Source organism: Hemicordylus capensis, chromosome 2 (genome assembly GCF_027244095.1).
Source record: "Hemicordylus capensis ecotype Gifberg chromosome 2, rHemCap1.1.pri, whole genome shotgun sequence".
NCBI lineage: Eukaryota > Metazoa > Chordata > Lepidosauria > Squamata > Cordylidae > Hemicordylus > Hemicordylus capensis.
The window spans coordinates 195,850,194-195,964,143 of record NC_069658.1 but is presented as its reverse complement, the minus strand read 5'-3'; the positions used below and the strand labels follow the sequence as shown (position 1 = coordinate 195,964,143).

Genomic DNA, 113,950 nt, shown 5'->3' with positions numbered 1-113,950 from the left:
TCTAAAAAGAAACATAAGATAGACACCAGCAACAGTCACTGGAGGTACTGTGCTGGGGGTGGAGAGGGCCAGTTACTCTCCCCATGCTAAATAAAGAGAATCACCACGGTAAAAGGTGCCTCTTTGCCCAGTTAGCAGGGGTAATATTGACATTTTGGACCAAGCTATTTATTACAGTAAGTATGTCATCAGAGCTGACATGCTTAACTTCTCTCTAGTAAATAGGAACAGCAAAAGGGGTCACAATACCAAATAGGACTGCAGTGTGTTGTGGGTGGGGCAGAGGGCACTAACCCTTTGCCCCCACCATTATCCTTCCCAATCCAGATTGGTGCCCATCACAGATGCTATTTCCCCAGTCTGGGTCAGAACCTAATTGGAGAGACATGTCACATCTTGGCTGACAAACCGAGGGAAATTACTCAGAGTAGTCCCATTGAAATTAAAGGATAGGTTTAAAACCATTTAACTTGTCCTTTTAATTTCAATGGGACTTGTTTGAAGCATTTTCTTCAGTATATCAGCCTGTGGTTGGTATGAATTGGGCTTCCCTGCAGCTCTTCTCTAGACAAATGTTAAGCACATTATTTATTTATTTAAAAATTCTTGTATAACGCCTCCTCCAAAGACTCTAGGTGGTGAACAATAACAATAGCAATATATATATTTTTTAAAATTAAAGGGCAAAAGCCTGGTGAAAAGGTAGTTCTTGAGAAGGGCCTTAAAAGCCACTAAGGAAGGGGCTGAACGAATCTGGGGGGGGGTGTTCCAAAGAAGAGGGGTGGCCACTGAGAAGGCCCTTCTACGGCACTGAGAAGGCACTGCCCACTACACCAGGGCCAGGACACTAAGGAGGGTCAACTGAGAAGACCTCACAGGAGGGGATACAACTGACCGAGAGAGGCGATCCCGGAGATATACAGGTGCTAAGCCCATAAGGGTTTTGCAGGTGAGAACTAGCACTAAATTGGGCCCAGAAGTGAACAGACAACTAGTGCAGTGACCATAAAAGAGGTGTAACACTATCAAATCTACGGGCTGCTGCATTCTGGACTAGTTGAAGCTTCCAAATCGTTTTCAAAGGCAGCCCTAGATAGAACGCTTTACAGTAATCCAAGCGAGAGGTAACAATGGCATGAGTTACCGTTAAGACTCACATTAGTGATGGGCTTAACATAACATGTAGTTTGGTCCTAAGAATGGTGTGGATATTTCTTCATGAATCCATCCATAACCCCTCAGGAAGTAGGAAAACAATGCCATATTAGGGGCACCAGCAAGCCAACCAGGCCTGTATCTCACCACCATATCTTAAAACCGTCAGAGGCCCCCGCAACCGTCAGAGGCCCCCGCAAAAGAGGCGGCTTCCATAGCCAGGATGGGTCCTGGCTCCAGCCTTCCATAGTAGACATTGCAATCAATGCAGAGAGAAAAACATCTTGTCTCCACCTCAGTCTTATCCCTCAGCCTGAGTTGTCAATGGAAATAAATCCTGTTAATTCACTGTTTAATTATTGCCTGCTGTTTTATTGTTTGTTTGTATTAGTTTGTATGAATTTTTTATTATTGTGAGACAGAAAACAAGCCTCCAAGATTTACAGCATGGGGAGCCCATTGTGGAGCAAGCAAAACTAAATAACAGAGGAGACAATCAGAGATTCGTTACATGGTGGGAGGAAGAAATAAATAGTCATGAAACAGAACCTGATAGCAAACAGGATGAAATATAGCAATGGAGACTCTGAAATGCCCGGAACTGGCTTATGGAATTAAAACAAACTCCATTGGTTGTTGTGCTTTGAAGCCTTGAAGACAAACTGCCCGGGTGTGACTGTAGTTTCCAATATAATTTTCTTTTTTAACTTTCTACCATCAAGGAACTCATAGGAATATAGAATATAGGAAGCTGCCTTAGACCTAATCAGACCCTTGGTCCATCTAGCTCAGGATTGTCTACAAAGACTGGCAGTGGCTTCTCCAAGGTCATAGGCAGGAATTTCTCTCAGCTCTATCTTGGAGATGCCAGGGAGGGAATTTGGAACTTTCTGCATGCAGGCAGGCAGGTGCTCCTCCAGAGTGGCCCCATCCCCTAAGGGGAAATACCTTGCAGTGCTGTCTCCCATTCAAATGCCAAGCAGGGCAGACCCTGCTTAGCAAAGGGGACAATCTATGTGCAGTGCATTGCAGTCATTCCAGAGGTCAGGAAACTCCTTCCTGCTGCCTCTATGGTAGCATGGGCTGCCGGTAGCATGGGCTGCCCTGAACAGGGCTGCAGGCAGTCTGTGCTGCCACACAACCTGGTGATGGGTTAGGAGGGGGCACATGTGCCCTCCTATCTCACTTTTAGCCTGGGTAAAAAAAACCCCAGGCTACCTGGCAGGGCAGCACTGGTATTGGTCTCAATCCCAGCACTCCACATGACCAACCCCACCCAGGTAGGGATGTGCAAACCCAGATAGAGCTGATCGTGTAACCAGCCTCATTAACTAGCTACCCATGCAGCTAGGGTTGCTGCCCCCTTGATTACAAGCCTTGTTTCTGTGTCTATGCCTGGAAAAGGTTCACCTGCTGAATTCCTGTGTAACAACAGGAAGTTCCAAGAGACGAGTGAGAGAAAGTGTTGATCAGGATTCAGTGGCATAGGGAGACCAGCGGTGGCCACGGTTCAGCCCCCCAGCCATGCCCCCTGCATCTGCCATCAGATGCAGGTGGCGTGGTTTTGCTCGCAAATGGAGCCGCACGGCCCCGTTTGTGAGCAAATTCCAGCCAGCACCACATTTGCAGCACAGCCAGGAGTGGTTCTCCTTGCTTTGAAAGGCAGGGAGACACGTTCCCGGCCAGGCTGGGAAGCCGGTGATGGCTAAGCTTCTCAAAAACGGAGCCGCTCTGTTGCAGGCAGGAATCTCTCTCAGCCCTGTCCTGGAGATGCCAGGGAGGGAACCTGGAACCTTAAGCAGACAGATGCTCTTCCCAGAGTGGCTCCATCCTCTAAGGGGAATATCTTACAGTGCTCACTATTCATATGCAACCAGGGAGGACCCTGCTTAGCAAAGGGGACAAGTCATGCTTGCTTCCACCTCTCCTCAAGTGGACTGTACTAAAGGACTCATTTTTCTCTCTCTCTCTCTGCAGAGTAAAATTTTACCTCCAGGGTAGTTGTATCCATAAGCCGACGTTCCCTGCTTTAACTCCAATACAGCTCTCAGTATAGTATAATTTCAGCTCTCAGTAGAGTGAACCCTGGTGGATTGTTTGTTTGGCCTTTGAACTGTACAAAACCCAGCCTCCTTTCTTCCCATGTCTTTGGCGGTGGTCTGATCGGAAAGAATTAGTTGGAGCTTTTTCAGACAGCAGGCTTTACTGTGAGGCTTTACTGCAAGTCAAAGTTGCCCCCAAAACCAACCCCAAAAGTGGATTTTTTAAAAATCCTGGATATAAATTCGGCTACACTCTAATGCGCAATGAAAAACCCAAATTGTGTGTGAAGTGTTCCTCATGTGTGAAGTGCTCACAGGGACTTCAGGGTAAATCTGGCTGATATGTGAACGTACACCCTCCATCCTGGAGGAGATGCAAGCTAAAAGCCCTGTGTGGAAAACGCCCTAGTGATGCTTCTCAAAGCATGGAGAGAAGCATTGTTTGTCACTTGCTAATGTGGGAAAGTGGGAGGAGGAGCCTGTAAAACAGAGGGCCAGAGGCAGGTTTTTGGATGAGGCAGGAAGTTGAACTAATAAAACCGATCCATTGGGAACTGCGTGGATGGCATTAGAGGGTGACAAGTGGAGCAAGCACCACCCCCAGACAAGTAGCTGCGCACCTCACATTGCTGGACTTCTGTGGTCACTTGCAGGAAAGGTCCTTTTTACATAACCAGAGTGGTTTTCTTCATGATCATCCATCAATGCATATAAAATCATTCGCAAATATAAGAGCAGGCCCCCATAGATTCACTTTTTATTTAGGATGTGAAGTACACCATTATCTTTCTTTCAGAAATCTAATGTGGAAGAAGTTCACCCTTCCAGAAATGCACTTTGCCCCTTCTGTCCCCACCCCCTGTGATAGATAGATATAGATATAGATATATTCCCTTGGTGTTGTGACTGGGGAATGGGGGTTGTGCTCCTGGCAACACTAGGAGCTTGGAGCTCCAATTGCAACTGCAGAGCCCACAATCCCAGAGCATCCCCAACATATTCCTGGAAGTAAACCTCCTTTTTCTCTCCTCACAATAGAATGTATTTCCAGTTAAGTGTGCTTAGGCTTGCAATCTAAATCATATGTGCCGCTGATGTTGCATTATTGTGTATTATTATCCTCTCTTGGCCAAAAGCTATGGCAGCAACCCGAAGCAGAGATATCTTAATCTAGGCAGCTATGGATATTTTTCTTGCAAACCATGCTTTTTTGCTCTCCTCACAGAATGCAGAATTGGCCAATGGGACTCGTTGCCAGCTTAACACTTCATAATACAGGGCTGGCCACAATTCTTAAGCTTAAGAGCCCAGGGTCAGATCTGAGCCAAGGCTCAGCCCAGGACTCTGTGAAAACAGCGAACGCCACAGAGCATGTGCAAGAGAGTGCATTTCCTTTGCTTTCAAATGCCCACAGTGCATCCCAACACATTTGGGACTGGAGAGAGGGCTTCCAATCAAGCTGTTTCAAAATAATTAAGTACTATAAAAGTGTCATTACAAAATCCTTATAAAGCCAACAGCTGCTAATACCTAGAACCTGCTGTTGCCATTTCTCCCCTTTGAACAGCTTTTGCCATGCGCACACAGGCACACACATACATAATCACTTGCCAATGTCTGCAGACTGAGCTGCTATTAAAGCCCAAGGGCAAGGGCTAGTAAAAACAAACCCACTGGCAACACAGAACGCCCTGCTTTGCATCCATCAATACTTTGCCCTCCATCAACCCCTTTGCCCTGCCCACCCTAGTCCTCCTTGGGCAAAATTCTGCCCTCCTTCCTCAATCAGATCCACTCCCCCCCCCCATAACTTTAGGGCAGGGATTTTCATACTTGGGGTCCCTCCCATTCATGGCTGAAGGCTATCGTGGCTGAGGATAATAGGAGGTGTAGTCCAGCAGCATCTGGGGACTCAAGTTGGAGACCCCCTGCTTGACAGGGTTGCATGCAAACTGGAAAGCAGGCCTCTCAGGGAACGATGAGGCCTTTCAGGCATGTTTCGACCCAAATAGCTACTTCAATCTGCATTTTATTTCTACAGCCAGGTTCTTTTATGCAGAAATCATGGCAACTGATCGTCCCCATTCAGGATATTGAATTAAATGTTTTGGACCCTCCATGTCAGGGTCCTAGCTTTGGTGCTTCCCAAGCTACTGCCATCTCCTCTTCCCCTGCCTCTCAGTCGCAGCTTCTGGTGGGCGGCGGGGGGGGGGAGGGAGAGAATATAGGAGGAGGCAGAAGGAGGTCTGTATTGTACTTCATGACTTATTTCAGACTAATCACTTCCCCACACCTTTGGATGAAAACATCTTAATTGCTAAATTACAGTTACACTACAATCAATGGGTTGTGTTTCTTTTCCTGATCCTCCCCAACAGCTCAGCTTCCCAACTCTAGGGAAGTCTTGGGATAGCACTGATATTGCCCGCCTTGTTGAAGGCTGGTCGCACAGGACTTTCTCAGTACCCACAAGGGCAGGGCCAGCTCCAGGTTGGAAGGGGCCCTTGCAAAGTGCCCACTGTCGGCATCCTCCTAGGTGGGCTATCCCTAGCTTACCTTGGTGGTCAACAGGGGCTCTATTTTTGTATCATCCAAGGTAGTGACAGCCGCAGTAAAACTAGTTCTCTAAGAGCTCCGCCCCCTCCATTGGCTCCTCCTTTTCTCCAGTCACCTTTCCTGTCTATAGCTGGGAGTTTTCTCACAGGGACTCCTGTATCATACCAGGGACCTATGAGGAAGGAAAGCTCCTATTTGCCAACAAGGAGGGGGGGAGAAGACAATAAATTGTGTTGACCTGGGCACCTCAGGGTTCAGCAGTGGGCCCTCTGATAGTCCTGAGCCCTGGGCAACTGCCTGAAGGGGCCAGCATCTGATGCCGGTCCTGCACAACAGCAGTCCTGACTTTCCTCAGGCTCACATGGACCAATGTAATGTGTAAACTGAGCAGAACCAGTGGCGTAGCCACCACTAGACAAGGCGGGGGGGATATCCCTGGGCAGCTGGGGAAAGTGGGGCTGCCACAGCAGGAAGACCACCTTGTCCTCCTCCCACAGCCAGCCCGAGAACAAAGTGTTCACCAGCTGGGAGTGTGAGGCGTGACTCATAGGAACATAGGAAACTGCCATATACCGAGTCAGACCATTGGTCTATCTAGCTCAGTATTGTCTTCACAGACTGGCAGCGGCTTCTCCAAGGTTTCAGGCAGGAATCTCTCTCAGCCCTATCTTGAAGAAGCCAGGGAGGGAACTTGAAACCTTCTGCTCTTCCCAGAGCAGCTTCATCCCCTGAGGGGAATATCTTACAGGGCTCACACATGTAGTCTCCCATTCCTATGCAACCAGGGCAGACCCTGCTTAGCTATGGGGACAAGTCATGCTTGCTACCACAAGACCAGCTCTCCTCTCCCACTCCTCTCCCACTCCTCAGCTGGTGAACCAAGTGCCAACTGGGAAGCAGCAGGAGCAGGAACAGATATTATAGACAGAGAGACTAGGGCTGACTGCTTTTCAGTACTGTTGCCGCAGGCTGTTTGTTTGCCCCGCCTCTACTCTGGGACTGGAATACAAGTAACTAAAGCCCCATTCAAAAGCTGGCCTGGATCAAGGAATGGATTAACCAAAAACACCACAGTGGGAGGAGGGGCTAGTGGCAGCAGCCTGTCGCTGGGCCACCAGCAAGTTGCTTACAAGCCTGCACAGAGCCTCCATAGACAAGAAGCTTACTGCACATTCTAGTAAACACTGGCATCTAACCAAGGTACCCTGAGGTGAGGGAGCTCACCCCACGGATGCTGGGTTTTCTGTATATGCTCACATATACAGTTGGGGACAATTTTCCTTATAGCAAAGGCTGTGAAAAGTGCCACCATGATCACAAGCATTGTGACCGGTTATTCACAACTGTGCACGTGAATAAGCTAAAAAAGCCAAGTAGTGAGGAAGGGTAGTGGAAGCAGGGAACACTGATCTGTGCCTTCCTACAAGATTCAGATAAGGAGACATGTGGCAACTCTGTATTTCAGAGCCAGGTCTCTGAATGATATTCTGGACAGATGCAATATTTCCTGTCTGGAATGGTAAGTTTCAGCCAACTACTGGCTTGTAGTTTCAAGATATGCTTCCTTTGGAGGTTCAAGAATCTGAAACTTGTGTTCAAATGTGCAGGCTGAACAGGCATTATGGAGAGGCTCAGAAAGAAGCACACAGCAGGCGGTCCTAGTCACGAAGCAGCACCAGTCTCCTAGGATCCAAAACAACTTGCTTCTCCCCACAAACCCTCTTGGCAACTCAGCCAGACACATGTTCTCCGCCCCAACTGAGAAACAGCTGTGGTTCAAGAGGTATTCCAGATGCTTAGGACGAAGGGGTTTCTGCTGTGGCCAATTGCCTATTAGTGTCCATTATCACCCACCAACCCTTGACTAAGCCATACCAAAGCCATTTTGCATTTATGGGGCGGCATGGCCCACCGTGATAGGCTGAGGAATGGGTCGTTGCACTGCACCTCCCCAGATAATAGGAAATCACTGTGCTATAAGAATCAAGTTTAATAACCTCTCAGGGATGAGAGGCAGGTGGGGGCTGCTGACAGGAGGGGGGAAGGGCTTTTGAACAAATGGATGTACAGGGATGTCAGGTGTCGGGGAAGCTGTTGAATCAGCCGGCATCTGAGCTGCCGCATCTCCCATTAATGAAGCACTTTATCACGGTGCAGAGAGAGGAGTCCCAATTCGGGATGATGTATTCCCAGTGACGGCCTGGCGCCTGCTCAAGCTATGATTCTCCTTCATCTTGAATAATATTTTTGGAGAGGCTATAAAACATGCCACTCGGAAGTGCTTCCACAGAGAAGACTGCAGCATTCCTAGGCTTTGTCACAGCACTAGAGTTAGTTGGCCAAATGAGTCGGGGTTTTGTGGGGCACCCAAGTGGGCCTTACTGTGAGTCTGTGCTCAGGCCCAGAAGTGACTTGAATGCCAGTCTTCAGCAGTGGTACATAATAAAGGAGTTGGAATCCAATGCATTTCTGTCAATACTGGGCTCCTGTTTGCCTGAGACTAAACCAAGCAGGGCTTCCACATCCAACCATGTCTCTTGTTTTAAGAATAAATCACTCAAGCGAGTACCTGTCAGGGGAGCCTCACATTGCCGGAATGGAAAAGCCTTGGCAGCTATGGGGACATTTTATTACTCTTTTCACAACACTCTCAGGCTCCTGGGAACTTTAGTTCTGTGAGCAGGGGCAGGGCGATAGAACCCCCTAACATAGAATTCACAGCATCCTCATGAAACTGTCATTCCCAGAATGCTTTGGGGGAGGAAGCCATGACAGTTCAATTGATATTACACCAATACAGGTTTTTATAGATGATAAGGCCTAAAGAGGGGGGCTCAGAGGCTGAGGAAGTTGGAGCCTCCATGCTGCTGCCTAGCTTTTGCAGCAAACCACAGAGAGGACACGTTGTCCTTGCTTTTGCCTAGAGGAATGTTGAAAACCCACCATCTTATAAAGATGGACAGTTGCCAGTATTGTCTATACTTACGTCCCTTGACATAATCCACAAGGAACAGCTCATGACATGAATTAAAGTTGTGTGATAGCACAGCCCAATATGGCAATTTCTATCTATATCTATATATCTATATATCTATATATCTACTGTATATATAATAACATACAGTGTTAACAAATGAAAAGGCTAACATGCCCTGTTAGAGGAAAGAAATCATAGCATGCAGAGGAAAGAAAATATAGCATTACCATGCAACTCTGTATTTTATTATTCCTGAAGTAAGGAATCCTGAAGTAAGGCAGGAAGCTCTGGAAGAAAGCCATTGGTGGGAAGGGGATGAGGAAGAGATAGGAAGGAGATGATGAAGAAACCCATCCGGTGAGCTATGGAAGGGTGAGACCATTGGGGGGAGGTGTCCATGCCTGCACATGATTGGGGGTCCTGGGTGACCTGGCATCATGGGTGGGGTGGGGGGGTTCTAGTGCATGGCCTTGCCCCAGGGCCTACAGCAGCCTGTTATCTTAAAGGTAAAGTGTGCCGTTGAGTCAGTGTCGACTCCTGGTGACCACAGAGCCCTGTGGTTGTCTTTGGTAGAATACAGGAGGGGTTTACCATTGCCATCTCCCGTGCAGTGTGAGATGATGCCTTTCAGCATCTTCCTATATTGCTGTTGCCCTATAGGTGTTTCCCATAGCCTGGGAAACATACCAGCGGGGATTCGAACCGGCAACCTCTGGCTTGCTAATCAAGTCATTTCCTCGCAGCACCATTAGGTGGCTTAGAGCAGGAGAAAGAATATTCTCCTTGACACTCTCATTCAGATTAGTCTTCAGGTTCTCCAAGCACAGTCTCATATCTTCCCCTCCCTCTAAGTTTTTCGATGGTACCTCACTGACCTGCCCCAATAAAGCAGATCTAGAGAAGAAGGCAGACAACTCCCTTCATGCCCGCTGCAATAACACACAGCAGTGGGTGATGGGAATTGAAGTCCAACAACAGCGGGAGAGCCTCTGACTGGCCTACCCCTGTTCTATAGGATTTAAAATATTTGCAGAACTGTACCATAGGGTACATTATATCTCTGGCTACTAGCCACGGAAGCCAGCAATGCAGCCACCACATTCAAAGGCTTGATGTGACTACCATATGCCGGCAACTTATAGCAGGCATTTGGGTATCACTATTATATTCAACCTGTCAAATACCCAGGGGTATCTGGGAGACTGAATGCTGAACCAGAGGGAAATGTTATAAGAGCATAGCACTTCTTCTTATGCCCCATTACACCCTTGCTCATTATCAAAGAAAGCAGTCTATAACCAAATGTGTTTTCTCCTATTTGTTCGGTTACCCTAGGAAACATGATTACCAGGGTTAAAAAATATCCCAGGTGTCTGGGAATTTGAAATATTTATTTATTCAGCCTTGTACAGTGCATGAGGTGGGTTTCTTAATAAAGCAATGCTGGCACCTAAAAACTAGAAGTAGCTTTCCAAACCTGATTATTCTTTTTACTATGATGAATGTATCATATATATGGCACTTTTTATGTGCAAAGTGTTCTCTTCGACATGGAACAAGAGGCATGTATCCGACTTGGCAGTTCTCAAACACTGGAGTCCCCCACTCCCCACCCCGGCAGCTATTTCTCTTCCCTTTGCTTGCAAAACAGGAGTGAGACTATTGAGGATTGTGAACCCCTGCTCCCTTTTCCTAGGCCAGGAACACAATCTAAACCTCTCTGCACAGAAAGTGAGCATCATCACGGAGTCAGTTCAAATCATGGAGTCAGTTCACATCGCCTCAGCCCCAACACCGCTCCATCACTTGTGTGTGAGTGTGTGTGTGTGTGTCTATGCAGGAGGGGGCAAGTTCCACGCGCCTGTTCCATGCCATTATTTTCTCTGTCATTTCCCTTCCTCACTCCCCCCACCCTGCAAAAGCCATTTCCCTGGGAAGTGTATATTTTACCTTGACACCTCTTTTTTATTTATAAGCCTGCGGCTGGTGGCAGTAATAACATCCCTCAGCCATGTACAGATCAGGCGAGTAGAGAGAAAGCAATGTGATCCCCTCTCTGCTCTTTCTTTTCATCCACATCCACATGCCATGGCATTGGTGGTAGGGGATGAGAGCCATTGGGGGAGGAAGAGGAGTAAAGGCAGGGATCTCTCTTTGAGTGGCTGGCCATGTTGAAAATCACTTTCCTGTTCTGGGAGCAATTTGGAACAGTCCTCCGAATCCGGGCACCACCAAGGTCTCCTCTCCTGTCTGGGACAACTTCCTTTAGGTGTGTTAAATGCAAACCTGCGGGTCTGACGTCCCAATGAAAATACAACTTATGCTGTCTGCTTCCTTGTTGTGCACTTATCATGCGCCGTCTGCACTGCAGTCAGGGCGGTGGGTGGGGTCACTGCAATCGATCATATCTGCACTGTCGCAGGGGAAGAGTCTGTGTTAAGTTTTGTCCCATATTATGTCCTTCCTATTTGTCATGTTGCTATGCTTATGAGCATATGAAGTACTGAGCATAGATCCATATCAGCATATGCTGTATGAAGTAATGAGTCAGACTGCTGTTCCATCAAGCCCTGTGCTGCCTGCTCTGACCGGCAGCAACTCTTCACAGTACCAGGTAGGGCTCTTTTTTAGCCTGCTCCCTGAGATCCTTATAGCAGGAGATGCAAAAGGATCCATTGAACCTGGGGTCTTCTGCATGTAAGGTCTGTGCTTTCCCACTGAGCTATGACCCCACCCTACTGGAAGGAACTATGACTGATAGATTCTTTCTCCAACTAGAGCCTACATAGGAAGCTGCCATATACTGAGTCAGACCATTGGTCTGTCTAGCTCAGTATTGTCTTCACACAGACTGGCAGTAGCTTCTCCAAGGTTGCAGGCAGGAGTCTCTCAGCCCTATCCTGGAGAAGCCAGGGAGGGAACTTGGAACCTAGATGCTCTTCCCAGAGCGGCTCCATCCCCTGAGGGGAATATATCTTACAGTGCTCACATGTGGTCTCCCATTCAAAATGCAACCAGGGCGGACCCTGCTTAGCTAAAGGGCAAGTCATGCTTACTACCACAAGACCAGCTCTCTCTCCTCTCCTCAGACCAGCTCTCCTCTCCTCAACCTATGGGTGCATCTCCACAGAGTTTTGAATGGTCTTAGATGAGCAACCACAGGAACTTGGAAGCTTCAGCCTTTGGTGACCTCTCAACCATCTGCAATGCAGATAAGACAATTGTAGGACCACTGTAGGCCATGCAGTCTAAATGATGATTCACATTAGTGCAGCAGAAATTGTTGTAGGAAAGGTGCATGCTCTTCCAGAGACCCTTCCCACAGATCCCATTTAACACTAGGTCAACAGTATAGGAAACTAACATATAGATGCATCCTAAGCAGAGGTGCTGGTTTATGCTAATGTCTTAAGCCCTATTCAGTTATTCCTAATAATCTATTCCATTATTATGTTGTATGAGTATACAGATGTCTGTACAGGTACATGTTTTTTGTGTGAATGACTGTAACTGTATTCATTTTAAAAGTGAACCTGGGTACAGGCCGTCTCCAATGCATGGCACAGATAGGAAGTGTATGGCTGTACCTGCGCTCAGCATAATGTATGAATCACTGTAACTGTGCACACTGTACACTCATAGAGTGTGGAACATAGTGTATGAATAGGGCTTTAGAGACTCCGACTTCTACACACCTGCACATACACGAAGACCGCTACCAGAGATCTTTCCTACATCCATTGGAAGAACATAATTAAGTCTCAGTTGCCTATTCATTCTCCATGTGCAACCATGGTGGCAGATGAAGCCTAGAATGCATGTTCCCTCAGTATCCCAGCCCCAGTGGGCAAAGATTTGTTACAGAATTGGTTGTTGTTGTTATTTTAGCAATGCCTGTGATGAATTCCTAAACATGACAAATCTTGATGGCAGGGGTGTAGCTAGGGGAGAGGGGGCCCATGTTTGCCCCTCTCCCCGGCAGCTCCTCAGAGTGAGGGAGATAATGAACAAAATAGGGAGAGGTGGAGAAGGGGGCCCCTCAGGAGTTGGGGCCCCCGGGTTCTTTGAACCCATCTGCTCAATTATAGCTACACCCCTGCTTGATGGTTTGAGAAACATCAGAAAGAATACAAACTGATAAATTAATCCCTATTATCAAACCCATTTATATTGTACAATATGGAGGTGCAGGCTTTATTAGAGTAAGTAATGAATTATATTTTGCTTATGCACACTTGCAAGCTCAAAGCTGATTATAATTAGAAATCAATAAAACTTATTAAAATAAAACCGCTACCAAATAATTAACCAATGCAATGAATACACCACCCTCAGATGCATTTTTTTTCTTGAGCTAGGGTGTCTCTTTTATAGAGTAATCCCAGCCAATTAGCAATCACATAGTGAATGTAATACAGTATTACAGTGCTACTTAGCCAATCACATTTGGTGATGGGCTGAAAGCTAATTAAGTATTTGAGGCTCAAAATACATGCTCTATGGAGCTCCACATTTTTTCCTCTGTGTTTTCCCCATATCTTTCCTCCTGCAAGTGAAAAAGTAGCTTGGATGTTAAGGTGAAAAACTACTGAAGGGGAAAGGGTTCCATAGCCTTTTCCCATTCACTCTTTTTCTTCTCTAACTTGCAGTCTGCCAAGACTAATTTTGTCTTTTTTTAAAGGGGGGGGGAAGCAGGGGGGAGGCATGGAATGACAAGTAATATATAATTTTGAGATCTAGTGTAAGGGCAATGCATCCCAAAATGGTTCCATGGATGAGTATAGCCAATCAGGAATGTGAGGGCAAATAAAACTTATTGGGGGCTCTGCCTGAATAGGTAAACTCTGCCGGAATAGGTAAACACTTTCATCACTTTTGCAGTAATCCCCCCCCTCCCAAACACCCAAATAAAAGCTATCTGTAGTCACTGAAGAAAGTGAATACAAATCACACACAAAACATTCCCTACCCTTTCAGCTCAGGTCTACATATTTCATTAACCCCGAAAGCAATCCTGGTAGGTCCACTTTATTATTGTTTTACAAACAGGGAATGATTTTGGGGAGGTCCCGATTTGCCCAAGGCCAGAATTTTAAACCAGGCCTCCTGGTCTCAGGCTGGAATCTTCACTTAGCAGTCTGCATTAGCTCAAGTTGGCTCCATACTCACTGGACAGAGGCTCCATACACCACTGCATGCACCACTCTTTTGCAGAGTCCCTTGGTGTTCATGGTGGGATCAAGTTTGCAAATCAGTCCAGATAGCCATGGGGACAAGCTGCATATCCTTTAATCACTGTGCAGACGAGGAAATATGAGCAGGTGCAGCTTTTCTGCATGACAAGTTGCATTTGCTAAAATTCTTTTTACTGCACAGTTATTTAACATGTCTGTCCTTATGCCAAGCAGCGTGTGAATGTAGCAGGGGCGATTCTTCTGTTGGGCAAAGTGAGACAGTGGTCTCAGGTGGTGAAATATTAGAGTTCCAACAGGCAGGAGCGGAGGAAGGCCGGCAGTGGCCCGGGTTTTGCCGCCACTGCAGCCCCACCTAGCCTCACCCCTGCATCTGACATCAGACTCAGGGAGAATTTAGCCAAACACACCCATCTGACGTTGGACATCGAGGCGTGGTTTAGCTCCCAAACGGGGCCTCGCGGCCCCATTTGGGAGTTAAGTCAGCCAGCACTGTGTTCACAGCATGGCCAAAAATACACACCCTGCCTTTTCGGCCAACGCTGTGCTGCGTTTATTTTGGGAGCTAAACCACACACCCTGCATCTGCCGTCAGACGTGGGGTGCATGTCTGGGGTGCGGGGTGCAGCCCCGGAGGGGTGGCGGCCCTGGTTCTTTGAACCTGTCCATTCAATGATGACTCTGTCCCTGCCAAGAGGGCAGCAAGATGCTTCCCCACCCCACCCTCCACGTCATCAGAGTGGCTGCTCAGGACCAATCTGACCCTTGCAAGTTTTGAAAAGGCAAGGAGTGTCCCTTTGGCCATGCTGTGAACACAGCGCTGGCCGATTTAACTCCCAAATGGGGCCATGAGGCTAAACCACACCCCGATGTCTGATGTCAGACGTGAGGGCATGGCTAAATTCTCCCTGTGTCTGACGTCAGATGCAGGGGGCGAGGCTTGGTGGGGCTAGGATGGCGTAAGGTGTGGTGGCACCTGAGATGAAGCATCAAATAATGCTTTCCCCCCTGAACTGGGTGGGTGTGAGCCGCCTTTCGGCATTGATCCTTGAAAGCTTTGGAAGCAGTATGGGGGTTGCCACCAGCCGCCTCCTTGCTGAGCTTGCAGGAAGCATCAGGAGAGACGAGGAGGCTGCTGGTGGCAACCTTCTTTCCCTGCCTGCCCAACCACCACCACTGCTTTCTTCCCCACCCACCCTCCACTGCCGTTTTCTATGCCTGCCCACCCACCTACCCACCCACCACTGTTTTCTCCTCCCCTGCTGCCGTTTTCTTTTCCTTTCCCCCCCTTGCCCACAAGCCTATCCGCTGGCGGCGCCACTTTCCATATAGAGATACAGATTAATAGTTTAATGAAATAGATATTATGTACAGAGAGGCAAGTGCAGATTGCTTTTCAGTGCTCTTGCTGCTGGCTGTTTCTTATTATTATTTTACATTTTATATCCCGCTCTTCCTCCAAAGAGCCCAGAGCAGTGTACTACATATTTGAGTTTCTCTTCACAACCACACGGTGAAGTAGGCTAGGCTGAGAGAGAAGTGACTGGCCCAGAGTCACCCAGCAAGTCTCATGGCTGAATGGGGATTTGAACTCGGGTCTCCCCGGTCCTAGTCCAACACTCTCACCACTACACCACGCTGGCTGGGAATTCTTAGCCCCACCTCTACTCCAGGACTGGAATACAAGTAACTAAAGCCCCATTCAAAAGCTGGCCTGGATCAAGGAATGGATTAACCAAAAACACCACAGTGGGCACTGTGCAGGGCAGCTTGTATTCCACCACAACACTTATCCTCTAGTGCCACTCTCTGCTTTTCCCCATAGGACTAAAAGATGGCTAGTCATTTATATGAGGTAGAACTCACCCTGCTCTCAGATATGCCGCAGATTACAGCCAGGGGTGTAGATATAATTGAACTGAGTGGGCGGCGGGGGGGGGGTTATGGTAGCAAATGTCCCTGGGGCCCTGTAGGAGAGGGGGCATACCAGCTGAGCAACAGCTGACACACACACCCTCTCTCTGAAGGAGGAGGCAGGAGAATGGACAGGGATCCATGCCTCAGGGCCCACTCTGACCTTGCTATACGCAATTGCCACCCAGTTACTTTGTCCCAAAAGACTCAGCTGGGACGGACCATCAAGTCTGCACCTTAGCTTTCCCCTTCCTCTGTATAACCTCACTTTGGGTTCTTGGTCGCAGAGTGTAAAAGAACCCAGAAACTGGCTTATATTAATGGAGGAGGCAGGCCCCCTTTGACATCTAGCCATCCTACAGGTAGCTTTTTGGAGTTTTATCATAGCCATTGTTTTTGTCAAAGAGTAATTTTAGAAAAAGACGGTGGGTGGGAAGGAGAGAGAGCGTGAGCAAATCCCTCCTATAGCAATGAACATTATTGATGACAGGAATAAAATCAAATGACCCTCACCGAATGGCATACATTTTAAATCCCATTGATCAGGGTTATTATTGAGGGGGAGTTTTGTTTTTCGGCTCATCGGTTCAATATCAAAATGACACCCACCCCAAATCTATTTTCCTCCGACTGCTGCTCGGGGGTGTGTGTGTGTGTGTGTGTGTGTGTGTGTGTGTGTGTGTTGCTGAGGTCAGGCACAGTAATTCTTTCATCTCTGGGGAAAAATTCTCAAGTTGTCTCTCGCCTTTTTTCAAACTGCTGAGCCATCAGATCTCAAAGGTAACTCAAAGCCGGGAAGGGAATCCATAAAAGAATAGGAAATTCAAACAGATTCCATTTTGCCTGTTATTTATTGCATTCCATATTTAGGGAGAAGGGGGAGGAAAGGAGGGGGGAAATGGTGTGTGTGTATTTGCGTATTTTCTACTCAGCCATTTCAAAGTTGAACTCTAAAAGTTGCTCTTGAAAGCATTTCTCTCCCAAGGAACAGAAAAAAACCTGCTCTGCTCCCCGCCTGTAATTAACAAAGAGGAAGGACTGACTGGGCTAAATTAAAGCAGATCTTAATTATAATAATTAACAATGGAGGGCACAGCTGCCTGAGGTTGTGGGTTAGCAGGCAGGAAATAAAACTGCTTCTGTGGATGCAGAGGGGATTTCAGAGCGGCTCAGTTAACTACTCTGGTTCCTCTTGTGCTCTCTCTCACTATCACCACCCCCTATCTCCTCTGCTCCTGTGTCCGAGCATCTTCTGAGAGTACATTAAGCAACACAACTAACATCTGTCATGTGTGAGCTGCTGCCGTGTTACCAGAGGGCCAGCCATTTGGGCAGTGGGCCACAAGTCAAGAAAATCTGGGCTCCACTCCAAGTTCTGCCAGACACGCGCTGTGCCTGACCTTGACTTAGATTTTCAAGGTCATGGAGAAGTTTTCAGACGCCTTCTTCCCTGGTTTCAGCCCCAGCCTTTTTAGAACTGGCCAGCACTTGAAGCCTGGGGATGAGCTTGTTCATCTCCCTGATTCATAGTGCTCACGTGGAAAATAGGCGTGGGGAGGAGGCTGCTTTTCCAGCTAATGCTCTCTTTGTGTCTGAACAGTGTCCATCTCCTCTATTCATTTCTACCCGCCTTTCTCCCTCTCCCTCTCCACATCAGCTTATTGTCTTAGGATAACTAGGCTGCCAGTTTGAAACGAATATTCTCCTGCCTTTCAACCCCATGAGGTACATTCTCACGGGAGTCAACACTCATTCCAAGGCCTGTTCAGCATCTTACTCCACTAGCAATGACTGTTTTTATTCAGCTGCCACCATTTTTCCTCCTCCCCCGTTTTTAATCATACCGAGCAAAGAAGCAAACCCTGGAACTGGAGACTTAATAGCACCCACTGTAAAATATAAACAATGTATAATAGATGCTGAGGGAAGCGCTTTGTTAGACAGGAAACACTGCTGCCTGTCTGAGCTCAACCCCTGGCTTCCCCTTGGCTGATCTGGGTATAAAGCCCTTTCCAAGAAAACACGTAATTAGAGCTGAATCAAGACAGTGGGCCCTTTTTTGTGTGAAATGTTTTGCCTCCTGGAAAAAGATAAAAAGGAATGCCTAGTTCAATTATATTTGGGGGAGCTTATGGAAAGCAGTGTGTTGTGCCTTGACTACTGATGCAGGATCCACACCAAGGGTTGGTAACTAACAGGCAGGGGGGCTGCTGTTAGCCCTGGGCCCCTGAGGCACATGCCCCAAATGTTTTGTTGGGAGCCCCACATCTCTGGCACCCCCCACCCTGCCCCACCCCACCCACCTTGTTTTGAGTACAGAGGTGGCAATGGCTGGGAGTGTGCAGTGGGTTGGAATTTTTAATTTCCGTCCAGTGGCTGCTCCATGTCAAGGCCTTGTCTGTTCATTTCGTCCTCCCCCTTCCAAGTCCATGCTCCACAGTGGAAAGGGATGGACAGAGTGCCGTCTCCCCGCTTCCTAATGGAAGAGGAAATGAGGGAAAGGCACTCAATCCGTCCCTCCTCTTTTCCATTATTCTATGCATAACCAGGGGCATAGCTAGGGGAGAGAGGTCAGTGTTTGCGCCTCTCCCTAGCGGCCTCTCAGAGTGAGGGAGATAGTGAAGAAAATAGGGAGGGGTGGAGCTGGGGGGGCTCCTCTGGAGCTGGGGCCCCCGAGTTCTTTAAATCCATCTCTTCAATTATGGCTACACCCCTAGCACAGACTCAGAAAGAGGTTAGGTTACTGGTACCCAGAGGCTGTGGGCTCTCTTGGTCCCAGCCCTGGTGGCCTTGCAGCAGTGTGGAGGGCCCTCTCTTGGGCCAGCAGACCCAACAGCCTGTGGATGGCCTGGGATACGGAGACAGAGCTGCTGGGGCTGGGGGCTCTTTTGGGCACCTAGCCCTAGCAGCCCTTCAGTCTTTGCCCAACAGCAATGGACAGTGTCAAGCTAAAGAAGGAAAGGCGGGAGCTGTGGCGGAGCAGGGCGCTTTCCAGATGAAACCCGACAACAGGGTCACTTCGGCTCTGCTAAGTGTGCTTCTGTACTTCCTGTGTTGTAACTCTGCAGCCCCTGAGCTGACAGCAAGGTGGCGTTCACATTTCCAATGCCACCTTTTGGATTTTATCTTTGCGTTATAGTGCTGCAACATTGCAAGTCCGTTGCAGAAAAATAGCTGTATTTTCTCATTGTAGGAGTTTGAGATTCTGGGGGTTGTTTTCAATACGATCCTGCCAAGCCAAAGCATTTTACCCCATTGCAGCACGTTATCTGGAAAGCGCCCAGGAGGCCGGGATAAAGAAAAATCATGTGGCAGCTTTGCTTCTGCAAAAGAAAAAACTGAGGTGGGGGGTTATGGAGGAGGTGCAAGCAGTAAATACAGAGTGGGGGAAAGTGGTGGACCTGAACCAGGTCTTGGGTGGGCTGATCTTTTAAGTACCTAGCGATGCCCCTATTAATGGGTCTGTTTGGAGGGTGCGGTATATAAGAAAAATTTGAATAAATAAATAAATGACATTTTAGCAGGGCGACATAGAGCTCCCTGGTAGGACTCTAAACACAGGTGTGCAGCAGGGTTTCAATTCAATTCATTTCAATTCAATCATTCAATTTCTATACCGCCCTTCCAAAAATGGCTCAGGGCGGTTTACACAGAGAAATAATATATAAATGGGATGGCTCCCTGTCCCCAAAGAACTCACAATCTAAAAAGAAACATAAGACAGACACCAGCAACAGTCACTGGAGGTACTGTGCTGGGGGTGGATAGGGCCAGTTACTCTCCCCCTGCTAAATAAAGAGAATCATCATGTTCAAGGGATGCAAGGCAGGAGGAAGGCTAGAGATTGGGTCGTTGTTAAGGGGCCTGAATAACACACAGGTCTTCACCTCCTTTAAACTTGTAACCCCCACTTTACATGAGAATTTTCAGCATGATCCTTCCCTCCACTCTCCCTTTGGCAATCACTTTACCAAGAGAGGAGGGAGGCCTGCAATTTTGCAGCAAAAGGTCCCTTTTTCCCTCTCAGGGAGCACTGCTCTTTCAGAAAAAACTTCATCATCCCCCACCCTGAAATGGTACCTTTCACTGTGAAAAATTGACCCCATGAAAATTCAGCACAGCCCTACACATAACCAAGCAAACCTTGGAAGTCCCTTAAATAAAGCTTGAATACAATCTTATTCAAATAAGATTAAAAATGAAGAAAAAGCATCAAAGTCAACTTACAAGAAAGGTAAAATATAAAATGGCACAAGTGGGGCTGTCAGGCATAGCCAGAACAAATAATGGGTTTCCAAAAGCCCTCTGCTCAAGGCATCTCAAAGGGTCCAAAATGGAGCTGTGGCATGGTTAGTAGGCCATCAATACCTTTGAGCAAGTTCCATGTGTGTGTTTCTTAGGTCAGGATCAAGTGAAACTCAACACAGAAAAAGCTCTCACAGCTGGTCCAGCTTCCTTGTTTAGAATCTAGAATAGAGTTGCACAATTCTGGCCCTCCAGATGTTGTTGGGCTATAACGTCCATCATACCCAGCCAGAATGGCCAATAGTGAGGGATGACGGGAACTGTAGTCCAACATTTGCTGGAGGGCCAAAGTTGTGTTGCCCTGATCTGGAACCTCCCACTTTAGTAACAACCCTGATGCCATTGGCCAGTTAGAGCTATGCGAAGACATTAGTAATATCATGCCCTAGAGCTGGAGAATAACTATATATTTTCTTTACCCTTTCTCAGTGGGAAGGGGAGAAACAGAGAGAATACATCTTTTGTGTTCCCCTGGCAGTGCTAGGCCAGGGGAAAAGGTGTGGTGAGTCACTCAGCTGTCAGGAAAGAAAGGCTCAGACAAATCAGATAAAACATACACATGTATGGGTTCGGAATGGCTATCTTTGCATGCTTCATGGTCTTCCAAAATGGAACTTTGAAATGCAGTCAATTTGATACATCACACAGATCAAATACTGATTGATGATCAGAGCCAATGAAAGCCCTATTCACACATTACACTCAATGCACTTACAATCCGTGTACAGTGTATGCACGTACAGACCTGAACACACATTCAGCAATGTGCTTCCTAACTGAACCAGAGTCTGTACCCAGGTTTACTTTTTAATGAATGCATGTCATTCACATTAAAAAATGTCCTTGTGTACAGTCACCTGTACTCATGCAGAACATAATATCCGAATAGGACTATAATTGACTCAAGGGTCCTCGCATCAGTTTAATCAGTAGATTCATGAATCAGCTATTGCTTTCGGGGCAGAGATCAGCTTTGGGTGGGGGGATTTTCAATAGGAAAACTGTATGTGAGAAAAGTGTGATCCCCTACCCCTGCGCTCTGGTCCTGTCTGAGCTTAGGGGACCCCCTCAGCTGCATTTTGTTTAAAACAACAGCAACCATGGGGAATTCCAAGCATGGGATTCTTCAAGCACACCACTAAAGTTCGGCCATATAGCATGTAATCAGTCAGTGAGGGACACTTTTGAGATAAGCTGAAAGTTAACTTTTCCATTTGTTTTGAGGCTATTTTGGTCTCTGCCTGTGTTGCTGTCATAGGGAATGGTGGGGGGAGGGAGCAAATATTAAAGCTGGCCTTCTTTTTAACACTGAGCTATAGTTTTTGCTTATTAAATTGCAAGTTATCTCATAAAGGTGGCTATATTGAGTGCAGATGCCATTAGAGATATGGAAGGGAGTGTAAAATAAATATGCCGAGGTTGCAGTAATATGCTTGCTTATTTAAATTTAAAACAATTATTTAAAAGGCAGGTGATTTACCAAGTAAGAGGTCTTTAACTGGTTGATAGTCCTAATAACAACAACTCTATTTTATCTGTACTGTCAATCAGACCCCACCACCCCTCTCTCTAATTAGAATTACCAATTGTTGATTTGGAGAAATCAGGCACAGACTGTGTTTCACATGTACCATCTAATTGAAAGGGTAGTCCCTGCCTCAAGACCACAGTAGCTCAGGGATAGAGCACTTGCTTTGCATGTGGAAAATCTCAGGTTTGGTCCCTAGTGCAGGTTGGGAAAGACCCCTGCCAGAAATCCTGGAAAGATGCTGCCAGTCAGAGTTGACAATACTGAGCTAGATGCGCCAATACTCTGACTCAGAAGAAGGCAGCTTCCTGTACTTACCACTGAGTGAGTACAGAGAGTCCTCACACATTAGGGGAAATGGTTTTCACATGAGCAGAGGCGTAACTAGGGAAAACGGCGCCCGGGGCAAGCACTGAAATGGCGCCCCCCCACCATGCCCCCCCACCGCCCCCCAACATACTACATTATACCTAGGTTTTTCCTCACAAGCGCCCGCCGCCGCTGCCAAGCCAGGCCACTGACGGGCCACCAGGAGCCAGCAAAGCAATGCGGGGGGTGCAGGTGGCGCGGAAGGGACCGCTCATGGGGAAGGGGGCACCGACGCGCTCCCTTGACTGCTGCAGCGCTGCTGCACTGAGCAGGAAACATTTGTATTAACAAAAAATTAAAAAAAAATTTAAAAAATTGGTCATGGCGGCGCCCCCCACGTGACCAGAAAAGATGGCGCCCAGGGCACGTGACCCCCCCACCCCCCCTATAGTTACGCCTCTGCACATGAGTTCTGGGGAGATTTGAGCCTGGGCATCTTTGTCTAGAATTTAAGCATTACATGCAAAACCTTCACATCATTGGGGAGGGTGGTGATGGTTCTGACATCACAAGATACCTATGTATTCATATTATTGATTTTTATCTGATCATTTCTCCAAGAAGGAGAGGAGAGCTGATCTTGTGGTAGCAAGCATGACTTGTCCCCATAACTAAGCAGGGTCTGCCCTGGTTGCATATGAATGGGAGACTAGAAGTGTGAGCACTGTAAGATATTCTCCTCAGGGGATGAAGCCGCTCTGGGAAGAGCAGAAGGTTTCAAGTTCCCTCCCTGGCAGTTTCTCCAAGATAGGGCTGAGAGAGATTCCTGCCTGAAACCTTGGAGAAGCCACTCCCAGTCTGTGAAGACAATACTGAGCTGGATAGACCAATAGTCTGACTCAGTATATGGCAGCTTCCTATGTTCCTAAGATCAAGGTGGAGAAAAATGTACTCTATTTCTTGCCCACCCACACCCACCCTATTTTATCCTCACAACAACCCTGTGAGGAAGGATAGGCTAAGAAAGCATGACTGGCCAAAAGTCATTCATGATCTTCATGACGGAGTGCATTTTTGAACTTGGACTTCCTCAATCCTAGTCTACTATACCATCCTGGCTCAATTTGTGTTGATAATGACCCAGTGTGAAGTTGCATTGATTCTTGCCCCACTCCATACATACAATATCTTGCAGGGACACTTCTGTGCTAAAAAGATATGTATTTTTCAATGTATGAATGAGGTCCATAGCTCTGAACTCATGTATGTTATCAGCCATATCACAAGAAGGTCTTCAATGTCTAGGGAGGCAGGCAACAATTCAAGAGGTGCAGCTTTCCCCAGGAATGGAGATGTAGTGGTGGAAATGCTGGTGCATCACTTATTGAATTTCTGCCTGCCAGGAAATTCTTAAAGGTACATAAGCTACAGAATTCTCCACAGGGAAGAATTTTGACTTTACTTCATTGGTAACACTTGGCTCCGTTCTCCATCTTAAAGGTAAAGTAAAGTTGTGCCGTTGAGTCGGTGTCGACTCCTGGCGCCCACAGAGCCCTGTGGTTGTCTTTGGTAGGATACAGGAGCGGTTTGCCATTGCCATCTCCCGTGCAGTATGAGATGATACCTTTCTGCATCTTCCTATATCGCTGCTGCCTGATATAGGTGTTTCCCACAGCCTGGGAAACATACCAGCGGGGATTCAAACCAGCAACCTCTTGTTCCCTAGGCAAGTTACTTTCCCGCTGCGCCATTATATTTCCAATTTCTCCAGTTTCATTTGAAAAGTAACATGCAGGTGATTTCATCGATGCTCTGTTCACATTGGGGCTGAACCTCAAAATAGATTCATCTATATATGCTAGTATGCCCAATGAACCTGGGTTCCCAACGCAGGAAGACGGCTTTGGTAAATACCACCACTGCTTTATGTAAAGAAAATACAAACCCTCTGGGACTTGATGCATCTGGCCTCCCAACTGCAGAGCCAGTAAATCTCAGCCACCCGGCAGCTCCTGCCAAGATAGAAAGACCCCTGGGTCATTGGATGACTAGCGATAACCCAGTGGGTTCCCGGGAAGATTAGTGTGTTGGGCCAAATCCTGATCTGTGTGAAACGGGGACAAACTGGCTACCAGATCTAATTTGTTCTGTTTCAAGGACAGAGCTGTAGCTTTATTGTTACCAACCAGGCGATATCGATCGAGCTACAGGAGTTTGTGGTTAGTGTTACATTTAGTAGGGAATTAATAGCCCTTTCAAATTCACAAACCAAATTCAAATTTTTGTTTCTGTCAGAGAGCACTTACAACCAGGCCTTACGCAGTAGGATAACACACTCCTTTTTGTTGCATTGTGGTTTTGCACTTGGCATACTTGTCCTCTGTCCCTTTGCACATCTTGCTTCTTTCATATGGAAGTGTTCATCCTGAAGCCAGTGAGTGTCTCTCTAAGTAGGCGTAACTAGGGAAAACGGCGCCCGGGGCAAGCACTGAAATTGCGCCCCCCCCCCCGCCACCCCCCCAACATACTGTGCATACATAACACATGTTTGCCCACCATAAGCAGATTCCTACATCAGATGCCAACATGCAGTATATACTCCTATGTTGTGGAGGAGGAAAGCTGGTCTTGTGGTAGCAAGCATGACTGGTCCCCTTAGCTAAGCAGGGTCCACCCTGGTTTGCATTTGAATGGGAGACTAGAAGTGTGAGCACTGCAAGATATTCCCCTCAGGAGATGGAGCCACTCTGGGAAGAGCATCTAGGTCCCAAGTTCCCTCCATGGCAGCATCTCCAAGATAGGGCTGCAAGAGACTCCTGCCTGCAACCTTGAAGAAGCCACTGCCTGTCTGGGTAGACAATACTGAGCTAGATAGACCAATGGTCTGACTCAGTGTATGGCAGCTTCCTATGTTCCTAAATACTACTGCAGCACACACACAAGACACCTGTCCCATCCTGACACTCAGCCAACTTCCATAATCAAGATCCTACACACACACACACACACACACACACACACACACACACACACCACAACTGCCTACTCCTAGATTGACAAGGAATACAAGCCACACCTAATGGCACAGCAGGGAAGTAACTTGCCTAGGGAGCAAAAGGTTGCGGGTTCAAATGGAAACACCTATATTGGGCAGCAGTGATATAGGAAGATGCTGAAAGGCAACATTTCATACTACGTGGAAGGAGGCAATGGTAAACCGCTCCTGTATTCTACCAAAGAAAACCACAGGGTTCTGTGGGTGCCAGGAGTCAAAACCAACTTGATAGCACAAGCCACACCAGGGCTACCAACTTTCCAATAAGCCTCTGTACCCCCTTCTCAGTGTTCCAACAAGCCAGCAGCCAAGTCAGGTACAGAAACATCAAATTGCATTTGACTTAAAGCAAACATTTATAGCCAGGAAGGAAGGAAGGAAGAAGGAAAGAGATACTGTAGATACATAGACAGATAGATAGACAAGAAGTGAGGGAGTAAAGGAGAGAGAGAGAGAGAGAGAAGGAAGGAAAGAGATAGATAGATGGATAGATGGATGGATGATAGGAAGTGAGGGAGAGAGAGAGAAGGAAAGAAGGAAGGAAGGAAGGAAGGAAAGAAGGAAGGAAGGAAGGAAGGAAGGAAGGAAGGAAGGAAGGACAGATAGGGAGTGAGGGAGAGGGAGCCCAACCGCTTCATGCAAGCCACTCTGCGAGGCACTAGAGACAAATGTGCAGGGCATATAGTCTGTCTTAACCTCACCAAAGAATTACTGAGTCACTTTAGTTTAATATTGATATATTATTATTATTCTTTTGAAAACTTAGCCTACAGAACTGTTGCCACTCAGCTTTCCTTGTGGAGCAGGATCAACCACTGTTTTATCAGGAGAAAGAGCGAGGAGAGAGAGAGAGGAAGGAAGGAAAAAGAAAAGAGGAAGAGGAGAAAGGGAGAATGAGAAAGAGAACAAGAGGAAGGAAGGAAGGAAAAAGAGAGAGGGAGAGGAAGAGAGAAAGGGAGAAAGAGAATGAGAGGGAGGAAGAAATGAAAAAGAAAGAGAGAAAGAGAAAGAAAGAGAGAGAGAAAGAGGGAGGGAGGGAGGGAGGGAGGGAGGGAGGGAGGGATAAGAGAAAGAAAGAAGGAGAGAGAGAGTGCCTTGGATGAAAAGAGGAACAGGAAGATCTGAACTGATGGGGGCTGTGGGCTCTTTCCTCTCCTCACCGAGAGTTCCACATCAAAGGGTCCAGGAGGGTTGTTAGAAAGCACAGAGGGAGGCTCCCCAGTCAGCAGCCTGGGTACAAAGTTGATTTTGAACAGAGGTTCAGCATTAGCTTCCCCACTCCAAAATAAAAGTCAAGCCAAAAGAGGATGCGGATTTGCATCCAACACAAACATCTGGTCGTGGCTATACACACGACTGTGGAACTGCGCCTCCCGCAGGAAGAGCTCCTCCCCATACTCTCCCTACTCGCTACCCTGGTGCTGGGGAAGCTGAACTCGAGTTGATCCCGCTTTCCTTCCAGTGCCACCAAGAAAACAACGCTTTGACAAAATCGAGAAGGAAACGATACTAGCCCAGAGAGAAGAGGATATGAGAGGAAGATCACCAGCAGGATTAGGGAGATTTGCCTCATATGAAGACTGAGGGGCCGAAAGGGAACATCAAGCGTTAGAGGCGCCGCCGCACCGGGCGTCATCCTGCTCGACTCTCAAAGAAATGAAGCAGGATTGTGCCTTCTTTGGGAGCGGGCTTGTTTTACAGCACCCCAAGTCTGGCACTCCTAAGTCCACTTTAATTGATCTAGCATCGGACACTCCCGCAGAGTCGAACCCAATAAGGCCAATCCCACTGGCCCACTGCGTCCCAACGCATCCCTTTCTCTCTCATCCGTCCCGTTCCGTTCCCCATTCGCCTCGGGGCTCCCTCAGGTCGCAAGCCAGGTGCAGGGGCAGGGCTACTTACTGCAGCTATCAGCCCAGCCAAGCAAAAAGGGACGCGCAAGCAACAACCTCTTGTCTTGAGTTGTTCCTGTTCTTCCTGCGCCTGCAGCCCCAGCAACACTCTCCACATGCAGAAGGCAAGCCGAGGGAGGACGGATGCACGCATGCGCACGACGGCACGCCAGCCGAGTCGCGCATGCGTGTATGTGTGTGAGACCCTCTGGCCATTCCGTTGTTGCCAAGCAGCACAGCGTAGGCGCCCGCCACCGCCAAGCCAGGAGGCCAGCAAAGAAAGCAATGGGGGGGCGTGGGTGCCGCGCGGAAGGGACCGACCGCTCGCTCGTGCGGGAGGGGGAGCCGCCCGACCGACGCACTCCCTTGGCTGCTCTGCTGAGCGAGCCGGAGAACTTTGTATTAAATTTTTTTAAAAAAATTAGGGATCGGCGGGGGTCATGGCGGCGCCCCCCACGTGACCCACAAAGATGGCGCCGGGGGCACGTGCCCCCCTATTATTACGCCCATGGGCAAGCATATGTGATTCCTGTCATTCCCCCTTAGGTCCTCCAGTCTGTTGCTGCTGCTGCTGGTGCTGCTGCTGCTGCTGCTGCTGCTGGGCAAAGTTTGTGAAAATATACATTGATGGATAGCAAACAACCACAACATCTTTCCCCAGACAAACTATCACACACAACAAGCGTAATCCTTACCTATTGTAGGGTTCCTATAGTCTGCAGTTTTGCAGATTTTTAAGGAAAAAATCTGATGACTGGTGTGAAATCCTGCACATTTCTTTTTAAAATAAAATATGTTTCTAACCCTCATGGGTGCAGAGATATCAATCAAACTATTCAAGCAGTATCTGTAAAAGATTTCAGTGTTTTGAGGATGCTGCTTTGGTGTCCTGTGTGATTATGAAGTCCTTTTTCATGATCTCCCAGCACTTTCCCTCAACCTTTCCTACACCCCAATTGCCCATCGCTAGCCATGCTTCTCTCTGCCTCCTACAACTCTGCTCACTGCAAAACCAGATTTATTTATTTTTAAGAATGGAAAAGAAAAATCCAGATTCTACACAACTGTAAATATTGAGCTCAGAATACAGCATACAAATGGAAGGCCCTTATGCAAAATAAGCACTTCTGCATATACTGTATTGATTTGAATAATGTGTCCTGTGCCTCCCAGGTCATCTGCTATAGCCTCTTCTCCCTCCTGTTTGTTGCCTTCACCTGCTCCTTTCTCCATGCCTGGACCAGCCACAGAGCAAGGGGAATCCAGCTCTCCTTTGGGAAGAAAAATACCATCAGGTAGGTGTCTGCTCCAAGACACTGGTGATTTGAATCAGGGCTTTAACAAGAGGTGAACGCTGAAGGTGGAAAGAGTCACCCTGGGCTGAGGCTTGGCTGCAAGTGGAGATAGAGAGGGACAGGGCTGGCCCTATTGTATTTGGTGTCCTAGATGGTTTGATTTTGGCTGCCCACTCGCCACCCCTCAACTGAGAAGTGCAGGTAACCTGAGTAATGTGAAGTAACCTGAGCCACACAGGCTGCTCATTCACCCGGATGGGAGAGAGAGCAAAGCAAGCAAGACAAGGCTGACTTTGCTCACTTGCTCTTTCTCCCCCACCCACACACACACACACACACCCTGCAGGAGGTGAGTGAATGGGCACTCCCAGCAAGTCAAATATGTCAGTGGTTGCTTGCAGAGAGAAAGGGAGGCATGTTGTACCCCCCAGTCCAAGAACTGGTGCACTAGGTGAATGCCTAGGTAGGACTAGTGGACAGGCTGGACCTGGGTGCTTTCCAGATTAGGCCCTGCAATGGGGTGACGGTGGGTCTCTGAAGTGTGCTTCCACACTCCCTGCATCTTCACAGACAGCACGGTGCCGTTCACATTTCCAATGCCTTGTTTCAGATTTAATCGCTGCAATTCAGAGCTAGGATGTCATATATCTGGCATTAATAAGGTGTTGTTTTTTCAGGTTGTAAGTTTTCACAAGACTGCTCCCCCTGCAGGTTTCACGTTTTGAATGCGATTTGCCAGAATTAGGCATTTAGATGCTTTCTGAGCGGCTAATCTGGAAAGTGCCCTAGAGAGGTAACCTGAGTATGCAGATGGTGCCCAGCCACCTCATCAGTCGCCAGTGAGGAACAGTCCCCAGCTTCCACAAAACTTGAAGTCTTGGACCCATCACTGGAACCACAGATGGAGAAACATTCTTGCAGGGGCATTTATCTATCTATCTATCTATCTATCTATCTATCTATCTATCTATTTATTTATATTTAACATATTTTTATACTGCCCAAAACTTAAATCTTTGGGTGGTTTACAACAAAATAAAAACAGAAAGTAAAACATTAGTTAAACCAAAATGAAAAAGTTTAAAACATTACAACAATTTAAAATTTGTAAAACAATATTTTAAAACAGCATTAAAACTATTAAAACAATATTAATTAAAAGCCTGGGTGAACAGATGTGTCTTTAAAGACTTTTTAAAAGCTGTCAGAGATGGGGAGGCTCTTATTTCACTAGGGAGCCCGTTCCAAAGCCTCAAGGCAGCAGTGGAGAAGGCCCGTCCCCGAGTGGCCACCAGACGAGCCGGTGGCAGCTGCAGACAGACCTCTCCAGATGTTCTCAGTGGGCGGTGGGGTTCATGGCAAAGAAGACATTCTCTTAAATTAGAGGCAGAGTTATTAAAGCCAGACTTAGAAATATCACAAGGTGTACACTACTCTTGAAATGATACTACTTCAATGGGCAGAAGGCTGCTGCTGTTTTGTCTTATTGTTGTTGTTTTTACATGGGGGACCTTTCAGTCTCCATCCCCACATTCTGAAATAATAGTCTCAGGAGTTCTGCACCACCTGACCACATTTTGTGAATGTGTAAGAGCCTCCTAAGCTAGAAGCCACCACCACCGCTTTTGATTATTCCATAAGTTGAGTATGCATTGTGTGAAGTAGTATTTTATTTTGTCAGCCCTGAACCTAGCTGCTAATCAATTTCACTGAATGACACAGAGTTCTAGTATTACAAGAGAGAGAGAGAGTGCATGCAATTTACCTATGATTAGGGATACTGCAAAATTTATTATGTTCTGCTCCCAATGCAAAATCTATGCTCAGTGAATAGGTGTCCCCAAAAGGCAAGAGATTTAGGACTGTCGTCACAAAAGCCACATAGATGGGGGTCAGCAACTGTATGCACAAAATGATGCAGAGCTAAGTCAGTTGTGCACGTAATAAGTGACAGTGTTTCTGCTTTTGAATGGGGAATAGGATGCAAAATTGAGCCTCTTGAGGATCACAATATATGCATACAATGCACAACAATCATTTTGATCAGCATTGCTCAAACAGATCATGTCCTTTATGTATTTATCTGTTTTGCGTTCATTAAGCTTATTGAAGTTGCTTAATTAGTTATATATATTATTATCCCATGTGGACATGTGATGGGTAGATGTTCTTCATTTATAGATGTTCTGCTTTACTACTTTTTTTAATTTGGTAAATTGCTATAGCCTGTGGCTAATGCAGTAAAGTAGCATTCAATCATTCTGATACATTCTACTCACAGATGAAAATCCCCACCTTGCCCATGCAATACACCTGTATTGAAAGTGGAGGTACCTGCCTCTTCACATCCTGATTGTGAGCTCAACAGAACAGGGCAGTTAAATGTGCTCGTCAGCAGCACTAGCTAATGTTGCATATGAGTCTTTAGACAATGGTGACTCATCTGGCAAAAATCATCTGACAAAGCTCATTCACGTCAGGCCCAGAAAGATCAATGAACAAGGAAGAAAGCATTGCGTGTGTTACAGTCCAAACGAATGACCCCAGGTAACCCATTCTAGGTTTAAAAAAGGGGGGGGTGTTAGCTCCCCTAAGGATACAATGTATGATTTGTGCATAGAGATGCATTGTGCCATCCCCATAAGGCCCCTGAGTGCAAGCAAAGTCCCTCAGTGATGACTTGGTGGGCAAGTTTCAGCCCCATCAAAACATGCCCCTTTCCCTCTAATGGGGGAAAGGGCAGCATGTTACCATCCACACCTACAGTGAAAAGTTGTGATCCACTTATATGGGAGCCAATGAAGGGTCCACACAGGGACACACTGGAGCGGAGGTGAAGCCTGCCCCTGGTGTCCGCAGTGTCTGGAAGCAGGAGGCATCAGGCTATGTCCCAAATTACAGCCAGCCCATATCATGCAGATCTAGGTCCAGTTTTATATATTACAGAGTGACAACTTTGGGAGCCAATCAAGGCTGCAAGTCTAGATGGCTTTAAAAGGAAATTAAATAGATCCATGGAGGAGAAGTCTATCAATATTTAAAAGTTGTGATGGCTATATCATAGGAGGGCCTTCTCTGTGGCTACCCCTCTTTTTTGGAACACGTTTCACCACCACCCACCCCAATTCATTCAGCCCCCTCCTTAGTGACTTTTAAGGCCCTTCTTAAGACTTACCTTTTCCGCCAGGCTTTTGCCTTTTAATTTTTTTAAAAAAATATTGTGATTGTTACTGTTCACGGCCTGGAGTCTTTAGAGGAGGTGGAGGTAGACAGATAGATATATGCTGGGCTTCCCAGAGGCATCAGTCCCAATCCCATGGGCTCAGACCAGCTTGCAGTATTTTTCTAAACATTGATAGTCCTGTCCCCGAGCAGGAGGGAGTTCTTCTCCAGTGCCCTGCTGGATCAAACCAAGGATCTCTCTGTTCTAGTTCTGTTTCCCAGAGTGGCCACATAAACTTGGCATGAAGGCAATTCCCCTCCCTGGCTGAATAACAGAAAATGATATTCAGAGGCATATTATTTCTGAAACATGGAGGTTCTACAGCCGTTGCAGACTTGTCCTTCATGTATTTATCTAAACCCCTTCTAAAGGGGCCTGGTAGAGATCATATAAACATCTCTGAGGGAAGGTAGGATGCCTCCTAGTCTTAAGGAGGCAATTATTAGACCACTTCTAAAGAGGCCTACCTTGGATCCCTCGGAGCTGAGTAACTACAAGCCTGTCTCCAACCTTCCGTGACTGGGCAAGGTAATTGAGAGGGTGGTGGCCTCCCAGCTCCAGACAGTCTTGGAGGAAACGGATTATCTAGACCCATTTCAAACTGGCTTCCGGGCTGGCTATGGGGTGGAGACTGCCTTGGTCAGCCTGATGGATGATCTCCAACTGGGAATTGACAGAGGAAGTGTGACTCTGTTGGTCCTTTTGGACCTCTTGGTGGCTTTCGATACTATCGACCATAGTATCCTTCTGGAGCGTCTGAGGGGGTTGGGGGTGGGAGGCACTGCTCTGCAGTGGTTCCGCTCCTACCTCTCGGGCAGGTTCCAGATGGTGTCCCTTGGAGACTGCTGTTCTTCAAAATCTGAACTTTTGTATAGTGTCCCTCAGGGCTCCGTATTGTCTCCGATGTTGTTTAACATCTACATGAAACCGCTGGGAGAGATCATCAGGAGATTTGGTGCAGGGTGCTATCAGTATGCTGATGACACCCAAATCTATTTCTCCATGTCAGCATCATCGGGAGAGGGCATAACCTCCCTAAATGCCTGCCTGGAGTCGGTAATGGGCTGGATGAGGGATAACAAACTGAGACTGAATCCAGATAAGACGGAGGTACTCATTGTGCGGGGTCGGAACTCGAGAGACAGTTTTAATCTGCCTGTCCTGGATGGGGTTACACTTCCCCAGAAGGAACAGGTATGCATTCTAGGGGTGCTTCTGGATCCAAGTTTCTCCTTGGTGTCCCAGGTTGAGACAGCGGCCAGAAGTGCCTTCTATCAGCTTCGGCTGATATGCCAGCTACGTCCATTTCTTGAGTTAGATGCCCTCAAAACAGTGGTACATCTCCTGGTAACCTCCAGAATGGATTACTGCAATGCGCTCTATGTGGGGCTGCCCTTGTACGTAGTCCGGAAACTACAGTTGGTCCAGAATGCGGCAGCCAGGCTGGGCTCTGGGTCATCCAGGAGAGACCATATTATTCCCGTATTGAAGGAGTTACATTGGCTGCCAATATGTTTCTGGGCAAAATACAAGGTGTTGGTCATAACCTATAAAGCCCTAAACAGCTTGGGCCCTGGGTTTTTAAGAGAACGTCTTCTTCATTATGAACCCCACCGCCCATTGAGATCATCAGGAGAGGTCCGTCTGCATTTGCCACCAGCTCGTCTGGTGGCTACTCAGGGACTGGCCTTCTCTGTTGCTGCTCCAAGGCTTTGGAATGCGCTACCTAGTGAAATAAGAGCCTCCCCATCTCTGACATCTTTTTAAAAGTCTCTAAAGATGCATTTCTTCACCCAGACTTTTAACTGATATTGTTTTGATTGTTTTAATGTAGTTTTTAGAATATTGTTTTAAAATTTTAAATTGTGTTCTAAATTTTTTGCTTTTAAATTTTTGTTTTTGTTTTTAATTAAAGTTTTATTTTTAATCTTGTTGTAAACCGCCCAGAGACGTAAGTTTGGGGTGGTGTAAAAATATGATAAATAAATAAATAAAGCCATCTAAATTAGTGGGCACCACCACATCTTTGGCAACAAATTTAAGCTCCTGCCATTATCGCTAAAATTGAGAACCAGTTCTCTTTCTTCACTTGACTGCATCTCTTGGAAAGTTCCTTTGTCATTCATTCTCTCCGTTTACATGGACAGCCTTGCTCTTTCCCCTGCCTACCACCATGCTTCAGCCATTGACATTACCTTTGCATGTCACTGTATAGGCTTCTTGCTCACCTGGGCTGGCGGAGAAGCTTATCCGTTCCAGTGATTGATTGGATTGCTCCAGCTACTTGTGTCCTAGACTATTAATTTGGAGGGGTGGGCAAGTATGGGAAGCCCAATGTGTGATAAAGGGTGTTCCAATCCTTGTTATACAGTAGTCCCTTTCCAACCGCAGGTTTACTAACCGCGGTTTTAAGTACTCGTGAATGGAAAATTGTGGCCAGTCTTGCCAACCACCACCCAAGTATCCATGGTTGGCAAAGTATTTTAGTGTGTTTGGGGGAAGCTTTACGTGACTGGGGTGGGGTGGGGTTTCAGAGGTTCAATCTGCTCATTTCTCTTGGTAGCCTTTGGTGAACCTTGCTGATTTAAAGTGCATTTGAGTGATTTTGTGGGGTTCAAAAAACTTCCAGAGGTTCAATCTGCTTATTCCTCTCAGTGACTCTAGACGATATTAAGGGATTTTTGGTGATTTTGCTGATTTTAAATAAAGCACTTTCCCTTTATTTTAGGTGTTTCCCGATCGTGGTTCCCCTAATGCTCTGTTTTCTATTCATTTCAATGCCTCGCCAGCCGCAACCCTCGCGGTTGGTAAGGGATGGCTGTAAGAAGAAATCTATTCTTTAAGGGAAGGGATGTGAGTGGACCAGGGGCATAGCAAGGTTGGAGTGGGCCCAGAGATGAGATTTTAAAATGGGCCCTTCCTCAAAGTCCAGGGCCTCCGCACACCCCAAGCCCCCAAGGATTTAAGTCTGGTATGTCCTAAGTAGGCTGCCTGGAAATACATTTCACTGAATACACACATGCAAACTTCAAAATATAAAGTGATATACATTGAATACTATATATTTGTGCTACTTTTAATGTGTAGAACACACTAGAAACACTAATTATTAAAATGGGCCCCTCGCTGCAGATTAGCAAAGGAGACTTTCAACCATGCAGGGTGAGCCCAGGTATGTTTTCTCAGAATTCTGAACACATTCAGTAAAGGGGAGTCATGTGACATGTCTCAGGGGGGGCTGGAGGCAGAGGGCCCCAAGACAACTGTCTCCCCTTGCCCAATTATAGTTATGCCCCTGGTGTGGCTAAAAATGCAAACACCTTACCTCAGAGTCAGTACTGTGTTACCAGGCACGGATGGATTGATCCTTCTTCCTCCTGCCAGTCAAGAACATAATTCTCCAGCACAGTAGCATGGGGAAGTGTTGTGAACCATTGCAATGGGGGAGGAGCTCACACAGATGAGGTTATCTTTGGAGCAAGCAGATTGTACAGCTGCCATTTTGGGGATCTGAGCAAAATAAACATACAGATGGCTGATAAGAGGCAGGCAGAACACAAATGGGTATCATAAACTAATTGATTAGATGGATGGAAATCAGAATAAACATCTGTGCTATGCTCTTGGTTATTTTTCCCTATTAGTTTATGAATCAAGTTTGTCATAATGGAACATTCCATGATGTTCCAATTCCCAAACTGGGGCCTTAGAGAGACCTGCTAGTGTACTATGAGAAAGTAATTCATTACATAAAATTATAGAGTTGTGAGTGTGAAGTAACTATCCACAAAGGAGGCTGCCAAAGCATCCCTGCAGGAATCACTGTTCTGGCCTTGCCTCCATCCAACAACCTCAACTGAGGCTGAGTAATCCAATTGCTTCTCAGAGGCTTGTTCAGCCACAGCATAGAGACACAACAGAACTCCCCACCTTCAAAGGAAGGTCCTGTTTCATCCCTGCATGAGTCAGTACTATGAGCTTGCCACCTTCCTGTCTGGAGGCATGCCCAGGAGGACAGTGAGTTGCAGAGAAACATAGGTGGCCTTCTTCACAGAGGATAGGTAAACATCACTCTTATAAACTCTAAACGTCAAACTAGGTGTGATTTAATTGGCCTTGGTGTGCTAACCTTTACCTGCAAATGACATGCATTGGGTGCCCAATGCAGTGCAGTGATGGGGTGGGAAAGCTTTAACCCATTCCCGATCACAGTCCAGATTCAGATTGCAACCCCAGTGCATGTGATTTGCCCTGGCAGGAGTAGGGTGGGGAAGCTCCAATTGGCTCCACGGCAGCTCTTTATTTGCAGGGCAAATAGCACCTGTGGGGGAGGCGATCCTATTTGGGACCAGAGTGGAAGGTAGGGTTAAAGCCCCCCCTACCCTTACTATGGTCCTCCTGATCTGGATTGGGCTCCAGTGCATGCTATTTGCAGCAGGGGAAGCAAACATAACAGGGCCTATAACATGATTGAAGCCATGTCTGGTTGGGCCCTCAAAGTAAACCTTTTCAGGCGTGAGAGTGGAGAATGCCTCTGATTTTCAGTGAGGGGGGAAGGTGTACCACAGTTATCAGAAGTTTTGGAAATACTGTAATAGCACAGTGCAAAGCTGTTAGGTTTAGCATTTAAAAAAAAGAACATTCTGCGAATGAATAGGGGACACACAGATGACAATAAAAGGTGTGATGTGTGTTTTGGATCACATCCTTACAGCATGTTCCTGCAGTCCAGGCGCAAGACTGTTACCGCACGGAAGCCAAGGCCATAGGGAGTAGAGCCGGCTTTCCATGAGGCAAGATGAGATTGTCATGTCAGCTAGAGCAGAAGTTCCCACCCTTGGGTCCCCAGATTTGGCTGAACGAAAACTCCCATAATCCCCAGCAAAATGGCCAAAGGTTGGAGCTGGAGGATTCTAGGCTCCATGAGAAAAAGACAGGCCTGGCCCATGGGGGGCGCTTAACAACTGGCAGGTTCTATGCAAGCCCTGTTGAAATGAATGGGAGCTACACAAGTCCACGGCAGCATCCCTGGCAAGGAAGGTGTCCCTGGCAAGGAAAAGAGGGATTGTGCTGTCGAGCTAGTGTCGACTCCTAGCGATCACATTCCATGTGGTTTTCTTGGTAGAATACAGGAGGGGTTTACCAGTGCCTCCTCCCTCACAGTATGAGATGATGCCTTTATCGCTGCTGCCCAATATAGGTGATTACAAATGTATTTACTAGGCACAGTCTGGGAAGCACACTGGCAGGGATTTGAACCAACAGCCTCTTGCACAAGACCGATACATTTTCCCTGTGGCCTGAACAGGAAGCCAGCCATGCAGACATCACAACCCATGCTAATCCCACAACAGTCACTAGAGGGTGCTGCTAAGAAATCTCTCATAGGGATTCAGTTTGAATCCTGTCACACATGGGAAGCCTGATGTGGCTCTAGGTTTTCAGAGGGAAGGGTAGCCGATCCAAGGATCCTTTTGTTGCTTCTCCTGAACACAATTCAAATGAGAACCAGCACCTTCTAACAATAATAACACTTAGCATTTGTATAGTATTTCTGAGTGCTTCACATGAATGATTTTCCTTTAATGGAAGGTAAAGGCCCGATACTGTATATCCAGGGGCCAGAAATCAAACTCCTTCCAGAACAAACAAGCAGCGGGAAAGGGGAAGAAGCCCTGCATCCTATGTTGGACAATGTTGCTGTTCACACACACACACACACAATATTAATGTCCTCCTCCCCCAATTCTACCCCCCAAAGATGCATATATTTTCAGCCAATCAATTAGGAAGAACTCCACAGCACCTGGGGAAGTTATACGAGCCCCCGCAATTGCCAAGTGCACCTGCCAGAGCGAAGATATATGCGCTTCATTCCCCCCCCACCCCCGATATTGCCCATCATGTTTTTCCAAGTAAAAGGAAAGATTGCTCTGCACTCCGATGATTGCTAAACCCCAGTCTCTGCAGTGCGGGAGCTGCGTCGGGGGAAGAAAGGATGCAATTTGTCTTGGGGAGTGGCACTTGATCAATTCTATTTCAAAACTCTAATTATATCAACAAAAGGCTCTACATGGTGCCGCTGGCTGGGATTCAAGTTTTTGTTTATTTATTTCCATGCACATCCAAGAAGTTCTCCCCTTTGTCCTTTTTAGACTGGCTGGAAGAAATGAGGTCAGGTTGGAGGCACATCAACATCATGGCGCATGCAGCGGGAGGGGGAGAGAGGGAAGGCTGGGTTCGCTGGGGGGAACATGGGCAGAGCTAGAATAATAATAGGGGGAAGATTCAGGTTGAAATGCAGGGGCGGTTATAAAGAAAGGGCTGGCCCTGATGTGGAATAACCAGGCTGGTTCACACGTTGTGCCCATTACTTAATGACTGCAACGCCAGCAATTGCTTGCATGTGTGAATGCACCATCCCACAAGGCTTTTTCAGTGTAGTCAGTTCATGGGTTTGGCTGCCGACCATCAGGTGTACAGTGTGCATGCATGAAACTGGTCCAGAGCTCAGGGAGTTAAGAAATGAGGTAACGGGAGAGAGTCACGGCAGGAAGGGCTCAAGCTGAAGCAGGGTGTAGCTTCAGAACACATTTGCACTGCCAGGATTCATCTTTGGACAAATGAATAGAGTGCCTTTGAGCATGTACAGAGTGTCCTTCCCTCACCAGTAGCTAACCAGAACTACAGCTAACCCCCATATATCAGAGATTAGCGGTAATGATTGCCAGGCGTGGCTTCCAGGAAATCTTGAGCAGCTCTAATTTTAAGTTAAGCACCAGTTGTGGATGAAATTGGGAATACTGGCAGAGCTGAAGCAGGACAGAGGGCAGAAATTATTTGGGTTGTCTTAGAAAGGGGATATGCCTTGTGGCTGAAAGGTATGGGAAGGGATGATCCCAGGATCCATACAGCAGGGGAGAGACCACAGTAAAGGATGGGAGGCACGGAAGGCCACATTACTGGTGGGAACAGACAGAGCACCTTCTGACCTCATTCTCCCTTCATTTAACAACTGGGTACTGAGATGGACATCAACCCACACATATCTAGATGATACATAAAATGTATCCTCGCACATCTGAGATCTGCCAAAAACAGACCATGACCATGTGGCAGAGCTGCATGTTGTCCAGGATCTGCACATGCATACAATATGTGTGCATAGCATAATGCAGGGGAGGGTGCAGGAGAATTCAGATTTCGGAGAATCTCAGCTTTCATCTCGGGTGGGGGGAGCAAGTTTCTAACCCGTATGGCTGTTAAGACTGACGTTTGATATGGACTGTTTACATGGACTTGTGTGATAAGGACCGTTGGCACCATTCTAAGCCTATGATTCTTATCATTAGCACTGCTGAGAGGGAGAGGAAAGCCAGCCAGGTTGGCTCCAGATTTTCCTGGAACCTCCGGCAAAATGCCATCGGGGACATCCATTTTATCTTATCAGTTGCTCAACTTTTCCAGTTGACCCTCCCACACACCTCCACACCTTGCAATTTGTCCCAGCAGCTGAGAGATGCATGTTGCAATGCAAAGATAGGATATGACAGCTAGGAGAGGAGAGTGGTAAACAATGATGCAGACACTGTTGAATCCTGAAAAGGAAGGACTGTAGTACACAAAGATCAGGCAGGGAGTACAGTTGCCAACATTCACAACGTAATGAAGAAACCCTTAACACAGCAAGCCCATGCAGATTGCGGTCCTGTTCTCCTGCTGGTTCCATCTGCCCCGCCCAGGACCGGGCCCAGTTGCAACTAAAACATTATCCAGGAGAAGGCCTGGATTAAGGAATGGACTAAACAGAATCACCACACATGCACGGACACATGCATGCTGGCCATGTGCATGCCAACGCCGTGTGGAGGCTGCAGGGAACAGCACCGCAGCTCTGCGTGGCCACTTGGGGAACGGGCGCCATGCCCATACAAGGGGTGGGGTGGGGTGAGGAACAGGCAAGGAGCTTCTTACCAGCTCTGTAAGGGACCCGCTTCCTGCCCCATTGAGTCAGCTCAAACACCGGCGCCCGAGCCAGTTCAGCGCTTCCCAGAGGAGGCACTGGTCCACGTCATGCACATCTCTGTCTGGTCCACTACAAGCTTGTTTAAAAAGACAATATGTAAAAGATGAGCTACTGTTACAAGCACAGAGCAAAATCTAATAGCCACTAAACCTTAAAAGAACCACCATCTGGGGGTAAAGAACCATTTGTAGCCTACTTAATTTTATTTTATTTATCATATTTTTATACTGCCCACAACATGCTTCTCTGGGCAGTTACTTTCCAGTAGGCTAATGAGATCACCCGGCATTCCGTGTGTCCATGTGCCCCTCCATCAACTTCATAATGCCTGGACCAATATGAACCAAATCAGGTACAGTTGTAGGGACACTCAGGCACACCTCAATGGCGTAGTTTGTGATGATGTAATCTACCCTAATCCAAGATGGTGGATGTGTGAACGACTGAGGCGCAAGATCTGAACCAAATTTGGCACAGTTCTAGTGAGTGACACACAGGGACATCTCAGTGGATTAGTTTGTGATGATGTCACCCACCCCAATTCAAGATGGCGGACACATAAGCATTTGAGGTGCATGTGGGCTAACTTGTGAATTGCCTAACTGATTTGAACCAAATTTGCTACAGCTGTAGGGGCACATGAGAAAACCTCAATGACATAGTTTGTGATGATGTCATCCACCCCAGTCCAAGATGGCGGATGAACACTTGAGGCACAAGTGGGCTAACTTGTCTAGCTGATTTAAACCAAATTTACTACAGGTGTATGGACACATAGGGATGCCCCAATGGTGTTGTTTGTGATGATGTCATCCAGTGTTCCCTCTAACAAGGAATCCTAGATGTTGTTGACTACAACTCCCATAATCCCCATGCAAAGGCTATTGCAGCTGGGGATGCTAGGAATTGTAGTCAACAAGATCTAGGAATCTCTGTTAGAGGGAACACTGATGTCATCCACCCCAATTCAAGATGGTGGATGTGTTAACTTTTGAGGCGCTAGTGCACTAACTTGAGAACTGTCTGACCGATTTGAACCAAATTTGGTTCAGTCGTAGTGAGTGACACACAGGGACACATAAGAACAGCCCTGCTGGATCAGGCCCAAGGCCCATCTAGTCCAGCATCCTGTTTCACACAGTGGCCCACCAGACGCCGCTGGAAGCCACAGGCAGGAGTTGAGGGCATGCCCTCTCTCCTGCTGTTACTCCCCTGCAACTGGTACTCAGAGGTATCCTGCCTTTGAGGCTGGAGGTGGCCTTTAGCCCTCCAGCTAGTAGCTGATGATAGACCTCTTCTCCATAAAGTTATCCAAACCCCTCTTTAACCCATCCAGGTTGTTGGCTGTCACCACATCTCATGGCAGAGAATTCCACAAGATGATTATGCGTTGTGTGAAAAAGTACTTCTGTTTGTTGGTCCTAGATTTCCTGGCAATCAATTTCATGGGATGACCCCTGGTTCTAGTGTTATGTGAGAGGGAAAAGAATGACTCTCTCTCCACTTTCTCCACACCATGCATGATTTTATAGACCTCTGTCATGTCTCCCCGCAGTCGTTTTTTCTAAAGTAAATAGCCCCAGGTGTTGTAGCCTTGCCTCATAAGAAAGGTGTTCTAGGCCCCTGATCATATTGGTTGCCCTCTTCTGCACCTTTTCCAGTTCTACAATGTCCTTTTTTAGATGTGGTGACCAGAATTGTACACAGTACTCCAGGTGTGGCCATACCATATTTTTGTATAAGGGCATTATAATATTAGCCATTTTATTTTCAATCCCCTTCCTAATGATCCCTAGCATGGAATTGGCCTTCTTCACAGCTGCCACACATTGAGTCGACACTTTCAACAAGCTGTCCACCACAACCCCAAGATCCCTCTCCTGGTCAGTCACTGACAGCTCAGAACCCATCAGTGTATACTTGAAGTTGGGGTTTTTCGTCGCAATGTGCATCACTTTACAATTGCCAAAATTGAACCGCATTTGCCATTTTGTCGCCCACTCCCTCAATTTGGAGAGATCCTCTTGGAGCTCCTCACAATCAGTTTTGGATTTCACAACCCAAAAGAGTTTGGTATCATCTGCAAATTTGGCCACCTCACTGCTTACCCCATCTACTAGATCATTTATGAATAAATTAAAAAGCACCTCAACGGTGTTGTTTGTAATGATGTCATCCACCCCGAACCAAGATGGCAGATGCATGAACATTTGAGGTGCAAGAGAGCTAACTTGTGGACCTTAATTTGAACCAAATTTAGTCCAGTTGTAGAGACAGTGAAAGGAAAGTAGGCTGATTAGTTCTTACTAGAACAACTTGTTCTCATATCTTTTTATATGTAAGCCATTTTGAGAACTTTGTTGCTTAAAAAAGCAGCATATATATTTCTAATAAGTAATAATGGAAAAGGCACAAGAGGGGGGAACACAAATTAGAGCTAGTAAACAGCCCAGTATCTTCAAACACAGCAGCCACCAAAAAGCAGAAAGAGACAACAAAAACAGAGCAGTTTTGCTGGAGCTTTTCTTCTTTGCTCTCTCTTTTTATGTTTGGAGCTTTTTAATACTTTTGTAGTAATTAATTTCCTCAAGAAAGTGTACTATGGGGGTGGGGTGAGTTTTCCTTACAAGTTTGTACTCTAACAGTTTTAGCTTATGCTTGTTGGCATCTTCTTGTACTGCTTGGGAAATGATTTTTTAAAAGTTAAAAATCTCTCACTGAGGCACAAACAAGGGGTGGAGAAGAAACGCATACATACAAACGAAGGCTTTAAAAGGGGTGGGATCACAAACACACACAGAGTTCATAAATGGTGGAAAGGGAAAAACACACATTGGCTTCTAAGGGGAAGAAATCACACACAGAAAATAGGTAAGGGTGTGTGTTTGTTCCCTTTCCCCTCCTCTCTCCTCTCCTTTGCTTTCCCAGCAGAGAGCTTCTACCTCCAATTCCTCCTTGCTCAGCAACTGCATTCAAATGCCAAGCGAGGGAGGAGCACAAGAAAGAGCTCAAGGAAGAGGACCAATCAGGCTGCTGCGACTACTGGGAGAAGGCAGGGCTGCTTTTTAACCCTGTTCTCCGCAGCTGCTCAGCAGGAGATATGAGCCTGGAGAGGCTCCTGCAGGCAGGTAGGGCCTTTTGTAGAGCAAGCGCCACACCCAGAAAAGCAGTGGGGTGGTGCAGGAGCAGGTAAGGAATATGAACCAAATCAGATAGTTGTAGGAACACATAATGACACTTCAGCGGCATCGTTTGTGGTGATGTCATCCACCCCAGTTCAAGATGGCAGATGTGTAAACTTTTGAAGCACAAATGGGCTAACTTGTGAACCACCTAACCAATTTGAACCAAATTTGCTACAGCTATAGGGACACATAGGGATGCTCCAATGGTGTAGTTTGTGTTGATGTCATTCACCCCAATCCAAGATGGCAGACACGTGAACATTTGAGGCGCAATTGATAACGAATTGTTTAATCCAGGCCTACAAATAAGTATATAAAAGTATGTATCAAAGTATAATTCAGGAAAGTTTGGTTCATATCCCTAATGGAGTATAGAGCCAGCAGGTTATTCAGAGTTGAGAAGCCTCTCGGTAACAGAGGCCAAAGTCAAGAGCGGGAGGCCCCCTCTCAAGAATGTGGGTTGAGAAGCCCACCAGAGATAACAGGTACCAGGAGTGGTCAAACACAGGCCATTAGCTAAATTCCTCAGTCAGCAGAAAGAGGGTCTTGCTGGTACGAAGAGATACCATAGGGATTAAAGTTGTCATAAAAGGCAGGTAGTAACTCATCTTCTCAGGCTCTAGATGACACCTCTGGAATATGTAAGTTTAATAACTAATAACGTGTATTAATCGCTTTGTTGATATGCTTGTATGTTTGAGACCTATAAAAACTAGCCACCTGTATGGCTCGGGTGCGCAGTATCACCCAGATGCTCTCTGATGATACTCGCGCCTTTCATGACATGAAATAAAAGCTTTTTTGAGCAACACACCCTTGTTGTTTGACTCCATTCAGTTAGACAGCAAGTATATCGGCGAGAATTGAGCCTAATCCTCTTTGGTTCTGGCAAGACGCCCCATTCCCTATCCACGATAGGAGGATGAAAGCCAGTGGCTGAATCAAACAGGAAGGCTAGATTCTAGAGGGTTTTTCCCCGCAACACAAGTACACTAACTTGTGGATTGTCTAACCGATCTGAACCAAATTTGGTACAGTTGTAGTAAGTGACACACAGGGGCACCTCAATGTGGTAGGTTGTAATGAAATCATCCTTCCCGATCCAAGATGGTGAACACGTGAACATTTGAGGCACAAGAGGTCTAACTTGTGGGCCTCAATTTGAACCAAATTTAGTCCAGTTGTTAGAGATAGTGAAAGGAAAGTAGGCAGATTAGTTCTTACTAGAATGACTTGTTTTTTCTTGGTGCCACCACTGACCCTTGATAACTGCAAAAGTCTTCTTTCTGCTTAGCTTACCAAGTAGCTGCATGTACAGCCTGATAAGAGAGCGCCTTCTTTGTCATGAACCCTGCCACCTATTAAGATCATCTGGAGAGATCCGGATACAGTTGCCGCCAGCTCATTTGGTGTCGGCCCAGAACCGGGCCTTCTCTGTGGCTGCCCCGGGGCTTTGGAATAGGCTCCCTGTTGAAATAAGAGCATCCCCTTGTCTGTTTGCTTTCAGGAGGGCTCTCAAGACGTACCTGTTCTCTCAGGCTTTTAACTGAAAATTTTTAAATCACGAAATGTGTTTTTATCTGTGATCTTGTTTTGCTTTGTGAATTTTAAACTGCTTTATACTGTTTTTATATTTGCTGTATTTTTAAAAATCTGTACACCGCCTAGAGATGCATATATATCAGGCAGCATAGAAATATGATAAATAAATAAATAAATAAAGTCATGACTGGACCAGTGATTACCTCCATTCATTCACACACTGACTGAACCACAGCTGAAAGTCTCAATGGCCTCCAACTGAACGGTACTGCATATGAGGTCATATCAGCCAGGTGGTGATGTACCTCTGCCTGTGGTGCTTCAACTCTGATGGCTGATGCATGTCGTCATTGGATGCAACAGTCATGCAGTGCTGCTCAGCATTCATGTGTGTGGACATCCCAACAGTCTCCCCCACCCCACAATCCCTGCTTCTTCAGTCTCCTCATCTATGGCCCGGGATTAACATTCCCCCATTACTCTATTTTATTGAGAAGAACTTCTGTCTCCTACTGCCTTCTTGGGACAGCCTCTTCTCCTTCTGTTTGCCTCATCAGCATTTGATCTCTTTTCTTCTCTCATCTCTGTCCTCCCCACCCCTCTTTTTTTGATAAATGACATAATACGCAAATTACATTTAGCCATGCAAATTCTCCTGGCAGTAACAGATGTTGCTGTGCATATGGAAAACAGCTATTTGTATCCATTTACTCTTAACAAAAGATTTGTAGATTGACAGAATGTGTGCCTGAAAGGAGGGCTGTTAAACTATTATATGAGCAAGGAACAGAGGCCCAGTTTGGCTTTAAACGGAGGTCTAATTAGTTTTTGGGTTGTTTTTTTTTTTAATATTCTGTGTAGCCGGTTGGATAATATCTCCTAATGGGTATTTACAATGGGATGAGAGCAAGAAAGGTAGGAGGCACAGGCAGCATAGCAGTAGCAGGAATATGTGGCATGCCTGTTCCCATCGCTGGGATGCACCAAGGATCATCTGTCATCTACACATCATCAGTGGACATGTGCCCATTGAGGATAAAACTGGGCACCATGCCAGGTAAGGTCATCCTCTTCAGCTGATGCCGAAATTCTGACTGGCAGCTTGTTGCCTTCCCCAGGCTTGGACTCTTCTCTCTCCATTTCTGCTTGTGACCCTCAAAAACAACATTCCCCCTTCCTCGCCAGTCCTGCTTAAGCTGCTTCTGCAAGTCCTAGCGCCTGTGGCTGCTGCCAGGGCTGGGGGTGTGGGGAACTGGTCTCGGGACAACAGAATAGATCGTGCTGCAGGTTTTTAAGGGAACCTGGGCAAAGTGCCATCCTCTGGCCCCCCTGTGGGTAAGCCCTGGTGGGCTTTCTGGGTGGTGCGTGGGCAGCAGTGCTCTTCTTGCTGTTGCCACCGCCTTGTCTGGGGCCCACCCTAAGGCTTACTCCATGACGGTGGCAGTGGGTACTCCTCAGCAGTGCTGGAGCAGAGGTGCCCTTTGAATTTCCCCATGATGCCTCACATCCTGACATAGCATTACTCCAGAGTAGTGCTACATTCGGCTGGGGCATTGCTGGGAAATTAAAAGAGAGCCCTCACTCCAGCTTGGGGCATCAACCCTCAGGCCCTCAGTGGCAGGTGGAGGGGCAGACATTACATCCGCTGCGGTGGGCCCTCTCAGGCCTCTGGAGTCCAAGCATTTGCCAGAGGATGCCACACACGGATGCTGGCCCTGCCACAGAGGCAGGGAGGGCTCATGAGACCTAGTGGTCCCTGAGTGGTTCATTGGTATCTGGGCGGTACCACTTCAGGAATATCTGGAGGAAGGTTCAGCTAGAACCCTTCTCCAATAACAAAATCTATGCTACACAGACACAATTAGAGAAGAACATTAAGTCACGTGCAGCCCTGTTTGCAGTCTGAAGTGGAACAACCCAGATGCAAGTTTCCTACCTCACTCAGTGAAGGCCAAACCACACGTTTCATGGCAGAGACAGGCAGATTTTTTGCTGTAAGCCACCCAGAGACGGAGGTTTGAAGTAGTGTACAAATATAATACATACATACATAAATAACACTACCCTGACATTTTCAAAAACAGAAAAGGAACTGTGCAAATTTGATCAGAGGAGCAGCGGGGGAAGGGACATGTTTAGGATCAAAATACACTCCCCAGGATGCTACCCATATTCCCCCCGCCATCCGGTGCCAAGTGGCTGGGGGGTGCAGTGGATTTTTAGCAAAGCAATGCCTTCAGAGGCTTCACCAGGACTTTGGTGGCTTGGCCAGGACTTTGACAGCTTTGCCAGGGCTTCCAAGCAGTACCAAAGCTGCCAAAGTCCTGGTAAAGCCACCGAGGTCCTGGTGAAGCCCTTGAAGTTTGTTTGTTTGTTTGTTTGATTGATTTATATACCGCCCTTCCAAAATGGCTCAGGGCGGTTTACAATTAAAACAAGCCACTAAAACAATAAAAACTAAAACAAATTAAAAACAATATAGCAATTAACAATATAAAAACATTTTAAAATAGGATTAAACAGTTTACAGTAATTAAAAGCCCCCAAATTGGGTTAAAATTTAAAAACCCTGGAAAGCCAGGCCAAACAAATACGTTTTAAGGGCTCTCCTGAAGGCTAACAGAGAATTCAAATTACGGATTTCCGCAGGGAGCGCATTCCACAGCCCCGGAGCAGCCATAGAGAAGGCCCGCCTCCGAGTCGCCACCAGACGAACTGGTGGTAACTGGAGGCGGACCTCCTCAGATGACCTTAATGTGTGGTGGGGATCACACAGAAGAAGGCGCTCTCTAAGGTAACTCGGGCCTAAGCCATTCAGAGCTTTAAAGGTAATCACCAGCACTTTGTATTTTGCCCGGAAACATATCGGCAGCCAGTGCAGTTGTTTCAAAATAGGTGTAATATGGTCTCTCCGGGTTACCCCAGAGACCAATCTGGCTGCCGCATTCTGAACTAATTGAAGTTTCCGAACTACGTACAAAGGCAGCCCCACGTAGAGCGCATTGCAATAGTCAAGCCGGGAGGTTACCAGCTGGTGCACCACCATTTTGAGGTCATCCTCCTCAAGGAATGGACGCAACTGTCGAATCAGCCGAAGCTGATAGAAAGCACTCCTGGCCATGGCCTCCACCTGAGAAACCAGGGTGAGGCCTGGGTCCAGGAGTACTCCCAAGCTGCGCACCTGCTCCTTCTGGGGGAGTGTGACCCCATCCAGCACAGGGAGATCTAACTCACTCCTCAGATTCTGAGCCCCCACAATGAGCACCTCCGTCTTGCTTGGATTCAGCTTCAATTTGTTCTCCCTCATCCAGCCCATTACTACCTGTAGGCAGGCATTTAAAGAGTGAGTGCCATTTCCTGAAGATGAAAAGGAGAAATAGATTTGGGTGTCATCAGCATACTGATAACACCCAGCACCAAATCTCCTGATGACCTCACCCAGCGGTTTCATGTAGATATTAAAAAGCACTGGTGACAGAATGGAGCCCTGAGGGACTCCATATAATAGCTCCTGCTTTGAGGAGCGACTGTCACCAAGCTCCACCATCTGGGATCTACCCGAGAGATAGGAACGGAACCACTGCAAAGCAGTGCCCCCTATTCCCAGCTGTAGCAAAGCCGCTGATTCCTGGAATTCCCGGAGCTCCCCAAATCCCTGAGATTCCATTGTGGCATCTCAGCTCCAGGCAGCTCTGGATGAATCTGGTTACTTAGATCCTTTCCAGTCTGGCTTCCGACCTGGATATGGGATGGAAACTGCTTTGGTCACTCTGGTGGACGACTTGTGCCAAGAGATAGACGGAGGGAGTGTGACTCTGTTGATTCTCCTGGACCTCTCAGCCACTTTTGATACTATTGACCATGGTATCCTTCTGGGACTTCTCTCTGGGTTGGGCCATGGTGGGTGGGCATGGGTATATGATTGCTCTACTCCTACCTGGAGAGTTGTACTCAGAAGGTGGTGCTGAGGGATGCCTGCTCCACCCATTGGCCTTTGGCCTATGGGGTGCCATAGGGATCTATTCTGCCACCCACACACCCCATGCTGTTTAACATCTACATGAAACCTCTGGGAGAGGTCATCCATAGATGCTGACTGCAGTGCCATCAATATGCTGATGACACCCAGCTCTACATCTCTTTTAAGTTAGCAGACACCAGGGAGGCAGTGGTTGCTCTGAACCGAGGCTTGGAGACTTTTCTGGACTGGATGGGGCAAACAAGCTGAAACTTAAGCCAGATAAAGACAGAAACGCTCTGGGTTGGTAGAACTGATCATCCAAGTAATGAGGTAAATCTGGTCTCGGATGGGGCCACACTCCCTCTGAAAGACAAAGTCCACAGCTTTGGGGTGCGTCTGGACCCGATGCTGTCCTTGGAGGCACAGGTAAAAGACACATGCCTTTTAACAGCTACAGCTGATATGCTAGCTGCAACCCTATTTGGAAAAGTTGACCTGACCTCAGTCACTTATGCTTTGGTAACATTCAGATTGGACTACTGCAATGCAGTCTACATGGGGCTGCCCTTGAAGATGGTTTGGAAGTTTCAGATGGTCCAGAATGCTGCTGCAAGGATGCTCGTGGGTGCACATCACTTCACGCGCATCCAGTGGTAGCTTCATTGGTTACCGGTCCACTTCCGGGCTAGATTCAAGGTGCTGGTCTTGACCTTCAAAGCTCTACAGCGCTTGGGAGCAGTTTACCTGTCAAACTGCATTCACCCATATGAACCTGCCAGGGCCCTCTGCTGGCCCTGCTCATGGCCCTGCCACTAACAAAGATCTAGCTGGCGGGGACTAGAGTCAGGGCCTTTTCGGTTGTGGCCTCTCAAATTTGGAACGCCCTCCCTGAAGAGCTTTGCAGTGTGCCCTCCGTCATTGTTGTTTTTTAACAACTAAAAACACATCTTTTTAAAGAAGCTTTTTAATGTTCCATCTTTGGTAGGATGTTCCATATCTGGTAGGTTCTCAATAGAATTCTTAATTTGTAGCTTTTTAAATAACTTTCACTTTGAAACTTAATTCTGATTGTGGTTTTAGCCTGGACTTTTAACTTGTTTACTTAATTTGATTGATTTTATTAGTTTTATTTTAAATTCTATCTATTTTATTGTTGTGAACAGAGGTGCTTTAACCCCTCGGACCTTGGGGCCCCGGTCCGTGGCCTCCAAGGCTGGGGGGGGGGCCTCCTACAACCACCACAAGCCCTCCTCCCTGCTGCCGCGAGCCTTCCTCCCTGATATACTAGCTGTCCTTGTGCGTGGCTGGTGGGTGGGGCGAGCAGGCCTCCCCCCACCAGCTGGGGTGGCATTGGCGGGCGGAGCGGGACAGCCACTGAGCCTGACTGTCTGGCTCAGCGGCCTCTGAGAAGTGCGCTCGTGCAGTTACAGTGTCACAAGCCCGTGACGTCACGGCCTGTCATTTGGGCGGCAGGCGGGTCCACGGAAGGAACTTACACTGCCATCTCCGCCACCAGTGCCCTGTCATCGCCCATCCTCTCTGTCACCGTGGGGCGGCTTAAGGTGGGTGGGGAAGGTGGGCCAGGGGGGCAGAAGGAGGGGGGATGGGAAGCTGAATCAGCTGGGGAGGGGCAGAAGGGGTTTTTGCCACTTCCGCTGCCATCCCGGATGGCAGGGGGTGGCTGGGGCAGGGGAAAGCGGCTCAAGGAGCCGGATCAGCAGTGGGCGGGGGGGGGGGAGAGAGACAGGGAGAACTAGCATGTAGATGCTCTGCACCGGGCCAGCTAGTTCATTTTAATTCACCGAAAGCATCCAGAGTGATGCTATATCAGGAGCACTGTGGGGGGATGGAAATGGTGTTAAGAAAATCACCACTGCTGCTACCCTAATCACCATCACTTGTTGCATGGAAAGTCCACCAAGACCCACCCGCAGGACTGAGACAAATGCCACAGCTGCTGCTGCTGCTGCTGCTGCTGCTGCTGCTGCTGCTGCTGCTGCTGCAGCTGACCACTGTTTCCAGTGCCCAGAAAGCCTGCCAGGGCCCACTCACATAGGGGGGGCCCTCTGGAAGACACTTTAACCGGGACCCCCTCAGACCTGGAGCCAGCCTTGCCTAGATCCCCATGTTCTGACCACTAGATTCCACTTCCCCAACTGAGAAGAAAAGTCTCCCCAAGCCTAGAGTTTCTGTGAGAAGAGAGCTGGTTTGGGCAGGAGAGTTGGTTTGCAGTAGAAAACCATGAGTAGTTGCAGTAGCAAGCAAGAATTGTTCCCCTTTGCTAAGCTGAGCCTGCCCCTAGTTTGCATTTGGATGGGTGCCGACACGTGAGAGCTGTCTGCCGTAAGATCCTTAGGAAATGGGGCTGTAGTGCAGGGGTAAAGAATCTGCTTTGCATGCAGAAGGCCCTAGGTCCAATCCCTGGCATCTCTAGCTAGGGTTGGGAAAGACTCCTGCCTGAAACCTGCTGCCAGTCAGTGTAGACAATACTGCAGTAGATGGACCAATGGTCTGACTCAGTATAAGGCAGCTTCCAATGATCCTATGAACTGGAAATAAAGACTGATTTATATCCCACCCATCTTAACTCTCATCTCATCCCCACCCAGGGCAGGGAGCGCAAAAGCCTTCCTGCTTTCGCCCTGTTCTAACCACTAGATTCTGCAGTCTCTGCTAGCAACAGCAAGTCTGTCTGCTGTTAATCAGGGAAAGGGCTTGTTTCCATCCAAGCAGTCAGGTTGGTGGGGGAGAAGTACACACACACACACACACACACACAACACAGGTTGATGGCCCCATCAGTTATAAATGTCACCCCCGCCTGCCGTGAAATGTGGGGGCCCAGCAGCAAACATACCTGCATTTTGTTTGTATGAAAAATAAATTGATTGCAGGCTGGCATATGGTGGGGACGTGCATTTTGTCAGCCTTGACAAATATCCCCAGCTCAGCCCTGCAAGGGGTGCAGAGAAGCAGTCGAGAAAACTGTACATATTGGAAGAGTGGTATGAGCAGCTAATCCCCACAGCAGAACTCTCCAGTGCTGAGGAGCTGGATTAAATAATCGAGGTACGTGTTACCTTACTCACGTGGCAAGTAGCAAGTTAGATGGAGAGATGCGTGCCCATCTCCCATGAAAGTGCTTTGTCTTTGTTTGGTTTTCTTTAGGAAAAACAAACAAGGAAATTAATTGCAAGACAATGACATTCTGAAAAGCCTGTCAGGAACGTGGATCGTATCTGACAGGCTGTGGCTCCCAGAGCACATTGTGATAGGATCTTGCAAATGAATGGGAACAGCTCCATTCCCATCCAGGAGCAATTCACCTGTTAAGTTTTCTGGACACAAGGTGAGCTTCAGGAGTTTCTCCATCCCAAGACTCCAGCTGCCTTCCCAGCCTGTGGCTGAAGGGCTTCCTTGGGCTAAGGATCCATAGCCATTGTCTAGAGGGCTGTTAAGAGTGTTCAGAAAGTTGCATGGTTATCTCTGGAGTTGTGAGCAGGCACCATCAGCCTCTGAAGGTGGCAGGATCCCTTCCAGTAGCCCACCTTCCTACTAAGGCCATACTCAGTAGGAGGCTTCAGCCAGCTTTCTAACAGGCTTACTGGAATTGCCTGGCCAGAGCAAACTAGGGTGGTCAACCTTTTTGCCAGCCCCTGCTCCTGTGCCTTGAACAGCATCTCAGTCTGCGGGCATTAGCAGGAGAGCATGCAAATCTCCATGACAGAGATTTCTACAGATCATGCTGCTGCTCAGGGCACAGGAACAGACAGGCAATTTTTTCTGGTCAGTTGGTAATACTAATAGTTGGCATGGGGCACTTGCAGTCAGGGGTGTAACTATAATAGGGCAAGGGGAGACAGTTGTCTGGGGGCCCACTGCCTTGGGGAGCCCCCCAGAGGCAAATCACATGACTGACTCCCCCAGCCACGTACCCGCCCGGGCTTCCTTCAGTTGTATTTATCCTCCGAAATTGATGTGAGTGTTAAGACCTGGAGTTACCAGAACAGCATGTCTTTCTCTAGTACCATTACATGACTTGCATCGTCCACAATTTACAAAACCTTTTAAAAAATAATTTAAGATGATGTTCTGTTGTGGCACATAGGGGTATGTGTGTGCAGTAGTCTAGAGAGCTGGAGGAATCTCAAGCCTGTTGTTAAAAAATATGACTTCTCACACAACAGCTCCCTGTTCCCTTCATTTCTCTTTTCCACTACTTCCCATCAGGCAGTATCAGGGTGAGTAGAGCTCAGAGGTGCTTTCCAGATTAGGCCCTGCAACGGGGTCAGGGCGTATCTCGGGAGTGTGCTTTCACACTTCCTGTGTTGTGACGCCACAGTCCCTACGCGGACAGCAGGGTGCCATTCACATTTCCAATGCCTTGTTGCGAATTTAATCGCTGCAATATAGTGTTCTAATGTCGTATATCTGGCGTAAAAAAGTTGCTGGGTTTGGGGGTTGTTAGTTTTCGCAAGACTGCTCCCCCTGCTGTTTATGTTTTGAATGCAGTTTGCCTGAACGGAAGCATTTTACTGCTGTTGAGTGGCTAATCTGGAAAGCGCTGGGAAGAGAGCACCTGCCTAAATGGGAAAAGAGCTGGTCTTGTGGTAGCAAGCATGAATTATCCCCTTTTCTAAGCAGGGTCTGCCCTGGTTGCATCTGAATGGGAGACCACATGTGAGCACTGTAGGATATTCTCCTGGGAAGAGCACCTGCATGCTTGCATGCAGAAGGTTCCAAGTTCCTTCCCTGGCATCTCCAAGATAGGGCTGAGAGATATTCTTGCCTGCAACCTTGGAGAAACCACTGCCAGTCTGTGTAGACAATACTGAGCTAGATGATGTTGGAGATGGAGTTTCAGTGCATCGACCTTTTGCACCGACTATCCTAATGACCACTAGGGGCATTGGGAGTTAAGGTAGTTATTGGGGATCCCCTTTCCCGTCCCTGCTTGCCTCTACTCTATGGCCCCTGCTTTGACTCCTCAGGTACTTCCTGTGCTGAGTCAGTCCTCTTCCTTTCCTCTTGGAGAGTAGATAGAAACATATCTCTCTCCCTGCCCTCTACCTATCCATTATGTAGCTTTTAGGCAGGACTAGGTCTTTCCTATCCATAATGTACTTTACCAACAAACCTATTTAGTCTAGATTGTACAACAGTCTCCATGCTTGTTCTTCAGATAACTCCAACAACTAAACTCTGCACTCTACTCTGTAACTGGAGTGGGTAGCTTCCTTCATTGGCACTATGCTAAATAATTACAAAATCCAACAGACAAACCAATGGTCTGACTCAGTATATGGTAGCTTCCTTTTTCCCTACGTGCAAAAGATCCCAGGTTCACTCCCTGGCAGCATCTCCAGGTAGAGCTGGGAGTTGCTTGAAACCTTGGAGAAGCCGTTGCCCATCAGTGTCAATGATACTGAGATAGATGGACCGATAGCCCGGCTCGGTCTAAGGCAGCTTCCTATGTTCCAATCACTGTAGTGGCCCTTCCATGAGGCAGAGTGAGGTGGTCACCTCAGGCACAATTACAGGGAGAGGTGCAAGGGAAAGCAAGTGCTGGGCCCCCTCTTCCTTGGACACCAGCCTGTCACCCACTGCCACTGACCCTCAACTCCCTGATGGGGGTGGTGGTGCTCATTTCCCCCCTCCTTGCCCTTCTGGGGTATGTGTCTCCCCCATCACCCACCCCCACCCTTCCTGACAAGCAAAAAATGACCCTGCTGCCACTGCCTGGTGTGGTACAGTCTGAGAGTGCTTGTGCGTTGCCACCACAGCTGCCTCGGTCACATGCTGAAGAAGAACCAATCTGCAGATGGGGGCGGGGTCATACTGTCCTTTGCCTCTGGCAGCAAATGTCTTAAACTTCCCCTGCTCACCATATAACAGTCTTGATGTCCAAAGCATTTTATAAGTCACACAGGTCCACAGACAGCAGAAGTGGGACTTGGACCTGTCTCTCATTATAGCTCCAAGGCAATCTCTCTAAATCCATTCTCCTATCTGGTCTGCCTCTGCAACCCCGCATTCTTCTGCATATTATCCACTTACCCCAGTTTACTGTATCGCCTTCTACCACTGGACCTGGGACCCCACTCTTATCCTACAGAGCACTGCCTTCTTCCTCTTCTTCTCCTGACAGGGGCTCTAACCACACACTAGGCTTTTCAAAACTGAATCTGAGCCGGTTTGAAATAATTCTGGAAAATTGCAGGGATGCTGCAAATGCCTAAACCACCATACTACAATTCTCAGAATCCTTTCAAACTGGTTTTGCTTCAAAATGATTTCATAGAGTGTCGTATACATAGGAACATAGGAAGCTGCCATATACAGAGTCAGAACATTGGTCTATCTAGCTCAGAATTGACTTCACAGACTGGCAGCAGCTTCTCCAAGGTGGCAGGCAGGAATCTCTCTGAGCCCTATCTTGGAGATGCTGCCAGGGAGGGAACTTGGAACCTTCTGCTCTTCCCAGAGCGGCTCCATCCCCTGAGGGGAATATCTTGCAGTGCTCACACTTCTAGTCTCCCTTTCAAATGCAACCAGGGCAGACCCTCCTTAGCTAAGGGGACAAGTTATGCTTGCTACCACAAGACCAGCTCTCCTCTCCTAGAGAGAGAGAGAGAGAGCTAGAGCCGGAGAATCATGATATGTCTTTAAAAGCTGCATCGGAATGAGTTGTACTCCTGATGATGCAGCTTTTAAAGGGATATCATTCAACAGGTGACACTCAGGCAGAAATTCAACAGGTGGCATTCAATCCTCACCGCACGTAATATGGTGGCTTCACCTTTACTGATTATTATTAATAATTAGTAGGTGAAGCCACCAGATTTCTGCCTGTTCTTCAGTTGTTAAAAACACTTGACCAGGATGGCAAACCCACCCACCCCATGATCACTCACTTTCCCCTGCCGCACTACCCCGCGCCCGCCCAAACCTCACCGTATGGTGTTCTCTCCCCCGCCCCCAAGGCTTGCCTATCAAAACTATCGTTTGTTCAGAGCCAAACTGCACTTCACGTTCAATTGTAGTTTGACCCTGAGCGTTTGGTTTCAATTTAAAAATTTAATAAAATAAAGAGAAGCCTCGCGCGGGGGGCGGGGGTGTCAGGATCGGGGCTACTGCACGCAGGGAAGTGGTATTCAACCCTTTCCCGGGCGGCGCGCGACAGTCTTAACGAGACGCTGCTATAAGCCGCGGAAAGGAAACTCCTGATTGGCGTCAAACAGTGGCCTTATTTAAACTAAGACCGTTTCCCCTTCACCCCACTTTTATTCTAGAACTTATTACCAGTCGCGCTCCACAGAACACACACACACACTCCCCTCAACTCCAGCCCCAACTAGTCCCCCAAGAGCAGCAGAGCAAGATGCTTCTCGCTCCTTCTCCTCACATCACCTCATGGTGGGCGCGCAGCTCCAGACCAAACTTTTTGCGCTCGCTCCCTATGAACCAGCTGAGCCGCCTTCTCACTCAACTGCTGCAACCCTGAATGTCTGTGATCCTCCAGCACGCTCCGGCAGCGTCTCCCTCCGTCCAACATGCCCCCTGGGGGTTGGTGGTGGGGTCCCTCCTTTCCATCACTTGGGGGCGGGGGCAGACGCCGCTGGGACGCGCTGGAGTGGCCGAGCGCCTGCTGGGGAGGCTGTTGCCGCCGCCGAAGCCGAACCGAGCAGATGCGAAGCGACGAAGCTCCCGCAGCAGCCCCTCGGCAGAGCCCCGGCATGAAGAACACCACGCTCTGGGGCATGTTCTCCCGACATGTCAAGAGGCATCCAGGAGTGAGTTCTCTGCCCCGCAACCCCTTAGAGCCCCGTTTTGAGATGAGTGACCCGGACCCCACTTTTAGGCACCTCCTATCTATCCCCAAACCCCTCAGTCCCTCGTCCTACTCCAGAACAAGTAACCCCAAACCCCGCTTTTCCTCCCCTCCCCTCGCAAATAGATACGCTCAATGAATCTCCTACTTAGGGTAGCCACCGCTTTGTTTTGTGTTTTCCTGGCAGGGCTCTTGCTTTACTTTTAACACCTGTAGACCGAGAGTTGGCAGGTGCAGCTTTTCCCCTACAAGGAGATGCAACTTTCCTCGCATCACTGTATCTAAAGCACTGGAGCCCTGGCCAGAAAGCAGTGTCAACCTACGATTTATTTTTCTCCTGTCCTAAGCCTAGGAGAGAGGTGTGCCTCTCTTTCTTCCATTTCCCAATTCTCCCCCTCCCAGTAAGTCAAGCTCCGACCTCACCCCTCTCCTTGTTTGCTCCTTATCCTGTAAACCTCATCCCATAGTGACCCTAAAGCCATCCCAGAATCCCAAATCCCAATCCCTTATGATCCAGAGAATCAAATAACCTTCTAATCCCACCCAGGAGGAAACCCTTGAAGTCCTGCCTAACTACCACCTCCACCATCAAGTGGAGTATGGAATTAAACCCCCTAGCCTTTCCCATAAGCGGGTGGACTTAAATCCCATTCTTTTGATCTCTAAGCCCCATCTGCCCACTACCAAGAGAGGCATTCACTTCCTAACCCTCAGTTTCCCATCACCTAGAGGTGAGTGACCATACAGTCAGTACATTAGAACAGACCCCATGGATCTTCTCCCTTACACCTTGAGTATCCCCAGATGTCTTTTTACCCAGCCTTTCCAGGCAAGATTAGAACCAAAGGGTTGAAATTACAAGGATGCAGATTTAAGCTAAATGTTAGGAGGAACTTCCTAACTGTAAGAGCTTTTTGACAGTGGAACAGTCTGTCTTGTGCAGTGGCAGGCTGAGGCTCTCCTTCTCTAGAGGGTTTCAAACAGAGGTTGGACAGGGGATGGTGTAGCAGTTTCCTGTAATGAGCAGGGAGGTTGGACTGGAAGACCTCCAAGGTCCCTTCCAATCCTAAAATTCTAAGATCTTTGGAAACACTTAGAATTCCCAAGGGTGTTTACCCACACATGTCAGTAAATGTGCTTTTGAGCCTTTCTTGAACTATTGGTGTGCATGTGTGAATGTCGTTAATGCTGGATAGAAAGAGAAAATGAGAGCATTTTAAAAATTCAAATATAAAACCCAAGCAATACAGGTGTTAAATTACAGAGGTCATTCACACAATCAAAAACTGTCTTCTACTCAGGGTCCAGAGCTGTGTGTGCTCTCAATTGTCAGTTGTGTGGAAACAAGGTAGGAGGAGAACTTGAGTAGCTTTCCCTCCTACCTTGTTTCCACACAATCACTTCTACCCAGGTTTTCCTCTTACCTTGCTTCCACACAACTGAAAACTGGAGGCACACACAGCTTCCAAACCTGGGTAGAACACAGTTTTTTGCCTACTTTCTAGTAGGCTTATGAAATAATCCATTTTTCTGTGTGTGTATCCGTGTGTCCCACCTCCATCAACTTCGCAACACCTGGACCAATATGAACCAAATCAGATACAGTTGTAGGGATACACAGGGACAACTCAACGGCGTCATTTGTGATAATGTCATTGATCCTGATCCAAGATGGAGGATGTGTAAACTTTTGAGGCTCTAGTGGACTAACTTGTGAACTGCCTAACTGGTTTGAACCAAATTTGCTACCGCTGTAGGGACACATAGGGATGCTCAAATGGCATGGTGTATGATAATGTCATCCACTCCCATTCAAGATGGCGGCCATCGGCCGTGGACTGTCTAACCAATTTAAACCAAATTAGGTACAGCTGCAGTGAATGACTCACAGGGTCACCTCAATGGTGTAGTTTGTGATGATGTCATCCACCCCAATTCAAGATGGCAAACACATAAACCTTTGAGGCACAAGTGGGCTAACTTGTAAACCGCTTGACCGATTTGAACCAGATTTGGTACAGCTGTAGGGACACCTACAATCCAAGATGGTGGTCGCATGAACATCTGAGGCTAAAGCCCGCTAATTTGTGGACTGTCTAACCCATTTGAACCAAATTAGGTACAGTTGCAGTGAGTGGCACACAAGGACACCTCAATGGCATAGTTTGTGATGATGTCATCAACGCCAGTTAAAGATGGCAGACGCATAAACTTTGGAGGCCCAAGTGGGCTAACTTGTGAACTGCCTAACCGATTTGAACCAAATTTCTACAGCTGTAGGGACAAATAGGGATGCCCTAATGGCACGGTATGTGAAGTTGTCATCTACTCCAATCCGAAATGGTGGCCACGTGAATATCTGAGGTGCAAGCTGACTAATTTGCGAACTGTCTAACCGATTTGAACCAAATTTGATACAGTTGTAGAGGGACACCTCAATGGTGTAGAGGGACACAAAGGGACACCTCAATGGTGTAGTTTGTAATGATGCCATTCACCCCAATCCAAGATGGCGGACACATGAACATTTGAGGTGCAAGAGATCTAACTTGTGGACCTCGATTTGAACCAAATTTAGTCCAGTTGTAGCGACAGTAAAAGGAAAGTAGGCAGATTAGTTCTTACTAGAACAACTTGTTTGATTACTGGTCGTGCAAACATTGATTTTAAGTGTCACATCTGAAAAGGGGCTAAGGGAGGTGATTCCACTGCTAGTAACCTGTTCTACTATTGAACTGATCAAAAAGTTATGAAGTATTCTGTAATTTGTAGAAGACCACAATACATGCTATATTAACCTTATTAACTTTAGGGTTTGATGTGCTTGTTTTTTTCATTGGTAACTAGCCTGCGCAGGTCAGATCCTGAGCATGCAGACCAAGACCATGGTGTAGGGGAGGGAGCTTTATTTATTATTATTATTACATTTATATCCTGCTCTTCCTCCAAGGAGCCCAGAGCGGTGTACTACATACTTGAGTTTCTCTTTCACAACAACCCTGTGAAGTAGGTTAGGCTAAGAGAGAAGTGACTGGCCCAGAGTCACCCAGCTAGTTTTATGGCTGAATGGGGATTTGAACTCGGGTCTCCCCGGTCCTAGTCCAGCGCTCTAGCCACTACACCACACTGGCTCTTTAACCCTCCCCAGTCAGAGTCTTGATCTAGATTCCCCTCCCCATGGCTGCAAAGTACTTATTATCCCTAAGCCCAGGCATACAGGTAGGTGTAACCAGGAACTGACCAGGAGGTTGCTCAGAGGGAAAACCACTGCATATACACTCAGAGGTATATTTATTTTAATATTTATATTCCACTCTTCCTCCAAGGAGCCCAGAGCGACATATATGTTCACGTTTATCCTCACAACAATCTTGTGGGGTAGGTTAGTCTGAGAGATAAGTGACTGGCCTCAAGTCACTCGGTGAATTTAATGGCTGAACTAGGATTTGAACACAGGTCCCCTCTGTCCTAGTTCAATACTCTAACCATCGTGCCATCATGCTGGCTTCATTACTACTTTTGTTGTGCCATTATTTATATACTTTTTCAACTAACAAAATAATAATAATAATAATTCCCAAAGTGGACATACCAAAGGGTCTGAGAAGATGCCTGAGCCTTTCAGCTGAAAACTCAGGATTTGGGGGGGTTAAACTATAGACAGCCATGGGACAAACTATGCCCTGATTTGCTCTTTCTAAAGCCACAGCCACTTGTCCTTTTTCCAAGATTAAATTCAAGACTAAGTGGCAGATACAAAGCAGAATATGAAGTTCAGAGCACATGTTGTATTTCACGTTTTAAATGCCTGCTAATAATAATGTGTGTGTTTGGTCATATTTTTATACCATGTGATATGTACAGCTCTAGGCAGTGTGCAAAATTTAAAACCCAATATAAAACAGAGTAAAAGCAGTTAAAATTTCACGAAATACAATAAAAAACTATCTCATAAAATAAAAACAAATTAAACAGTTTAAAATTAATTTCAGTTAAAAGCCTGCAAAAACATGTGTGTCTTGAGGGTCTTCCTAAAAGCAAACAGAGAAGGAGATGCTCTTATTTCAAGAGGGGGCATATTCCAAAGCCCCAGGGCAGCCACAGAGGAGGCCTGGTCCTGAGTTGCCACCAAACAAACTAGTGGCAACTGTAACCAGACCTCTCCAGAAGATTGTAAGTGGTGACAGGGTTTATAGCAATGTTTTCAACCCAATTCCGAAAGCATCTAAGGAGAGAGGTTTCTGCATTAGATTTGCATGCGTAGCACACAGGCCTATGACTATTGTTTAGCACAGGCCTGCTCAACGTAGGCCCCCCCAGCTGTTTTTGGACTACAACTCCCATAATCCCCAGTCACAGTGGACAATAGCCAGGAATTATGGGAGTTGTAGGCCAACATCTGCAGGAGGGCCAAAGTTGAGCAGCCCTGGTTTAGCACAATAGTCACTGGGTGTCCAGAATCAGTGAGGGACAAACAGCATGTTAAGCTGGGCTCCATGGCTTGGAGCTTCCAGCATAAATTTGTTTTTGTAAAAGCAGCCACAAGAGATCCCAGTTTGAACTGTGGCTGCAGTACGGTGGGCGGGCGGGGGATCACACACCCATTGACCCTGCCCAAGCTGCTTTAGCTATGCAAGTTTTCTTCTCAGCAGCAGTTTATGAAAGCTTCAGACTGATGTGGATCAAGGCTGTGGCATGGGAGGGAGAGTTGTAGCCCTTCTCCCAAGGCTGGCCCATAGGGGTGAGCGAGCTGGGCGGTTGCCCAGGGCACCTACCTCAAGGGAGCGCCAACTAAGCTTGTGGGCTCGCTCTTTGTTGAGCATGCTGTCTGCAGTGAAGCCACTGAAGGCTTGTGAGACTTCAGGGGGATCCCAGAAGCAGAAAAGCACTGGCACTAAAGCTGTAAGCTATTGAGAGGGAGGCCCTTCTCATGGACCTAGCTGGGAAAGTTACACGGCTAGGTTTTACAAATCTGCACAAGTAGCACAACTTGGCCACTCTGGTAGACTAACCATAGAGAGGTGCTCCTTGCCTAGGGTGCTATTTATCCTAGAGCCAGCCCCCATCCCCACACCACATCGCTTCAATCCAAATCAGGGAGTTCTGAGCCTGCTTTGATAAGAAGAACATCGGGTTGGGTGCTGCAATCACAGAGCTCCAGCATAACATGCAGCCTGGCCCTGAGCTGGCCTAGGTGCTTTGGAAGAATATTCACACAGAACATTTGCATGCATATCCGCACACATGCCAGGAGTGAATCTAGACCTTCAGCACACCTTTCTGTCTTGAGTTTTACACTCTATACTGTCCAAGAGTGAGCCATTTCCTGTCCTGAACTCTCTTCACTAACCCCGTCATCTAACCCCTATCTCTAAAATAGCATGCTTCCTACCTAAAATGGAAGTCTTTTTAAAATAGCTGAGCCAAAGGACATCCACCTGTCCCAACTTCCATATCATTTCCCTGGAACGATCTCCTCGCATTCCCACACATCCAAGGAAGAGTGCATGAAAAGATTACAAGTACACGGTTTGGTTTGGTTTGGCATTGCCTTTAACACCTTTTCCAAAGAAAGGGCTCTCAAAAATAGGGAGTCATGAACTTTGGGCTATTGGGCTTCTATATCTATGACTACCAGTCCCCCTTTTGCCAGACAGAACATACTTTGACCCTTTAGGTCCTTCAGTCGCTAGCTGGAGCTCCTGGGAGTTTTTCACACCCGGCTTTTAATTCACATCTCCTGGTGCGTTCACATATCGGCCAAATTTACCCCAAAGTCCCTGCGAACTATCGGGGAGTACTTCACATATGATTCAGGTTTTTCATTGAGGCGCTTCACACAATCAGTGTGAAGCGTCGGAGGGGGTTCTGTGGGGAGAGCGAACTTAACCCGCTCTCCCCACAGACGATCAAACGGCAGCCCTGGGTGGCTGGATCGGCCGCTCACAGGACTGCCGGCTCCGTCACCGAGCCGGCGGGGGCTGCGGGGAGCAGAGGCTGCACAGCCCCTGGAGAGACCCCTGAGCCCAGGAGGCTGCTTGCAGTCTCCCAGCAGGGGTCTTCTCATGTGCCGTCATGGCGTGGAGCACTCCCTCCGCTAACCTGGGCTAAGGGGAGGGCTGTTTTGGCGAGTTAGCCACCAGAGAACCACCGGGTTCTCACGATGGGGGAAAACCGGGCTGGGCTTCTTTAGCCTGGTTTCCCCCCATCGTGAGAATAGCCTCATTGTGTGTTAGAGTGTAGCCCTGATTTATATCCAGGGTTTAAAAAAAATCTACTTTTTGCATTGTTGGGGGGGGGGCAACTTCAAAGTTGCAGTAAAGCCTCGCAGTAAAGGCTGCTGTCTGGGAAAGCTCCTGCTTTCATCCTGGCGGCAGCATCATTCCACCCCTTAATTGCAATTTGATAGGGATTCAAAGGCGGCTGCTCTTTCTTTCCTTTTCACATTTTAATTTTTTTTTTTTAGGGCCCGGTATTTTAAAGCTTTTCTCTCTCTCACCCACCCACCCAGATACAAGCTTATGCATATTTAATCCTCAGCAGTTTGTTCCCTAACCCTAGATGTCCCTGGCTGGCACACACACAATTGGCAAGAGGGGAGATTTGATGTGTTGTTATTTACCTTGTTATATCCGATGCCTCTAAGGGATTTTTCTACACTCTAGGAATAAATCAACACACTGCAGGTTTTCAACTCTTCCTTCCCCCCGCCCCAACCTTCCAAATTTGAAAGCCAGCTTAGATTCCCCCCCTACACACACACACACACAAGCCTTTGTGATCTAACTGGTCCCCACCCCCACTTCAGAATTTCAGTTACAGAATGGAAAACCTACAAACCCCCCACCCCACCACCACACACACTTATCCCATCTCCCAAAGCCATTGTCTCACTTTCCATCAAAAATTCATGACAGGGATTTTGTTTACAAATATGAATAAACCCTGATAAATTATATATGCCCGTGAGGCCCTGATATAAATACAATTTCCCCTCTCATAGGCTAAAGAAGGGGAGAGGGAGACTGCCTTATATGAGCTGGTTTCTTTTTGTCTCACATACACACACAGAGCCCCGCTTTCATTCTGTATAGGGTGGGATATTTAAACACTTATAACCAGATTCTCTTCAAAGAAGGGCACTACTTTGTGGCTGCTATAGATCTGCACTCCATTCTCTCCGAGGAATGTTGATTCAGATAATGGCAATGGTCCCTCTTACCCTCGGTGAATCTGATGCAAGCCCTGGGATTGCATCAGATTGTTGGTGGGGTGGGGTTACTGGAACAAAGCCTTTGCTGGGTCCCCCAGTGGTGCTCTGCATCCTCAGACACCTCTTCCCCCTGTGGGTGGACTTGACCTCTCTCCAGAGCCTAGGAAAGGCAGCAAATGGATGCTCCACCTTCAGTGCCACTGCCCACAGGTAGAGCAACATCACTCTAGCTGTGGGCAGCAACACTGAAGGAGCGGCTGGGGGCAATCCTTCCATGAGGTAGGGTGAGGCAGTCAGCTCAGGCAGCAGGTTCTTGGGGTGCCGTGGGCTGGCAAGATACCTCCCACCACCCTTCGTTGCTTCACCGGCCTTTCTCTGCTGCTGCCCCCTCCACCACCACCGCCACCACCACCACAGTTCTTCTCTCCCTCCTCCCCACTCTATGCTGCCGGACCCTGCCTTAGTGTGGGGCGCATGTGAAGTCCTTCACCTCCTCCCTTATGCATCACTGCTTCTATGAGAAAAGAGGCACCTTTTCAAAGTGGTGGTTCCCTTTATTTAGCAGGGGGAGAACAACTGGCCCTATCCATCCCCAGCACAGCATCCTTCCAGTGTCTGTTGCTGGTGTTCTTAAAGAATCTTCTGTTTCTTTTTTAGATTGTGAGCCCTTTGGGGACAGGAAGCCTGTTTGTTTGTGTTTGTTTGTTTGTTTGTTTGTTTGTTTGTTTGTTTGTTTGTTTGTATCTATGTAAACTGCTTTGGGAACTTTTGTTCAGAAGTGGTATATAAATACTCATCATATACATTTTCTTATTCACTGGGCTGAGAGAGCATGTGTAGGAAATCAAGCAGCAGTGAGTGCCACTGCCACTTGTTGGGGAGGGAAAAAGGGGGAGGAGGGGTTGTGTGAGGGGGGCAGCATTGGTTTCCCTGCTCTGGGTGCACAGAGGTCTTGAGCCACCACTGGCTGCTGTCCACTGTCACCCTGTAAGTCCAGACAAACTTAGCGGGCAATGGTGGGCAGTAGCGTGAATGCTTCTTCTTCACCTACAGCACCATTTTAGCGTTCCTATCATGCCTGCCCCCAATGCAGCTTCAAAGGATGGGGCATAGCATGGTGGGAAGTCTAAAATTGTGCCACAGATGAAGCAGGAGCATCTGCTGCTGCATCCCACAGAGAGGTAGGCACTGGGGGAGGACTTTAGGGATCAGCCAGCTTGGACCTTTTAATAGGTGTGTGTGTGGGGGGGGTGGCGGCGGCTGCTAGGAGCAATCCTTCCATCAGGCGAGGCAGTTGTCTCAGGCAGCAGATTGTTAGGGCTTTAGTGGGGCAGCAAGATATCTCCCACTTCTGCCTCCCTCTGCTGCCTCACCCCCCTCCCTCTGCTGCTCTCTACCACAGGAGCAGCTCTTCCTCTCCTCTCCTCCTGGCCTCCTCCTCTTTGCTGTTACAACCTACCTGTGTATATCGTCAGTCAGTGCCTGACCTAGTCATCCCTGCTGAATCCACAAAACAATCATGCTGCCCTTCCCCACAGATCTAGACCACAACTACACTCAGAATTCAAGATTTGGGGCCCCAGTTTATACATCCCGCTGGATCAAGTGGTAAGTCCCTTCTGGGCTGTGCCACTTTAGACCCCTGCTTTGTATGGACAAGATCGCTGGCTCAGTCCCTAGCATCTCTAGTTAAAAAGATCAAGTAGCAGGTGATGGGAAGGCCTCTGCCTGAGACCTTGGAGGGCTGCTGCCCGTTACTGATATGGAAGGAAAAAAGATTGTTCCTTTACTCCATGAGTTTTCATTATTAAATCTTTCATTCATTTTGTTATTCAATTCTTAAAATCTCATTTGTTCTGTTATTCATGTATTATTATTTCAGTTATTTCCATAACTCCCATTTGTGGGGGGGGGGGTTGGGGGGGTAGCTGCAGTGTGCGCCCCCCATTTAAAAGAGGTAGCAGCAGAAGTCAAGTTCCTTTCCTAGCAGCCCTCATTTCCCCCACAATGCTCCATGGTGAAGTTCCAGGGCATTGTGGGGCGTGTGAGAGAAGGTGGCAGTCAATACTGAGGACCACCCTGCTTTTGTGGGGGCCACATTCTTCTCCACAATGCCCCAGAATGCCACATCTGGAACATTGGGGGGGGGCAAGATGGTGACCAGAGGGGAAAGCATGCTGCTGCCTATTTGAAATGTTAAACAAGTATTTTTAAAAGTCCAATGCTGCTGCCATGCTACCTGGTGATGGCGAAAATGAATAGAGCTGATTTCATTACTGTAGAACACATTTGTTTCAGAATGAATAAAAAATGAATTTAATGGGCCCAATATTTTTAGGTTCCCCCCCCCCATTTGTTCTGAAACAAATGGACTCCCTACTGCCCATCAGAGTAGACAATATTGGGCTGGATGGACCAATGGCCTGACTCAGTTCAAGGTAGCCTCATAACCTCCTTGCACACAGTCAAGAAAAGTACAGCACAGCCTTTTCCCTGGCATGCTGGTTTTTCTGTGTATAGGGAGGGTGTGTTTTTTTAAAAATGGAAAGCATTCAAACATGCAATCAGAAACATTCCAGGAGTGTGTGAGTGTGAGTGTGTGTGTGTGTGTGTGTGTGTGTGTGTGTGTGTGTGTGTGTGTGTGAGAGAGAGAGAGAGAGAGAGAGAGAGAGAGAGAGAGAGAATACAAATATGATGAATATTTATGTACTGCTTTTCAACAAAAGTTCCCAAAGTGGTTTCCAAAGATATAGATAGACAGACAGATAGACAAACAAACAAACAAACAAATAAGAAAGATGGCTCCCGGTCCCCAAATGGTTCACAATTTTAAAAGTAACTTAAGATAGACACCAGCAACCGCCACTGTAGGGATGCTGTGCTGGGGCTGGATAGGGCCAGTTGCTCTTCCCCTGCTCAATAAAGAGAATTGGCACTTTAAAATTGTGCCTCTTTGCTCAGTTAGCAGGGAGAGAGAGAGATGCATGTGTGTACAAGTAGTGCACAGGATTTCCAGGAGGGAGAGCCTTGTTGCCCCAGATAAGTTCTTTTCACCTTTCCATCATTACCAGTAATCAACTGAATTCTGCAACGTAGGCATATATACATATTTACCTGCTCTGCAAAAGTTATACAGCTTACAAATTTCAGGTTTTCTTGGTGCAGAATTTAGATTTGATTTTTAAAATGTAGAATAAACATGGATTCCACCTTGATCCAGTAGGCATCCTTTGAGCCTTTGTATGGCTCAATTTTTATATCACCATGGAGCTTTCCAGACTAGCTTCTGGGAATAGCAGCAAAATGCTACTGTTTGGGCAAGTCGCATTCGGAATGTAAACAGCAGGGGGAGCAGTCTCGCAGCAACTACCAACCCGAAAAAACAACCACTTTTTCACACCAGATGTACGACGTCCTTTCTCTATATCACAGCGATTATATTCGCAACAAAACATTGGAAATGTGAACGGCACCCTGCTATCCCTTTAGGGACTGCGTGTCATGACACAGGAAGTGTGGAAGCACACTTCCAAGATATGTCCTCACCCCATTGTAAGGTCTAGTCTGGAAAGCACCCATATATAACAGTTTTATCCTAGACATAAGCCACCTAATGGCACAACAGGGAAATGACTTGCCTAGCAAGCATAAGGTTGCTGGTTCGAATCCCCACTGGTGTGTTTCCCAGACTATGGGAAACACCTATATCGGGCAGCAGCAATATGGGAAGATGCTGAAAGGCATCATCACATACTGCGCGGGAAATAGCAATGGTAAACCTCTCCTGTATTCTACCAAAGAAAAACCACGGGGCTCTGTGGTCGCCAGGAGTCAATACCGATTTGATGGCACACTTTATTTATCATAGACCTATATCATCCCTCCATCCTCGTGGCATCTTCAACACAGACTTGCAATTCCCCACAATCTTCTCAAAACCTAGTGAAATTACACTCTTTCTACTTACAGTAGAAGATTGTTTCATATACACACCGTCCAAATGTACAACTCCAACATTTCACTGCTGGAAATTGGGACATTTGGGGGTACTTCTAATACCCCTGTTCTCACACCAAGGATCACTGCCCAAGCATTCCCCCTCCACTATTATTAATATTAAAATATTTATACAGCTTTTCAGCCAAAACAATGCTCTCAAAATGGTTTACACAGCAAAAGGTAATGAAAATGGTTTTTTGCCCCAAAAGGATTCAGAATCTACACATACATACTAGCAACAGCCACTGGAGAGATGCTATGTTGGTCTAAATAAGAATACTTAGCTATTATTAAGGATCTTCTGTGCTTGCCATACACTATACCTTTACAATTGCCTTTCCTGCACTAGCTTCCAAAGCAGCCCTGTTAGTAAACTGACCATAATTGCTTCCTTTGGGTGGGGGGAGAAGAACCAACAACTTAAGAATGCTTGATAGAGTATTTAATCTCACTATGGATCTGATAGTGTTTATTACAAAATCTCTACTGCAACATATTCAGGAACATTTATTATGTTCATGCACAGTTTGGGGGTGGGATGGAAGGAAGAGAATCTTGCACGCACACTTTTTTTCATAAAGTGTTCCCAAGTTATCTGCAAAAGATGGACAGTGAGTTGCCAAAAAACGATGCCAGAAAATAGGAACTGTTCCTGGAAAACAAATAGTTAACTGTGGGAAGCCACGCCGGGTCTGCCTCTGTTACATTAAATGTGGGGGAACTGGTGCAGCATAGGCTGCTGAGGAGATTCCTGACACACCATCCATTATCCACAATCAGCTGTTGTTTGCACCGGCCATGTAGATCAGCATTTTCACCTTGCAACAGCTTCTCCTGCTGCTGTGTGGTTGCGCTTCCCAGGGTGCCCAACTGCCTCAGCCTGTGATTAATGCCAACTCCACATCTCATGCCAGCTGAGCAAGAACGGCTTGCAACTCCAGGAGTCTGCTGGTGGGACAGAAATGGAGCAGAAACATACAGTCCTGGCAAGGCAAAGCTTGCGGGCGGGCGGGGGGGGGAGGCAGCCGTATAGCCCAGTGGTTGTGAATTCTGTGAGCTTCCCTTGCCTGGGATATATGAGAGGCATAAAGGGAGTCTGACACCTAATTCGGACACCAAATTTGGTCATCTAGCTGTGGCAGAAGATAAGCCTCACATAATCACTCATAGATGGCAGCCATGGCTCTGCGTTCCCTTTCCACTGGCAGCATCCATTGCTCTACTTCAGCTCTTTTCACAACTGGGCTGCCTCCTGTTCTCTGGAGTACTTTCCATCACAGCTAATCCAGACGACTTCCCCCTTTCTGCCCACCGTTCCCCTTTTCTTTCAGTATTCTCTTTCAGTTCCTTTTGAACGACACATAATTCGATATAAATAACTTTTTCTTGGAGAGTCTTCCAAAACAGATGTATCCTGTTTAATTTTATAATATCTTGACATTTTATGTCAAGATAACTTTTTGACACTGTTGTAGTTTCACAAGATGTATTAGAATTAAGAAGAGTGGGGAGGGAAATGGAGAGAGCAAGAAACATACTGGTCTGCAGAGTCCCTTCAGGCCCCTATACTACGTGCAATGGTAAACCCCTCCTGTATTCTGCCAAAGACAACTGCAGGGCTCTATGGGAGCCAGGAGTCAACACCAACTCTTTATTTACCTAATCAACAGATATGACACACACCGGCACAATCAGCACAAACTGAGGAAGCAGACTGAGCACATCAAGTTGCCTTCTCCTGAGTCAGACCATGGGCTCTTCCAGCCCAGGATTGTCAACTCTAGCTGGTAGAAGCTCTCAGAGGCCTCTGGAATAAACTCTTTCCCAGTCCTACTTCTCAAGATCATTATTAGGAACACAGGAACACTGGAAACTGCCATATACTGAGTCAGACCATTGGTCTATCTAGCTCAGTATTATCTTCACAGACTGGCAGCGGCTTCTCCAAGGTTGCAGGCAGGAATCTCTCTCAGCCCTATCTTGGAGAAGCCAGGGAGGGAACTTGGAACCTTCTGCTCTTCCCAGAGTGGCTTCATCCCCTGAGGGGAATATCTTGCAGTGCTCACACATCAAGTCTCCCATTCAGATGCAACCAGGGCAGACTCTGCTTAGCTATGGGGACAAGTCATGCTTGCTACCACAAGACCAGCTCTCCTCCCTCCCTATTAAAGACATCAGAGACTAAACTACTTCTCTTGCCATGGCTGAAATCCCCGACACTTAATGAGCAACTGGCAGGGCTGGTCCTACCGGTACCCAATGTGAGGTGGCCCACCCTGTACTTTTCATTATTTATATACAAGAGGGAATTTCAATAAGTGCCACTTGTTTCATCCCTGCATGACAGGTGACAACTACAAAATGTCCTTTATCTTACCCAGATATTAAAGGTACATAATTCCCAACCTCCTGTGCGATGCCAAGGCACTCTGCTTTCTGACCAATCAATTCACATGCAACAATCGTGTTTTGGCCATTCGCCGTAAAGTATCTATCATGCAACTAGTGTTGGAGGTGTTGGGAAGAAGCTCTCAGTCATTTCCTTGGATGGTTCCCTAAGGAGTCCTGACTCACATTGCATATAAAATGGGCATGATCTGAGAGCACATAACACAGTCACCTTGCTGAAGCTAAGCAGGCCTAGGTCTGATCAGTGCTTAGATGGGAGATCTCTTGGGAATCCCATGTATGCCACCTTGGGGTCCATGATGGGGAAAAGGTAGGGTATACATGCAAAGCATAACATCTTAAAATCTCACTGCCTTGACTAGTGTGTTAAAGTATTGCAGTCTCTCTTGGCTACTACCACCAATGGTATCTCACATGATGACATTTCATGGTCATGTTCAATAAGCCATGCAATCTACCATGTTAACCAATCACAGTGGGCAAACACACGAAGAGCTGGTTGTCAGAAGTGCCCAGACATAGCTGAAAACTATTCTGTTGTAAGCTGCCATGACAACGTTTATAATGGGAAAGTGGCCTGCATGTTTAAAGGTTAATTAATGAATTAAAGACGTGCGTGAAGCAGCAGGCCTTGGGTTTGCTTATACTGCATCTTTACTGGCCAAACAGATGCCTCCAGGAAGCCCAAAAGCTAGTCATGAAAGCAATAGCCTTTTCCTCCTCCACTGTTGTTTCTTAGCAACTGCTATTCTGAGATACATTGAGGTAATTCACACCATCAAAAACCGTATTCTACCCCGGGTTTGAGAGCTGGGTGTGCTCCCAAACCCGGGTAGGACAGTTTTTGGGTGTGTGAAGGACCTCACTGCCTCTCAGCCTGGAAGTTCCATGTAACCATCATGGCTACTAGCCACCTCTCCTCCATGAATGTGTCCAGTGGTTCTCAACCTTGGGCCCACGGATGTTGTTGGACTTCAACACCCATTAGCTCCAGCCACAATAGCCAAATCTCAGCCACTGGGGATTGTAAGAGTTGTAGTTGAACAACATCTGGGGGACCAAGGTTGGGAACCCCTGGATATGTTAAATCTCCTTTCTGAGTCAGCTAAGCTCATAGCAATCACCACATCTTGTAGCACCCAATTCTCTAAATGTGAAGTATGTGTGGTGTGAGGAGGTGCTTCCTTTTGACTCTACTGAGAGTCAACTTTCTGCAACTTAACTTGCACTTCAAGAGACTTGTGGTGGATGTGTGTTTGTGCAAGAGGGGAGGCACGACACATTTTCTCTGTTACTGGAGAACAAGAAAACAGTTTGGGAGACATGCCAGTGCTGTGTTCTTCTGCACTCTCTATCTGGTTCACATCTCTGCCACAAAACCATAGCAGTCTCCTTCCAGGTAGCAGCCAAATTTATATTTTTGTCCCCAGCGGCTTGCCCATCCTCAGATGTTTCCCCAGTATTAATAAGCCAGAAGGTGCCAGCAGCAGATGGTGAAATACGTCCATAATCCCTGACTCTCCACAGAGGTGCCAGCAGTCCCTGGGACTGTGGCGTCATTCTTTATTACCCGGTGCATTTCAGCTAGCAGCCACTGCCAGGTCTAACTGGCATCAGGCCGGCACACAGTGCAGAAACGAAAATCATTATTTCTCAACAGCTCAACCTCCTGAATCACACCCAGCATCTGCTGAAGGTTGGATAAGCCAAAGGATGTGAAGTGGCAGGGGGAGTAATGCCTGAAACCGAGCATGTTGAGATGTTGGAAGAGTGGGGGAAATGGATGGGATGCTAGACACAAAGAAGTGTTGAGGTTCGTTGGGAGCAAATTACTCTGGATTCCCATATTCTCCCTCCTCCTGGGAGGGTGGGAATGAGAAGAGGACATCCCGGCTCCCAGTCTTCTTCCTCTTCCTTGTAAAAAACTTTTATATCACTCCTCCCCTTAAGAATCTGTGCTGGATCCCTGTCACTCTACTACATCAGCTTTATGTTTAGAGCTTTTTATGTTTATAATAAAATGCACACGCACACACATACATACTTCTTTGTGCATGCTTATCTGCTGTCTTATCCCTTTGGCTTCTTCTTTCTCCCCACTTCCACATTAGGGCTGTTCTCACAGTGATTGCTAGGGTAGGAGAAGCCTCTGACCCTTGTTTGGGAGCTGTGCATACTCCCAACTGGGCATCATGAGAACTCTACAAGCAAGATAGGAGGAGGGGGAAATGATAGTCTACGAGCTGGGTACAGAGGCGGGTGGCAAGGGTGAGCCCAGAACTTGTACCCACTCCGAGTGAGGGGGGGAAGGAAAAGCACTCCCCCCACATCTCTCACCTCTATACCCATACAAGCATTTCCCCCTCCTCCTACCTTGCTTGTAGGATTCTCACAATGGCCAATCGGGAGGGCACATAGCAACCAGACTAGGGGTAGGAGGCTTTTCCTACCCTAGTAATCATTTTGAGGTTTCCTTTACCGAAAATAGGTAATTCAATACGTCATTCACATGAGTTTTTGCTGGGCGGGGGGAGGCAGGATAGCACCGACCTGCCCCCAGACAATCCAGTGGCAATCCGAATCACATGGCTCATGCGCCCACACAACAGGCACTGCCATGAGCTGTGCAGTGATCTGGAGGCTGGGAAAATGCATCCCAGCCTCCAGATACCCTACAATGTACCGCACACTGCAACAAGCACAGTACATTGGGGGATTCCCCCATGAGTTGGGCACTCTAGGCACCTAGCTCTGTGTCTGCTCGGGCTGCAAGCAGCCCAAGCAGACACACAACCTGAGACCTGGGTAAAAGCACAAACTTGCACCCTTTAAAAGGTAGGTAAAAGACCAGGTAAAAGACCAGGGGAAATTCCTGGGCTACCCGGGGAAGCAGCTCCGGGAACCATCTCAGTCCTGGAGCTTCACACAAGCAGCCCTACCCAGGTTGCGCTGCCTAGGCCTTGGTAGGGCTGCTCGTGCGAACAGGCTCTCTGTCTCTGTGGGGACATATCTACTGCATAGACTTCAGTCTCTTTCCAGTCTGACTGTGGTTCGTTCCCAGTTAAGGAACTCTGAGATAAAAAGCAATTCTCAGCGCCTTAATAAAACTACAGTTCTCAACAGCCTTGAGGGAAGTCTAGGCAACCAAATGTGTAACAGAGAGAGAACTCTGGCCCTCCTTCCAATCCCTTCTTAAAAGTGGCCTCTCTTAACAAAAGTGTTTTGCCCTATTCTCAGTTTGGGTAAATATCTAAGACTTTATCCTTCTCCGTTTTTCTGTCTTCATTACTTGTTTCTCAGGATCACTTCAGACCTTGCATTTTTGGGTGTATGCATGTTGTTGTTTTTTTAACTAGGCACCTACAAATGTAAGACACACACCCCGTCTTTTAACTAGGCAAGGAAAGACCTTTTAAAACTCCAGCTCTCATATAGTTAGCAGTGGGGAGCAATTGTCTTGACTCAGCCCAGCATCGTGTGTCTTTCAGTGGCTGTTGCATGTTTGTGCTCGTGCTTTTGTTTTTAAGACTGGGAGCCATTTTGGGGAAAGGGAACTAATTCCTTATCCTCCTTGCCCTCCGCTTTGAGAACTATAATGGGTGAATGGCACAAGAATTGTGCATGCAAACATGTGTCTTCCCCTAGATACTCTTGTCAGGGAGTCATGACTGGTCATGATTATATGGAACTCCACATTCGTCATAACAAAATAGATTTTAAACCCCCAGAAAAGGTCAGGTTGTTGTGGTCTGCCATCACATATAAAGTGAAGCCAGTTTTACACTACGCTCACAATCTGGCCACTTTGGGTGAAGACAGATGTCATATAAAAAGAAAGCTAATTTTCTTAGCCCCTGGGCAAGCCCAACTGTCTTCTGTTTTCCCAGTCTGACAGATATACATGCCAGTGAATTAAACATTGGTTCGACTGTGAGCCTTGTCCCTTCCCAATGCTTCAGCTGTCTGTCTATTTTTTGAAAAGTGTTGCATGTATCAATTCATTCTTCACCTCATTAATATTTTAAAAAGTTTTTTTTTAATACAAAGCTGCTCCAAGGATGGGCAGTAAGGCAGATTTAGAAGTGTCCTCAGTGGGGCACCAGGCAATCAGCTTTGTTCATAGCCAGCTCCTGCCACAAACTTGCAGAACTGGTTTTGTTGAAGCTTAACCCTGGAAAAGACACATTTAGACTGAATGCAGCGAGGGCACTTCTAAATCAGCCTCACTGCTCTAAAATATGTTTCATCTGTTTTCATCCTTTGTCTCCAGAGGGCCACTGCTAATTGCCAGAGCTATTGAAAAGTCACATTTCCTAGATCCCAACAGATAGTGCTTTCAGTGCCTAGGCTCCTAGCTCTATCGAGTACCATGGAGCAAAATATGCAGCCCATAATAGTCTTTTGCAATCAGTAAACCCCCATTTGCATGAGCCTCTTGCGCTGCCCCAGGTTCCACTATGTGTTTTGGGGCAGGCAATGTTTTGCTTCGCCATTATGGCAATATTTGGGATTATAAACACCTGGCTATTCCATTTCCTAGAGGGCAGGGGGGTGGGCAGGGAGGTTCATTATGCTCCAAACACCTCGCTGGGCACAAGGGGCCAGTGCAATTTGGGAAAGGTCAAGCGGCTGCTGTATCTGTTCGGATTGAGGCTTTGCACCTTCAGCCTCCTGGGGATTCACATAGCAGGCTGGGAAGGAAATTACCTTTGAATTGGATACAAAAGATGTTGGCATCCGGGGCAGCTTTGTTAAATAGGGATGGTAGCTGGGGCCCAGCAGCCATGCAAACATAAGCAATTGGGGTGTGTGTGTGTGTGTGTGTGTGTGTGTTGTGGGGGAAAGGAAGAGTCGCTGAAGAAAACAGCCTCAGAACCCACTTGGCAGCCACAAGCAAGAGTTTTTTCTAGAGTCAGATGTGGCACAAAAGAAACAATGTCACCCTTGGTGTATGTACACACTCACTTCTTTGCCATTGTCATCTCTCAGCCAACCAGTTCCATAACTGAAACGATCAGGGGGCTGAAGCATCTTCCCTGCAAGGAAAGCGTTAAATCATGTGGGGCTTTTCGGTTTAAAGAAAAGGAGACGAAGGTGGAGACATGACAGAGATTGATAAAAATTATGCAAGATGGGGAGACCGTGGATAGAGAGAAGGTTTGCTCCCTCTCCCTCAGAGCTAGAACCTGAGGTCGCCCAGTGAAAGTGATTGGCAAGAGTCAGGACAGATGAGAGGGCACACATCTTCACACAACACGTGATTTATAGAATTTGCTGCCACAGAAAGTGGTGGCTGCAAATGGCTTTGAAAGGGAATTATTCATGGAGAAAAGGTCTGTCATTAGCTGTTAGCTGTGACAGCTATGTTGCAGTTCCATCTTCAGAGGCAGGACACCTCTGAATACCAGCAGCTGGGGGTCAGGGAAGACAAGAACAGGGAATGGCTGTTGTCTTCATGCCTTGTTTCTGGACTTCCTGGAAGCACCTAGTTAGCTACTATGGGAGACAGAATGCTGGACTAGATAGACTTTTAGTCTGATCCAGCAGGGCTCTTTTTTATGTTAATGGCAGAGTGAATAGCTATGCTGAGTGGGATGCTTGGCTACAGTGGTTGGAGCAGGACCAGAGCAAGGTTGTGTGTATCCTATGCCAAAAACCAGAATTCTGCACATAGCTAAGCCACATTCTGTGACCTGTATTAATTATGCAAATTTACAGATTCATAGGGAACAGCAAGGAACACTGTGGGAAAGTGAAACCATACTCTGTGACCTACCAAAAATCCTATTCAGACATGCTTAAGATTTCATCATGCATTGTCCACTTTTTTTTCAAACCTATCTTTACAACCATAAGAACTAGAAACTCTGTGTATTTTCAAAATTTAAAATCGAAATCATCAGAATGTTGATTTCTGCTTCCATACCCAGTTTTGAACTGGAGCAGAATCACAGAATACAGAGATTCCTAAGAGAGATCTCACACACAAGACTACCTCTTCATCTTCTGGATGAATCAACTCTGCATTCCACCTGATTCCACTCTACTTACAATCACTCATGCAGATTATAATTCCTGCTTGATCCACCCATAAACAATAATTTAATCCACCCTTTTACACACCGTCCACTGATTGTGAGTATGATGGGTTAGCTAAAAGATGTAATATTCAAGATGTATGCAAGGAAGAAGGAAAGGGAGAGAAGTATGGTTGTATAACTGAGTGTGGGAGGAATGGAGAAAAATGCAGTGTGAACAAGAGGGGTCAAGACTGGGTAAGTGGATGGATAACAAGTTGTTCTAGTAAGAACTAATCTGCCTACTTTCCTTTCACTATAATCTTAATTGATAATTATCACGTTAGTCCACTTCAGCCTTAAATGTTCACACATCTACCATCTTGAATTGGGGTGGATGACACCATCACAAACTATACCGTTGGGGTGTCCCTGTCACTCACTACAACTGTACCAAATTTGGTTCAAATCAGTTAGATGGTTCACAAGTTAGCCCACTTGTGCCTCAAACATTCACACATCTGCCATCTTGAATTGAGTTGGATGACATTAGGGGTGTGCATGAAATGCATTTTGTGTTCCGTTCTGAGCTCTGAATGAAATACAAAATTTGTGAAACGTTCTGTCAGAACAACCGGTCGAACTGGTTGTTCCAACGGAACAACCCCTTTCCATCAGAACATTCCAACCCTTTTCTGAGTGCCATTTTGAATTCCAAAATGGCGCTCGGAATTGGGTTGGAATGTTCCACCTTGGAACGGGTTGTTTCGTTCCGAGCTCAGAACAGGCTCCCTATTTTAGAGGTGTTCTGTTCCAAGCTCAGAACACTTGAAACAGTCCATTCCGAGTTGGAACATTCCAACTTTGGAACGTTCTACACATTCCTAGATGACATCAATACAAACTATGCTGTTGAGGTGTCCCTATGTGTAGGGATGTGTGAAACGTTTCGGATACAAAATGTTTTGTACCCAAAACAGCCTGTTTCGGGTGTTTTGTAGACAAAACAAAACACCCATTTTCCAGATACAAAAGTTTTGTCTACAAAACAAAACGTCCCTGTTTCGGCTACAAAACGTTTTGTTGTTTCGGACCTCCATTTTGTGGTGATCTCTGAGTCAGTCTCCATTTTGTGTTTGACATCTCTTTGAATTTCCCACCCTTACAGCCTTCTGATCAGTGACCTAAATCATGGGCTGACCTGCTGACAATTCCCTCCTTGTTCCCCACTGGCTCTTTTGCTTCTTCCCACTCTTTACTGACCCCACATTGGCCAGGGGAAGGGTTGCTAACCTATGGGGTACTGGGTTTAACTGTTTCTGTGGTGTTCTGAGTGTAGATTCTCTGGTAGCATATGAGAGTGGATTCTTGTTTTTCACTGAAAATCTCATATGCTACCAGAGAATCTACAGTGAACACCTCAGAAACAACAAAACCCAGTACCCCACAGGTTTGTAGGGGTGGGGGTGGTTGGCACCCTATGTGCACTACACAACCCCTCGCTCTGGACAACCCCAGTGCCCCCCAAGTGGAATTATGGGGCTGCTGAAACCTCCATTATTCCCCATGGGAGGAATAATTCCTTTGAAATTTGGGTGGTAGCTTCCACCCATTGGACACTACCACCACCACCCACTCTTTTTGCCCTGGGACCCTTTTAAAAATCCAAATTGATTCGGATTCCGATTCGGAAAATTTAACTACAAAACAAAACAGGGCTGATTCAGATTCAGAAAATTTGGGTACAAAACAAAACGGGGATGTTTCGATTCGTATACAAATCGAAACAAGAAAATTCCAAAATGCACACCCCTACCTATGTGTCACTCACTACAACTTTATCGTATTTGGTTCAAATTGGTTAGACGGTCCACTGGTTAGCCCATTTGCACCTCAAACATTCATGCATCTGCCATCTTGAATCAGGTGGGTGGCATCATTACAAACTATGCCATTGAGGTATCCCTATGTGTTCCTACAGCTGTAGCAAATTTGATTCAAATCGGTTAGGTGGTTCACAGGTTAGCCCTCTTGTGTCTCAAATGTTCATGTGTCTGCCATCTTGAATCAGGGTGGGTGGCATCATCACAAACGATGCCATTGAGGTGTCCCTTTGTGTCACTCACTACAACTGCACCAGATTTGGTCCAAATTGGTTAGGCAGTTCCAAAGTTAGGTCACTTGCACGTATAACATTTACATGCCCGCCATCTTGAATTGGGGTGGATTACATAATTGCAAACTACACCACGGAGGTGTCCCTACAACTGTACTCAATTTGGTTCATATGATTTCAGGCATTGCGAAGTTGATAGGGACACCCACACCGACACACCAGCTGATCTCTAAAGCTTACTTTCCTTAAGTAAAGTAGGCTACAAATCAATCTGAGTGGGATGGAGAGGTGCATATGGAAGGTAGGAAGCATATTGCGATGAATAATGGCTTTAATTTAGCAAACAGTGATACTTATACCCTCATCTCCCAAGTCTACAGCGGACAGTAAGCACTGCTCCATCGGTGACTTGGCTGTTGACAAAAAGCTCGATGTAGCCATTTCTCTGTGAGCTCAGCAGGTGAAGGGAGGAGCAATCTGTCCCCTTGCGCTGTCCCTGAAGCCTTCCACTCACTCACCCCACCTCCAATTTGCAACATTAAAAGGACCTGCTGCTCCCCAATCCTGAGGTGTGGGGAGTGGTGAGCCATTTCTCATCCCCAGATCCATTTCCTCCCCGAGACACAGCTATTTTTCTCCCCCTCTTTTAATTCAGTCACTCAAGCTGACAGCTACACTGTGTACTAGAGCAGGGCTACACGATTGCTGTGCCATATTTCCCCTGTAAATCTTCCAATGTGTCAGGGCTCCCTTTCACTCTCCAGTCCTCTTGATAAATATTCATCTTATTTAAGTATTCTCTCTCTCTCTCTCTCTCTCTCTCTCTCTCTCTCTTCCCCCCCCCCCCGCCACCTTACAGCTCATCCCACTGATTAGCTTCATTGGACTTGGATTGGGTAGCGCCACACTCTACCTTTTGAGGCTGGCCCTCTACAGCCCCGATGTGAGGTATGTTTCTGGAAGGTGACTGAACCACTATGAGTTGTGAGCAAGGAGAGCATTAAAAAGTAAAGATAAAGTGTTTCCGTCAAGTCGATTTTGACTCCTGGAGCCCACAGAGCCCTGGGGTTTTCTTTGGTAGAATACAGGAGGGGTTTACCATTGCTTCCTCCTGCATAGTATGAGATGATGATGCCTTTCAGCATCTTCCTATATCAGCTGCTGCCCAGTATAGTCCCAGCGGGGATTCAAACTGGCAACCTTCTGCTTGTTAGTCAAGCATTTCCCTGCTGTGCCACTTAAGGTGAGAAGGAGAACATATACCTTTGGAATCCATGTTCCCATTCTTTAGAGCAATACAGAGCCCTTGGTCAAGCTGTTGCAAGGAGTTTAAAATGGCAGCACTGATTTTTTTTAACATAGCCCCTGAAGCAGGAGAAAGAGAGAGAGTGTGCCCAAAAGGCTATCATACAAGCTAGATTCTTGGTGGTGCCCATTGGCACAGGTGGAAGTGAGCAAATACAGTTGGGTGTAGGGATACCAACGTAAAGTTTAGTCATGCTCTGAGAGTATGGCCATAAGCCTTGGAAGCTGTTTCTTTGTTAAAGAGCCCCTGGTGGTGCAGTGGTAAAACTGCCACCCTGTAACCAGAAGGTTACAAGTTCGATCCTGACCAGGGGCTCAAGGTTGACTCAGCCTTCCATCCTTCCGAGGTCGGTAAAATGAGTACCCAGAATGTTGGGGGCAATATGCTAAATCATTGTAAACCGCTTAGAGAGCTTCCAGCTATAGAGCGGTATATAAATGTAAGTGCTATTGCTATAGAGCGGTATATAAATGTAAGTGCTATTGCTATTGCTATTGCTATTAAGTGGGCCGTGTTCTCAAAATGTTGTCAAGCAAGGTGTAGAGAGTTTCCATTTTAAATGTGAGAGGTGCCAAGGCTCACACCTCTGAAAGAGACCTCTGAGAGAGATCTCTTGGGAAGGGAGCCCCCTGCTCCTTAATTATAAATGCACAGGATCAGACAGCAGCTGCTTACTGGTAAGAGAAAGACCCTGGGCAACATCCAGATGAGTTAGTTGGTCATGACTAACTAGTCTGGATGTTGCCCAGACCAAGCCCCACTGAAATTCATGGAACAAGCTAGTCATCACTAACCTAAGTCCTATTCATTTCAATGGGACTTAATCCTGACTAACTTCTGTATATGCTCCAAGATGCTTCATTGTATTAAGACTCCTTCATAGCTGCTTCTTTAAAGAAGGAGCATGGCCACAGCGGGGAGGGGTGGTGCTAAATGGAGCATGGTGAGGAGGAGGAGGAGGAGGAGGAGGAGGAGGAATGGGGCTCTGTGTCCAAGATCAACAGTACCTGCCAGAGATTTCTTTTCCGTCTATACATTTTGCCAAATCTGCAAAAATACTCTTACATGTACAAGAATCAAGTGCCTCCACCTGAGATACGATACTTTTTGCACGCCCATCTGTAAATATAGGAGAATAGAGGGTGACTCGGTACAGCACTGATTTGGGCAGTGGGGGGGCAAGCCAGGAGATCAGAATCTCCCACTGTTGTTGTTGTTCCTGCTAGCTAGCAGCTCCAGGCAGCTTCTTTGAAGATCAGGGAAGTGGCACTGAGGAGGATGTATTTTAACCCTTGTCTCCCATGTTATTTCCCCCATCTAAAGCCCACCCCCCATCCTCGTGCAAAAGCTGCTATTAACTTGTGTGAAGGAAAACATATATTTTCCTCTGTGAGGCAAATAGCAACATGCAGTGGGGAGGATGGATAAATCAATCAATATAAATCAGGGAAAGGGTGCCAGAGGGAGGGGCTCACTAACTACCCCTCCAAGCCTTAATTCAGTTCAGTGGGGGAGCTATGGTTGCTTTCATCTTTGGCAGTGGTGGTGCGGGGACACCAAGGGATATCTGATCCTGGATCTTCCACCATTACGTCTAGTTTGGCCCTAGAGACTACAGGGGATGAGTGGCTGCTGCCAACCCACATGTCTCCCCAGTAGCATCTGGTAAAAGAATGAGATGCTGGGATGTCACTGTGCCCAGTGCCCCCTCATCCACTGCAGACCACACCCCAGGGCCAGCTGGCCTTTGGAGCAGGCAGGCTAGGCGGTTGCCCAGGATGCCTCCTTGAAGGGGGCACCGAGCTGACCTTGGTGGCTCGCTGTTCATTGAGTGCACTGGCTGCAGTGAACTAGGGAGGGGCAAAAACAGAACTGGAAAAGAGCTTTCTCGGCTTAATTTCTCTCTTGTGCCAAGAAAAAGGGAGTTAGGCTGGGGAAAGGATGGAGGGAGAGACCTGGAGAGAAGTAAGCAGGCTGCAGAAGCAGCTGCAGAAGGCCTGGGAGGCTTCAGTGGGTCCCCCAAACTGGAGCAGGAGAACCCTGGCAGCAGCTGAGAGGGAGCTCTGGGTCATTTTCATGGGCATTGCTGGGAAACGTAGGGCCTGTTACACCACTAGGTTCTGCAGTCCTGCACAAACCGCACATTTGGCAGCAGTGAGGAATTACCCGGAGTGGGAGGGCACTGAAGGCACTCCTCACCCATGTTGCTATTTATCCTAAGGTCAGCCTGCAGCACAATGTGAATTTCAACAGGGCGAGGAGGCACTGTGGATGCTGATAGCTTGTCATGGCTGATGTCATCTAACTGGTTTTTTTTAGTAGATGTTAATTGAGAGATGCAAGGGAGAGATACACAGGTTGATGCGGCCACTTCTTTCCTGCAACTTCTAGTTAGGCCCTCGGTTATTGAGAAAGCACATGGTGGGAAACACCTGTCGAAGGAAAGGGGGAGCATTCTCCCCTGCCCCAGTATCATAGTGCTGACAGATCGGATGGACGAATGAGTAAGCCACTTCTGCAGGCTGGTTCACACACTCATGCTCACCTCTTGATGATCAGCGTCACCTGACCATTTGCCTCTGTGAATGCTACATGCAAAATTTACCTATTATCGCACACCTCAAATGCTATGCTTTCCAGTAGAGTCTGTTCACAAATTCTGCAGCAAGCAATCAAGTGCCGAGAACTGAAGCAATGTGCATGCATGCGCAGGGGAAGCTTGCCAAGTAGGCAAGGCAATGGCTTCAGGTGGTGTCTGTGCCCTGAGGCAGCGGATTTGGGCATCCTGCCCTGCCTCCCACCCCCAGCACAGTACCTCCAGTGACTGTTGCTGATATATATCTTATGTTTCTTTTTAGATTGTGAGCCCTTTGGGGACAGGGATCTATCTTATTTGTTTGTTATTTCTCTATGTAAACCACCCTGAGCCATTTTTGGAAGGGTGGTATAGAAATTGAATAAATTAATAATAATAATAATCTCACCTGCCTTGCTGCCACTCCCTACCATCACCTCACCCGCATGCACCGCCCTCCATCCACATTTTCTGTCTAGCAGCAAGCGCTTTGTTAGCTTCCTGCATGGCTTCCCAGGGACCATCCATTTGGTTAGGGGAATGCTGGCTAGCTGGGAAATGCAGGCAGGGGCAAGGAGAGGGGCATGTGCCTTGATGCTGGCCATGCCCCTGATGCCGACAGGTCAGCATCAAGGATGTAGGGATGTGCAAAACGTTTGGGATACAAAATGTTTTGTACCCAAAACAGCCCATTTCGGGTGTTTTGTAGACAAAACAAAACACCCCTGTTTCGGCTACAAAACGTTTTGTTGTTTCAGACCTCCATTTTGTGGCAATCTCTGAGTCAGTCTCCATTTTGTGTTTGACATCTCTTTGAATTCCCCGCCCTTCCAGCCTTCTGATCTGTGACCTAAAGCATAGGCTGACCTGCTGACGATTCCCTCCTTGTTCCCCATTGGCTCTTTTGCCTCTTGCCACTCTTTACTGACCCCACATTGACCAGGGGAAGGGTTGAAGAAGGGGCAAGGGTGGGGAGGGAGTTCAAGGAGAGGTTTTCAGTTCATTCAGCAAGTTAGTAGTTGCCATTCTGCCTTTCTGCCTCATTGAAGAGAGAAAGAGAGAGAACTAGTTTGCAGCATTGCATGCCTCAAGTTGCCATGATGCCATGCCACTGCCTATGCCTGCCTTGTTGCCAGCCTGAGCCCAGCCTGCTAGCCTGTTATGGCCACTGCATGCCAGCCTGGGAATGGATTCAGGAGCAGAAGTGTGGGTTGGGTGGTAGTGCCCCAGTTAGTGCCTGCCAGGCTGCCACAACCCAGATTCCAAAGGTATTGGGCAAAGGGCTGATTAATTGTGATTTACTGACGTTTACGCATCTTTAAGATTTCCCCCCCATAGGGAATAATGGAGGTTTCAGCAACCCCATAACTCCACTTGGGGGCCACCGGGGTGGCCCAGAGCGAGTGGTGTAGTAGTGCACATAGAGTGCCAACCAACCTCATGGGTTGCTAATCCCATGTGTAGAGAATGTAGATTCTCTAGTAGCATATGCGATTTTAAACGACAAACCATGAATCCACTCTCATATGCTACCAGAGAATCTACACTCAAAACATCTCAGAAACAACAGAACCCAGTACCCCATGGGTTAGCAACCCATGGGGATGGTTGGCACCCTATGTGCTCTACACCACCACTCACTCTGGGCCACCCTGGTGCCCCCCAAATGAAGTTATGGGGCTGCTGAAACCTCCATCATTCCCTATGAGGAAGAACTTTAAAGATGCGTACACTCCATTAAATCTTTAAAAATCAGCCCTCTGCCCAATTCCTTTAAAATAATTCTGGCAGCTTCCTTGCCCCCAATGGGCACTACCACCCACCCTACTCTGCTCTGGGCCACCCCTTTCCCCCTTACGTGAAGCTATACCTTTGCTGAAACCTCCATTATTCCCTATGGAAAAAATCTTAAACTTCAAAAATTCACCAAAAATCAGCCCTTTGCCCAATTCCTCTGAAATGTGGGTGGTTGCTTCCACCCATTGGGCACTACTACCCCCACCCACTAGTTTTGCCCCGGGGCCATTTTTTAAAATAAAAAATGTTTCAGATTTTGCAGTTTTGAACAAAGAACAAAACTGGGGTGTTTCAGATTGGATGGTTTCAAACAAAGAACAAAATGGGGGTGTTTTGGATTCAGGCCAAAAACAAAACAGAAAAACACAAAATGCACAACCCTACAAGGATGTGCCCGGCATCATAATGGTATTGTGCACATGCAAACGAGACCTATGTCTCCCAGTCCTTTAGGGCAGAGAGTATGCAAACCAAGGAGACTGCGCTGCAGAGACGTGCATGGTGCCCAGCAGATGGATCACACCACCAGCTGATCCAGTCTGCTGTTTGGATCCTGCAGTAGAGCTGCATACTGGCACAGGGCCAATGTGAAACCAACTCACGGATTTGCAGTTCACACTCAGAAATGCCCTGAGAAGATGGAGAAAGAATGATGTCCCCCTTCTCCATGGCCCATGCTGTCCTGTCAAGCACCAGGCCACTGTGCCTCTGGCAGCCTGCCTTGAGTCACCCTTTGAAGAAGCCTAATGCTTTTATAATATCTGTTTGCTCCTGCTAAAGCGATCATTGATTCAATTTGACACCAGCTGCCCCGGGCACTTAGCACAGCAATTATCAGCTCTACAGCCCCTTTGCTTTGGACTCGTGAGCTGCTGCGCAGGGCTGGAACAGACACCGAGTGATGTTTACTATGCTCTTAACAGGTGCTGGAAAAGTTGGCGCCAGATTTTGTGGGCCCTTCAGCAAGTCTCATTGTGCCTGTAGTCATATGAAACTAATGCCTTTGAGAATGTAGAAGGTGCTTTCTCTTATCAATGCTTAATCATACCCAACTTCAAAGTATCAGAGAGTGAGGTGGGGAGGGCAAAGGCTATTATTTCTAGGCAGTATATTTCAGGTCATATATTTCTAAAAACTACACCTCTAGATCTCACTAAGAGTTCTTACAGCTAGTGTGTATTGTGTGCTTAAGAGGCAGGCCCAGTGGCCTCAGGATGTAACGGCCATGTGAGAGGAACAGTTCCAGACTTACAGTAGAAGCCTGTGTGTGTGGTTGGGCCAGTATGATCTCCTCAGAGGCCTGAACAGTAAAAATTGAACACTTTATGTAGGAGAATAAATTCCACAGCCTTAAACTGGAAGGAATGTGCATTTAAAGAAAAATCAAGACACAGGAGTATCTGAATTATAAACTGCTTCGTAACAGCCTGTCCCTCAGCTACATTAAAAGCAACCCTGTCAAAACTGCCCCCATCCTCAACAAGCCCCAAGGGAGACCACTGAGTACCAGAGAAACATTGCCCGCCCAGAAGCACTGAGAGGCGGCGGGAGGGTGTGTGGAGAGAGAGCAGGAGACAGACACAGGGACAGCAGATTTCTGCTCCTGAGACCGTTATAATAAATAATGGAGTTAAACATTTAAGTGGAAAAGAAAATCCAAACAATCTCCTTCTGCCCCTTCCTCATGTGTAAAAGCCTGAACAGTCCTAGGCCCAAATAGACTAGTAGCCAGAGAGACAGCCCATCAAATAAGTTGAACTTGGTTTTGTTTTTAAAATCCCTCAATCTAAGTTTTACGCACTGGGCTTTTACCAGTGAAGAGTTAGCAGTAAATAGTTGGGTTATTAGAAAAGGTCTGCTGCGTGCTGTTGTTCTCCCATGTTCAGTCATATGCCTGGGCAATCACACTTCTCGTGTGTGGTGATTATTGAGGGACCCAAAGCCGTCTCTGGGTCCCAGAAAAGACTTGGCACTATCAGCTGCTGATGCCTACCATAATGAGGGGCCAAGGGTGTGTGGTGAGCTAAAGCAGTGTTTCTCAAACTTTTTGGAGTCAAGGACCGCTAAATTCTTCGTGCAGAGTTTCAAGGACCGCTACATTCTTCATGCGCCGTTTCCCAGACCAGCAGTTAGTAAAGGGGTTTCAAGTCTGTCTATCTATCTATCTATCTATCTATCAGACTTCTCTACTGCCCAAAACTTGCATCTCTGGGCAGTTTAGAATGAAAATAATATAAGCATTAAAATAATTAAATTTGGAATCTTTTGCAAACATGGAATATTAGGGGTTCTTAACCTTGGGTCCCTCAGTTAAACTCCCATAACCCCCAACAACAATGGCATTTGGCCATTATGGCTGGAGATTATGGGAGTAGAAGTCCACCAACATCTGGGTACCCAAGGTTGAGAACCCCTGAATCTAAAAGCCTGGGTGAACAAATTTGTCTCCAGTATGTCTTCAGTATGTGCAGGGTGGGGGTGGAGGTGCTTGTGATTACTCAATGGAGAGGGGATGTTGGGCCATTAGAAAAATCCAAAAGCTACATGGGGCCAATGAAAACAACATACAAGCAAGCCCCACTGATGCAAGAGAGAAACAGCGTTCCCTCTCAAGGCGCCTCGACCACAACAGGCAGCTGGGTTTCAATCAACCAACCTTTGGCTGCAAACAATGAGCATGCAAGAACCAGCAGCCCTTCAAGTGGCGCCCACTGCCATACTTTTTCCTCCATGCCCCCGCACTGCATACAGTTTGAAGCTGTAAAGATAGGGAATAAGATAGCTGTAGGAAGATCTCAGCAGCACGTGGAGGCAAGGCACAAGAAGGGGCCCATGTCTCCGTGATACTCTTCCTCTTCCGTACCATGTGCAAAATTGAGGAAGTGAGTGCCTTGATTTCAGTTTGGGGGGGTGGAGTTGACTCCCAGTCAGGGACCGGCACTCAACCCTTCGGGGACCGGCAGCGGTCCAGGGACCAGTGGTTGAGAAACACTGAGCTAAAGGCATTCACACCCTCTCTGTGCCAAATGCCAAAACAAGCATCTTCATCCATCAGTGCCTGATTCCCACAGTCAAGAGGATGGTCTCTTGCTTCCTGTCCAGGGCCAAAGTGCTAGAGGAGCAGGAAAGAGCAAGTGAGTGAGAGAAAGAGTTTCTCATGGGAACTTTCCCAGCTGTGATCTCCAGGACTGTTTTCCTGGCCTAATCTCTCCCTTCCACCATCTCCCCCCTCCTCACCACTGGGTTGTTTGCTTACTGACACCTCAAAAAAAAAAAAGAAAAAGGTCTCAGATACTTACCATTTCCAAAAAGAGGGGGGGGGGAGCAAGAGTGATATCACTAACGATAGGGTCCCTGCCCCCCTTGCCTGCCGCCTTTCTCTCATTCTTAACTGCCTCTTATCCCTTGAGGTGAAAACAAGCCCAGCTCCAAGATTTGAAGGACCCCAACAATGAACCACCAACTCCACTCCCCTTCCCAATATGCACGCACACACTTCCTGCAACCCACTGTATTCCCTTTTTGTGCCCCAGTGTCTATCTCAACAACATAAGTTTTCTATTATCATGGCTCCCCCACCCCACCCGCCACACACAAGCAAAGGATCTTGGGAGTTGTCGTTTATGAAGATTGGTGAAGAATTTTTGTTTGGTAAACCACCTAGCGGCTAGCCCCTTCCCCACAAAACTACAGTTCCCAGGTTCCCTGAGGAGAGGGAATATATTAAAGCAGTTTCGGTTTCTGGTGTAAAAAGCCTATTGTATAGCCCTTACCTGTATAACTTTGAGGGCCTCTTTATATTAGAGCTGGGCAAACAGACAAGGCCGACATGTGGGGTTGGCAGTGCTGGTGGACAGCTGCTGTGGGACCCCGCCCCGGGCTCACTGCTGATCCCTGAAACCACTTGTGTGCACATAGCCTTTGTGTGATGGTGGAATTCTCTCATGGCCCACTGAAATAGGGAGGAGCCCAGGGAGGGCCCTGTGCTGCTGAGGAGCCTCTGAAAATTAGAACTGGCCCTGCATCTTTCTCTGTTATTGCCCTGTTTTAATGATGGTCTTACCTTGTACTTCTTGCAGTTTTGAAATTGCACTTCTACAATTTTGGCTACTCTGTTTTACTAATAAATTTTGTGGTAAGCCACCATGAATTCATTTATGAAGAATGGTGGCATATACATCTTTTAAATAAATGCTGAAGTTGGAACCAGAGCCACGGCTCAGTGATAGAGCATCTGCTTTGCAGGCAGAAGATGCCAGGTTCAATCCCTGGCATCTCCAGGTAGGAGTGGGAAAGATTGCTACCTGTCCTGAAACCTTGGAGAGTCACTGCCAGTCATTGTGGACAGTACTGAACTAGATGGGCCAATGGTTTGGCTCAGGCGAAGGTCATAGGGACATAGGAAGCTGCCCTATACTGAGTCAGACCATTGGTCTATCTAGCTCAGTATTGTCTTCACAGACTGGCAGCGGCTTCTCCAAGGTTGCAGGCGGGAATCTCTCTGAGCCCTATCTAGGAGATGCTGCCAGGAAGGGAACTGGGAACCTTCTGCTCTTCCCAAAGCGGCTCCATCCCCTGAGGGGAATATCTTACAGTGTTCACACTTCTAGTCTCCCTTTCATATGCAACCAGGGTAGACCCTGCTTAGCTAAGCGAACAAATCATGCTTGCTACTACAAGACCAGCTCTCCTCTCGCTTCATAAGTTCAGAAGAATGCCCCCCACACAAACGTACCAGATCCCCTTTGGGGTTTAAATTTCAGATGCCAGAGGAGTATATGCCCTAAGGTTACTTCTGCCACAACTTCACTCATGTTTGCTCAGCATATCTCCAGCCCTAACTGTAAGTGCTATTTGACAGTGGGACAGTCTGCCTCATGCAGTGGTGGGCTCTCCTTCATTTGAGGCTTTCACTCAGAGACTGGAGGGCCGTCGGTCAAGGATGCTCTAGCAGTTTCATGCACTGCGCGGGGGGAGGGGGTGGACTAGACTTCCAGGGTGCCTCCCAGTTCTCAAGAATTTTAGTTCTATGATTCCGGGCTCTCCGCCTTAGTTCCAGCATTGCTCTCGATAGCAATTGTGCCGGATGCTTCTAGGGGCCAAATTACACATTGTGCAAGAAATATGTGACTGAACGTCCCAACTGTAACCAGTATGGAAGACCAATAGGCATGGAGCAATGGGTCTCAGAGAGCTAGGAAAGAGATCCATGATTAACCATCTCTGTTCTGGTTCAGTGGTACACACAGTATGAGGAAGGTTTAATACAAGGTCTAGCCTCTGACCTATTTATTCAGACCTTGCTCAGGAAGAAGCGTGGTCTAGTGTCTAGAGTGCTGGATTAGGACTGGGGAGACCCGAGTTCAAATCCCCATTCAGCCATGATACTTGCTGGGTAACTCTGGGCCAGTCACTTCTCTCTCAGCCTAATCTATCTATCTATCTATCATACTTTTATACTGCCCAAAACTTACGTCTCTGGGCAGTTTACAAGGAGATAAAAATAGATACTTCACAGGGTTGTTGTGAGGCGAAACCTAAGTATGTAGTACATCTCTCTGGGCTCCTTGGAAGAAGAGCGGGATATAAAATGTAAAAACAAAAACAAAAACTAGAGTAATAGCTCCAGGGAAATACAAGAGGCTGTGCTCTAGAGCCTGAGGCAAGCCCAAGTCCTTGACACTCTTACTGCAGGGTCTGTCATCACATCTCATTGATGAGGCCACAGGCATGACATGAGCATTTGAGGTGCAAAGCGTATGTAGGTGATAAGTACACACCAATGTGCCAACCTCACCCCAAGAGCCACATGGTTGAGAATTTTGCTTGATGCATGAGAAAAAAACATGGAACCATCTCCACAGGCTCTTCCCTTTGCAGTATCTGTTCACACTCTGCCACAGAGCAACGTCCTTTTTGTGAAGGTGCCTTGGGTTCATTTCCCAACTCAGTCTTTGAGGCTGTGCACACAAGCAACCCAGCCCAGGTTAGGGCAGCCCCATCTGGGTTGGGCTGCTCATGTGCAATGCCAGGATTGAGGCTGATCTTGGCGCTACCTTCCCTGGACGTCTGGGATTTTTACCCAGCCTTTAACCTGGGATAGAGGGCGCAAGTGTATATGCCCAGGCTGCACAGGGGAATCCTTAAATACACCACACTACGCATGCAATGCATTTTGGGATTCCTGGAGGCTGGGACTCATTTTTCCCGGTCTCCAGCGATCTGCACTGCCAAGAGCAGCACAGATTGTATGGGTGCACAATTGCATACCAAAGAGGAGCTCATCGATTGTTGGCGGGGGGGAGGTAGGTTCATCCCTGCCTTCCCCTCCACCCCACCCTACCCTCCTCGCTCCTCTCCTCTCATGGTCATGTGCATGACCTTACCTTTCAAACTTAGCCTGTGGCAAGTTGCTATTTAATGAGCCTAGTTCCCCTTCTGTGAAGATGGAATAAGAATGACAACTCTTGGGTTTGTTGTGAGGATGGTAAATGATGTCTGCAAGTCCTCCTTCAGAAGCCATTGTCAACAACAAAAATAGCCAGCAAAGTCCATCAGGAACTCTCCCAAGGCTGAGCTCCAATCCCAAGGCCCTCTATATCTTATGCTATATTGCATGGAGAGAGCTGGATTAATGCAGTACAAAGGGTATTGTTGAGGGGAGAAAATAGGTAAGGGAAGGATGCCCAAAAGGGACTGAGACATTTCTTCTCTTGTCAACTTATCAGGAAAAAGAAACCCACATTCCTTCAATTTTTATCCTCCTGTTTCTCCAAGGGGGCATATATGGTTCCTTCCCATTTTTAAATTCACAATAACCATGCGAGGTAGGTGCAAAGGTGACCGGCTCTAGTCATCCCAGGAGTTTCATAGCTATGTGGAGATTCAAACCCAAATCCGAGTTAAACATTCTAGCCATTACAGCACACTGCTTCTCACTGTCATGGCCTGCTTTTGGCCTTTGACTAGGGGTGTGCATAGACTGTGTGCAGTGGATCTGTTGGAATTTGGACCGAATCACTGCTCCACAAACCTGTTTGCTGGGCCAACCACCTGGGCCGGTCAAACCAACAAACCAGCTCGAACCAGTTCAAAGCAGTTCACAATCAAACCACTTGAACCACCTGGTTCATGGTGGGCCGGTTTGACCATGAACCGACCCACCCCTACCTTTGAAAGCAGTACAACAAAGTCAGCAGGTGAAACTTTTCACAGCATGGAGATAAAAACATGATCACTTGCTCATGACTGCAGATCACACCAAAGCACAGCTTTAAGGGCCGATTCAAAAGCTGGCAACCTTACCTCAGCATCACTTCACCCGCACCCAATCTGCAAAATGGGGATAATCATAGAGGGTTGTTGTAAGGATGACCAAGGCAATGTGAATGAAGTGCTTTGATCATCCTCTAAAGTGCTATAAAGCACAGTTACAGAGGCCGATGGAATAAAAAGGAATTGGGGGAAGTCTGCCAATTTTCCCAACAAAGTTTCTTTGGCACAGGGCTGTGAAACTCAAATGGATTGGAGGACCATACTCCTCCCATACTCCTCACTTAGCAAATCATGACTTTTCCTGCTGCTTTTATTACTATCATTTATATACTTTTTAAAAAGTTTCTAAAGCAGTTTACATAGAAAAAGATAATAAGAAAATGGTCCCCCAAGGGAACACAGTCTAAAAAGAAATACAAGGTAGACAGCAGCAACAGCCACTGGAAGGGATGCCATACCGTGTATTTATTATTCATTTAAAGCATTTTATTTTTGTATGCCACTTTGAATACCATTTAATAGAAAAGCAGCTTATACATGTTTTGAATTTTAAAAAAACAAAACCCAACAAAGGCAACCTAAGGTAGATACTGATATAGAAGAATAGATGGATGATAGTGAAGATGAGAAGAATCCCCCCCCCCGACATACCTGATCTGCTGGAAAGGTTGGTGGGAAAGTTGGGATATAAAGATTGTGGTCAGGATTAATGAAATTGAACATGGCTAGATGCAAAAGAATTCCTGATTATGGAATCCTTCAGGGTTGGTATCAGGAGCCAGCTTGGAGGGTGCAGGACCCTCAGAAGTTTCTACTGCTTATTCCTGAGACCACTTTTGTGCCTGTAGCATCCCTGTGCCAGTGGTGAAGTGTCTCCCTCAGGACCCATCAAGGTAGGGGCAGACCCATGGAGGGCAGTTTGCAGAGGGCCTCCTGAAATCTGGAGTCAGCCCCATATACCCTTTAATCTTTGTGTTGAAGAGGGTCTTTTGGAAGCTTCAGCTTTTCATCTCACAATGCTGCATGAGTAAGAAAAGCTACACCTGTTGAAATTCCCTACACCTGTTAAAAGGCAAGAGAACCTCGCCCTCATTGGCACCTGGTCATTCTACTGAAATTGCATGTGCCTCTCTTCTGTAACACAACAGGAGAACTTAATTTGAAATTCTGTTGGTGAGACAACCAACAGCAGAAGGACCCTCATCAGTCTTAGCTAGATAAACAGAATGCACTGTAGAACAAAGAACTGCTTGGGGTGATGAATTCATAACCCGAGTAACTGAGAACCTTAGGATACCACCCATAGAGGAGCTCAGAACAACCTTTAGAGTAGCCTAGGTTAAAAAAAAAAATTAAATGTCCTGAAACCCCTGAGTTAAAGGATTCATCTTAAAGTGCACAGAAATTGAAGTGAAAAGAAACTGGTAGATCAAGGTAGAACAGTCAAATTTTTATTATAAGTTGACAGGCAGATTAAACATATACCTGTGGGAATGAATATGAAGATAACTGAATAACCTGGAGTGAGGCACGTGTGTGGAGGGCTGAGGGCAAATGTGGCTTCTCCCAGGGACCCACGTGCTTGATGCATTTCCTCTTCTTGGATTCACTGCTACAAGCAGCTGGAGTTCTAATATGGCTCCATGGCTGCAGGTCTCCCCGGCAGCCAGTTGTCATAGCTACAGGAGTTCACAGAAGTCTCTCAGGTTTTTTTAGTGTTAATTTTGAAGGCTTAATTCCATCTCTTCAGTTTCACACATGGAAATCTTGTTCTCCTGCACCCCATGTGTTGCGGTTGTAACCTGCCTCAGAATATGGTGCTGGATTTGAGGTTAGGAAAACTATTAAAACTGAAACCAATTTGCTCCAAAATATCTCCTCCAAATTCTCCTCTGAGAATGTCAATGCAAAATAATCACTAGATATTCTCAGGATATTCAGATATTTCCTGGCAATGCACTGGATGTTTGATATCTGTATTAGACACCTAATTATATTTGATTTCAGTATCTTTAATCACTTGTGAGCAATGGTATTTTGTACTTGACAACCGGTATGCAATACTCTTTAATATTTGACTGTATTTGATTATAGCTGACATGCAGTAGTATGGGTATTTGACAATATGTGATAGGCAACATGCAATAATAATAGTACTTGACAGTGAACAGCTTCAGAGATTTCATACTGGATGCCTGCCAAGATAAAAACAACTGTAATCACCAACAGGTTTAAAGTACTAAAAACATCCCAATAAAATGTCATATGCAGAATTTGAATTTTCAACTTGAAATTTCTATTTCAAGCTGAAGCACAATAGCGAAATCTGAACTGCTGGAGAGATTTCACATTTTTACCATTACCTGTTCCAGCCCTTAGGATCTTGGCAAGTTGGGACCTTCCAAGTTATCACAGGATAGTGCAACATGCATGACTGAGTGGCAGTTTCACCCAGTGTGTCAATAACTGCTTAAGAGGAGCATTGCCCACCACTGCACTGCTCTGTTCATCCATCCTGCTTTGCCTTCCCCCATCCTCAGGCTGCTACAGCTACCATGTATCCTACCTCCTTGTGGCTTGGGGTTTCCCATGTACCTGAACAGAGCAATCAACAAGGCTGAGATACACACATAGCCAGGGCCGTCCTTAGGGCAGGGCAACTGGGGCAATTGCCCTAAGCCCTGTGCTGGCACAGGCCCCACTCTGGGCACACTGCAGTGCAGCCTGCCCTCCTCTCCCCTCACTGTCCCAGCCACTTATCTCCCCCCCCCCCGCAGCCCAGTCAGAGCTGATCTTTTGTGTCTGGATGCAGCTTGAAAGGCTCCCAGGCAAACTGTTAGAGCTCCATCTCCCCGCCTCTCAGCTGTTCGGCGGGTGGGCAGGAGAGGCCAGCCTGAAGCAGGAAGCTCAGGAAAGAAGCAGGCAGGAAGGGAGTGTCCAGCACCAGAACCCTCTGCAGATCCTCTGCCAGGAGAGGAGAGCTGATCTTGTGGTAGCAAGCATGACTTGTCCCCTTAGCTAAGCATGGTCAGCCCTGGTTGCATATAAATGGGAGACTTGATGTGTGACCACTGTAAGATATTCCCCTCAGGGGATGGAGCCACTCTGGGAAGAGCAGAAGGTTTCAAGTTCCCTCTCTGGCTTCTTCAAGATAGGGCTGAAATAGATTCCTGCCTGCAACCTTGGAGAAGCCACTGCCAGTCTGTGAAGACAATACTGAGCTAGATAGACCAATGGTCTGACTCAGTATATGGCAGCTTCCTATGTTCCTATGTAAGCCCAGCCCAGCCTTAGTAATGGAGGTATGATGTGCTTTCCTTTTTGTGGTTATCTCCCCCCCCGCCACACTTGAATATTTAGAGATTGGCTTGCCATAGCACTTTGGTATTGAGCAGAGATGTAGGGCAAGGTAGGAGGAATATATATATATTTAAATTGAAATGGATTGGGGAAATTGTTGGTTTTTGATTTTTTTCCCCTTTAATTTAAAAAAACCCATCCAAAAAGTCCTATAAGTGGCTTGCTTAATGGCAGAAAATTACAAAAATGTCTGGAACTGAAGCCTCCCCTTAGACCATCATTCCACCCCCATATGGAAGAATCTGCCTTCATTAAAAAAAGGTCAAACACCCCTCCCCACTTTCTGCCCAGCCTTTAGATCACCTGCCCTGGAATGACTTGGCATAGGGCATGGGTATTGAGCAGAGATGTAGGGCAGGGCGGGAGGAATATGTATATTTAAACTGAAGTGGATTGGACAAATTGTTGGTTTAAAAAAAAAATCCCAAAAGTCCTATAAGTGGCAAATTGCAAAAACGTCTGGAACAAACCATATATAATTTGTTTATGAATGCACTATGCTCAAGTTGATTTGCAACCCAGAAGGTCTGAGAACTGTGAAGCATGCTGCGCTTTATATTTCTATTTCTTTAGAAATGCATTATATGTCCAAGCTGGTTGGACATGTCCAAAAACCTCACTCACACTACTTACACTGCATGTCATCAAGCAGTGTGATTCTATAATGATATGAAATGCTAAGGAGGCCCTGCACATGCTGATTCGCACCCCCTAGGGACGGCCCTGCACATAGCCTTATGTTAAAATAAGGTAGTGTGCAGTGCTCTCTGTCTACTGTCTTGCCTTAGAGCTTCTGGCTCTTCAGTTGTAATGGTGAGTATGTGCGACATGCAGAGATTGTGGGCAGAGCCTCCCCCTCCCCACAATGTTTACAGCACACGGCTTGAACGTATACATGGCAGAGGTGTAGGAAGGAGTTTCCGCTCATGAGGGAGAGGAAAGAAACACCCAGCCGGACTGGCAAAGTAAATGCTCGCCAGCTCGGTGGGTGATGTATCTGTACCCAGTGCCGGCAACACCCCCTGCAGACAGCGGAAGGGGCATGGGGTAGGAATCCTGGTGGCCTCAGCAATGGAGAATGCCCTGGTGGTCCCTGGGCCAGTGTTCCCTCTAAAGCACGGGTGCACGCACACACATTTTAAAAATGTCGGCTCAGTTAATTTTAGATCCCGCTCAGGTTGGACCAGGAAGGCCCCATTCTGAATGCATGTGTGTGCCCCATTCTGAATGCATGCCGCCCAGATCAAAACTCATTCTGTGCACAGATGAAAAGAATTAGAGGGAACACTGCCCTGGACCCTCACGACCCAGGGTCATTTGCCCCCCCACATATAATGGTGGTTACGCCACCTGTACCTGAGCCCTGCATGCTGTTGCTGTTAAACAGAGCAGTGCTATGGAGGTTCTCTCATTTTGCCTTCTAGCTTTAGAGCGACAGGTTCTTAGGCAAGAAGGAAGAACTACCAGTAGCTCTAAAGCTGGACTGCACAAGTTTGGCCCTCTTGGTGTGCTTGGACTACAACTCCCATCATCCCTGACTATTGGACACTGCAGCTGAGGTGCACAGGAGTTGTAGACCAACAACAGCTGAAAGGCCGAAGCTATTCAGCCCTGCTCTGAAGGTTAGAAGAGAGAATGCAGGAGCTTTGCATGTAGCCTCCATAGTGCTGCTCTGTTTAACACCAACAACATGTGGGGCTCTCTGAAGCCCTATGTACACATTCAAACTATGTCCAGTGAGTGGACTTTGGATGGGGGGGTCATGGTACAGGCTCTGCCCCCAACCTCTGCCTGTTCGGTTGAATGTCTGGGTGGAGTCTGTGAATGTACAATTGAACATATATGGATCAGGCCTGTCACCACAACTCCCCTCCATGCATGTTATTAATTATTTAGCATATTTGTATGCCACCCCAAACTCACATCTCTGTTTGCTGTCCACACACTGAACATCTGCACAAAGCTCCAGTGTCCACTGTCACCTTAAGGAGCTGGTAGCTTTTTAGCCCTGTGCACAGTCATCATAGCACTATAGCAGACATGTACAGCTATGTGTCTGCAGTAGCAGGAAAACATCTCGTCATCTGGAGGTGACTGTTACTCCCAGCTGATGACCAGGAAAAGGCTGAATAATGAGACCGATCTCTCCACATCATAATTAGCCACCACAGAGTAGAAATGAAAATCAGAAATGGAAGGCAAGGAATATATTTCTGTGTCTATTTTATTAATTGCATTTGTGTCCTGCCCTTCCTCCAAGAAATGCACCCTGCCTTTGTTATCACAACAGCCCTCTGAGGTAGTGTAGCCTGAGAAAGAGTGAGTGACCCAAGATCACCCAGTAAGCATTCTGGCTAAGTGGGAATTTGAACCCTGGTCTCCCTACTCCTGAGTAGAGTGTTGGGCTTGTCCAAGATAGACAAACCCCTGCTCACCCATGAAACTCACTTGGTGTCACTGGGCAAGCCACTATCAGCCTAGCCTACCTTGTCACAAAGTTAATGTGGGAAAAATTGGTTCATAAACTGCCTAGGGATTTTTGATTAGGTGGTATATGAATGTAATAAAATAAAATAAAATGTATATGCTCTTTAGAAGAACAGGAGAAGATATAAATGTTGATAACTAATAATATTTCATTGCTTTCAAAGTAAAGATTCTGGAGTCGGGTTTATTTTCTCTGAAATACATTGTTGTTCCTTCTGGGATATCCCATGCTCAGTAGCTGCAGACATAATAATTTCCCCCTTTGCTCTGCTTTACAATTATATTATATTTTAAATGGGAATTTAGGCTCAGCATTGACCAGAAAAGAGTTAATGCATCCCCATTATACGAGGACAGGCCTGCAGCTGACAGTCAGCTTTCCATCCCCTGTCAGGCCTCAATATCATGTCAGCCGTTGTCCTGGATATTCATTTAAATGGAAAGATGCAGGTTATTTCCCCCGGGCACCTCACCATGATCTGTGGCCATTGCCTGACAGGTAAATATGCATTAAAATGCCACTCTTGAAGACTATACCTTATCCAGCTTACAAAAGTTCCTGTTACCATAATATCTGAACACCTTAATTTATTTATTTTTTACCATATTTACCCTCATGTCCACACACACAGAGAACTGATCCCCTTATTTCCACAGCATGAATGAGAAACTAGAAACGCTAAATATATGTGATTGAGCTGGAAGCTTTCCTTCTCCCACACTTAGGCTGGCCATTCAGGCAGTATTTTACTGATTGGACCAGTAAAACCACTTTCTGTCAGGTCACCAGGGTTGGCTTCCAAAACGTTAGCAAAACACATCTTGCCAGGCTTCACTCTCCAACGGTCAGATTCTGCTCTGGCTCCGTCCCTCACACACCAAGCCTCGCCATTAGGCCCACCCAGAGGGCCAGTGTTATTGAAATCTCTTCCTGAAATATACCAGAAATCTCTTCCTGAGTTTCATTTCATTCTTAGTTACTGTGTGATTCTTCTCAATAGTGTATTCTCCATTGACTCAGCCAAGCTAAAGTTTCCAGAATTTCTGCCATCACTCCATCACACGACAGTTCACATTCACTCACTCAAATCTTTTCCCCCTCTCTTTTAACTCACAATCTGAAGAGGTCCCCCCCGCCCAGGGCTGGCTTAAAAATCTTGCTATTTCTGGATCTCTTCTGCAAACTATGCCCTTACACAGAGTAATACTGTATGAACACAGAGAGGCTATTCTCACGACCTCCCAAAAGTGGGCTAGGGGAGCCCAGCCCGCTTTTAGGAGGTCGTGTGCTGCAACGGGAGCCACGCAACTCCCGGCAGCAAACCTCCCAAAATACCCCTCCCCTTAAATTAGGTTAGCGGAGTGAGCATTCCCATAACCCCATTTTGGCGATCGTGAGTCACCACAGCAACTCCAACAAGCCTCCTGGCCTCGGGGGTCTCCCCAGAATGCTCCATGCACTCATGCCAAGATTCTGGGCTAGGTGGGCGTTCTGGGCTAGGTGGCCCCCAATCCCCGCTGCCCCCACCGGCTCTGTGACGGAGCCAGTAATTGCGTGAGCGGCCAATCTGGTCGCCCAGGGACAGCTCCCTGCTCATCTGTGGGGAGAGCAGGTTCGCTCTCCCTGGAGAGCTCACGAAGTTGCTTTATGTCAAGTCTATGCTGACTGGCAGCAGCTCTCTCAGGCCTTGGGCAGATGTCCTCTATCTGCAATTCTTTTAACTCTTTTGGGGAGAGGGAGCCATTTTATTAATTCACTTATATCTATGTAAACTGCTTTGGGAACGTTTGTTGAAAAGCGGTATATAAACATTTGTCGTATTCATAACAGGAGATTCCAGGGGTTGGTTGGTTGGTTTATTTATTAGATTTATATACCACCCTTCCAAAATGGCTCAGGGCGGTTCACAACATGGGACACTCTGCATGCAACACAATGTTCTCTGTAACAACTAAGAATGCTTCCTGGCACATAAAATCAGCTTGATCAGGCCACTGGTCTGTCTCAATTCAGCACTAGTAGCAACTGGGAGCAGTTGCTACTGTCCAACTGGTAGCAGTTCTTCATGATCTCAAGCAGAGTCTCTTTCCCTGGTCTGCTGCCCGAGAACTTGGGATCTTCTTCATGCAAGGCATGTGTTCTGCCTCTCCCCGATGGCATGGCATCTAGCCCCATCCCATCACCTCTGACACACAAAAGCAAATCTGCACTACAAGCTAAAAGGCTCATTCTTACAATCAAGCTTCCTGCCCAAGCTTAGGAGCTGCACGTGCTCCTGTTTTGTGACTGTGTGTGAGTTAGAAACAAGGTAGGTAGGAGGCAGGAAGCTTAATTGTTTGCTTAGTCCCAGCTGCCAGTAGGGTGTTTTTCTTCTCCTACCTCGTTCTGGAGCTGGAGACAGAATCTGGATAGAAATCGCATCTTGCCTGGCTGGGGCTTAGTAAATAACTCACACACGATCAGAAAATGGGAGTGCACAGTTCTCCCACCCAAGTTCTGATCGTGAGAACCAACTGCATGTCAGTTAATCCTGGGAACTGTAGTTGGGTGAGGTACTGAGGATTCTCAGAGACCCCTAGCCCCTGCTCACAAGATTACACTGCTCAGAGTTCCTTGGGAAGAAGAGGGAATGCCAATGCCTGCTAAAGCAATTCAGCTCTTTAATGCGGGTATTTCTCAACTATCAGGCAGAAAGCTTCCATAGCTCTGCTGAAGGAGGCCCTCAGAAGTATCAGGAATTTAATCTCTAACCACATGCCCTGTGTGTGTGGAAACCACATTAGAGTTTACATGTATTTGAGTGGAACATATTTAACTAAACAAAAAATCCTCTTAGAATTTTCTTTTGAAAGATTCAAGTATATCTTCTCCTAATATGAATTTTCTACATTCCCAATTATGATGCTTTGAAGCCTGCAGGTTTTAGCAAAATATAAGAGTTAAACATGATGGGGCCATTCACAAGATCGGGGAGGGGGGGTAGGCTTCTCCAACTCACCTTCTCCCCAGATGATCACAGGCAGCCCACTGGGAGCATGGATAGCACTCCCGGAAGAGCCATGCTGCACCACACAACACGGAGCCTTCCCCCTCATCTGCGGGGGAAGGCGCTCCACACAAGCAGCCTAGCCCAGGATCTGCATGGATTCCAGCACTCCCGCCCAGTCTGACCCTGCTCCCAAGCCCAGCTCTAAGCCAAGGTTAAGGGAACAAGCACTCCCTTTACCCGGCTGCTGCTGGGCATGTGTGTCTCCTCGGGCTCCATGGGATTCCATCAATGCACCGCTCCACACAAGCAGGCTAGGCTGCTCATGAGAACAGCCTCTAAGGCTCTTCTCATGGCACAAGCTGCTTGGGTTACCCCAAGCAGCTCATGTCATCTGGAGTGCTGGGAGCCCTCCACTCCCAGCTGCTCCAGTTGAGGGTAGCCCACCTTTTCTACCTGGCGTTTTACTGAGATAGAACGAACCCATCGTTCATTCTACCTCAGCCGGCAATTGTCTGGGCTTCCCCTCGGCCCGCCACCATTTGGGGCAGCAGGAATGGGGGGGGGAGTGCCTTTGCTGAATGCAGTGGCTGTTCTACTGAGAGCAGCTGTTGCACGGCTGGCACAGGTCACACTGGGATGCAGGAGGACTTTCTCCTCCCAATCCCAGCTGGGGAAGCCACCGCACCACCGCTCGTGGGCGTGTGGCCAAGGCCAAGATGGATGCCCCTCATCTGCGGGGGAAGGCAGGCAAGCTCCTTTCTCCCCCGCAGCCCTCCTGAGCATGCAGCTGAAGTCAGGTGCATGACCTCATTGTGTAGTTAGTAAGGAGACACTTCACATTATTATCTGCCTTTTTAAAAAAAAGTGTTTTATACTCCACAGAGATCAATAAAAATTAGGAAAAGCTTTAATTCTTCACGGGGGGGGGGGCCTGCTCTGAAAATTTGCCAGATTTCAGATTTGTGCAAAATTGTGTTTTAGCTCATGCCTAGCCACAACTGGTGCCCCATAGATAATTGCATACTAGTGGACCCGGGCACAGAACATCTGCGCCTCTAGTTGGGCCCACCTGTGTGTCCCCCATGCCACCATCGCCATCGCAGTCTCACTCCGGGTGGCCAGGGCCAGGCCATCCCACCACCTCCCTCCACCTCACCGTCCTCCTCCTTGGGGCAGCAGGGCTTTGCCAGCTGCCCGTCCTCCCGCCGCCTGTTCTTCTCCTGCCACCCTCTCACCCACCGCCCCCTCGCCCACCGCCCCAACAGCCTCCTGCCATGCGCCACCCCAACCACCTCCTGGCGCATACTCCTCCCTCTTACCCTTGCACATTTCGCCCCGTAGACCTGCCCTTGGTCGTGGCTGCAGCAGGAGCGGAGCTTGCCACATCCCCACACATCCCCTCTACAGGAATTAATTATATAGATAATCATGTGTGGCAAGTTAGGCTTTCAAATTGCTCTTGCATGTTTGGTGGTAGGGCTAGGGATGAATTCCCAGGAGTTGGGTGGCCTCATGCAGAAGCTGCCCCAAGCCCCATCCCCCATGCTACTGGACAAAGTTTTTTTCAAATAGTTCTTGTTTGTTTTTAATACTTTTATGCCTCAAAAGGCAATTTTGGAGAAAAACAAAATCTCTCTCCGCACATTGATTATGTGGTTAGTGCAGCAGACAGAAGAGGATTGTAACGAGACTTGGCAGTTTGTGGCTTACAACCATCATCTTGTTAGTACATTGCATTACCTGCTACGGAACCAGAGTCAGCAGCTAAATAGCAAACAGCCTGATGTGTCTGTGACTGCAGATAGGGTGGCTGGGAGTGAGTGAGAGTGAGAGTGAGAGAGAGATAGAGAGAGAGTAATGCAGAACGGCTTCACACATTTCAGGGGACAAGCATGAAGAGGTGTACATATGACAAGGAGGCTGATGCCTGTACACATCTTTTTGTACGTGTACATATGTCAAAGTGCATGTTGTCCCTCATTGATGGCTTTAGCATTTACGCCGCATGCACATGGTAAAAACGTATTGTGTGAAGAGATTTGGGACCATAACCATAGTCTCAGAGTCCAGGAAGAAGGTAAGTCCTGTTCAGATGTTACTGCGGGATTTGGGAGACCCAGGTTCAGACTCTAGCTTTGCCCAGATTTCCAAATGTGATTCATTATAATTTCTGTAGCACCATTAACATGCATGGTACTTTTAAAAATAAGGGCAAAAATGCAGGTTTCTGCTCTAAGAAGCTTACATGCAGGGCTTCATTTGAAAATCAGGATCTACTAAAGAACCAGTTTTCCCCATCAGAGTTCAGTACTGTGCCATGTGAAATAAAAGAGTGCTTCCGAGCATACATAGGTTGCTCTTCCTCTCACCACGGAGGAAGTGTACTCAGTCCCCTCACATCTGGGTTTAGAGAAAGGCTTCCAGACAAGGAGATGTGGTTTTCAGGAAGGCCTGAACCCCATACCTTGACTTTTAGAAAGTAAGCACTGGATTCTAGATATACTGGCAGCCCCAGACCACATCTGGCCCCCCAAGAACGTTCTGCCTTCTTTCTCAGTTATCCATAAGACGAGCACATGGAGGGTGCAATAAGCAGCATCCATGGGCAGCAATGAGCTTTGGCAAAAGACCATTTTGGAGAATTGGGGGCCATTGCCTTGACCCAACACCATGGGTTAAAAAGACAAGGGGGCAATCTCCCCCCCCCCGGATTGCACCAATATGGCAATGCTACTGCATGATTTCTATTTACATACTTTGTATGTGCATATTTTGCACCTCCCTCTGGAAGAACACCACCCATGCCCACCACCTTTTAGGCATTCTCAAGCGGCAAAACTAGAGACACCCACACACGTAGTTTAGATTAGTTGTAACAGAACAACACACACTCATCCCTATTAGTAACCCAATTCTCCATTGTGTACATAGACATCCTGAAATGGTGTAGGCACAAGATCATACTCGTTTGCTTAAAACCAAGTAATCCTGAGTCATTAACACTCCCCAGGGTTTCAGCTGCCACCACAGCAATTATTGCTCTGCCTGCCCGCCCACCTCGAAAATGATGGAAAGAGGCAGGATGAGGAGGTGCAGGGATGGAAGCCAGGCAACATCATGGGGTATATTCTGGACCAGTGTTCCCTCTAACAGGGATTCTCAGATGTTGTTGACTACAACTCTCAGAATCCCCAGCTGCAATGGCTTTTGCTTGAGGATTATGGGAGTTGTAGTCAACAATATCTGGGAATCCCTGTCAGAGGAAACACTGTTCTGGATTCATGGACAATTCCAGAAGCATCATGCCAAGACCAAATGTTACTTCTGGTCTCATGCACTGCTTTGGTCACCATAGCCACATCCAAGAAGAGTTGTGGGCCCCAGACTTCTGCATGATTTCAAAAGGAGACTTTAATTGCAACTTTACATTTTAATGCCACCATACAGGTATGTCCGATCTCAGCTGCCGTTGAAGTGCCGAACTAAAAACTAGGTGAATTGACCAAGCATAGGTTTATACAGGGTTATTTATTTATTTGTTTGTTTATTTATTTTATTGCATTGTTATATCACCAGTGTATAAAATCTCATGGTGGTATAGAGAAATGTGGGGTGGTGGGGGAGGATTAAAAAAAACATTATCCAAAAATTTGTTACTATTTTTGGTAAACTGGTACCATAGAAGGTTATGGTTTACCATTTTTGTTGTATGTTTACACCTCATCTCCTGTAAAGTAGCTTACAAAACTGATGAAAGCCATATGAAAATAGGAGATCAACTAGAAACGTAACAATGACAGCAGAATTAAAACAATCACAAGATTTGGTGGGAGAAAAAATCCCATAAAGGAACATTCCCCCAAAGCACAGACAAAGCTACCTTTTTCTGAGTCAGTGGTAACACTCTGAGTTTCAGACAGGAGTCTTCCTCAACCCCACTTTGGGATGTCAGGAATTGGACCTGGGATCTTCATGCAAAGCCAATGCTCTGCCATGGGAGAATAGCCCCACCCCCAGTTTCAAAGGAGGGTGTGAAGTTGCAGTTCCCTGGGGAACTCATTCCACGGAGTTTTAGGGCTCCAATGGAACGTTCCTGCTCCTCTCAAGTGAACTAATACATGGATGGGTCTTGGACTGTTCATACAAATTAACAAGCAATGCAGGGTAAGATAACAATAGGGCTCTTCACATATCACATTGTGTGTGTGTGTGTGTGTGTGTGTGTGTGTGTGTGTGTGTGTGTGTGCAGGTGTCTGTGCATACATATTTTATTATTTACTTATTTAACTACAGAGACGTTTTTATGTGAATAACTGTACCCATATCCATTCTGAAAGTGAGCCCGGGGTACGTTCACTACTGAATGTGGGGTACAGATTCTGTATTATGCAAATACACAGCATGTACAATATACTATACTTATAAATACTTTATATTTACCCATATAAAGATAAGGAAAAGTGTGCTGTTGAGTCGGTGTCGTCATATACTGGTCAACAATCTATGTACTTACTGGCTGGTCCTGACTAATTACTCAGCAGAAGTTCTACTGAAATTAACTAGTCCCTTAGAGTAATGCGTGGTCAGTACTACTGAGTGACTTAGTCTGGATGTCACCCATTGTACATAGACTGTACGTGCATACAGTATAACGTGTCAACAGCTCTAATGGGAACAGATTCATCTCACAGAGACATGTCAAGTGTAGCTCAAGTAATAGCTATGATTGACAGATCCCAACAGTCTACTTCCTGATCCGGTTATCTATAGCTTAGAAAGGCCAGTGTCTGAGTCTACAAAACAAACAAACCCTGCATCCACAGAAGAGTAGTGGTCATCAGAGAGAGAGAGAAATGACCGTGGTGACTACCGAATGGCTGGAGGGAATCTGTTTAGTGGAGCACCAAACAGGGAGGGGAGAAGTCATCTTGCTGGTGGGAAGGACTCAGAAGGCTCTTCCTGGCACACTCCCAATTAAATGCTTCTTACAGACCAAACTATTGTTTCCTTTCAGCTGGGATAGGAAGAACAATCCAGAACCATGGAATAAACTCAGTCCCAGTGACCAGTACAAGGTATGTGAGGGATTGCATGTGTGGTGTGGACACTCCAGCCCCCGAAGTCTAGCCATTCATCCTGAAAAGAGAAGCAGCTGCCTTATACCAGCTCCACTGAGCTCAGTATTGTTTGCAGAGGCTGGCGGCGGCAGCTCTCCAGGGATTCGGAGAGTCTTTCTATCACTCCTTGGAGATTCCAGGGGTTGGAACTGGAACTGCATGCAGAGCAAGTACTCTGTCAGTGAGCTGCTAGAGCCCCTCTGGATTGGAGCCATGATTATCAATGCAGGGAGGAAGGGGAGTGTCACATACCTAGAGCCATTTACTGGGGGCATTTCAAGGGCATTTCCACATGCCACAGGGAAAACCAACAGTCATTCATCAACCCCACCTTCTTCCACAGTTCATGGCTGTCTCTACCGACTACAAATCTCTGAAGAAGGATCGCCCTGACTTCTGAGAGAGCTGCGGCCAGCGGAGTCCATCTCCAAGCCCTGCCACTTGGGACCACTTGCCACTTGCAAGGCCATGTATCCTGCTCCCTTGCTGTGCTTCTGCGTCCCTGCCCCTTTGGTTGTGCACATGCCAGTCTGTTGCTGCTTCCTGCCTGCTTATGTGCGATTTGCTGGTGCCGCACCAAAGATCACCAATAAAATATCTACAGCTCACTCAACAGACGCGAAGGAGAATATTTACCCATGATATATCTGTAGAACGCTTCTGAATAGTGCTGTAACAAATTGTCCATGTGTTAAAGGCTAGGGAGAGCAAGAGAGAGAAGGGAATAAAGCATTTTTCCTTTGGGTCCTACAGAGGTTTCTCGGTTCAGTATTTTCCAACCCCTTCCTGTGAAAGTCTTTGACCCCCATTTGTGGCAGTTCCTGTCTCCCACGCTCAGAATCACTAAATTCCCACAGAGAAAGGACAGCTCCAGAAAGCAGAGTCCAGAACTGGGGGTGGTGACTGAGGTCTTGGTGTGGGTACCACCTAGGTGAAAGTTCAGGTTTGAAGATTTATGACGGATGCAACATGCCTTAGAAGTGCTCTAGAACCTTTACACAGGAGGAACCTGGGCTCCATTAGCAGTGAGTGGGGCAGGGTGGTGTCAGTTGTCTGGGCAATGTCGTGTTATATGTGTGTGTGTGTGTGTGTGTGTGTGTGTATTATATGGGCATCTGAACAGCACATATATGTGCATTAATTTGTTCTGTAGCATGGCGATGCTTTTGCAGGCGTTGATATCAGATACAAAATATTATGCAAATATAGGAATGTATCTCTCTGTGCACAGGTATCATGAGTATTCCCAAGTGTGGCGCATCTATGGGAATGTATGCACAAGAGGATAACTCATTGTGTGGCTGTACATTCAGGCTTTCATTTGAACTACATAGGAAGCTGCCATATACCAAGTCAGACCATTGGTCCAACTAGCTCAGTATTGTCTATGAAGACTGGCAGCGGCTTCTCCAAGGCTGCAGGCAGGAATCTCTCTAAGCCCTATCTTGGAGATGCCAGGGAGGGAACTTGGAATCTTCTGCATGCAAGTATGCAGGTGCTCTTCCCAAAGCAGCTCCATCCCCTTAGGCAGAATATCTTGCAGTACTCACACATGTAGTCTCCCATTCAAATGCAACCAGGGTGGACCCTGCTTAGCAAAGGGGACAATTCATGCTTGCTACTACAAGACCAGCTCTCCTCCCATGAACTAGAGGCAACTAGGGCTTCACTTAAATCTGTTATTTCTGCCAAGACTCTGCCCTGGAACATGTGAAGTAGTTACAAGGAAGAGAGTTCCTCTGAGCATATGCAGAATGCCTTTCACTTAGTGGGAAGTACTACAGCTCATTCCCATGCACATGGGATTAAGATGCAAGAAATAAAGCATTACCTTTGAAGAGACGTGCCCCAAGGTCTGAATGCACAGATATTATGCATCTGAGTAGTAATACTATATGCAGACATGTATGAAGGCAACAGCTTCGCCAAAAAGCCTCTCTGGCCAAAATCCATAAAGTCACAAAACTATTTATTTGTTGTTTTCCACTTCTCCTCAAGGAGCTCAGAGTGTTGTTTTAGTCTTATACCATCTAGGTTAGCCCTTAAGTGGCCATGCTGCCAGCTTCTTAGCAGAACTATCGGGCTGGGGGGTTGTACCTGGGTTCCATATACCAAAAGGCGAACATCCTAGCTATGTCACCACACAAGACCCAAGCTAGCTTAAAAGGGGCACTGTGTATATCCACATGCACAAGGAAGCATCTATACATGCATACATTTGAAGGCAGAAGTATGAACATCACCAGAGGAACATACAAGCCAGACCCTTGGTCCATCTACACTGACTGGCAGCGGCTCTCCAAGGTTTCAGGTAGGAGTCTTTCCCAGCCGTATCTGGAGATGCCGCAAGGGATGGAACCTCAGACCGCCTGCACGCAATGCAGGTGCTCCATCACTGAGCTACGGCCCCATCCCCAACATCATACAAGTGCAAACTATGACTTGCTGCAAAGGGGATCCAAACACACTAGGAACATGACTCTAGCCTCTGGGAGCAACTGCAGCTAGAGCCAGACAGTTTAAAGAGAGCTGAAGGTCGCAGATTTGTTTGGCCCCATGAGCACTTCTGCTCAGACCAGTTTTGTGGGTGTTTGAAACTGTACAAAAACCTGCACAACCTGTTTACCACAGGCAAAAAAGCAGGGGATAAGAGCTCACACCACAGACAGGCAAGTCCCTCTTTCAGACCACGCAATGCTCGGGGGCGGGGGGTGCAGGGGGGCACCGTCTTGTCTCCTGTCTAGGCTATTTGGTTTGGCTCCAAGAGCAAAACACAAAGGCAGACCAGATGTGAGGACGTGCCTCTGTACAGGGAGCTGCCTGCTTAAGCACTGCAGATGCTAACAGCTATTCGAAATCAAGACATTCCCCTGCACTCATTCCCTTGTGTGGCTGTAGCAAAAGGAAACACAGTCACATTTCTTCCATTTCCATTCCGCAGACACCACCTGCTGCTAAGGGCCAAAATGGACATAACATAGGAGAGTATTGAACCAAGGTTTGTTTTTCCTTTACAGCAATTGTGGTGATGGGTGGTGCCTGCTCCCATTTTGTCCACAACACTGGGGAAGGGGCCATGTTAACCCCTCCCTCCACGCCATTTTCCATCAGAATTATGACCCCTCCAAAGCTGTAAGCCTCACTTGAGGTGGGGGAAAGACAAGCAATAATACAGATACTTGTCCTCCCCCCTGCCACTAAAACAAACTGGGAAAGGAACAATTTGGAACAGGAAAATGGCACATGGGGAAAGGGTTTAAAGCGGGGAGGGAACACACATGCTTCTCTTGTGCTGCGCCACCAATCAAAATGGAAGCCTAGACCTTGCTGCAGCTGCTTTAAAGGGGCAAAACGTGAGAAAATTCAATGAGGGTTCTGAATCATGTCAATTTTGTCCCAGATCAGGACTACATTCCAGATTTGGTGAATGTTCCATTTCTCCTCTCCGCCCCCCACCCCAAAACTTCATTTTCCAGACTAAAGTACATTTAAGTTATGTGCTGGCCACTCACTGGTAAAATTATGCCCCTGCCCACATCAGTGCAAGGCAGGCAGTTTTGATATTCTGCTTGTCCACAGAGGCAAGCAAGTAGTAATGAGAACCTTGCAGTGGCTTACCGCCCTCATCTCACATCGGAGGCCTTCTGCTCCTTCCCTTCTCCCAAGCGCTTTCCAGATTACACGCTATAACAGTGTCACTATGTGTCCTTAAGTTTGCTTCCATACTGCCTGTGTTTTGACATCACAGTCCCTGAGCTGTCGGCAAGGTGCCGTTCACATTTTTGATGCCTTCTTTCGGATTTTATCCTTGCGTTTTAGCCCTACAACGTTGCATGTGCGTAGCAAAAAAAAAAAAAAGCTGTATTTTCCCATTGTTGGCGGGTTGTGCAAGCTATTCACATTTTCAAAATGATCCTGCCAAGACAAAGCATTTTACTGCTGAACAGCCTGTCATCTGGAAAGCGCCCCAGCACCAAGAGGATTTTGTTCCTGGATGGTTTCCAGACAGCAAGCTTTACACCACAAAAAGTGGTGTAAACTGTGACATTCTGTGGTGCAGATTTAGAACTGCAGTTGAAATCGATTGCCTCCTACAACGGGCAAATACAGCCGCCTTCTTTTTCTTTTTTGCAACACAGATGCAATGTTATAGGGCTGTAACGCAGCAATCAAACACGAAAGGCGGCAATGGAAATGTGAACAGCACCTTGCTTACAGTGCAGGGACTGGGATAGGAACATAGGAACATAGGAAACTGCCATAAACTGAGTCAGACCATTGGTCTATCTAGCTCAGTATTGTCTTCACAGACTGGCAGCAGCTTCTCCAAGGTTGCAGGCAGGAATCTCTCTCAGCCCTATCTTGGAGAAACCAGGGAGGGAACTTGGAACCTCCTGCTCTTCCCAGAGCGGCTCCATCTCCTGAGGGGAATATCTTGCAGTGCTCACACATCAAGTCTCCCATTCATATGCAACCAGGGCAGACCCTGCTTAGCTATGGGGACAAGTCATGCTTGCTACCACAAGACCAGCTCTCCTCTCCTAGATGTCAAGACATAGGCAGTACGGAAGGACACTTAAGGGATACGTCCTGACACTGTGGTAGCATGCAATCTAGAAAGTGCCCTGGAGAAAGGAAGCCACACAAGCTGGAAGCCCTAACATAAACCAAACCCCTGCAAAGGAAAAGGTGCTTGCACTTAGAGAGCCTCGGGACAACACCCACAACCAAAGTGAACTGGTCAGAACGTGTAGGCCTGCCTAGACTCCCCTGTGGTCTTATGATTAGTCCACCAGCACCACATACACTGCACAGAGTTCCTTGCTTAGGGCTGCCAGGTCACAACCCAGAGATCCTGTATGTCACCTTACTGCCTCCACACAGCAGCAAAAGAGGCTACAGCCTGGCTTCTTTCGCCATCCATAGTCCACCTACTGCTGAAACAAGCAGGACTCTGGTTTACCCCACACCTATGGGGAGACGAACAGTGAAGCAACCAGGGCATTTTCCACACAGGGAAAACACCCTGTGTTGAACACCCTGTGTAAAAGCCCTTTAGCTCACATCTCCTCCGGAATGGAGGGTGTGCATTCACATATTGGGCAGATTTACCCCAGAATCCCTGTAAGCTATTAGGGAGCACAATTCAGGTTTTTCACTGTGAGTGTATCCCAATTTATATCCAGGGTTAAAAAAAACAACCACCCACTTTTTGTGTCAGTTATTCAAAGTTGTGTCTGGGACAACGTTGCGTTTGCCGTAAAGCCTCACAGAAAACTTGTGGTAAAGCCTGCTGTGTGAAGAACACCCAGGGGAAGGGGATATAGCAGGAGAAATGGCATCCTTTTGCATTGTGTCTCAGTTCCATAACAAGCATTACCTCCAGGTTGCAACCTGGCAGCAACCCGATGCTTGCAGGACCAGAAGCATGTATTCCGTTTGGGTGCGTACTCCTAGCATTGGGTGGAAGTCTTGAGAATACAGCTGGGTTGACACCCCCTTCCTCCCCCAAGTACTTCCACACCATCTGGCAGCCTGGGGTCCTGCTGCCTCTCTCCCACCAGGTCTGGCTACTCTGGCTATTCCCTTTTTGCTCTGAAAGGCATGGTGTTTGCGAAGGGAATAGAAAACAAAACATTAAAAAACTCACAGCGTTTCTTGAAAATAAACATGCTATTATTACAGTGCCCTTATACAAATCCATGGTGTGGCCACATTTGGAGTACTGCGTGCAGTTCTGGTCATCATCTCTTAAGAAGGACATTATAGAACTGGGAAAGGTGCAGAAGAGGGCCACCGAGACGAACAGGGGCCTGGAGCACCATCCTTATGAGACAAGGGAAGGCTACAGCATCTGGGACTTTTTAGTTTGGAAAAGAGGCAGCTACAGGAAGACAAGGTAGGGGTGTATAAAATTACACATTGGGTAGAGAGTGGACGGAATGAAATTTTTCTCCCTCTCTCACAACATTAGAACCAGGGGTCATCCCATGAAACTGAAGGTTGGGAAGTTTAGAACTGACAAGAGGAAGTACTTTTTCACACGGCGCATAATTAATCTATGGAATTCTCTGCCACGGGATGTGGTGATAACTACTAACTTGGATGAGTTTAAAAGGGGCTTAGACAAATTCATCGAGGACAGGTCTATCAGTGGCTCCTAGTCTGGTGGCTAGAGGCCACCTCCAGCCTCAGAGGCACAATGCCTCTAAACAGCAGCTGCAGGGGAGCAACAGCAGGAAAGAGGGCATGCCCTCACCTCTTGCCTGGAAGTTTTTCACACCTGGCTTTTAGTTTGCATCTCCTCTGGAATGGAGGATGTGTGTTCACATATTGGCCCAATTTACCTTGAAGTCCCTGCGAGCTATTGCGGAGCACTCCAGACACAATTCGGGTTTTTCATTGCACATTAGAGTGTAGCCCGATTTATATCCAGGGTAAAAAAAAAAAAAAAGGGAAGCTGGACTGGATGGGCCTTGGGCCAGCAGGGCTGTTCTAATGTTCTTCTTAACAGCCCCCCCCCATTCTGCAGCGGGGAGGAAAGAACCGCCTCTTGCCTCCCCTGCTGCTCCCCCACCTCGGTTACTTTCAGTCTTTTAGGAACCGGTTATCGCTCTGCTTGGACTGCAGAGAGAAATGCAACATTCAACTATTATTATGGACCGCCCTCCCTCCCCCACCCCACCCCGACAAAGCCACACAGGCCGCAGGCAAAATCCAATCGCGCTGAACAAATCCAATTTGCAGTAGCAGCTAATAGAGTTTGTTGCTGGTTTAAGCGATGGCAGCATCAGAAATGCTCTGAAAAGCATCCAGCCCCCCAGGCCAAGCAGGGAAGGAAAGAAAGGAGTCGGATATACCAAGCCATCCCCACACAGTGGCCTGGCCAGGCCTAGCCAAAGCTCCCCCTCAGAACAAATCAGCTCTGAAGGAAGAAGGTGGGGGGGGCAGTTACAAGAGGGAAGGAAGAGCCCGATGGCCACACTGCTCACTAGCAATCCCCGCTGTGGCAACCCTAGCAGGAAGCAGAGGAAGACAACCAACCCCCACAGCCTTTACTTCCTAGGAGACTTGCCATTTGGCAACAGGACCCAGATAACCGATTAGGGGGTGCTGCTTCCCCTCCATTGTTATGCCATAAGACTGGTGTGCCTGGCGCTGGTTGCCACTTAAACGACTGTGTTCAGTTAGACACCGGAAGGGATCATCAAACCAACTCGGAACGGCCAGCCCTCGACCCCTTTCTACAATCCTTGGTTTCCCATTGCTTTAACCATTGGTGGCTCAAGTGGGCCTGAGGCAGGGCACCAAACGCCATGGCTACCTTGTGTGCATCCCCCTCCCCCTCTTCAAAGCAGGGGTCGGAGGGCATCTTGCCACCTTGCTGGCACCCCAATAATCTGCCGCCTGAGGCAACCCTGCAACCTCATAAAAGGACCTCAGCAGCCCTTCCTAAGGGCAACATCCCCAAAGTAGGATTGCCAAGTCACAAATCAGAAAATGCACCTGTGTTTTTTAGAATGAATGAATGAATGAATTTTTATTTTATTTTTTACATTTTTTAATATTCTGCTCTTTCTCCAAGGAGCCCAGAGCGGTGTATGTAGTTACGTTTTTCCTCACAACCACCCTGTGAAGTAGGTTAGGCTGCGAGAGAAGTGACTGGCCTAAAGTCACCCAGCAAGTATCATGGCTGAATGGGGATTTGAACTCGGGTCTCCCCGGTCCTAGCCCAACACTCTAACCACTACACCACAATGGCTCTTTTAATATTTAATAGTCCCCTAGGCACAAAGATGCACAGCTTCCCATACTGTAAAGATCCTGCCCCCCAGCCCCAACTTCCTACCTGCTCTTGGGCATATCAGGAGCCCTACTTGCTCCAGAGGGCCTTTTTTCCTCCTTTCCTCTGGCTTTTATCTCCTGTCCTGTGGTTCAGAAACAGATTGAGCTGTAGTAGGGCTGCTGGGCCGAAATCCAGAGATTCTGCATGTCTTTTAAACACAGGGGTTCTTCCCACACTGTGTGCTGAAGTATGCCAGTGTACAGGAAGGAATAAAATAATTAAAGTCTCCTCTGAGCCCCAAAGGATCAACCCCCAGAGGACCCTGCTGCTCTACCACTCACAGAGTAAGTGCTGTGGATGGCTCTTTGCCAAATCATTCTCTTCTAGGGCTGGGTAGTTCTGCTGTGCTTCCCCGTCCAGGGTGATTTCAGTGAGCCCATCATACTCAATGAAGAGATCCAGCACAATCACCTGTCCTCAGAGAAGGTGGCTCAGTTCCTGCTCTGTGTGAATCCCAGGAGCTAAACCCAAAACAAATTGGTGAGCTCCATCCTCAGAGGACAGGTAATTCTTTCCCTTCTACATTCTGAAAGCAAATCATACTGGTTGTAAGTGTGAAGTGCACCTTCAGTTTTAAGTCAGGAGAAGAGGATGGATTAGCTATTAATTATGAGGGGGAAACTACCTTAAAACAGAAGCCAAAGAGGTTACCGCCATTCTTCTCTAGGCCTGGTTCCATGGGCACACATGGCAACTTGCCATTAGTCCTGTCAGCTATTTTAAAGGCTAGCTCCACAACATAATAAAATAAAATGATAAATGAATTTTATTTGTTAGCCACCCCATAACAAATTGTTCTCTGGGTGACTCACAACACAACATTAAAACATCCAATAAAAACACATCAAACACATCAACTCACTGAGCACAAATGACAAAACAATTTAACAACTTTGTTCCTTTAGATGCCAGATGAAGACCTTTCTGTTCACTCAGGCTTTTCAAAATTGATTTTTAAAAAACGAAATTATGGTGCCAGGCAAACCTCGCTGGGAAGGCTGTTCCATAAACAGAGTGTAGCCACCAAAAAGGCCCTCTCCTTAGTAGCCACCCACCCAGAGGCGCTCTGACCCCCAGACCTTGGGGGCACTCTGCCCCAGCCTACACGCTGCTCCTTGCCCTCCTCGTGATGGATTGAGCTGTCACAAGCCCGTGACGGCTCAGTATTCCCACTGAGCAGGCACTGACGACCCAGACAGATGGGCCCTCCAGCCGCTGTGCCCACCGCCACCACAGGAGAGGCTGAGGCCTGCTCGGCTCACCCCTCTGGACACCTCTCCCAATGACACTGCATCAGCTGTAGAATCTAACTCCTGGCAAATGCAAGCAACTTTACCACCAAAGTGCTGTGCAAATGCATCTCAGTGTCCTACCGAGGGTTCTAGCACATCTTGCCCAGAGCCAGATTTCAAGAGGCCTCGCACCACCTGGAAAAGCCCCACTGGATGACATTGA

General features: G+C 47.2%; 1 protein-coding gene and 2 long non-coding RNA genes across 4 annotated transcripts; 1 reads left to right on the top strand and 2 right to left on the bottom strand.

Annotated features, from left to right (window-relative positions):
* Nucleotides 1-27,925: 27,925 nt before the first annotated feature.
* Nucleotides 27,926-91,662, bottom strand: LOC128346300 (uncharacterized). Of its 2 annotated transcripts, none has more exons than XR_008316887.1 (3): nt 91,347-91,662; nt 34,769-34,953; nt 27,926-28,196 (listed from the first exon to the last, which is right to left on the bottom strand). It is a non-coding gene; the product is annotated as an uncharacterized LOC128346300 (long non-coding RNA). The 2 variants fall into 2 exon arrangements; XR_008316888.1 differs by lacking the exon at nt 91,347-91,662 and adding an exon at nt 55,568-55,704.
* NDUFA4L2 (NDUFA4 mitochondrial complex associated like 2) lies at nt 55,757-105,399 on the top strand. The gene is made up of 4 exons (XM_053299457.1): nt 55,757-55,950; nt 78,602-78,690; nt 104,547-104,607; nt 104,993-105,399. Exons 1-4 carry the CDS (start codon nt 55,846-55,848, stop codon nt 105,047-105,049), a joined length of 312 nt encoding a protein of 103 aa, XP_053155432.1. The 5' UTR covers nt 55,757-55,845; the 3' UTR covers nt 105,050-105,399.
* Nucleotides 92,125-112,657, bottom strand: LOC128346301 (uncharacterized). Its single transcript, XR_008316889.1, has 2 exons — nt 112,499-112,657; nt 92,125-92,890 (listed from the first exon to the last, which is right to left on the bottom strand). It is a non-coding gene; the product is annotated as an uncharacterized LOC128346301 (long non-coding RNA).
* Nucleotides 112,658-113,950: the final 1,293 nt, after the last annotated feature.

Bases quoted from the DNA above. Each gene is read 5' to 3' on its own strand.
- NDUFA4L2 (XM_053299457.1), top strand. From the start codon at position 55,846: ATGCGAAGCGACGAAGCTCCCGCAGCAGCCCCTCGGCAGAGCCCCGGC. The intron at 55,951-78,601 runs GTGAGTTCTCTG...GCCACCTTACAG, and splicing joins ATGTCAAGAGGCATCCAGGA to CTCATCCCACTGATTAGCTT. The intron at 78,691-104,546 runs GTATGTTTCTGG...GTTTCCTTTCAG, and splicing joins CTCTACAGCCCCGATGTGAG to CTGGGATAGGAAGAACAATC.